Genomic DNA, 144,179 nt, shown 5'->3' on the forward strand with positions numbered 1-144,179 from the left:
TATTTACTCAAAGAAATTATTAAACCCCGGGTTAGTGTTGTTCTGTTAACTGTTTTATAAAGGAATATTTTGCTATTAATAGCAGTCACGTGATGACGTCGTGGTGGTGCACTCCTTGGCCTCAGACACTCTGTTGTCTTTATGCAATACTTAATTATAGTTTACGTTTTATCGGCGACTTTGATAAATTATCAAACTTAATTTTCTTTAAAAAGTCTAAATTTCCCGGTAAATGATCTGTATGCTTCCTTTACATACCCGCGTTATAGTCAGTTTATAGCATGCGTGAATGGTATTTATTTAGATAAACATGTACCATATTCAATTAGAAAATGATGCACTGGGTTTTACTCTTACTTCACAGAAGCCCCATTTAACAGCAGAACACCAGAAGAGGACAAAAAAGGTAAGCATGCTTCAATGATACATTAGTAAGCTATTATCATAATTATATGTTTAGTAGTTAGTAAGCCATCGCATACATACAAATAAAGGGTAATTTTACGCATGTATTCCAAATACCCGTGTTCTTCCTTATTTAGCTTGTTTTGGGAACGTACACCGATAGTCCATACAGCTGTACATTTGCTCGTAACTTTCATATTTAATATCACACCTTCACGTTTTTATGCAGCAAAAATTTGTTCAATTTGCAATTTTACATGCTTTTCTTTCTTTTCCAACCCAAAGGTTATAACACATTGAGGTTAAATTGTTGTGATGTCAATCACGAATGAGATGAAAATAACAAACAGTGAATGATTTCACAAAAACTATATTAAAAAATACGAATTTATTATGGGGACAGATTCTTAAAGCCTCGAAATACCACAGTGGGAATGAAATATGAAGATACCGAACAGCAATCAATCTCAAAAGTCCATTGAAATAATAGAAATTGCAGAGCAAACACGGACCTCTTAAAACATCATTGGCGGGATCATGTGCCATGGAGGAGTCAGCATTCCCTGCCAACCGGTCCACCCGCCTTGTGCTCCTTGTCAATCAACTGAGAGACATTAACCCCACATGCAGGTGATAAGGGTATATTGCTACGTAAGTAAGGGGCGATGAAGGAAAAGTTGAAGTCATCGCGTTTATCATTACGTTTTCTTGTTACATTATCATTAATGTATTTTTCTAGTAAAATATCTAAATATAAGAAATAAATGTATCCGACTCTGTGGAATCGTTTATATTATATCAAGTTCACTGGGATATATCGAGTCGACATATGAATGGAAGTAACTATTTTTAATAGATAGATACGTCCTCGAAATATCAAAGTTGAAGGCCACAGCAAGTATCTTCTTCTTCACTGTATGTTTTTAAAATAATTATGCTGCATATGAATACAAAACTAGATCTGCTTATAACGGGGCGTAATTGGTACTCATGGAAATTCCGACAGATTGTTGGAGGACCTGATCTCTAAAAACTATATAGATATCGTCAAACAGAAACTCAAGCATCGTTTTTAAATATTTACTTCAGAGTACTTGTGTGTACAATCAAAATGTTTTCTAACTAAAATAATTTTGTAAACCGATTGCAAGATAAGTAAAGAAGTATTCTACTTAAGTATAGTAGCGTGGTCCCTTTTTACACCCTTGGTACACCCTTGGTTTACAGGTTAAATATTAGCATACGGAATTTTGTTTGTTTTCATTGTGTATAACGAAGTATTTCAAATTAAAGCATTGTGTATTTATAACGAATAATTAAAAATATCAAAAATACAAGCCAGTTTTTCAAACCTATCGCACTAAAAAAATGCCGGAACATTTTCCTCCGATCAGACTACGGTTTCTCTATTACATAGAAATGGGCGGAGACATTTAGATAAGATACTATATAAAGAATATCTTGATATGTTTCTTTCAAAGATGAATTATATGTTCACAATCAACTACAAATACAATTTTCTATTTACAAAACTTTGACAATAAAACGCTATAACAAGATGAACCAAACAAGTCCATGCTGACAGATATAAAACTGAGTACGTTTCAACTGAGAGCTAGCACGTTTACTGGGGGCAATTACCCGTAACGATAAAATCCACGTGGCTTGTTATGATTCTAAACAGGTCATAAAGAGGTTAATGGCATATAAATAAAGTCAGGGAAGAGATTCAAAATCAGAATACTTTTAATAAGAAAAGATAGAGCACAAGCTCAAGGTTGTTCAACAAAGATATTTTCACTCAACCTTTACACATATAATATACACATTATATGTCGAACATTATATTTCGAAGTACACTTCCCCTTAATGTAAAGTTTATTCGTCCATTGTTTTTTTTTTCGGAAAGCAACAAAAATAGGATAAGTCGAGCTTACTTAATTCGATGTAACGTGAATATTCTGTCCATTCGGACTGTCCATTTATAGCATGATGGATTTTGTGCATATTTACATTTATAGAGAACTTTCAATTCTCACCGATTTCAGTTTATATGTAATTTGAAATAAATTGAAATGATGATTTAAAAAATGTGCCTAATACATCACATAACAGTACCGTAACATCGAGATCTATGAAGATGATATCCCTATGTATAGAATGTATCTATTGATTTTGAAAACGGCTTATAATTCGTTTGGCGTTTATCGGGAAACACCATAACAAAATTGACTCAGTAAGCAAAAACATGAGCATGAATACCATGCGCGGATCCATTGTAGGGCTAGGGGTCGGGACACACACCCCTCCCAAGAATCTCCAGGTATATTTAATGTAACCTTGTAACCCCCACCTCCCACCCCCGGAAAACGCGGATCCCTCATAAGTTAGTAGGAAGAGTCATACATATGAAGCTTAAGAAATCATGGACAGCGGTTTAAATCCCTCCCAACACGCACACACACACAGACACCACCACCACCTCACACCAAAGGAATTGTGTTTTTTTGCGCTTGGGAAATGAGTACGTTTATTTCTTTTGTTTGGATTGTCAACATTTCTGGGGTGGATTTTCTTTTGACTGGGATGGATCCCCTGGATAAAATTCCCGAATCCACGCATGAGGATTGAGGTTTTTTTTTCTCTCACATTAATTACGCTGTTAAAATTTGGTACTTATAGCTATTCGAGTTTTTCTTCTTCGAATAGAAACGTTGTTATAGTGCTGTTCTTTACACATCATACTCAGTTGAGATATAACGTAACAAAGACACATAAAGGACAAATATTAATTTGGTCCATTTAATGAAAAAAAATATGATTTTTTTCAATAGTTTTAATGTCTACAAACGTAATTTATGACATTTTATGATGCTGATTATGATATCCCATGCCGAGCATTCCTTTCAAACGAATACCTGTCTGTATTCACACATGAAATTGGAGTTGTCTTGAACATTGTTTCCTACAAGCTTGTATTCTAAACTCACACATTTCTAATCCCCCACACTTAAAATTCCGAATACTATCAAACATAAGAGATGCTATATCTCTTCCACAACTTGCTGGCCAAGCAGATAAAATCGCTGTACTTAAAGTTAAGGTGGAATTTCATATTTTTATTCGTCTAAACATGCAAAAGTCAAATTTTCTGTGTTTTATAATGGGATATTTTTCTTACATACAAAACCCCTAAATTCATGAAGCAGTGAAAATTCGATGGTTTAAAGTTGGAGATTTAGAAATACCTTTTTTATATTCTATTTCATCTACTTGATGCTTTTATTTTACTAATTTATCTATTTATTTTTTTACATTTATTCATCCATTTTTTTTTTTCATTAGTCCTCTACTCTTCTCCATCATTTTCTTTTAATTTACTCATAAAATTTTTAATGGGGTTTCTTCAGACGTTGGATTTTTGTATTCTTTTTTTTTTTTTTTTTTTTTTTTTTTTTGGTCATAAACTTTACAAATGAGAAAAAAAAAATAGTTATGCAATTCCACCGTTGATTTTATGTCAAGAATTCTTAATTATTTATTGTCAATTCCAAAAACCATATAGACATTGTTCAGAAACTGAAAACTGCAGATTTTGAGCAATTTTTCATTACGTTTGATAGCTTCCTATCCGCTTTGTAGATTTTATAAGGTTTTTTTTTATTTTTGATGATAAACATTTTCAGATAATCTACCAGAAAGAAGAATAATACTCGTGGGAATGACAGGTTCGGGAAAGAGTGCTACTGGAAACACAATTTTGGGATACAAATTTTTTTCGGCGATGCCAGTCGGAGAATCTGTAACGGGTCATATAAATTTAGGCATTGCAGAAAGATTTCAGAAGAAATTAGTAGTGATTGATACACCTGGACTTTTTGATACTAACAAGAAAAAAGATAACACAGATATTTTACGAGAGATATCTAAATGTTACGCAGTTACGTCTCCGGGTATTCATGCTATTATTCTAACAATACCCATTGGAAGAATAACGGATAATATTGACGAGACAGTAAATATCTTTTTGAGCTATTTTGGAAACGAAGCAACTTCAGTAATGCTAATCGTATTCACGTTTAAAGCTCAACTTGAAATAGAGGAAATGCCATTTGAAACTTATATTAACTCAATTCCGAAGGAATCCCCTCTTTATACAGTTTTGAAACAAGTAAATGGGAGATATCTTGCCTTCGGATATAAGGGGGAAAAGGCAGATAGGGATGAAGAAGTAAAACAACTTTTAGATATGATAGACAGAAACGTAGAAAATCTACCTGATGGCTCGTTTTCTAATGAAATGTTTAGAGAATTAGAACAATACCTGCGAGATGAAGAGGAAGCCGCTAAATATTATGAACAATGGAAAGAAAAAAAAGAATACAAAGAAACAAATAGAGATAGACTCAGAAGATCAATTGTCGATGACATAATAGAATTCTTTGATCCTTATTTCGAATACTTCTCACAATTATATAAATCGATGGTTTACCAGTAAGAATATGATTGATTTGTTGTATGAGAAATACGTATATATATATATATATATATATATATATATATATATATATATATATATATATATATATATATATATATATATATATATGGTCTATGTCAAATGTAGTGGGAGTTTGATACTGTGCTGCGATGACGAAGTTTTAATCCTTATTACCCATGGCTTAAAATTTCCAAATACTTTGTTTATAAGACGAAATCTACTCCTAATAAAATTATCTTCATTTAAAACTTGACCCGACTTAAATACCTAACCGAAGAGACATGTCCTCTAGCTACTGGGCTTTCTCCCGAAGGGAGGGTACGACAGATGTCGCATTTCATCCTTTGACAATAATCAGTATCGAACTACTTACATTTTGATAAGCGTTCTATAACAGCCAGGTATTTTCTTGCGGTGGTTTAACTTTGTTTTACATGTTGAGGGTGTTTAAATAAATCAATGTTTTTTCAATAAATGTTGGTTGATTTTGAAGGGGTATAGACATAATTTCTTTCTCACAAAAACCTAGGGGACGAACTGTGAAACTCTTTTTTATTTTGTAAGTACTACAAACTAAGAAATGATCGTTAGTTGTATAGAATAGGTCAAATACATCTCCATAAACTGTGCTTGTTCAACAGCTTTTCAAATAGCATAATATTTTACAGGAACTTCAGAAAACATCTGTTCATTGTTGCATTCAAGTTTCATATAAATAATTTTCAATTCTATTTAAAGTTTCTCAAGGTCATCATTTATTCAAGTTCTTTGAAACGAAAGGCGATCGTGAGAAGGAATGCCCCTTTACTTTGGTGGATGAGCATATAGAACAGACTGGATCACAGCACGTTCTGCGGAAAAAATTGCAGATTTCTTCTTTATGTTTCACGAATATTTTTTTTTTTTACCTCCCGGTACATGCAGATGGAAAAATCATAAAGGTGAGGATTCCAACGGTTTTCCAAGGTAATTTCTTCGGTACGTTTGTCGCAAGAACCAAAAAATTATATCTATTGTTTCCCTCGCAGTATTCACAGATACTGGCTATTTAGCACTCTGATGTTTCCTGCATTTTTTATAGGAAATTGCACTAAAAGATTTAAAATTAGTCAAGCAAGCATTTACAAATATCCCCCAGACACTTTTAAGCCCGGTGAAACGTTCTTTTTTGTATGAAGTTGTTATCTGTTGATCTAAATATGATGATTTATGGGAAAAACGAACGTAATCAAGCTCAAAAGTTCATTGAAAAATACAAACTTGGAACAGAGCAATCACCTATAAAACCTATAAAACATTAGAGGTGGGATAAGGCGCCAATTAAGGAGTAAGCCCGATACGTGCTACTTGTCATGACCGGGCAAACGAAAAAATCCGTAGACAATTCATTGTTAAATAACAACCTAACAATCTTTATAAAATGTAAGTCAGCAATTTGACTTAATGATAGATTGTATTTGCTGACAAGGTCATTTTATCGAACATAGAATTTGGGAAATGGGACTATAAACGAGATTGTTGATATTCTTGTCTTATCAACTTGTTTATCAATTGCTTGTCTCGTTTTAGAAATTGTTCTAATGTTGAACATTCTCTTGCGTTTCGAATCAGCTGGGAAACTGAAACTCCATACTAGGGTATATACAAAAAATAAAGGAAGTTGACAATAGAAAAGTTGGAATCATCACGTTCATCATAAAGTTTTGTTCCTAGGTTATGATTGATGTCTTTTTCTAGTAAAATATCCAAATATGAAACATATGTGTCAGACATTAAGGTGTCTTTTATTTCGAGTTCAAATGGATACATCGATTCAATGTAAGAGTGAAAAATAAATATTGTTAATTGATTTAACGTCGATGTATCTAAACGTTATACCGAAGGCCACAGCAAGAGATTTCTTCTTTACATGTGGAAGTTTTTGAATAGACTTTGGTTCACATGAAAAGCGTCAATCAGCATTTGACCTAATGATACATTGTATTTGCTGATAAGGTCATTGAATCGACCATAGTATTTGCGAAATGATAACTTTCAACGGCACAGTTGATATCCTTGTTTCATCAACTTATCAAGAAATACAGGGTTACGATTAGTTGCCTTAATAGGCAAGGATCCTCAGATTGTGCAAAAGTTCAAACGAATTATAGTCTCCGGATATAGTTTATCAATACATGTGCAAAGTTTAACCTGTATATATATAACAAGAACAAAAGGCTATGAATAGATATATAAACATAATATAATATTTTATAAATAAAATTATTCTCCACCCCCACCCCCACCCCACCCCCCACCCATCCCCTTGGGTAGAATGAAGCAGCAGTAAGGAATTAAAATTCAACAAGGAAATATAAATGAAAAAAATATTTTCAAGAAGAGCAGGCCTATGAGTAGCAAACATTAACATTCAAGTGTACGCTTTTTAAAATCGATTCCCCCTGTACTGAAGAATTTGTTTACCTGAATTTTGATTTTATTACACTGATTTACTAAGTAAATATATGATATTTACAACCCTGTTCAGTGGGATTCAAATCCTTATATCTTTCGTCTCTAAGACGAAGACGAAACAATCAAGCCTATAAGCCATGATGCGGGTTGTCTTTTTACAATAGATTATGAAGCATATGTACCAGAAACACTATGACATTATTGAGCTAGAATAGACGACTTTCACATTCTAAAGATATACCTCTTTTTGATGGCGAATCGCTCATTTTTCTCACTACATCCTTACTGGTAAATATCTTAAACCTTCGAACATTTTCAAGCTCATTTGTACCCTTTGCACCGTCCCTGTATTTCCATAGTATCTGGAAAGAAAACACTGAAAAAAATACATACAAATTCAATTTGTCTCTTTCATAACGCTAATGATATTATATAGGGGATCAAATGGTTATGCCGATCGACTCTAGATGTACTACACAAAGGGAAATAACTCTCGTTAAAATGAAAGTCGTCAATGCATGATTTCTAGACAAAACAGCGAGATATGGACTAGCATATGAGGTCCCTCAATAAATTCTGGCGTATAACAATATGTTTGTTGTATTTTGGCAGCGATTAAAACTCATGACATACGCAAAGGTATTAACTAAAATTCACTTAAAATTACCATCTTATTTTTTTTTTTCAAAATTTAATTTTGAGCCTTTATGTTTTGTTTTTTTTTATTTTACCGATATGGAGTTACTATTACAAAACATTATGGCCGAAAACCAGAAATGATTACCTTAATCTCCATCATTAAGCACTGAGGTAGTCATTCTGCGAGCCTTTAAATTTATTCTGTAATACACATCAAACACTGTTGTAGAGAACGCTGCATATCTCTATTTCATGTATTCAGGAAATGGATTAAAGGTATGAGGCATGAAGCAAAGGTGATTATAAAAATAGAATTTTTTTATCAGCAATTGTTACTTCCTTCTTTACTCATATAGTACATGTACTATTTACTTGAATTAAACGGACAAATTCTTCGCAAACACAATTACTATATGAAGTTTTTTTGAGAATATCTTTTCTGTAAAATAGCATTTGAAATATCTATTGATTATGTTCCAGTAAAGCATAATAGTGAATATCCTAGAAAAAGGTAGAAATAAAAATATTATTGATTTTAAGCTTTGATAGGTATACTAAAATACCTACGTGGAAACTTTCACGTATATGAAAGGTGAGCTAAAATATATCGATTTTCACTGGCAAATGACTCTAAAAATAATGAGTCCATGAATCATAAATACGCGTGCCAAACATGGAGATCGAGATGTTTTCAAAAGTGCTTCGTTCAAAAATGTGAAAAAGCGATATACAGTAAACATGTGTTTGATACGCATTTTGATAGATTTTTTTTTTTTTCATTTTGGAGATTTTCGTTTGTTTGTATATCAAATTATTTTCTGTATGAGAGTTTTAGTGCAATTTTTTGCGCCTGCCGGTTTTTTTCTTAATTCATGTATCAGCATTTTAAAAGACACTTCATGGTAGATGTTTAATGTTTGACTGACTATGCTCAACACTGAACACAGATGTACTGAGCCCTGGACATGAATTTAAAATCCAATAGGATCCAATAGGCCAATATACTTACCAAATAATAATAGATATCTATACAAACGTGTATGTAAATTCAATATGTGATCAACTTAGCCACCACCCTAGGACCTAAAACCTGAAGCAATGGGCCATGCATTTTACATTTTTTGAGAACCTATTGCCCATACTTACAATTATATAATTTAAACTTTTTTCTTTGTCGGATGTCCAGATATTTTTAAGACTTTGAAATATAATGTATTTTTAAGCACTGTGTTTTGAATATTAAGCTTTCTTCCAATAGGAAAAGAACATCGTGCATTTTCAATATCTGAGCAACTAAGCCTCATCCTGGGACAGAGAATATTAATGTCACAATTTTGTTAAAAAGCACATTGCTCATTATAATCATGCGAACTGTTTGCTTGCATATGCATGATGCACAGACATGAAGTATACAAGTATTGGGCATTTTTATTTTCTTACCAAATTACCCTATCCCAGTTACTGAGCCTATAATTTTTTCAGATAACTCACTACTCTTATAATCATGCACATATTTTTACCTCTTTAATGTTCATCAGCAAAAAAATGACATTTTTTATGACCGAGTTTACCATTGTACTGCAATGCTAGAGCAACTGCTTCTTTAAAACGTTCATCTTTAATTAATAATCATGACTTTAAGGTTTTAACGTTAAGCGTTTGGAAGAGAATGTCAATTCGTGGGTTATCTTCATAAAAGATCTAACCTGAATGAGAATAATACACATGAGACCAATGTCTATTTACAGAGCCTTCTCTGCTGAAGGGACCAAAGATGTAGAATATCATCCTTTGACGTAGTTCAGTTTCGAACTATTTGTATTTTTTTTATATTAGCGTTCTAGAGTGTTAAAGTACCTTCTGGCAGTGTTTCAACTTTGTTTTATGCTGTTGAGATAGCTCTGAGGATTCAACAATTCGTATACACATAAGACACTCAGAAAGAGTTTTATTTTTGCTGCAATGTATCCGCTAACCTTAATATTTGAGTTTCTTTTTTAAGAATAAAGAACAGATTTCTAAAGTTAAACTTTATTGAATATATTGAGCATACAATCAAATGACTACACTGTAGTTTAGATCAATAAAATAAAATTTTCAATTTCGGTATGTATTGTCTGTTTCTTACTTTTAATTTTTGGTTCATTTTTACGATTATTTTTCTCGAATATTTTGTATTATGAAGTTTTTAAATACTCCACTACTTGAATACTGGCGTCTACATATTGTCCCACTAAGAGTCTTTTTCTTTCATCAATTGCCAAAGCAGTTGGAAAATTAATGTCTTTCAAAATGTATCTCAAAAAATATCCTTCAGAATCAATTACATGTATCGCATGATTTATATAGTCAGCTATAAGGATGTTACCCATGCAATCCGAAGTGAGGCCTCGAGGTGTGAAAGACGTAAATCCCTGTTTACCTTTATACATAAATTTCAAATCTCCCCCTGAAATGAAAACAAAAACCATTTGTCTTCCTTCGTCCGAGGTGCAGATATCTGAATTAACGTTAACACAAACATATGTGGGCTTTACGAGTTCATGATGTGAACCATTTATACCAATGATTTTCCTCTTTTCACCGTCTGATGTATAGATACTCAGACGTCCTAATTTTGTCATTTCGTTTTGCTCAGCTACGATTATATCCTCAGAACTTCTGCAGGCAATGCCTCTTGCTTTCCAAGAATTGTCTGAAGCAATCGTCTCAATAGTTCCATTCTTTACTCTTTGTACACCTTGTTGGCTTTCTGAAGTGTAAAAAATCGTTTCATCGAGAGCTTGTGATATATAATTTGGTTGTTTTTGAACGGGTATTGACATAAGCTCTTTCCCATCAAAATCTAAGGCACGAATTGTGAAACTTTTTTTGATTCTGTAAGTACCACAGACAAGGATTTGATCGTGACATGTATACGAAAGATCAAATATATATCTATAAACTGTAGAAATCTTTTGTACATCTCTTGTACTTTTAAGCAGTTCAACAGATCTATTAATCTTATGTTCAATTTCTTTGTCAGGCGTTTCCCCTTGAAGATTAGATATTGTGGCCTTTTTGGCTGGAATCAAGGATCCTAAGAACTTGTAACAGTCGAATTCAGATTCACCTTGTTTGAAAACGGGAAGTGTTCGTTCAAAAAGTTCAGGACACTTTTCAAATGGATATGACGTGGTTTGGTACATAGCTAGCTTTTTAGGATCAGCAATTTGCAAACAAAGTTGAGATTTACATTCTTCAATATCTCCAATGACTTTCTCAAGCTTTATTTTGTTGTCTCTTAAATAATCAAGATGTTCCATTTCCATAGCCTCGATTTGCATTTTTAGTTTCTTCACCGTCTGTTCAACTTTTTTCTGTAAAGTTAACCCAGCTTGTTCAACATCCTTTCGAATAGCTGCATATTTTGCTGGAACTGCAGAAATATTGTGTTCATTGTCACTTGCAAGTTTCATGTAAGTACTTTTGAATTTTATTTCAAACTTCTGAAGCTCTTCCTCTATCACGATTCTCTGAGACAAAAAACGATCTTCCATAGATGAGAAAGAATGTCCTTTATGTTGGGTAAGGGAGCAAACATAACAGATTGATGCAAAACAATTTTTGCAGAATAATTCGCAGATATTTCCAATATGTTTATCGCACAGTATTTTTGGTGATGATTTGCTTTCTTGGTACGAAAAAGCGAAATGGTAGGGATTTATTTTTTTGTGCTTTCCAAGGCATTTTTCACAGATATTTTTGCCGCAGCTACAAGAGAAATCCACATTGCTTTCCTCACAGATTTCACAAACAATGGCTGTTTGGCATTCTCGTGTCGCCTCCATTTTTTGACTCTAAGCTGCACAGCTAAATTTTAAATTGTATCAAGATAGAAAATATAAATACCTAGGCACCTTTAAGCATGACAGAAGGTTTCTACTTGCATACAGTGGTAATCTATCGATCTACATAACATACGTCATACAATCAATTGAAAGATGATCATTGGTCTTCTGCCTGTTAAAAACTAAGGTAATCAGGCTGGGTTCTAATAATAGAGTTGAATAGTTTATCTCAGCCGATCGATAAGTGTCATAGGCAGTTGAAAGAATATCTCTTTGTATTGCACACATAGTACTCCTGTGCACTGGATTATGTGCTAGCATTTAATGTTTTTGATATCATTCAAACAAATTTGCCGCAAATTTTGTCCTATAATATAAACACAATGTATTATAAGATATGTTTTTCAGATATATATAAACTAAGGACATTTCGGAAAGTAATGGTTTTCCGAAAAGGACGTCAATAGATAATAATTTATAATGCAGCTGTTCTAAATATTAATTTTGATAACGGTTTCGTTTGAAGGTTTTTTTTTTAAATAAAAGGTGCTTGCAATCTTGAAAAAAATTCTTTAGGCAAATAAATACTGATATACTGAATTATTCTATTAGAATATATATATGAAGTCAAACTGCCAGGTCAAACTGACATGGAGTGTACATTGTACCTACTACTGTGTCAGCCTTGATTCACTTTCTTGTCTCTCAAAGGCAGCTGTTAAAAGCAAGGCATATGCCGCTCTATGTGCGAGAGCATTTCTTTTTGACTGTTTTTAAGAGGTTATATTGCCCTTAAGTGTCAAATTCTTTTCAAGTATTAAAGAAACATATTATTCATTAGAAATATGTTTGACATGTTTTAAAAAAATGTTTTAAAAAATAGTTGTTGAGAAAGCTGATTTTAAACCTAAGTTTAAATTCGAACAAACCTTAAGAGTAGAAATCTTTAATTCCATTTAAATAAATTTAATAGGTTTTTTTCTTGAAACATTTGCAAATAAAAGACCATTAATGCAAAAATTATAATTTTTTATATGACAATATGATCAGTCGAAGAGTACTAAATGGTTGTAAAAAAAATATTTAAGACCTATTTTGTAAGGGGGATGAGGCACGTGTGATAATGGACTTTCTTGACATTTGCATAAGTAAGCCTTTATATTGTTTACTTTAACCAGTAATCAATTGATTGCAATGAAATTTTGTTTCCATGGTAACAGTCCTAATCCTTGACAAATTAGTATTTTTACCTTTTTTGATTCCTCACTATTGCTTTCTTCAGGGACACAGAATATCATTGATCATATGTGCAGAAATGTCACGACTTATTGCCTAAGCTGGTTAAAAAGAAACTATTATGAACCCATGTGTAACAGATCCTAATTAAGATTACAATTGAATGAAATCTTCAATTCATTAAAATGAGAACTGATTTTAATGCTTTCGTCTCATGCTTTTACATGAGAGAGCGAACATACCAAAAGGACAAAAAATGAAATAAGTTCTTGAAGAGGAATAAACACAGCGATGGATTGGTCATAATAGGATTTTACGTTATCATTTTTACATTGTAAACAAGGAATTGTACCTCAGATTGTAACGAATGCAAAGATTATTAGAATATATTTATTTGCTTAAAGTACGACTATTTTGAGCTGTGTAACCTAAAATTAAAAAGATGTTCCGAAAAAAGATTGTTTCTACAGGTATTACCATGGATATATTATTTTCAGCGATTCAGAAGAATCATTCAGGTTTTCCAGACTACATGTATTTTATGTATAATTATTTTTTAAATGTACAAAAATATGTCCCCTCATGATCATATTTTTATCTTCAAATTGAATGTCTGATTGATAATCTTAAGAATACACTTTGGTTTCAATGTTTACTTAGCAGTAAAGAAAAGATCAGCAATCATCTGTATTTAGTTTGAGACTTTTCACTACAACTGAGAGTCAGTTAACCAATTTATACGTATTAAAAAAAGTATTGAAATTTTTCAAAAAGGGGATATTTTCAAGAAAAGAAATGTTGTTATGCCTACAATTATACATGTAATAGGATATTTCATTATGTTTCCATAGTAACGAATATTTACCTATCTTTTTATTTTTACAATAATTAGACACCAATTTGTATTCTTCATGAAACATTTAAAAAATCGAGGAATGTTGTTTTATTTGTTGATGCTTACATTTTATTAAGACATAATTCGTTAAATATCTGGAGTGGTCTGTAATATTTGTCGACATTTAAACATAGCTTTATTACTTTAACAAATATGAAACAAATTTATTTTGTTAAAAATTCTAGATTACTTTATCGGGGGAGGGGTTGATAGCCTTGACTTAACGCATTGTTAAAAGGTTCAAAAATGATGTGGAAATTGTAAACTAAATAATGTAAAAAAAAAAAAAAAAAATAGCGAAATTCAATATTCCTTCATTAAACACCTGTGATATGAATTATTTCATTTTTATTTAAGATACATGTTTATGAAAATATAACGCTATAATTGCCACAAATTGCATGTCTGCACAATGTTTAATGTGTAATCATGATAAATTACATCATCGCTGGACTAAGAATCTGTGAAAACTAAATGAAATCAATATGCTATTATCGTTTGGTTTCACGCTCTATTGAGAACCCTGTACAAATACAAACTTCGGGATTGTGTTCAAAGTGTCCTCATGAGTAGATTACAGACAAGGTAAATTTTGTTTCGTATAATGACACACATCGCTGAAGAAGATAAATTGACAAAGTATCTCTGTTGACAGCAGGAACAAATTTGTCAGTGTCTGTCTTTTTCCATTTTATGCACTATGACTGATTTAAATCTTTCCATTACTGGATTATTCTGTGTTTTATCTTGTTATGTGTCTCTGAACTGTTCAGCCTTTGACTTAACGCTTCTACACACAAATGATGTCCACGCGCGTGTACAAGAAATGAATGCTTATGGTGGACAATGCACGAGCTCCACTGATGATTGTTACGGTGGCGTGGCCAGAATGAAAACAAAAGTGCAGGAAATTAGAAACCAGTTCCCTAATACTTTATTATTGGACGCCGGGGACCAGTATCAAGGGACGCTGTGGTTTAATCACTATGGCGGAAACATTACTCTTACAACAATGACTGAACTGGGATATGACGCAATGGTAACATATACGAAAACAAAATATTCTTTCTAAATTAATCATAATATGGGTTTCATACATTCTTTTCAAACATTTGCTGTTTGTTTGTAAACAGTAGAATATATGATTCGTTTTTATAGAACCCTGAAATAGGTCGTAAGTAAGAAGAATTGTAGTATTAAATGAAATATTAAACAACTTGAAGGTATACTTTTCAAAAAACAGATAACGACAAATCTTATGACTAGTGCTATATTATAATGTTTCATGGAATTTCTTGGAATTGTGAAATCCAAAATCTTTAATCTCATGAAATTTTCCGTTTGAATCACGTTTTATCATTATGCAGACATTTAAATTCTTTCTATCGGTGAAACACACTGTTACAGTTTACCAGAGAAAATATTAATTTCCTGTATTTGTTCCCTATTACTACCTAAATACAGCATGTTTAATGCATAAAGTTATATTAAATTTCATTTGTTTCTTTGAACATCTTTTTTCCCATATAATTGACTATAGATTATTTTGAGATATAGTATTTCTTCCACAACTTATTTATTATGTATTGTTATTTTTATCTGCATTTTTCTATTGTACCTACTTTATAGTTTTGGATGTACGTTTCAGGCATGATTATACATTGATTTACACGGTTTGAACATTGGTATCTTAATTTTTACAAAAAAAAAACTAGAAATATGTCCATAGGACATGAATGCCCCGCCAAGGGTATATTAGCAATGCAACATTTTAACACAAATTGAGAAAAGTGAGGTCAAGGTCAAAGGAAAGGTCAAGGTGAAAAAATATTGATGCAGTTGAATAGCTTACATTAGTATGTATCAGCATATGAAGTTTGACACAAATTTAAGAAAAGTGAGGTCAAGGTCAAATGAAAGGTCAAGGTCAGAAAAAATTGTTTATGCAGTTGAAAGGTTACATCAGTATGTATTAGCATATGAAGTTTGATAAAAATATTATGAATTGTTTTAAAACTAAGCTAAACACTAATTAAAGAAAAGTTAGGTCAAGGTCAAAGGAAAGGTCAAAGTCAAAAAATATTGATGCAGTTGAATAGTTCTCATCAGTATGTATCAGCATATAAAGTTTGAGACTAATTTAAGAAAAGTGAGGTCAAGGTCAAAGGAAAGGTCAAGGTAAAAAAATGTTGATGCAGGTATAGCTCTCATCAGTATGTATCAGCATATGACGTTTGATAACACTATCTTGAATGGTATCTTTAAAACTGAGCTAAAAACTTATTTAAGAAAAGTGAGGTCAAGGTTAAAGGAAAGATCAAGGTAAAAAATATTGATGCAGTTGAATAGCTCTCATCAGTATGTATCAACATATGAAGTTTGTTAAAAATATCTTGAATGGTTTCATTAAAACTGGGCTAAACACTAATTTAAGAAAAGTTAGGTCAAGGTCACAAGAAAGGTCAAGGTCAAAAAATGTTGATGCAGTTGAATAACTTACATCAGTATGTATCAACATATGAAGTTTGATTACACTATCTTGAATGTTATCTTTAAAACTGAGCTAAACACTAATTTAGGAAAAGTGAGGTCAAGGTCAAAAGAAAGGTCAAGGTCAAAAAATATTGATGAAGTTGAATAGCTCTCATCAGTATGTATCAGCATATGACGTTTGATAACACTATCTTGAATGGTATCTTTAAAACTGAGCTAAACACTAATTTAAGAAAAGTGAGGTCAAGGTCAAAAGAAAGGTCAAGGTCAAAAAATGTTGATGCAGTTGAATAGTTCTCATCAGTATGTATCAGCATATGAAGTTTGATAAAAATATCTTGGATAGTTTCTTTGAAACTGAGCTTTGAACAGAGCTAAACGCAAAGTGTGACGGAAGGACAGACGGAAGGACAGAAGGACGGAAGGACGGAAGACGGACATGACAAACACTATATGCCCCGGCCATATTCATGGCGGGGCATAAAAAACATCTTCAGGAAAAGTACACCCCACCGACAATGAGTCCATTTACTACAAATCAACAACCTCAATAAACTTCAATTTCGTCCTACTTTCCACTCTTTTTTATCAGGCTGATAAAATCTTTAACACTTTAAAACCGTGACAGTGAATGAGAGTAATAAAACAAATTTGAAAATCGTTAGACATCAGGTCAACAACACAAGAAACAACTTTTTTTAAAGTAAATAATTTATAAAGAAATGGTCTTGGTGTATTTCATATTATCCTGCTGCTAGACATTTACTTCAAGCTAAAACAAATTAAAATGCGTAATTATGATAATGATGCTAGGATATCAGACTGACAGATAAAATTAAATGGCATGTATTTACCAGGTAAGTTATGTCTTAATGACAAACTAACAACTACACTGTGTGATAAAGAGACTTAAACTTTTCCATCGTTAACTTTCCCTATTTATGTCGTGATATTTCATTGGAATAAGCGTATATTCTTTACGTCTCCCTAATTATTGGGTTCGCAAAAACATGCTTAGAGTAGTAAGGCCAATTCAATAATACAATTCATAACAAGATTAATAATAAAATAAGGCAGGCAAATGAAAGATAGATTGATATTACAAGACTTTCTATATCTCGTTAAATTAAGTATTTTGCAAATTCGTTGGTCGTTATAACAAACTTATTTGCAAATACAATTGTATACATTTTTCATACGAATTTTTAGGCCAGTGTTTTATATTAATTTTGACTACGGAATACCCTGTTTATCTAATCAATGCTGAGGCCGGGCTCGTGGTGGCATAACCGTTGATAGGGTATGCTTTGTCCTTCTAAGCACCTAGTCCAATTCTGGTGTTAAAAGGGGTCAGATCTTTTTTCTTTGTTCACCTTCCGTATCGCTTACAAGAATATGAGATTGATTTCAGTCCGTTACTTGTACTCGATTTACTCAGTACTCAGTTTACTGAGTACTCAGTTTACTGAGTACTCAGTTTATCAATATTCAGTTTACTCAGTACTCAGTTTACTCAGTACTCAGTTTACTCAATACTCAGTTTACTCAATACTCAGTTTACTCAATACTCAGTTTACTCAGTACTCAGTACTCACTTTACTCAGTACTCAGGTTACACAGTACTCAGGTTACACAGTACTCAGGTTACTCAGTACTCAGGTTACTCAGGCTAAAGTTCTGTTATCGTTCTTATGTTCAAGTATTTATATTCAACCTTTCGATATGTATCTTATCTTTTGATTGAAATAATACACACTCCACACAAACACACACACAGAGAAAGAGAGGTATCGATCGAATGATTTTATGTTGGTTTATGTCCTGTTTGAGATATTTCACTCATATAAAGGCGTCACCATATAATGGTAAAGGTCTTTAAATTTAGACCTTTAATCGGCACTTAGGGCAATTGAGCAGAGAAGGACCTTTATCGTGTCAACTTGCCGTGACACGGGACCTCGTTTTTTCAGGTCTCATCCGAAAAACCCGCAACTTTCACTTCCAAGTATAGAGCGCTTGGCGAAGGAACAGGTACAACATAATTTTATCGACTTAGGTCAGCCGCAGCCGGGGTTCGAACCCATGACCCTCTAATCACGGAGCGAGCGCCCTTCCGACTGAGCTACAGTGAAGGTGGGAGAGAGGAACAAGTATGGTAGCGTTATTTATTACATGAGCAATGATTGCTGGTCAAAAGAATTTTTTCAATATGTGTGCCTTTCAGCAAACTTTTAGCATGTGGTGCTCTGTTTTTTTTTTTTTTTTTTTGAAATTTCAAGATACAGACTTCTTCCTAACAATTATACTAACAATTATATTATATCAAATGACATTGATTAAATCACAGTTAACATGATTTCATTTGGGACCCCAGAATAATGACGAGTATTTGTACATGCTGTTAAACTGCCATTGGCATGTGAATAATTTTTACACATTACAATGCAAACAAGTGAATTTGTTTAAAAAGAGATATATGATGAAACGCTACATGTATTGAAATTAAACAGTTCGGCCTGAAAATTAAGATTCAGTATAGTTACATGTAAAATAATTTTTGTCAAAAGTGAGAAAATGGATGGATCTTCCTGAAAAAATTAAAAATTAAATTGTATGTTGTTTTTAAGACAACCCGTACCTTTATGTCATTGAATTGAAATGATCTTGAATTATCCACCCTTTTGATTTGAGATTTTACTACAATGTACCTTTAATTTTGTTTTATAAGTAAAGATCAAGTTGAACCTATTGGTCTCATGCAAAAATGAATGAGACATAATTCAATAGTATAGAAAATTAAAAAGAATACTCTCATTTTAAAATGTATTTCTTCAAAAAAATATACACAGGGTGAACCTTCACCATTCACTCAAATGAATGGTCACTGAAAGGCCAGGAAAATTTACTGAATGGGAGAGCTCTGCCATTCAGTCAACTTTCAGTAGACATTCGACAGGGTTTCATCCTGTGACGAAAGTTTAGATGTACACTCAAACGGTTAACTCTAAATTCACAAGATAAAATTAGGAGTCATTATATCTCTTGTATCTTGAAAAACTGAAATATTTTTAGGAATGCATTCGACTAAAAAAAAAAAGACGTAATTTTATTTGAAGTAAACGATCTTAATAAGAGGATATCATGTATAAGCAATAATACGAGTACAAGTACTGAATTTAACAAACTTTTCCTTTTTAGGCATTAGGAAATCATGAGTTCGATCACAAAATCGAGGGTCTTCTGCCATTTTTAAACAAAGTTAATTTCCCTGTTTTAAGTGCTAACATCGATACCTCACAAGAGCTCGCCATCGCTCCTTACATAAGCAAAAGTAGCATCGTTCAGGTTGGTGGGCAACAAATTGGAATTGTGGGATACACGACAAAGGATACCCCCATTATATCATCTCCGGGTAAGAACTATAGTTAACCAAAGAATACATCAATTTATTTAAATTAAGTAAGCACAAATCTTTCTCAATCAGTTGAATCTAACAAAATTTTCTTTTATTTCATAAATTCATAGATTTGAAAAGTTTTAATCATTATTTACAGGTTCCTTGAATTTTTATGACGAAGTTGAGTCTGTTCGCAGTGAAGTACAAAAACTCACAGGACAGGGAGTCAACAAGATTATCGCCCTTGGTCATGCAGGATTTGAAGTGGACAAGAGAATAGCAGAGATATCTGGTGTTGATGTAGTCATTGGTGGACATACTAATACATTCCTATACTCAGGTTATACATTACACTGTTTATTGATAGGAAGCTGATTTTTGTGTGGTCATCGCTTGACATAATTACATATCTCTATTCTCTGATTATACATTGACAATGACAACGAATTCATGCTCATAAACTGACATTAAGTACGGTGTAGAGACAGATTACATGTACAAATATAGTTAAATATATGTGCATTTGTGAAACAGAAAAAAGTACGAAATCAAAATCTAACAATTAGCTAACTAGGAAAGCCAACACTCTCAAAGATCATTTTTATAAATTTACACAGTCTTTTTCATTTTAACAGTGTTGTTGTATTAAAAAGTTGATCAAACTTATACACATTTGGATTGACTCTTAAATGAATAAAACTTGTAAATGTTCATTCGTTGACATATAGTGCATTCAATCATTTCCATACACTGTACTTATGTTCTACATTGCATTATTTATCAATAATATGCATTTTCTTAATTTAGGTTACATGTATTTTTGGGTTACCATTAAGCACCAAGGATTTTATAAAAGCTTTGTTTTGCAGTGATAAATATCAAATGAGTATCAATAAACACCATGTTTTCTTTTACATGAAGGTTCTCCTCCCTCTATTGAAAAGCCCGCGGGGGAGTATCCACATGTGGTACAGAAACCTGGTGGAGAACAAACTCTAGTAGTCCAAGATTATGCATTTGGAAAGTACCTGGGATTTTTGCAAGTTGAATTCGATAACAGTGGGAAAATAACAAATTATGGCGGAAATCCAATTCTACTTAACAATTCCATAACAGAAAGTAAGTTCAACTTTAGAAAAGTGCAAGAGAATATATACTTCTCCCTTCTGATAGAAATTATTTTACTCTAATCCTTATGTTTTTACTCTTAAGAGCTTATTTTTTTCCACTTGCCTTATTTTTTTTCAAACATATATTGAATTACGTTTCGTGACATCATTTCTTTTCTTTAGAAACATTACCTAACGTTGGATTTAACCGACTCTGACATTAATACTATTTTGACGTATCCACATACATATCACAAACAAGATTTGTACAAAATAAATGTATGCCGTTCTTTCCTCTTTTTGATTTTAACTCAGATGCATGTCATGCAATCTTTCAGAAACTATAGAGATATCAAAACACGATATCCTCTAACCCCAAGCTATGTCAAAATTGCACGTTGAAAGATAAGTTTTAAAACGAGTTATATGCTGGGTTACCAGTTTTCTTTAACATATTATGAAAGGGACATTTAAATATGAAACTTATTTCTACACACATTTACATTTTTAGACCATTACAAAATTCCACCAGACATGCATTGTCGCCTCTACCCTGCCAAAAGTCGGAAGAGAATACTGAAGAAAAAATCCATAGAATATGAACATATATGAAAAGTATTTATTGACTTTCAGGAAATTAATTTAGAAATTTACTCAGATTTGTCTAGCGATAAAAACCACTTTGAATCATTAAAACTTCACGACACCTTATTTTCGGAAGATGGGTATTCAGTATTTATATGCAGACAAAAATCTTTCAATTTACCGACTTTTTTTTATTTAGATACTTCCGTACTAATGGATTTTAATTCTCGGAATCCTCGGATAACTTGGCATAGGTTTATTAAAAACAAAACGCATGAGCTCTAGACCATCGGAATGATACCCACTACATATTAAATGTACACTGAGCAAATATCCATTGGTAACAAAAATAACTCAAAAATGTAGCAGTAAGTTAATAGACATTGAATGAATCTAAATCTAATAAAAGCTGTGCAGCACTGCTAAGGCTTGATAATGGAGTCGAATACTTACACATACGGAAATGTTTACTTCGACATCATGCGAAAATAACCTCTAAAACTAGCATAAATTGAAAGAATTAGCAATTTTAAACCTGCATAAAAGTGTTAAACTACATCAAGATTTACCACTACATTCATACCAGGTATAAACAAGTAACTGATCGCTATGCACCTGTCGCCATGACTTCATCATGGTAATATTTGACGCGTTGTATGTATGGTACACGTGATAGGGGTATTTTTTCACAGTGAAACATGCACTTTGTCATTACGTAAAATATTGTTTTAAAGGACCATTAACTCAAGGACAGAGGATACAAACAATTTTTTATCAAAAATCATGAAAATAACATGTCATGTTTATTTAATTAAATTGAATAAGTTAAACCGCATAGATTTTCATTTTTCTTTTAAAATTTCACAATAATTGGATTTAAAGTGACAAAAATTTGTATAGATTATTAAGGATAGTTGCTATTTTAGAAATTTAATATTCTTATCATTTAAATCCAAAATAGGTCAACAAATATATACCAATCCAGGCATCCATTTTTTTTGCTTGTATCATCTGTCCTTAAATGCGTATGTTTTGCTTAATGTCACTATTTAATTAGTATCGAAAGACTGGATTGATTGATTGATCGATTGATTGATTGACTGACATGTTTCACACAGAATAGGCAGTATTCCAGTTTAATTTTGGTGGTTAGAGTGTATGAATTTATTCCACCGTGCTTTTTGTACCGAAAAATCGATAACAATTTACACCAAGACCAATTTTTTTTTATGAGCAAAATATATCAAGTAATAATAAAACTATATATATGTCTGAGTAATGCATTATGATAAAAATAAGGATAATGTTGCTAAATAGAAATAATATATTGAAGTTTGAACAATAAACTTGTTGATTTCTTTAGTTCGATTTGCCTCTGAAAATTTCCTAAATTCCACCCATTTTTTATCTAATGTTAGAAAAAAAATAATGATGGGAAGTCAACTCTTAATTTAGTCATACTGCCCTTATTTTGCTGGTTTTAAAAATATATTAGGTCAGAGGTCATTTTTAGATACGTTGTAAATCTCATACTTAATACTTGGTAAATACTTAAAATACTTGGTAAAGGTATTGCATATTTCGACCTAAACCACATTACTTCAAATTTTAAGTAATAAAATGCTTATTATCTTTTAGCAACATTACATGATATGTAGAAAATATCAATTATAATTGGATTTTGAATAAGGTTATGTCCTTGCGATATTGGAATTTGTATACGATTTCAATGCAGTACACATTTTATGCATATATTACGAGACTGTCAAATCAAGTAGCCATACTAAATTTATTTCAGAGTGGGAAAAAAATGTTATTTCAATTTATATTTATATAGTATGACCAATATAATAGCTTTACAAAAAAAATCAGTTAAAAAGATATAATTATATGTGTACGTCTATATTCAGTTGATTTCTTCGTAGTAAGCTCTAACTGTGCCAGTGGCTATTCAATGTATAAACATTCAAATAAATAAACAGATCTTCTTTCCTAAAACATTCATCGTCAATCAAACCATCCTAGTATTTAATCACACTAATGTCAACTGCGAATTAAATTTCTTGAAAATATGGGCAAAAGAGCTCTTATATTGACACTTAAAAATCTACACGGTAAAGTTTGTTTTTATAATAAATATGTCTATAACTTATGATACCCATAATACGTAATTTGTAAGTGCACAGTTTTTCTATGAAACATCAAATGATTATGGTTTGAAGGTTGACATTCTTAGTTTCCATGAACAGATTTTCAGCTAGTTGTCAGCACATCACATTCAGTCTCGCAAACCAAAAAAAAAAAAAAAAAATACAATACTTCAAACCAAACAAATACCTTGTTTTCTAGTGCACAAAAAATGTCAATAATTTTTTTCTAAAGCGTTATTAAGGTACATGGATTAATGATTCTTCTAAAAAGTAGCCTTAAAAGTTCAGTATATATCTACCTCACAAGTAATTTAATATTCAATTACATATTTTTAAAGATTCCGACCTGAAAGGCAAGATAGATGTTTTGTACAGCGCCATAGAAGAATCTGCCAAAAGAGTAGTGGGTCGGACGCTGGTCACTTTGGAGGGAGAGACTCCGTGTCGTCTGAGAGAGTGCAACATGGGTACATCTGATTCTATCCTTTAATCAGTTATACGAAGATAAGATGTACACTCTTTATTAAACCTATAATTTAAAATCAAAAGAACTTAATTGTTGCCTAAGAGTAATATCTTTGTAAGAGTGCAATATGTTCAAGTTTCAGGTGGAGAAGACATTCTCACACGTATATTTTAATCGGACTTTTTAATTGAAATTATAGGCAAGCAATTGTCTAAAAAAATTTCGCATGAAAATAAAACAAGTACTGTGAAGTCAAAAAATATTTTAAAACATAACCTTTTTTTAATGGGGAAATTATTACACAGTCTGTTAGATGCAGCTGCAACTCTTACAACTACCGACTGTGTATTTCAAAGGTAACGCTATCGCTGACGGTCTTGTATACCACAACTTGAAGGATGCTGATGACGTCAATGGTACTCGGGTTTACATTTCTCTGGTAAATGCAGGATCCATCCGGGCGACTTTTTCCAGAGGTAAAGACATATATACTTCTTAGTTTTTGTAAATATAATACAGTGTAGTTGTATTTATTTATATCAGTATCTCATCAGCTGTTGATAAATTTGTAATTTAAATACTGCATGTTCAGCTATTTTTAACGTACTTCATAGACACATAATCATCATCTTCTAATGCTATATTTACCAAATGTCAATCTCCCAAAACCTTTTTGAACGTTTTTAAAGCATTTTAATAAAATGTAAATACTGAACGTCGAAATTTTATCTAAAAGAAACCCAGACACCTAATGTAATATTCCCCTACTTAATATTTTTTTGGTCTAATGTAGTGATTTAGGTTAATTAAAAAAAAAATGTTTAGTTTATTTAGTATTTAATTATGCTAACGGTCAATTATTGTTTTGTATAACTATTTTAGATATAGCTACTCGATGCTCCTTGCGAGGATCGGTTAGTTTGTTACGCAATTCTCTTTGTTTTGAAGGTGATGCTCCTTATGAGCATCGGCCAGCGGGTATATATATGGGGGGAAATTTTGGGTCAGTTAGTCACTGTGTCGTTGGGATTTATGTGTATATAGAACGTTCAAAAGATACTGGATTATTGTCTTTACATGCATGTTATTGTGATGTGTTTTACGGGCACCTGTCCCTGTAAATAAATTGTATATAAAACTTACCTATATCGTTTTATTTCAAACATTGAGGAGATTTTAAAAACAGAGGAAACATTTTACCATTTTACTGTATGAGGTAATAAATAAAGCCTGTTACCGCTCGACGGCGCTACACTAACATAGTAACCTTGCGTATTAGTATTTCTTTCCCAAAGCCAAATTGAATTTTATTTGATAAACGTTCATGAAAACTATTTTTTAAAAAAAACTCGTTATGAAGTTGTATCCTGGAAGTTTTAATGCCATGCTTATAACTGACATGAGATAGTCAAATCTTAATTTAAAGAACTATTTATTTGTAGTATCAGGCTTCAGTAGATTTATATACACATAATCTTGATGCTTTGCAAAATTTTCAATTAAGGTTAACAAAATCCATATCATTTCTGTATTGGATTAGTTAGCTAACATCTGAAAAATGAATTGTAGAAACTGATTTACTGTCAGTCCCGAATTTTCAGATTTATTATGTGAATTTAAAAAAAAAACTATGTATATGTAGTGTAATGGATGAAACCCAAAGCTGAAAAAATTGCTTCAATGCTCAAAATTGAATTTTTAGGAAAATTAAAAAAAGAAAATGTTCGACTCATTGACAACTTAAGTATTCAATACATTCATGTCAATGTTTAAAAACACATGCAGTTTCACTGATTTTTGCATTACAAACAAAACCCTGCTACGTTCACTCGGCCAGTGTGCTTTTTACTAACTTTACTTTATGTCATTTTAAGGACAGATATTGATGGGGAACATATTTGAAGCACAGCCTTTTCGCAATACTCTGGAAACCATTCTTCTTCAGGGAAAATATTTACGTGCAACTTTGGAGCACAGTGCTTCTTTGCATAGCGTGTCGGATCCAGACGGGGGATTTCTACAAGTTTCTGGTAAAAAAAAAATAAGTATACTATAAAACATGTAATTTGTGGGGAACATATTTTTCTTTTCAACATAGTCCTTAAAATGTAGATTATCTGCCTTTTATGCTTGCAGTCTATATGTTTTCATTTCATATATAAACCTTTATATATATAAGTTAAAGAGTGTGAACATTTCGCCATTCTGCAAGTAAAATGTCAGAACCGTAATATTCAGCAAAAATGGACAACAGCAGCAATGATGCATTTTGCAGTATTATAAAATATCTACATAAATAATGTAGGCACATTGGAATACAGTCTCTTTACAGGACCTGGATGCTGTTTTACCTTATATTTATTATTTATTAAAATAGAAAAATTGGTGTTATAACACCAAATTATATTTTTTAAAAAAGATTTGTGGGAAGAAATAGTCATTGTGTGTGGACAAAACTACCATTTGGTAAAGTCAAAATGAGTGTATAATCTCTATTTAAGTTAAGTGTTAATATGTACATGACCCTAGGGCACTAATTAGCACCTGTTAATCACTTTTAACACAAGCTGTAGGTATGGCAAACAAAGGATTAGAAGCCATTGAACTAGATATTTTAAGTGTCAATTCATAAACAACTTAATGGAAATTATTAATTTTATTTGTACATAACAAACAAGGAGATAAATATGATTAAATTTTTTTGAAGAAAATGCATTTTAAAGAGGAAACGTAATTCACTAATAAAAGAAATAAATAATTGTTTTTTAAATTTACTATAGAACAAAAAAATCAGTTAACCTTTCTTGAATAAAGTGTCTGGGATTTGAAAAGGGGGGCTATTTCTCATTTTTTTAAACACCAGTGTAATTGAATGTAATTGAAAAGTAATTGTGAATTACACGCTTTTCTCAAAAGTAATTAATTAAATTACAATTACATGTAATTGAAAATTGGGCCAATTACACATTACTTTCAATTACATCAAAATTTTAATTTTACATCAAAATTTGTAATTAATTACTGTCAATTACCATTACACATTACCATTACCCCATACCTGTTGGTCATCTACAAACTTTTTTGATAAACATTCTTATTATACACACAAGTACCATGAAATTGATATTAAAAAAGATGCTTGAGTTTTTTATTGCCAATATCTAACTAATCCTTGGACACAAGTTTTTCCAACAGTCTTTTGGAATTTCTTTTGCTACTATAAGGGTGCACCGTTATTAGCAGACCTGTTTTTGTATTAAAATGAGTTTATTCAAAAACTTTTATTGGACTTTCATTAGGTATTTTGATGTATCGAAGACTTTCTTCATTTTCATATTTACGTTGATTCTATATACCCCATTGATCTCGACATAAGACACTACAGAGTCTGACAGATCTGTTTCAGATTCTGAAGTTTTACTATGGCAGACTAAAGATAAACATGATAAATTCAGTTTTTTCGTCAACTTCCCTTATTCGTGTATCAATATTCCACTATCACCTGCATATGGAGTTTATGTCTCCCAGTTGATTCGATTAGCAAGAACATGTTCTTCCCTTTGACCTTGACCTTAGAGGTTGACCTACTTTTGAAAAACTTTAACCTTGGTCACAACTTATGAACGGTTGGTGCTAGGGCTTTCTTATTTCACAGGTGTTTTCCTTGTGATAATTATTTTTTATCTTTTGACTTTGACCTTTACCTTGAATTTTTGATTGCATTTAAGAAACTTCGCCATAAGCTGTCATACGGGGTCATAAGTATTTCACAAACACATTTTGTTTTTGTCTGTTAACCCGGTGATAACAAGGGGCATACGGTAAGTGTGACTGATCGACAGGGGATGCTCACTTCTGCATGGCACCTCATCCTACCTCTGTTTTTAGAGGTCCATGTTTGCTCTGCTCACATTTTGTACATTGATTAAATGGAGTTCGAGTCTGATTCCTGTTCTTTATCTTCATGTATTTAACATATATTTTGCAGGATTACGGGTGAAATACAACCTAGATAAACCGGCAAACCAAAGAGTTGTAGATGTTAAAGTTATATGTGCAGACTGCAATGTTCCAAAATATGAACCTTTGGACAACAGTAAAATGTATGGGGTAATTTTGTCCAATTTTATCCTATCTGGCGGTGATGGTTATACCGTTCTCAGGGACAATGCTCGGCAAGACCACGTAGTTGGTTAGTAATAATTTAAGTAATAAAGGTTTATATATAAAATCATATTACATGGATCACATTGGAATACTTATTTTTTTCAATGAAGACAATTTTGGTATTTTCACATTTTTTTTTTCAAAATGTGGAAAAAATATAGGGTGAACATAATAGAAGTGTTATTTTACAGGGTGAAAATAGCAACTGGACTTTATTTTCTGTCTATTATGCTAAATTAGTACATTTAAATTGCAAACGCTAAAAGTTCTTTAATAAGATAAATTTACGTTGTCAATTTTTTTTTAAACTAATTTACTATTTTATCTCTTACATTATTCTAATCGAATGTGCAGTATTGTTTTAAACTTCAATTAAAAGACGGTTAACAAGTTCATGGGAAAATGCAAGGAATAACAGATCATAATTCAACACTCATGAGACAGGATTTTCGTCATATTTTCTCTTGAAAAAATAAATCACTATTTTCAATCACTCTTGAAAAAATAAAATATTTCATATAATAGTATATTAAATCCTGTTGTGTTCCTATGTTATATCAATATATGTTATATCACATAACTAGCCAGGCAAAAAAACTCGCTTTATTCATGATCAATGTCAGTTGGAGAGATATAAGGAACCAAAGTAACTCCATGAAATTTTAGCCACCTCGTCCCCTCATAAAAAAATAACCATTTTGATACTGAATGAAACAAACCTGTTCTAAACAGGTATGTTTCGGAGAGCATTGCTCCCACAAATGTAGCACAAAATGCATTAATATATTAATTTAACTATTGATAAAACTTGTTATGATATTAAGATTTAAAAAAATTCTGCAGGAAACTTGGACACAGATGCATTTTCTGCCTACGTTACGGACATGTCGCCATTATATACCGCCATGGAGGGCAGAATAGAGTTTGTGGACGAAAACTATCCATGCAGTACCAGCGGTGGCCTTGCAATCATAAAGACTAATTACCACACTATAGTATTGTTTCTGTTGATTATGTTGAATCATTTTTAATTGGTTAGAATTTCATGTTTTGTAAACAAAAAAATAAGTTACTAGTTTACATTTTAACATAAATAATTGCAGACCTTCATACTTTGATTTATATGTTTACAATTTACATGTATTTAAATTTTTTTTTTAATTATTTTATTTTTTTAACACAATTCATTATATACAAAATGTCCAATTATCTTTTCTTTAACAGAATTGTATATATATATATATATATAGAGAGAGAGAGAGAGAGAAAACATGTATTTAAATTTACATGCTTTCCAATTTCTAATGTCTTTATTCTTACTCCTGGTCGCCCGCGTGGCGCAGTGGTTAGAGAGGTTTTTTTTTCTAGAGTCGTGGAATAGGGAGTTGATCCGTATGTCACTGGTTGAAAATTACGGGTCATGGAGACCGGTCCTTCGGATGATACCTATAAACCGGGGCTCTCGTCGCAGTAGGTGCTGATAGGAAAAAGATCCTTCACTGGTCAATGACATTGAGAGCCGAGCATAGGTCTAAATATGCAGCCCTCCACCGGCAAGTGGTGGCGTCTCCATATGAGAGAAAAATTCGCGAGAGGGACGTTAAAGAACAAACAATCAAACTTCTTATCCCTGTGTTATCAACCTATGTATATACGTAAAGATTTAATGCTTCATGTTGTTTTTTTCTATTTATGTTATATTTCATGTGTGATAGTTTTTTAAAAATGACTGTGCTTTTTGTTTAAATCAAGTGTGCTAAGTTCACATATTTCTTGTTTGAGAAGTTTTAGAAATGTAAATGAACATAGTGACAATTTCTTTGTATGTACATGTTAATGTTGGATGAATTATTGCATAATTCATGGGATGCTCTCTGTTCATTTATTATTTGTTTAGAAAAAAAACTGACTGCAATCCTCACAATGCTCAAAGAGTCATTATTAGCTAAATTTAAAACTTTGTAATGTACGAAAATTGTGGACAAGTTGTTCAGAGTGAGATAAACGACATTGTGTTCTAAAATTTTAAACAAACTTTTTTGTACATTTTTAGTAATATATACTTTTTTGTACATTTTTAGCAATATAAATATCTAATTTTAAATATAAATATGCTCAAATAAACAAAATATTGGATTTTGTGTTATGTGTGGTATCACCCTACGGCGACGGATGTCAACGCCAAAGTGTGTAAACCAACGTCATTTTCATCCTTGTTAAAAAATAGCCTAATTAAATTCTGGAATTTCACCAATCGAATTCCCTTTTATTCTTCCATAAACTGACGAAGACCCAGTCTCGCACAAGGGACCTTCTAAGAATTTTTAACCATTTTTAAGCACTTTATGTGGTAATTTATAGATATTACCCCCCCCCCCCCTCCCCCACTACATTCAACTTACTAGGCAATCTTTTGTTCGATGTTCTGCATTGATAGCGTCTTGCACTGTTGCCAGTATAAGTTCGAATGTTTTATTCTACCTAGTGACTTTAGGATAAGGATTTCTCTTTTAAAAACGCCCATAACATAACAAAGATATAGTGTTATTTTTCAAATATTTTAATCTTTTTTATCATTTAATGTCTCTACTGTCGTCATAACTTAATCTTCATAAAACTGAACTGCTCTTCGTTGCACTGTAACATCATCAAACATGGCTGTTTTTTCGTGCATAGTGTCATCATTTTATCACTCAAAGTGGTTGGGAAAGTGGCGAAAATTAAGCACATGCCTTGAAATCTCCCAAATGTCAATAGTAAAGATGGTGACTTAAAAATATTATAATATTTATCCGACCCTTTTCTAATCAATACTTTTATTTAAAAATAGTAATCATGTATTCCCTGGTAAATCCTTTATTTTATGGACGTGCGCCGTAGGACTATATACCCTGTGCATAGTCAAATTTACCTAATTTCTATATTTTATTTGAAAAAAAAAAATTACTCAAATATGATCATTAACCATTTGCTGAAATGTTCAGTTAAGTCCACACGTTATTTGAAAAAAGTCCACGAATTTATCAGATACATGTAACCCTTGTATAAGCATTTATGTATATATAAGCATATGATGATAGATGCGTAACAATTAATGAAACCAAATCATACATGGAATGTTACGGTACACACTGTATATAACACTTGCTTTCCTGAGTTTTAAGAAAGCATAAACCTGTGGTATTTAGTTCCAATTTTTGCTGACACCGTCATGAATTTGATTCCAGTGATCAAAAAATAAACAAACATTAAGCAAATAAAAACACTTTCAATTCAGACTAAATTATTCAGAGACCTGCTGTCTATAGCAAAAGTTGCTTACATAAATTTTATATGAAATTCACATGAATTTCATGTAAATTCTCTGCATGAGAAAGAAAGGAAAAACAAGACATGTGAAATTTATGTGAAAACTTTAAGCCATTTTGACATAACTTTCATATGAATTTTACATGAAGAGCATATCGCATAAAAATCGTGCAGAGAAAACTTCACATTAAAGTTCTAAATAATATATATGTGAATATTATACAAACTTATTCATATGATATTCACATGAAAAAATATTTATATAATTTTTACATGATTTTCACATAATTTTCAAATAAAAAGATAATCACATGAATATCATGTAAGCCACTTTTCCCTGTGATATAATGACTAAAAATCATAAAAACATTGATTTGATATGCAAGAGCATGTTCTATGCACGTGTTATTTCTAAAAGAAAAAGAAAAAAGAAAGGGGTGTAGGCGACAGGCGACTGACAAAACGTTATTATTGATACAAGGGTATCAGATTTCCCATTTAAAGTCAACATTTTGCACATTTTCTACTGATTCTTTTGTTTTCAAATTCAATCTATACTTAGGTCTATTGTTGACTAATTAAAGTCTTTCATACAAATTGTTAGGTCATTATTTCCCCCAGCGGGTTGTTTACGGATTTCCCGTTTACCCGATGATGTTTAGAGGTACATGGAGAATGTAACCGGTCAACAGGGAATGTTTGCTCTTCCATGGCACTTGATTCCACCTCTGTTTTCAGTGGTACGTGTTTGCTTTGCATAATGTTTTGACCTCTCGTTATTCATTCAATTTCATTGACAAAAGCTACAATGTTGCTACAATTTGTATAACTTTTGCAATAAAATTAAAATTATAACAGTATTTTCAGCATGTTTAAAATGGTATGTAATAATACACGAACTTGAAATTTTCTAGATATTCAAAGTTTATATTTAAGCTTAAGTCCGTTCTCTATTTATGATCTTCTATATAGATCGTATAGGATGTTTCGTGATAAAATTTGGCATCCGCGAGAAAGAAAGAATGTATAATAAAATTGAAATCATAATGTCCCCTAGAAAAATGCAAAAGTTTTTTTCATATACAAAAACTGGCATATGTTCTGTCATGGATTAAGTTTCTTAAGGTAATGGGGCCTTCTAGGCTGAGTTCATGCAGCACTGCAATCTGTGCAAATGCACTGTGTCTGTCCGTATCCAAAGATGCGTCCAAACAGGTCCGTTCAGCCTTTTTTCCTATTTTAAGTAGTGCAAATGTCAGGGTAATTCTACTACGACTGCATTTGTGACTTAGTTTTCCATATTTAAAACTGAAATTTCAGGTATAAGCTTCAACTTGTGATACTTATAGTCAAACAATTATATTGTGGGTTTTTAGATCCATCGTAAAATATAAATACATTGTATTGAAATATTTTTTTTCTGATTTATTAATATATTTATTCATTTATTTATTATTTTCATTATTATTTTTTTTAAATTGTCATTTAATGACAAAGATGATACAAATAAAAAAATGGATGCCTGGATTGGTATATATTTTTAACTTAATTTGGTTGTAAATGATGCGAATAATAAATCTATAAATTACTAAGAAATTATACACTTACTATCTTGTTCATAATTCTATCTTTCTGCAACCATCCTTATAAATATTAAAAGTTTTTGTCACTTAAAGTCCCATTATTGTTAAACTTTGAATGCAAAATTAAAATATATGCGGTTGAACAGAAAAAATTACCTATATAAAATGACTCAAGTTGTTATTATCAAGATTTCTTATAAAAATTTTGTTTGTATCATCTGTCCTTCAGTTGTATCGAAAAGCATATGCATGTTTTAATTTTTTTTTTTTTATGTTTTATTAAGTTGCACACCTCAAAATAAGGAAAAAAATAAAATTTTCACCTCAAACTGCATGTCCTTTTAACATGCTTAAGGTTCAACAGGTTTATAAAACATAACATCATGGACAGCAAATTATATGTGGTAATTCTGAATAAATCAATATCATCAACGTTTGGTTTCATGCCCGAGTGAGACCTCTGCACAAATGCACACTTGGCATGTCGTGAATAAAGTGTGCTCTAAAGTACATGTTCATTATAAATGAACCAAAAAAGGTAAATTTCCGTTCGCTGTTATCTCACATGTACTTATCGCTGAGAAGAAGATGATGAACTGATCATGCATCTCTGTGATAACTAGAACAAATTTGCCACAGTCAGCCTGTTTCCATATTTATTACAATGGCTGCTTCCAATCCTTCATTATCAGGATTAATTATTCTTTTATCGTATTTTGTGTTTTGGACATGTGCAGCATTTCAGATAACAATTCTACATACAAATGATGTTCACTCACGTGTACAAGAAATGGATCTTTATGGAAGGCAATGTGTGTATGAATGTTATGGTGGTGCAGCCAGAATGAAAACAAAAGTACAAGAAATTAGAAACCAGTTTCCTAATACATTACTGTTAGACGCCGGGGACCAGTATCAAGGGACGCTGTGGTTTAATCACTATGGCGGAAACATAACTCTTACAACAATGACTGAACTGGGATATGACGCCATGGTATTTTAAAACTCAATACATCCTACATAAAGTAAACTTTAATATCTGAAAGTTATAAGTTCTTTTAAAATGTTAACAACTTGATGATTTCCATTGAATTTTATTTTCATCGTAGGAACACTTTATTTATACAGTTTTACTGTTGAAGTATATTTTCCTTATTCCTCCCTATATTTACAGAAAAGTCTTTGGTCAAATCTTTTCAGGCTAAAGCATAAACTCAATTTTTAATAATTTAAAAAAAAAAACATGTAAATTACTTCTAATATTTCTTTCCCTTATTACTTAGAATGTTCACTTATATTTGCATCTTTTTTGTATCTTTGTTATACATTAAAATATATGCTTGGATTCTTTATGAATTAATACAATTATTTTGCATTATTAAGCATCAATATCCTAGATTTTACAAAGGAAAAATTAAATACGTGACCGAAGGTAACAGGTCCAATTAAAAGTCTATTCCACCGACAATGATTCGATGTCAAACAGCTCAAAAAACCCTGTGAACTTTAATTTCATCGTAGTTTCCACATATTTTAGTTCACATAAAACGTCAAAAATCTAGACATGAATAAAAAGATATTAAGTCAATAAAACGTCACCAAAACTTGTTTACGTGTCGCTCTTGGTGTATATCATCTCAAAGCTGAGGATATAGATACAAAAAATTATAGATTGAAAGTTTTGGAAAGTTTTTTTTTGTTTCTTAGTTTTTCTTTTCTTTTCTTTTATTTATTTTGATTAATGTTCATTTCAAATGATCAGAATAATATGTAATGTTTTATCTTTTAAAAACAATCAGGAGAAACATCTTTTGTATCTTTAGTAGAAAGAATTCAGATGTAAACAAATGTATCTTATAGTTGAAAAGGATCATTAACTGCTTCAATGAATCTTAAAATATGTGCATTAAGATTTTTCGTATATTTTGCCTGAAAACGGATAGGAGAAAATGTAATGATTAGTTTAAGAAAACTGATTGATCTTGATAAAAAAAAAACTTGAGAGAAAAATTATCTTATTTTCTTTACGAGCTGGTTCTGAATTTCCCTTATCTTTGAGATTCCAACAAAATTTATTCTAGTCCCATTATGTTTATTTAAATGTGAATGGAACATAATGCTTTCGTTTTTAATCTCTCAATGAGTCTTTTAAAATGAATTGTTTTAATACACCATTTTTCTACGAGTTTTATAAACGAAATTATAAGTTCAAACGCAAGTATTTGAATATTTTTTTCTGGTATGTCAACGTACTTGGATAATGAAATTGTAATTATAAGTTTGTAAGTCCTTTTCATGAGATTTTGAAATAACCGTACCTATTATCTAGCTCTTAATTTATTCTCATTAAGAGGAATATAAACACAAGATATCACATAAGAGTTAATTTTAACAGCCTTTTTCTTTTTCAGGCATTGGGAAATCATGAGTTTGATCGAAATATCAAGGGTCTTCTACCATTTTTGAAAGAAGTCAACTTCCCTGTTTTAAGTTCTAACATCAATACTTCACTAGAACTCTCCATTGTTCCTTACGTCAGTAAAAGTTACATTGCTCAGGTTGGTGGTCACCAAATTGGAATTGTGGGATACACGACCAAGGATACCCCCATCATATCCTCTCCGGGTAAGAATTCCAGTCTTACATACATGTAGATTACGTAAGAAACCAAAACCCCTTCACGACTAGTTGTTTCATTTTGGAATAATTATAGTTTTACAAATAAATTAAGTTAGATTACTAGTAACTCGAATGAATTCTTTTGTCAGTTGCATCTTACAATTAAAGGATTGCACAGTCTATTTTCTTTCTTTCTAAAATATATGAAAGGTTAAGAAAAAAACTCTTAATTACTATTTTAAGGTTCCTTAAGTTTTAATGACGAAGTTGAGTCTGTACGCAGTGAGGTACAGAGGCTCACAGGTGACGGAGTCAACAAGATTATCGCCCTTGGTCATGCAGGATTTGAAGTGGACAAGAGAATTGCAGAGATAGCTGGTGTTGATGTAGTCATTGGTGGACATACCAATACATTCCTATACTCAGGTTATACATAACACTGTAACTGTAGATAAATTACAGATTTAGATTAAGTCATGGATGGACATACTGAAACATTACTGCATTCAGTTAATGCATTACACTGTTTACAGATAGGTAACTAATTGTATACAGTTTTGGTGGACATCATAATACATCTTTATATACCGTGTATGGATTATGGATTACAATTATGATGTAATTTTTGGTAGAGATAATAATATAGTTCCATATTCAGTATTCAATTTGTCACTATTCATTTATATTCAAATGGTGTGGATGTTGTTATTGATAATTCAGCACTGTTTGCCTTCACCACATTATACATGTATATCATTCAAGTAATTGACGTTGGTGTCATTTCCGGGGACAAATCAGCGCTTTTTCTTTATATTCAGATTACATGTACATATCACATTGTCTAAGAAACTGGCACGCATACAACTTCTGGTTTACAATTGAGCATCAAGAACCTACATATGTATATAGCAAAATGGGAACAATAGAAATCATGAATTCTTTTACATAAACTAAGGTTCTCCTCCCTCTATTGAAAAGCCCGCCGGGGAGTATCCCCATGTGATCCAGAAACCTGATGGAGAACGAACTCTTGTGGTCCAGGATTATGCGTTTGGAAAGTATCTGGGATTTTTGCAAGTTGAATTTGATAACAACGGAAAAATATTGAATTATGGAGGAAACCCAATTTTACTCAACAGCTCTATTGAAGAAAGTGAGTTTGTCTTTAGATGATTCTGTCTTTTAATTTAGAGAATATTATTTTCTCTTAAACTTTTATACCCTTTTTTATAATAATGCCGTCTCTATATGAGCTGGAAATCCACATTAGTTTGGACGATTAAAATTTACGTTTCCATAAAAAAAAAAATGTGCTTTATCCTTACATATCTTACAGCAATTTAATGTTTATTTGTATTCTTTCTTAGACTCAGACCTGAAAGACAAGATCAGTCTTTTGTACAGCGCCATAGAAGAAACAGCTAAAACATTAGTGGGGCGGACACTGGTCACTTTGGAGGGAAATAGGCAATGTCGCGTGAGGGAGTGTAACATGGGTAATGAAGAAACATTGTTTTATTTGGCTTAAGGCTTATGACTCTCTGAAAAGAGAGATTACTCTTACTATGGATTGTTTTACTCTTATTTCCTTTTTTTGAATCTAAAATGGCGATGTATGCAATTGTGCGCCGCATGACATTTTTGTTGCATTTCTATTACTCCAGTATCATTAAGATTTATTTTTTCAATTCATTGCTTTTGAGACAATGTTTTATAATAAGTGAACTCAGTAATGATTTGTACAAAGATTATGTGTACATTGTAGTACATGTATGTCATAATTATTCCCTTCTTGAAAAAACCTTTTATGGTTTGCATCTGTGATTCTGTCAGTATGCTGCTCGGTGCACATGAAATTAATTCTTTGATGAAAAAAAAACTTGGTACATTGGTACCCTGTAAAACGTAAATGTCCATTATTGATAGTCAGTATCACGTTTGCAAACTTTTAGTTGAGGGTCAGAGTACTGTCCTTCCTGGTATACTTTATTTTAGCGAATAAAATATACAACGTGACTATTTTTTTTTCTTTGCTAAAATAAAGCTATATCAGAAAGGACGGTACTCTGGACATAAGACAATACTGTCTGCTCAATATCCTCAGAATCCTCTGCTCGAGAGACATCAAAACTGGAACAATGGTATCCCTAAAGTGTAGATGACTGCTTAATATGGAATCACAGGGTAAATTGGCAAGATTTACAGTTACCTGGATATAAATATGCTCAATATTATGAGGACCCTAAGCTTGACAGACATCATACTTTGTACACTGGAACCCATTAATGAGTAGTAGAGACATTTCGTCATGAGGACTTTTGGTCAGAAATCAAACTACATTGAGCTTAAGATCTTCTCCGCTCAGTTTTTTTAAGAAAGCCTTGATTTACACAAACCCTTAGAAGTAGTTTACTTATTGATTTTGTGGTCGTAGGAACAAAGGTAGAGGGTCAAGCTAGTCTGAAAACAAGAAAACATATTATTAATGTCTTCAATGCCTGGAGACCTCTTGCTGAATTTTCAAAATTTACTTTCCAGAATAATTGCTTCCTGAAGGTTAAAAAACAGTTTTGAGTCGGGGGAGGGCAACAGGGTTTTTTTTTAAAGATGGCCTGGGCAGTAGAAAGGATATTGCATCTCTAAGTAGTGACTATATATTTTTAAGGTAACGCAATAGCTGACGGCCTCGTATACCATAATTTGAAGGACACTGATGACGGCAATGGTACGCAAGTTTATATATCTTTGCTCAACGCAGGATCCATTCGGACAACTTTTACCAGAGGTAAAATAAATGTCCGTGTAATTTTGTTTGTTTGTTTGTTTGTTTGTTTGTTTTGTTTGTTTTTTGTTGTTTTTTTTTTTTTTTTTTTTTTTGTGTGTTTTTTTTTTTTTTTTTTTTTTTTTGTTTTTTTTGTTTTTTTTTTTTTTTTTGTTTTTTGTTTTTTGTTTTTTTTTTTTTTTCATTCGACAGTAAAATTTGTCCTTATTATGTCAAATCTGAATTTAATAAGTAAATTTAGCATATTAATTTTCTTTTTGTTGTGTTATTCTAAGGACAGATATCGATGGGGAGCATATATGAAGCACAACCTTTCCGGAATACTCTGGAAACCATTCAACTTCAAGGGAAATATTTACGTGCAACTTTGGAGCACAGTGCCAGCTTGCACAATTTGGGGTGGCCTGAAGGGGGATTTCTTCAAGTATCTGGTAAATCAAAATTATAACAAGGGCATCGCAAAACGGAGCATTCTTTCTCACAAAAGCATATCAATAAAACAAGGCAGCATTCGACATTGACCCCGATGCAAATTACGTCACTTCCGTTACGCACAAAAGGATAAACTAACAAACACTCAAACACGTTAATATAACCTCTCCAACTCCGTTGCGAGGGGATAAAAATGGTGCATAGCAGCCATTTCTGCAGTTAGGAATATTGAGATTTATAGCATTATGTAGTCTAGGTTTTCCATCCGACATCTCTCCATTTAATAAATATAACAAATGGTACATACTTAAGATTTAAAACGATTTTAGAAAAAAAAATGGTGGTTCATCTAATAAATACTTTCCATTTGTAGGATTAAGGGTGAAATACGACTTAAATAAACCGGAAAACCAAAAAGTTGTAGATGTGAAAGTTCTATGTGCAGACTGTGTAGTTCCGAAATATGTACCCTTAAACGACGATAAAATGTATGGAATAATTGTGTCAAACTTTCTTCTATCCGGCGGTGATGGTTATACTGTTCTTAGAGACAACGCTCAGCAGAAATATATAGTAGGTAAGTAATTTGTAAGTTTTTATTTACATGTAAGATAATAAAATAATGATACATCTGATTACATGTAATATTGGATAAAAATATCAATCCGTGTACGCGGGTTGTTAGAAAACTTCTGTTGACACAGTGGTTTATGGGAAATTTGTGTATTTTGAAGAATGAGTCATATGTTTGATTGAATTACACTGCATAGCTACATACATGTATAAGATTTACTGAGAAACGTTTATAAAAAGGCTTAAACTTTATTTACAAATGGAGACCTTCAATACCACAATTGTAGTTCAAAAATTGAATGTTATTGCTATCAATAAAACTTGTGTAAAAGTATTTTAGTTATTTAAAAAGTTGCTCTTTCTACAGGGAATTTGGACACCGATGCTTTCTCTGCCTACGTGGCTAACATGTCGCCATTATATAACACGCTAGAGGGCAGAATAGAGTTTGTGGATGATGGCTATCGATGTGGTATCAGCGGTGGTCTCGCCGCCACAAAGACTTCCTTCAACACAATACTATTGTTCTTGTTGACTTTGTTTTATCATTTTTGTTAGCCACAAATTTGACGTTTTAATATCAAAAATGTTTTAAAGTTTTATTTTTCTGCCAAAATAATATGTCTAGATGTTTGAAATACATGTATTCATATTTACATGTACTACATTTCTCTGTGTTTTAATCCATCGAAATGTGATATTGATCATGGAGCAGTAGCATACAACCCAAAATTTTATTCTTTATAACCTTTTTGATATCTTTTTTTTTTCAATTTTTGTAACGTTCAGATTCTACCTATTGCTAACATCAAAAACTAGTTATACATGTCATGCATTTATGAATCTAAAGTACATGTAGACGTTTGTTTGTTTGCCTTCATACACATTTGAATGTCTCCTGTACTATTGCATAATTCATATATTATGCTTTCAGTTTCATAGTTGTTTCGTGTTCAGAAAAACAATTTAAATTCAATCCCTGTTATATTCATAAACTCATTATCAATTCCAGTTGAAATTCTTTCATCTTTTTGCACCTATTCACATGCTAGACGTGCAACAACCATTGAAATCCCATCGTACATAGAACACTTTAATGATGCACATATAGGATCGAGTTTTAAGTCGCCTGTTTTATAATTTGCCATATTTTAGTTTGAAATAAAATAAAATACCTATATACAATGAAAGTTATTATTTAAAAAGATCAGTTCAATGTCCTACTGAGAATTAGTCAAGAAAACAGTGCTGACCAATTGCCTGGACCCAAAGAAAGCTTCTGGTGAAATGACATGCTTCTATAAAGGAAGAAATACCCGGTAAGACCCCTTTTTGGCCCCTGGTTTTGGATGTCTCTTAAAACAATACAATATTCATAATTTAAAAAAAAAAAAACTCTACACTGTCATTCCCGTTATAAAAGGGGTATTTAATCTAAGTGATATGATATACAGAGGTCACAGGAAGGTCATATAATTTATCAATTTCCGAATTTTCACATTTCTATTCAAATTTTCACCAAATGTAAATAACATTTGGTTTCAGGGAAAACAGAGCACAAGCTAGTCTGTCTACCAAATTTATATATATTCTATGCACTAGTATCAGATACATCTTTTCTATTGTATGAAAATCTCCGATAGGCAAGCTTTATTTGCTCTCTGTTTACCGAAGTGAAAAGTATTTCAAAGTTGATTAAATTCCGTAAGAAATGAGGAAATTCTGCAAAGTGGCCTACTTTGTCATCCTCTTGTGAAGCTTGTGTACGCATTCAATCAAAATTATTTATTAATGCTGGTTTTAAAACAAGCAATTCATATAAAGTTCTTAGTTGCAAACTTTCAAAATTTTAACTGTGTTTTAATTTTTACATAAAATAAGGTACCAGATTCGGCAGTTACCATATTTTGTCCTGTTTTATTAATGTTACACATTTACCAGTGCATATATATAGGATCTCCCATGATTTGTGGTTGGATATGTTTTTAATCCAACGAGTTGTGTAGGTTTTTTTTATCCCCGAGTCTTGGTGAGGGGATAAAAAACACATGCACAAAGTCACACAAAGAGTTGGATAAAAATCATTTCCAACCACAAATCATGGTAGTTTCTTTTTATCGCATGTTTTATACATTACCTCTATATCTTTTACACTGTTTTCATAAATGAATCCACCTTATTTTTACTTCATCAATTTCACGCAAAACCCATTAATTGTGACGTCACAGCAGTGGGATATGAAAAAAATAGCCTAAGAGTGATATTCACGGGATAAACATGTGATAAAAAGCTCTATCCATCACATCCTGAGTAACTGGTGACTAGAGATATTGCTCTGAAGTATAAACTATGCTCTACATTGTTTGTTGGCTTTAATTGCTTTTGGCGTCTCTGATTTGTCGATGTGAAAGGAGGATCTTTAAAGTCAAATAAAAATCAGTAAACGATGCAACCTCTTTTCATTTTTGGGAGTTGATTTTATCAACTCCTCATAGTCAGCGCGCCAGAGGCGCATCAATACATACAAATGACAAACAGCTACCAAGGGGGTGTCCTCGATTAAATGCAGGATGTTGTGAAAATGGGAGAAAGGTTGAAATTAGAGTTTTGACCTACAAATTGAGCAGGGTGTAAGGATTTAAAAATCCAATGTATAATCTCAGTAAACGGCAGGCCTAAATATTTATGTAAGAAAATAGATTTACAGATATTGCGAATAAGAATATAGTACATATATTCTAATTTTAAGATAGGAAACTCGCTCCTAAAATAGCTTAGATACGTCATTTTCATCAGTTTGTAGGGAAAGGCTGAAGGTATCCTCGTGATTATAACAATGTATAAACACCATGCTTCGAAATATGAGTCCCATAATAACGGGACTAATAATCAGACGTAAGTTTAAATGCATGTCAGTATAAACAGAGAACACACAATTAGATTGATACAGACAACTGATGTAAACCCTATAATGTATATGTTCATATGCGAGCAAGACTGATTATCACAGCGGGCATTATGTGCCTCCAGTATCTATAACATGTGTAAATTTCTAAAGCCACAGACAAGATCTCCAATCTGCAGCAGACGTGACCTACTTGACAAACTTTAATTTAGCAGCCTTTTACTTTTGTGCTTGGAATGATAATTATTGATAGTATACACAGGATTAATTTTTATTAGATGTGTAATTGAGATGGCTTGTTTCGTATTTTTATTTTTGCAGGAATATTAATGCTGTGCATGTAATAGTCTCAACAATTAGTTCACTGTTGATAGAACGGAATTCGGGGTGGATCCAGAATTTTGCTAATTTTGGGCACATTGAGTATTTTTGGAGTGGAGTGGGTTGTTGAAATAGCCAATTTCCTTCTAAAACAAAACCGTGTGATTCGTACACATTTGCGAATAAAGACCAAATATGTTGCTTTGTGGTTTAATATACCTGTAATGAAATATTTCATCTCGCTGCAATCTTAGTTAGATTCCAGCGAAAAGTAAAAATAAAAAAATAAAAATGATACCGTAACATTTAAAAATGAATTATGCCACGCAATAAGGTTTAATTCATAAACAAACAAAATTTATTTATATGTAAATACACTGTTATGTCATATAGTGTATCTAAATACAAATACCTAAGTGTATCATTTCTCATGCTCTTATCTTTTGCTCAAAGTATATTAACTTTATCAAAAAAATAAATTAATTAATTTTCAAAAAAGGAAGAAAAAATTCATAGTTTCAATATATTTAGACATTAAAACTTCTGTTCACTTTTTTAATCATTCAATTAACACTATTTTAATTATTGTATGCATATGAAATTTGGGTTTATTTTAATCCATTTACTAAAAAAAAACAAAATGGCATCCTTGGCGGTACAATAAACAGGATGTTATCCAAATCATTTTGTGATAAACTGAAATTTTGCAAATTAATACTTGGTGTACATATGCAACTAGTTTTGCTGTACTATCTGAATTTGGTAGATTTTTCCTACACTTCGACGTTGTAAGATCAAAGGTAAGCTATTGGTATAGACTTGAAAATCTGGTAAGTCTTTTCCACCTTTACAAGAGTGAAGATGTATATTGTGAATCCAAATCACTATGAAAAAGGTGAAGATAACAGGCAGTGATTGATCTTAAAAATCTATAAAACAATACAAATCTGGAAAGAGGGCATAAATTTGAGAAGAATCTCTATTTCTGGTTTACATGTTGCTCCATTAATTTTCTCATCACCAGTATATAGATGGTATTTGTCGTGATTTAACTTTGGTCAGAGTACATCACATGGTTAAATGTTGTACACATTATTCATGAATTAATGACGTGACCGTTGCCAATGAATATTCGTTATATTTGTGATATTTTTCAAAAAATAATAATAATAAATTATGAATCTTTTTTATAATGAAACATAAGTACACTGTAATTATTTGATCGTATCCCTCATCGTATGACAATGATGGAGTTCAATATTTTCTCAGGTAAAAAAAAAAAAAACAAAAAAAAAAAAAAAAAAACTGCATTTTCCCCACTGGGAGTCTTGTTCAATTTTTCTGAATTCTGTCTAAAACGGGATTTTCAGTTTAAAAGAAAACAACATCTGATTATTTGTATCTTAGAAACTGAAATTGCAAGTTTTACAACTTCACGCAAGATGAGGATGAAATTGGAAAATGACAAATATTTCTAAATTTGCTTGATAAAGACCTTGTAAGCTCTTTCATCACATTTTTTCTACAAGAATATCGTTGTAATGAAGCTTCGCTTTAGATTTTCAAACTCGAAATGAACTTTCAACTTTTCGTCATTTTGTAAACGAAAGATTGCATTCCGATACAGGACACAATAAAAGATAGAATCACATGAGGAAGAAATTATTCCGAATTGATATTTTTTAATCTATACTTTAGTTTTTCTTTTATAATGCATTGAACAAAAATCTGCCAAATTGAAAACAATATGGCGCCAATGCAAATTAGCAAAACGTACACCATTTCTCTATATGTAAATTCAAACGAACACTTAAAAATCATATATTCAAAGGTTATATATATATATATATATATATATATATATATATATATATATATATATATATATATATATATATATATATATATATATATATATATATATAGGAGCGGAATCAACAACTTGAATTAATTCTGACGAAAAAAAAAACTCACTGTGCCACTTTTAAACAAATTTTTGGTAAGGAAAATACCTTAAATTACTGAAAATTTTTGAGCAATGAAGAAGTCTTACACGTTTTTGCATATCATTCAAAAGTTAAGGTCAAATCAAAACAAGTCTTACTTTTTTGACTCCTTAGAATCGTGACTTTTTTTAGTCTTTTGATACTCGCATACCAAATTAAGAAGCAATAATGTTGTAAATAATTTGAAAAGCTGTAAACAAAGTCAAAAACATAAAATTTTATTTGAAATAGTCCTTAAAATCAACTCCCATCAGTACCTTCAGTACTTTGATTTTTCTTTTTGCCGTCTTTAGCAACAACCTTAAATAGCAAACCGATATACAATTATCAGGCTGTATTATTCTTGAGCAGTTTACTCTCCCCAATCAACTTTATCTTACGAAAACTGTGGTTACATATAGTCTATAGGAATTTACGGTTAGAAATAAATGTTAACTTAATTACTGGTATTTATTAATTTATTATTTACAAATATCTATCTAATTTTGTTAAATTATCCAAAAATTTATATGATACGCGAAAAAGTGTGCGTGAGGTAAAAAAAAAAAAAAGAAGAAAAGATTATTATATGCCTGCAATTGTAATATTTCATGTCACCCTTTATTGTTTCTTTTTTTTTTTTTCATTGATTAGATATTATTTAAATCGAACCCAGCAGCCGTTGTGTTTATTTCAACAAATTGTTTTCAAGGCTGTAACATCAATCTATGTAATTTTCAAATTATATTCACTAAACCACTTCCCTAAAAAAAAGATTTCTTGTAATGTAGTAGTCTTCTCATTTTGAGCTGCATTCTGTAGAAACTTTGGGTGACCGCTTCATGTTACAATACTTTACTGATTCAAGGATGTGTTTGTTTGGTACGTGTAAATAATCTACATAAATCTCTCTCTCAAAGGCGGTCCCCAGCAAGTCAAGGGCAGCGTCCTGTTGGTGGTGGGGAGGGGAAAGCCTCTCGGAAATTCGTAGGTTTTAGCAAAATGAAAATTTAATAATTTCTTTAATCATTGTTTATTTTAATCAATTTTGCAATACAAACAGTGTTAATACTGAGTTGTAGTAAATATATACACGTGTATCACTAACATGAGGAATACAAGTATATATGTCTAGTTCTTTTTTTCTGTTTGCATGTCGACATGCCACGTTGACTAATCAAATGAAAGGTGGTATAGTTATTAAAAAGTTAGATAGAGAAACATAAGCAGCATTACTAATTAAGGAATGAAGCTTATTTTAACCTATGTTATACGATATAACATAACTTGGGGCAGTTTACGCTTTATAAACCGCGAAACGGTTTATAAAAAAAGCGTAAACTGCCCCAAGTTATGTTATATCGTAAAACATAGGTTAAAATAAGCTTCATTCCTTATAATTTAATTTCAGTGTAGATAATAAGACAATTTTTCCTCCAATAATGGCTTCAAATTGAGCGTATTTTAAAAGTAACGTCAAGCGGAGTAATACGTTTTTGACGTAACTCATTGTGACTAGGCAACTTATGTTATACGATATAAACGGAATCTTTTATCCAATCAAATGACGTGTTACAACTAAAATTAAATTATATAATACTGTCAATTAAACAAAGAAAATAGAAGGGAAACACTTGAAAGAACAAAGGTGTGTAGTTCTAAACAGTTCAGGCCTAAATGCCCATACCATGAATAGAACAACGTACGGAATATGGAGTTTCGACGACGTAATAGACTGTATATCCAAGCTCTAACCCTAATATCACTTAAATTTTAGGGCTACAAGTATGCTAATAGAATTATACACAAAGTAATATTTTTTAACTTATTGCATATTTCAGAATTATCAAAAACTGAACATTCAGGTTCTTCTTAATTTTGACACGTTTGATAAACATAAAAATATGCATGACAAAATTTTGTCTGATATAATAATTCATGTTTTGAAATACTATACATGACTATTTGTACCCCTATCCCTTCATAATCATGAACGGTATAACGTGTTTCAAGGTTTACCAGTTTAATAGAAGCACCACCCCAACCCCCTACCCCGATCCACCAACGCACCGCAATTCAAACCTTTAAAAACTCGGTGCATGGTCTTGGCTATTTTTAGACATTTAAACATCATAGAAAGATGAGAGTTCTGTACTAAAACATAGGACATTGCATCGACTGATTAAATAGTATCATAAGTTGGGATTTGGGGTTATTTCTTGACTCAGTTATATACTTTGTGACTAGAAAAGAAATCAAATTATTTTTTTCTCGGGGAAAGGGGGGGGGGGTGTCATAATCTGTTGAGTAATTTGATAACCCAGCCTATACTCATCTGCACACTTGTACAACAAATATTAGCATATTGCCGCTATCCCACCCTCATCTTCGCTAGCCAAGGGTTTCCGATCCGAAATCCAACTGATGAGACGGTCAGTTTCCGGAAAATACAACGAAGAACTAATGTTTAGAATAAATACAATGACGCAGATATTTAAAGTGAAAGGAGTGCGGGACGGTTCGCCCCAAAAGACCATTCGCGCTGAGACGTTTCGCCCCTAGAAGATCAATTAATTGATTATGCGGTAATTATCAATTGTTAACAGCAATTATTAACTTCTTAATAACTTTTTTACTGTGTTATATTAATCCAGTCCATTGGTTCAATCAATATACTAAAGACGTGACACTCTGAAGACCTGATTGAGATAATTTTGCCTCTAAAATTAAAAAAAAAAAAGAAATTGTCAGACCTGATTTTTTTTTTTATGAACTCCTGTTGAGAAGTATATTTTTGATAAGTACTTATATAGCATTACTCAAAATCATAAAGAAAATTGGAGTCAGTGTGCATCCTATAGAGCAACGGTAAAATGAACTTGACACCCGTCTCATAATTTTAATTCTCCTCTTTATCTTAACATGGAGAGTCTCCAAATTATAGTTATTATATAACACCTTAATTACAAAACTGAATCAGAGAATTATGATTGCTGAATAAACATAATTATATCTGCACATGGATAATTATACATTTAATTATGGTATAAGCCTATTTCAACAATTTAAACATGAAAACTTTTTTAGTAACTTTAGAACATTTTTTTAATAAAATCAATATTAACCTTATGTATAAATATTTATCTTAAAACATCGTAATATATCGTTATCTATATAGACACTGTAGATTAAATTCGGCGCGAAACGTCTCGGCGCGAAAGGTCTTTGGGGGCGAATGGTCTCGGCGCGAACCGTCAATAGGGGCAAAATGTCCCGTTACCAGTGAAAGTAGTCCTTTAAATAAAACAAACTCAAAGATTTTAGTGAGGCATTTGACATACTTGCCTTGAAATGGTTATTACGGCCTAGTCTCTCTCTCACTCACTCTCTCTCTCTCTCTCTCTCTCTTACCGTTTTAGAGCTTTTGTACGAATTTCAAAATGGGATTTAAGCAATACATACGTGCATTAAAAGTACATGTACATAGTCAGATTCGGTAGTACTAGTAGACTTATCCCATAAGGGAGATAAGACAGAGGCAGAGGTTTCAGTTATTCCTATACATATACATGATATATACGAATTTAAAATCTCCGAAATGTTTGTCCGAGTATATTATTGTTTCCCACATCTGTAGCCCCCCCCCCCCCAAAAAAAAACAAACAAACAAACAAACAAACAAAACAAAACAAAACAAAACAAAAATAAATAAAGTAAAATGATTAAAAATAATGACGAAATTTAAAACTGAAAAAAATGCAAAGGCCTTGTCATCTTATAATATTCTATTTTACTCCAACCATAGTAATTACAAAAGGTTAAAGCCCTTTTTTATATTTCCATAGGAATGTTAAACTAAATGTTTATTTTATTAGTGAGAGTGTCGTCGCTGCTTTATAACAATAAATAATTTTTATATGGCGCGGATGTCACACTTACGGGACCCTCTTTTACCCTGTCCCTCTCTGCCTCGATAAACATCCGGAAGTAAATAATGGAAAATTAGAATAGAAGAAAAGCGTGTTCTTCCCAGTCCCTCTTGATTTGAATGTAAGCAAATCGTATGTATTTGTTCATATTTATTCCTCATGATGATGCATTAGAGTTGCAATCGTTGAACAACTGCTTAATTGCTTTTGTAGCAGCATGCTTATTCGAATTTTCTCAGGTTTTTTTAAAGGTATTTTAGCCCTTGTTTACAGAGGCATCTTGTCCGCTCTTTTCTCTGTTATACATACAATGATTATATGTGTAATGAAGATCAAACTACCACTTTGAAAATATGCCACTTTGGGTGGTTTTGAAAATATTATTGCTGTATAAGTTCATTAACCGCTGTTAACTAGCATCTAGGTGAAGCAAAATAATATTCGCAGATGCTCTCATTTTTTTTTATATACAAACTCAAAGATGAGGCTTATTAGGGAATCAAATGTATTATCGAATTTTACATTTTTACAGTATTTGTTTAGACTCCATCAAGGTCCTTGTTGGTTTGGCCATTAAATGACGGTCTTGAAGACTCAACATTGAAAAGAGTAGTAACATCCGAAGTACATGTAGCCGAATATATGATACAGAATGGTAATTTTTAATTTCTTTTTCCTTTTAATATTATTTCATTTTGTATAATAAAAAAAATCTTATCTTGATAGTTATGTGATTTGCTTTTAATTTCAAGTAATTGTGAAACATGTGATAAGTCCTTTAATGTAATAGGCAAGTATAGTTATTAATAAACACTCTGATAGTGAACACATAGGGGTTTGTTTCATACAGTATGCTAGTTTTCTACTATATACAATAACACTAACAATTAATGTTATTGTATAGTAGAAAACTAGCGTACTGTATAACAAACGCCTGTGAGTGAACACTTAAATAATTAATTGATGCTTACAACTAAGTGATTTTCATTCCCCATGACTTTAAAATATATCCTGAACTTGATGGATATAACACATTATGTTTATAACGAAGCAAAATCATCTGTCCCTTGGCACTTCGTTGTAAACATGTTTTACTGTTACAGAAATTTTATCTTGAGACTCTAGATCCATGGACCATAAATTGATCAATTTTAGAGAAATTCCTTCAGTCTACATAATTGTTTAGCTCACCCGAGGAAAAAATCTATTGTGAACCTCTTTGATCAACATTTTATTATTCATCTTCCACTCCTTATTCATCTGTTGTCTGTTAACTCTTTACATTTTAAACTTCTTAAGAACCAATAGACTAATTACAAACTTAGCAAAAAGCATCCTTAGATAAGGACTATTCAAGTTCTTTTTCTTTTCAAATGAAGAGCCAAGTTTAATGCCAGGACAGGGATTGACATTAACGGTTGTCCGATTGCCCGGGACAAGTAAATTCTCAGTTCGGGCAAGTGAAATTGTCGACATACTTGTCCGATCGGGCAAGTGAATTTTTCTCATACAAATGTACATATTTATTTAGTTTACATTAATTTATAAATAAAACAATAAATTGAACACTTGATTTCCCCCACGCACCTGACTGACAATGTTTTGCATTCGAAATTCCTTGGTAGCGTTTCTGGATTATACCGTTCATATAAAAATCGAATTTGTTGTTTTCTTTCGTAGGAAATACACTCTACGTCTAACAAAATTTTGTTAACTTCTTATTATGAAATTAGATTATTCACGCACAGAATATAAGTACAGTGTTACACGTTGTATCCTGATCAAGGTAAGATGTATGTTACGTAGCAACTATCTTCCTTAAGCGTTGCTTCACAGTTATCGCTAAAAATCACGAATCACAAAATGATCCTACCGCAATTAATTTTCAAAAATATGATTTTTTTTAAAAAGGAAACGGAGGGTTATTGCTGCATGGCAGTGTATGTTAACAGGTTAAATTTACAATTACAGCGGTATACATTTATGTACAAATGCAGGATCGAAATTGTTTCAGGTACCCGGTAGCTCAACTTGCCAAATTGACAGTAGTGTATTTCGTCACATTTTTTCTTTTCATAACGTTTGCAGTAATTAATAATTTCGTCTTAAGTTCCATCTTAATTTTGGGCAACCAAGTTTTGCATTCGGACAAGTCAAAGTTTGAGATCACTTGCCCGAAGGGCAAGTGAATCTGAAAGTTAATGTCTATCCCTGCAGGAGATATAAATCAGAGGGAGGAAAAATATGATGGATCATTTATAGAAAATACAGCTCGGCAGTGTGTGCTCTTAAAGCAACACGAACTTGAAGAGAAAATTCAGATGCAGATTGATCAAAACAATTTTTTGACAGTACCCTCTAGACCCATAATGCAATGTAAATGCATCTAGCTGCTAAGTTAGCAATGCTATTCATATGTTCTTGCAGTAACTACCTAAGTCCACCAAAATTAATTTCACTTTGATTCAATGTATATACCACTGTCCAGATAGATAGTAGATTAAACAAATAATACATGTACAGGATTGGAAATTTCTTGAATATCTTATTTCTTTATTTTCAGTTCAACAAGAACATTATTATAATAGTCATCTTGTCAATGATATCCAAGCATTTACTAAGTAGGCAGTGTACATTCAATTTTGTTGAACAGTGTTGTAGTTTATAGTTGAAACCTTAGGGGCCATGTGGGCACCCTACTTTTTAAAGTTTATAGGCCCACAGTGGGATCCATGAACCCACATTATATATAAATTAGAAAATAACAACAATAAACATAAAATGTTCCTTAATTTTTTTTTAAATGAATTTTCTTTGGTTCAACAATTATGTTCGTAGTGTTCATGTTTCAACAGGTTTTTTTTCTAAAAATTTTGATCAAATAATATAATGTTTGTTACATTTTGTTGTGTTTAATGGCTGGGGGGGGGGGGGGGGGGGGGGGGGTCAAAATTATATGACTTACAATGTGAGATGAAGTTTGATTCCCATCTACTATTGTGAATTCGACATGATAAAATTACCATTCCCGTTGAAGTATCTGATAATCTTAGCTGATTCTTAAAACAAAAAAATATTTAAGAACAAGCTCTAGAGTCGCGAAGTAAGGAGTTGATCCTTACGTCGCGGGTTCAAATCCCACTGTGGGACGTGGAGACCGGTTCTTCGGATGAGACTATAAAATGAGGTCCCGTGTCGCAGTAGGTGCTGGCACGAAAAAGATCCCTCACTGCTCAATGGCCGTAAGTGCCAAGTATAGGACAAAATTTGCAGCTCTCCACCGGCAAGTGGTGGCGTCTTCATATGAGTGAAAAATTCTCAAGAGGGATGTTAAACAACATTCAACCAATCAATCAATCAAAAGTAGTTTGTTTTCTAACCACTTCGATGAAATCTGGTCTATGTCACACGCGCATTAGAATTAACTGCTTTGCATGCAACACAAATAATTTAGTTTAGTACACTGAAAGTACATACAAAATAAAACTGAAATGTAATTATGTTCCAGAAAAAAAGTTTCCCATGTAAGTGACTCTGAGGTTTATAATATCTAATCGCTTACAGCAAATTTTACTTGCAATAATTAGTGAGTGGTTATCCACAGCCCTGTTAATCACATAACCCTTGGTTTTAAGGTCAGGTAAATATTGAAAATGAAATTTTTAAATACACTGTAAGTAAACAGCTGTGTAGGAAATATCAATTCTTAAGGGCAACCCTGCAAGTTACTTTTCTTTTCACGATGCATTACTAATAAATCCTGCATTCATGTCCTATTGACATATTTTAATTTTACCAGGAAATCTACATCCCCCCCCCCCCCCAAATGTTAAAAGTTCAAAATGATATATTAGTACCCTTGTTCAAATTATTAGGAATACCAGGGAATACATAATGAAGAAGGTGTACAAAGAAGTTGCCTCAAGAAAAGCAGGTCCACAAACAGATGTTTGTTTTTAAAAAAATGTTGCCTTGCTGTTCATGAAAAAACTTTTTCTTTCAAATTGAATCAAGTGAATATTTGCATGTGGTGCATGTTCAGAATTTGATTTAAAAATGACACTTCTATGTTTAAAAACAATTAGTAAATAATAGTCTTAATAAGTATGCACTGATTTTAAATACATTGTATTTTTTCAGATGGAGCAAATTCATTTTGTTGAGTTTTTGGATAAAGAGTGGGATCCACAGTCCAGAGGTTTTACTTACACTCGTAACTCTCGCAGTCAAAAATCTCCAGCTTCAAGCCACAGCACCTCTATCATCAACACAAACAAGGAGTTACACCCTCAAATGCCTAACATGAATAAATCGCCAGTCACACTGTACAAATGTAGAGTCTGTAGGAGAGCATACATGAAACAGGTAAACCTGGAGAAGCATGAAAGAACCCATGAAGAACTGGTTGGTGAAATGAAAAATAACGAAGGACCTTCACCAAGGCTCAAATCAAAGCCAGGATCGAGTCATGGAGATGATGTTCAGGAAGACATAGAAGGGGATGCAAAAGGTTCAACCAGATACAGATCAGAAAATAAAGCAACTCTTAGAAATCAAGATGAGGATTTGAATGGTGAGACAACTTCTACAGTAGAATCCAGATCACTGCCAAAATCAAGTGATGGAGATGAGGTTCAAGATGATACAACAACTTCCAGAAAGTCCAACTCATCACCAATATCCTGTGATACAGAACAAGTCCAAGAAGTTTTTACCAAGATTACAGGTACATCACAATCAAAAGATAAACCAGAATTGTGTCAAGAGGTTCAAGTTAAAGCAATAAATAGTAACACAACATCCACAAAGGCATCCAAATTAAAACCAAAATTAAAACACAGAAATCAAGTTGAAAAAAAGAGAAATAAAGATATGTCTACATCTAAATCAATGTCGAGCACAACTCAAAACTCAAAATCAAACACTAGAAAAAGATCTCAACCTACCACCAATCTGGAGAGCATGACTGACAACCAGGCAGGACTTGATTATTTGAATCCTGAAATTGAAAAGAAAGTTCGATCTGCTGTAATAGATAATTGCAGGTTTGATCAAGATACAGAGATTTTTGATTCCATCGAGTCTAATACGGCAGTAATGGAATGGTGTTCAGCTGAAACAAACTCTGGCATGTTTGACATTACTCAGCAAAATTTCAAAGCATTCTTAAAACCTGCACGAGCAAATGTAAAGATGGAACATGAACAGCTGGATGACGTACAGAGTCAGGTGAACAACATCTTAAACTTCTTAAATAGTGAGGAAGAGGTCGATAATGAAACAAGTGAAGAGTATGAACTAGAGGCTGTAATACCTGAAACAGAATTGGATGTAAATCAACAGAAAAACAGCTCCCCGGCAGTGCAGATGGGTTCTGACAGAGATGAGGAATCAGAGGAATTTGAAGAGATGGAAGATTTTTCTGAAGAGAAGGAAGATGTTTCTGAAGAAAAAGAAGATGCAGTTGAAAAAAAGGAAGATGGTCCTGTAGAAAAGGTAAATTCTGATGAAGAAAAGGAAGATGTTCCTGTAGAAAAGGTAAATTCAGATGAAAAAAAGGAAGATATTTCTGAAGAGAAGGAAGATGTTTCCGAAGAGAAAGGAGATACAGGTGAAGAAAAAGATGATACAGATGAAGAAAAGAAGGGGGTTGCTAAGGCTTCTGGAAGAGGCATTTTAAAAGTAAAAATAACAAAAACATCTAAAGAAATCATTTCAAAGAAGAAAAAGCTGGAAGATTTTGAAAGCATTATATCAAAGAAGAGAGTGCCAGTGATAAAGCTGTTAAGAATTCCCAAGGAGAAGATGCTAGAGGATTATAAAAGTAGTATTTCAAAGGAGAGCACACCAATGGAGGAGCATTCAAGGAAGGCAAATTCAAAGACTGATTTCATTGAGAAAGATGGTGATTTAAAAAACTGTTCCTTAGAGGATTTAAGTGATAATGATGGATCTGATTACATAGAATCAGACAATGAAGATGTGAAAGTTGAGAGTTCTGAGACCGAAAATAAAAATGTCACTGAGCATAAAGCATTTTATTGTTTTCTCTGTGGTGAAAAGTTTTTGAGTAAAGGTAAAATGGAATATCACAGACGAAAGCACAACTTCCCACTATGGCCACTGAGTGTAGGAAAAGGTGCAAATTGTGACGAGTGTGGCAAAATGATCAAGTCTAGATCTGCCCTTCTTTCTCATAAGAGAACACACTTGCCTAAAATGGTGAAAAAGGTGAAATGCAACATATGCAAAAAGGCTTTCTCTGAAGCTCTCCATTTACGCCAGCATGTATGTTCAAAGGAACGAAAAGTCAAACACATTTGTGAGATATGTGGATCCACATTCAACAGAAGGGGTTGCTTGAATGAACATATGCTAAAGGAACATGACGATAAAACATATGATTGCGAACAATGCGGAAAATCTTTTAAACATCCATCTAATTTGCGAAAACATGTTAAGATTCACTCAAAAGAAAAGTCCTTTATCTGTGACCTCTGCGGGCAGGGATTTACATTCTCTGGGACACTGCACCGTCACATGAAGGTACATTTGGATAGTAAACCCTTCAAATGCATCACATGTGGAAAGTTCTTCCGCACAAATTACAACTTAAACAGTCATATGCTCACTCATACAAAAGAGAGGCCATTCAGATGTGACTTGTGCCCTGAAGCCTATAATCATAAGATCTCCCTCCAGCTACATGTGAGAAAGTGCCATCACTATGACCTAGTTTAATATGTGACGTACATTTTTTAAAAAAAATTCTTGTACATTTGTTCTTTTTCAATTTATTGTCTTTTTACCCTTGTGTATTCTTTACAAATAGGTCAAAAAAGATAAATAGATCGAGGCTTTAAAGTTAAGAGAAATATTAGGCTAAGTGTTTTGTCTCACAGCATGATTTGTTGAAATAAAGGGGAGATAATAAATAAATAGTTGTGTAAGAAAATTGGATGGGATCATTTAAAACTCTGTAGGAATCTTCCTACTGTGTTGTGGCAAATGACTTTTGTGTAAATCATTGTTCTCTTGAGAGCATTGCAAGAAAACAATGGAGAGGAGATAAAATTTTACTTGCAGAGATTTTAGAAAATTTAAATGAATTGAGGGCTATATATTTTCAAATACACAAGTATCTTTTGGATATAGAGGCAGTTACCCTAGGCCTTGGGAGAGGATGGAGGTACATACAATGCTATTAATATTTGAATACATGTATATTGTATTTGTGTGTGTGTGTGTTCCATACATCATTGTGAATAAAATTTTATTTTCATCATATTCTTGTTTGTTTGGTTGGTTTTTTTTGTTTTGTTTTTTTAGGGGGGGGGGGGGTAATAGACTTATAGTAAATCATCTGTTTGTATCCATCAACTGTAAATATGTTCATACACCCATGTTTTAACGTGTTTATGTGCAGCAATCCATCAAATGGACTTTGTTTCAGGATATATATATATATATATATATATATATATATATATATATATATATATATATATAATTTACTATCTAATAAGGTTAGGCCAAATAAACGAGATGTGAGTGTGAAACATTGATGCTCCCATATGCATTTGACAGCTTATTACAAAGGTCAAGCTTTCTCAAATACAAGTCAAAGTAAAGGAATTAAAAATGTTGCACCCAAAGAAAGCTCTTGTCACAAGGAATACACCTTTGAAATACGAAAGCATTAGAACCAATTGTTCAAAAGTAATGACCAAGGTTTTTTTTTTTTTTTTTTCAAATGTAGGTCAAACTCCGAGGTCAAGGTCTAAGAATAAAAATTAATGGTACCTATTGAAGAGGCTTGTCACAAGAAATGCACATCTTTAATATGAAAGCCCCAGCTCCAACCATTTAAAACGCATGTCCAAGGTACTTTCTTTTTCAAAAGTAGGCCAAACTCCAAAATCAAGGTCAAAGGGTCATAATTATTGGTACCCTTTGAAAGTCTTGTCACAAGGAATACAACTGTAAAATATGAAAGCCTTAGTACCAACTTTCAAAAGTTAGGCCAAGGTAAGTTTTTCAATATTATATCGATCTCCAAGGTCAACATTTTTTGGTACCCGAGGAAAGATCTTGTCACAAGAAATACACTTGTGTAATAATATGAAAGCCCTAATTCCAATCATTCAAAACTTACGCAATTATTCGATATGCTTTTTATGCCCCAGCCATAAAATGGCCGGGGCATATAGTGTTACCTTGTTCCGTCATGATTGACTTTCATTATCTCGGCAACAGTTGCACACATTCAACTCGCATTTGACATACGGATACGTCATAGGAATGCGCAGTTCAAGTTCTAATTTGGTCATGGTCCGATGATTTTTGACAGAGTTATCCCTCTTGAACTTAGAAAAAAAAACAAGAAATTTTCATTTTCCGCTCTCTTACTTTTATATGTATAAGGTTGGATTTGCATGTGCAGGTATTTTACCAATAAATACAAGTCAAGTTTGAATTTAGTCGTGGTTCAATGATTTTTGACAGAGTTATCCCACTTGAAGGTAGAAAAAAAAACAAGATATGTTTGTGAAACAATGATGCCCCCGTATGGCAACTTATAGCGAAGGTTAAACTTTCTCAAATGCAAATCAAATATGTTGTTGCCCAAAGTAAGGTCTTGTCCCGAGGAATCTACCTGTGAATTATGAAATTCCTAGCAGCAACCATTGAAAAGATAAGGAAAACGTTGGAGTTTTTCGAAAGTAAGTCAAACATCAAGATCAAAATTAATGGTGCGCAAGGAAAGTACTTCTCACAAGAAATACACATGTGAAATATGAAAGCCTAAGCACCAACCGTTCAAAGATATGGCCAAGGTTAAAGTTTTTCAAAAGTAGGTCAAACTCCAAGGTCAAAGGGTCAAAGTCGGTATCCAAGGGAAGGATTTGTCTCAAGGATTACATATGTGAAGTTTGAAAGCCCTAGCACCAACTGCTCAAAAGTAATGGCCAAGGTTAAAGTTTTCCAAAAGAAGATCAAACTCCAAGGTCATGATCAATGGGCTATAAATGTTGGTATCTAAAGGAAGGTCTTGTCATAAGTAATACACATGTGAATTATGAAAGCCCTACCACCAACTGTTCAAAAGTTAGGGCCAAGATTAAAGTCTTAAAAAAGTAGGTCAAACTCCAAGGTCAAAGGGTCAAAGTTATTGGTATCCAAAAGAAGGTTTACACATGTGAAGTATGCAAGCCCTAGCACCAATCTTCAAAAGTAGGTCAAACTCCTAGGTCAAGGTCAAAGGTCAGAGTTGTTGGTATCCAAAGGAAAGTCTTGTCACAAAGATTACACCTTTGAAGTATGAAAGCACTAGCACCAACTGTTCAAAGTTATGATCAAGGTTAAAGCTGGGTAAAATTTTGTAAAACTGGGTCAACCTCCAAGGTCAAAAGATCAAATAAGATAAAAGAAAGGTCCTGTCAGAAGGAATACCCGTGTGGAATATGAAAGCTATAGATCCAATCAATCAGAAATTATGAGCAATGTTATCGCTAAAGTTTTTGTTGACAAACAGAAAGGCAGACAGACGGACATGGCAAAAACTATATATACTCCCGAATCTTCGATACGGGGCATATTAAGCTTGATTGATTGTATGTTTTTTACGTCCCGTTCGAAAATGTTTCACTCATATAGAGACATCACCGTATACCGGTGAAGGGCTTCAAATTTAGACCTTTACTCGGCACTCAGGGCCATTGAGCAGTGAGGGTTCTTTATCGTCTCAACGCCTACCGTGACACGGGGCCTCGGCTTTTAAGATCTCATCCGAAGGACCCGCAACTTTCTCTTCAAAGTGCCAAGCAATTGGCGAAGGAACAGTCACTACCTATTTTTTTTTTATCGAATTAGGTCAGTTGCGGCCGTGATTCGAACACACAACCTTCCGATCACGGAGCGAGCGCTCTACCGACTGATCTACTGTGACCCCCCCCCCCCCAAAAAAAAAAAAAAATCCGCTAATTTCTGTAGGGATGTATGTATAAGGTTGAAATTGTATATGCAGGTATATTAAGTACATGTCAAGTTTGACAAGCAAATTTAAAAATGCCGGGGGGGGGGGGGGGATTCGTGGCATTGAGACACATCTAGTTTTCTTATATGTACATACATTCATACATACATGAATAAACATCCCAACAAAATAAGTGTACTCATTAAAATTGGATAGACACGTTTTTCTGACCCCGTATCAAAGATTCGGGGGTATATAGTTTTTGACCTGTCCGCCCGTCTGTCTAGCTGTCTGTCTGTTTCTCCTCAAAAACTTTAACCTTGCCCATAACTTTTAATCGTTTGGATCTATGGCTTTCATATTTCACATGTGTATTCCTTGTGACAAGACCTTTCTTTGGGTACCACCATATTTGACTTTTTTACCCTAACCTTGTAGTTTGACCCAGATTTGCAAAATTTTACCAAACTTTATCCTTTGCCATAACTTTTGAACAGTTGGTGCTAGGGCTTTCATTCTTCACAGGTGTAATCTTTGTGACAAGACCTTCCTTTGGATACCAACAACTCTGACCTTTGACCTTGGAGTTTGACCTACTTTTGAAGAAATTTAACCTTGGCCATAACTTTTGAACGGTTAGTGTTAGGGCTTTCATATTTCACATGTGTATCCTTGTGACATGACCTTACTATGGATTTCAACAACTTTGACCTTGAATTTGGAGTTTGACCTACTTTTGGAAAACTTTAACCTTGACCATAACTTTTGAACGGTCGGTGCTAGGACTTTCATACTTCACATGTGTGATCCTTGTGACAAGACCTTTCTTTGGAAACCAACAACTTTGACCCTTTGACCTTGACCTTGGAATTTGACTACTTTTGGAAAACTTTAATCTTGGCCATAACTTTTTAACGATTGGTGCATCTGATTTTATATTTCACCTGTGTATTTCTTGGGAGATGGCCTTTCCTTGGGCACCATTAATTTTTGACCTTGACCTTAATTTTTGACATACTTTAACCTTTTCAGTTTTCCATATCTATTCAATGGCTGCTGCTAGGGCATTCATATTTCACAGATTTATTCCCCGAGACAAGACCTTACTTTGGGTACCAACATATTTGCTTTGCATTTGAGAAAGTTTAACCTTTCCTATAAGTTGCTATACGAGAGCATCAGTGTTTCACAAACACGTCTTGTTTCTTTCAGTGTCTGAGATGCATTGACTGCACAATGAGAAAACTATACTAGTGAACAAAGGCACGGTGGAGTTGGTGTAAAAAAAAGTAGTATAGTAGGGTCAGTGGGTAAAATAGGGTTAACGTTGGACGGGTTACCGGAAATATACACACATTTGACTTTTGTAGCCTTTAGTTAGCGCCCTTTTCATTAAGAGGTCACTGTCAAAATAACTGTGTGTCTTTCAAAGTGATGGTAAAGTTGTGGTAATTGGTTGAATACCACTTAATCCTTTATAAATGAGTGAGAAATTCTGTAAGAGACATTAAACAAACATTAAACTAGTAGCACATCACCTACATGTATATCGTGTATCATGATGTGCACGAGATAGGTGCATGTATATTACAGACACATAAGCTTGTCTCTTGATTCTGGATTACTCTAAACGGGAGGAAAGTTGGCCTGCATGACCGTCTTACTTTTTATATTTATTTTCGCAACCTGTCTGCTTTTCGGCAACTACTCGCACTGCTTTTCTCACTCTCTACCATCGGCTCATACATTCATCTCTGTCGTTGGCTCGCATATCACGAAAAATAGTGCGTTTATTTTATTTTATTATAAAATAAATACCTACGCTAATGTTTGTCCTTTACGGTCGATATATTCTAAATACAACTATTAGTTGAATTTGAAATGATCCTTGAAATACCATGTTTTTACTTGATTTCAAAAATCTTGACGCGAGCCCATTGCAGAGGTGTCTGAGAGAGTTACGAACAACTCTGCACGGTAGATTGTGCTTTTCTGGGATTACTTTTTAGCTCGCCTGAGCCGAAGTCAGTTGTCTGTCGTCATCACTGTTGCTGTCGTAATTGACAATCAAAAAAAATCACCTTATTACCTATCTAACTCATGGAATTTACCAGTGCTCGATCTTACAACAACAAAAAGTGTGCAGGAGGAGGGGGACCAGCATTTAAAGGAAAATTTACTGTAGAAAAAATTCTGTACTCGGAAGAAGTGGGGAGGGGGGCTATAAGTGTAATTTTTCCATCACAGAACATTGTTTGGGTCCAGATGACCTGCCAGGACCGAGGTGTGAGAGAGGCCCGAAGGAAGCAATTTCAGTGGGGGGTGGGTGGGGGGTAGTAGGCATGTTTTCTATAGTATTCTATATATTGGCAAAATTATTGGGGCACCCCCCCCCCGTTCTTACGGCAATGTGAAATGTGACGGTCAAGGTGTCGTTGGGAAGAGACTTACTAGTATATACCACCATAAATTTGTAAATGAAGCATATAAAATGGTGCAAAATCAGATAATTATGTAGCTGATCCACCTATATTTTTTTTATTTATTAAAAAAAATGTCTTGCTACATGTATATCATGTACATGTTCTAGATAGCTGACATTGTTCAATCACAATATATATAAATACCTACAAATTTTTGGTTCTGTAATCTGTACAATTACAGCTAGGTAGCACAGTGGTAAAATAAAGATCTTGTATAATTATCTATATATGAATAATGTTAGGTAACAAAGTAGCTTATAGTACGTCATATAAAAGTAAAAATATCCCTAAGAAAAAACATGAAGATACAACAGTGTTTGATTAACTTTGAAACATACTCAATTTTTGAAAGGTAAAAAAAATAAGATCGAAATTACCAATTAAATTTAAATTTGTTGGGAGTATGCAATCAAAAACAAAATCTAGACAAAAGTTTAACAGTTTAAAAGTTTAACAGCTGTACATAAAAGTTAAGCCATTTGATAATTTTAAAGAAATTTAAAATTTTAGGGGACTCCAGAAAGTTCATGTCTGTTATATGATCTATGTGTATATTTTTAAAGGCTAGTTGCATTTAGATAGTAAATAAATTTACAATAAATACATAAAGAAACTGTAAAATATTTTTTATCAGCTGGAAAAGGTTAAAAAGAGAACTGTTTTTGACTGTAATCAGGATTTTTGCCCAAAGTTGGTGTTGTCATGTGAGTTTAGTTTGGCTGTAAGAACAAGGTAACCACTGGACCCATGACTGCTTTACTTCAAAGGAAATTTTCAGATATGGTGAATATTTTATTCATCACTTTCAATATTAACATATATATCTGTTAAAATATTCTCTAAATGTATTGCTTTGTTCATTTCCATAATTTCTAAGTCATTTGTTTGTTTGGTGCTGAACTTATGAAGGTAGAAACCTTTGAAAAGCATCATGCCACTGATTTAGGTATACCTCATCTATTTGCACGTGCCCAAAACAGAATGTCATATACATTTGGAGAAAAAATATCTATTCGTCAGTATTTGATTAAAATTTTGGTAATATTTGGATAAATTATAGGAGCCTTTAAAGCAAAACTGCACTAATGCCCTATATATTCAGTTGTACTCGTTAGGAAAATTTTGTAATTGAATGCTTATTACCACCGAAATAGGTTCCTCGAGGGTATATATTTTTTCCTTTTGTTAATATATTTTGCTTTCTTTTTTTCTGCTCATTTCTTGTAGTTGTGCCTTATTGACCTCATACATTTTTGTCATTTTCTATGTGTTGGAGAGGACAATCTTGTGTCCAATCCCATTGATTGTATCAATAAACAAGAGGCCCATGGGCCACAGCGCTCACCTGAGTAACTTTGGCCTTGCTGTTTTTCACCTGATTTCCCCCCCCCCCCCGTAGTACTTATTGTGGCCCAGCCCTATCCCCAGGGGTCATGAATTGAACAATTGGAATCTACACTACCCCAGCATGCTTCCAAGTAAGTTTCAGCTTATCTGGCCCAGTGGTTCTTGAGAAGAAGATTTTTAAAGATTTTTCCTATACATTTCAATGTAAAACTTGGATTCCCTATTGTGTCCCCGCCCTACCCCCGGGGGTCATGATTTGAACAATTTAGAATCTACACTACCCCAGGATGCTTCCACATAAGTTTCAGCTTTTCTGGCCCAGTGGTTCTAGAGAAGAAGAGATTTAAAGATTTTTCCTATATATTTCAATGTAAAACTTGGATTCCCTATTATGGCCCCGCCCTACCCCCGGGGGTTATGATTTGAATAATTTAGAATCTACACTACCCCAGCATGCTTCCACATAAGTTTCAGCTTTTCAGGCCCAGTGGTTCTTGAGAAGAAGATTTTTAAAGATTTTTCCTATATATTTCAATGTAAAACTTGGATTCCCTATTGTGGCCCTGCCCTACCCCCGGGGGTCATGATTTGAATAATTTAGAATCTACACTTCCCCAGCATGCTTCCAAGTAAGTTTCAGCTTTTCTGGTCCAGTGGTTCTTGAGAAGAAGATTTTTACTACATATTTCAATGTAAAACTTGGATTCCCTATTGTGGCCCCGCCCTACCCCCGGGGGTCACGATTTGAATAATTTAGAATCTACACTTCCCCAGCATGCTTCCAAGTAAGTTTCAGCTTTTCTGGTCCAGTGGTTCTTGAGAAGAAGATTTTTAAAGATTTTTACTACATATTTCAATGTAAAACTTGGATTCCCTATTGTGGCCCCGCCTACCCCCGGAGCTAGGTCATGATTTGAACAATTTAGAATCTACACTACCCCAGCATGCCTCCACATAAGTTTCATCTTTTCTGGCCCAGTGGTTCTTGAGAAGATGATTTTTTAATGACCCCATCCAATTTTTGTCTTTTCTTGATTATCTCCCCTTTGAAAGGGACTTGGCCCTTCATTTTAACAATTTAAACTCCCCTTCGATCACCCAAGGTTGCTTTGTACCAAGTTTTGGTTAAAATTGGCCCAGTGGTTCTTGAGAAGAAGTCGAAAATGTGAAAAGTTTACAGACAGACGGACGGACGGACGACGGACAACGGGTGATCAGAAAAGCTCACTTGAGCTTTCAGCTCAGGTGAGCTAAATACGTTTAAATCAAAACAGAAGACAACAAGGGGACGTTTCCTAATTTTACACCGTCCCTGTTTTGTTTACTTCCTGTAGATTTCATGTGGCAAACTTAGCCTATGTTTATAAATGTTAGACCAGCTCAACTTATGCAAAAAGAACTTATTGAATATCTTGTACCACCAGTTTAAAGGTAAATTATGTTTTAAAAAAATTGCGGTTTTTCTCCATTGACGATTAAGTAACATGTTAAAGTTCATATTGTTGAGACTCTTACTTCACTCGAAGGGGGGGGGGGGGATACTTCACTCAGTATTGGTGAAAACTTATATCTCTTTTCTATTTTACATTCTTATATTCAGCATTCTGGTAGATTTAATTGATTGTTCTTATATTTAAAATGCTTATAGACAATAATTTAGCAGTATATACATGTATCTATGTTGTGAGTTGATTTATTCTGTACAAACTGTTGGAAATTACCGCCAGGGACATACATGTATATACTATAGTATATAGGTCCCTGTTACCACATTGTGGTATTATATGAAGGGAGAGGGTGAATTAAGTTTTTAGAACTTGTACCCAATCCCGTTGTATATATTTATCGTAATGAAATATGTTCAAATCAAATCAATAAATCATTTTGGAAAGGATGGAGGGGGTCACAAATTTCTTTTGGATAACAGGTTTGCCTTGAAACTTTTAAGTGATTTCGCCCCAAGTATACCTGTATTCGACTCCACATTACAGTATTTAGTATATACATGTAGACCTAATTAGAGATATCAAGTTTTTGCACTTGTGGAGTTGGGCATTTTTTTACAAGGCCAAATAAATAAGTATAAGCTGTACATCTGTACATGGCATATATAATATGTAGGTATTATAATTTTGTTTTCTTTTTTAGAAAAGAAATCCAACCATGCACAGTGTATGACTGAATAGTATAATTGGAATAGTTTTATCCTAACCATATATATATTTTTAAAAAATCAGCACAGAGCAGATATGTATATGATGAAGAGTTTCAAACTTATATATGATCAGGAAGAACCAGTTCCTTTGAAGACAGACAGAGATATAACTTCAAATACAACATATAGTGATTCCGATACAATTTCTGCCGAAGAAAACTCAACAACTAATTTAGATACATCACATAGTGACTCCGATACAATTTCTGCAGAAGAAAACTCAACAACTAACTTAGAGACTGACAAAGATCTTTCTTCAGATACATCTGATATAATTTCTGCAGGAGAAAACTCGGACGATGACTTCAGTGCTGATGAATTTGAATGTGAACTGTGTTATGGAGTATTTAACAGTGAATATCAGTTAAATTTACATATGGAAACTCATTCAGAGTATGTTCCCTCAGACGGTAGTGGTTCTGATGCTGAATTTGATCGACCAAATAAAAGGTACAAAAAATCTGGGAGAAATGATAAAAATAACAAAAAGACCAAAAAAGTACGGCCTAAAAGAGAAAAGTGCAAAAAATGTGATAAATATTATGCCAATCTTGATAAACACATTGAGAAAGTACATTTAGCTGTCAAGTGTACAAAATGTGACAAGATATTTGATGACGGACTGAAAATGAAAGCGCATATATTACGTGTACATTCAAACAGAGCAAGATTTCCCTGTGAAGTGTGCAAGAAATCTTACTCGACGAAATCCTTTTTAAGAATTCACAAAGAAAGTAAGCATGAAAAGCGTGTTTTTATGTGTGAAGAATGCGGAGGAGTTTTTACCAGTAAAGAAAACTTAAATGTGCACAAGCGAAAGCATTCAGAAAAGAACACTAGTCATCGTGACATATATCAAATAGTTTGTGATGTTTGTGGGAAGACGGTTAAATCTCATAACAGATGGAGACATATGCGAACCCACTCAAAGACGAAGGCCTTAAAATGTGCAGTCTGTGGTCGAGGTTTTAACGAAAAGGAACAGCTTGACAAGCATTCTCGAACTCACACAGGGGAAAAACCATATAAATGTAAGACATGTCCGAAAGCATTCAACCATAACGTCTCCCTGAAGGCTCACATGAAAAAGTGTCATTAAATGAGAGATGTGCCAGAACACATTCAAGGACAAAGAGTGCCCAACAACTTCATTTGAAATAGTGTTATTTATAGCAGTACAAATATGGTGAAATATGAGACCAAAATCAATCAACCACATTATGTTTTTTAATAATGCTAAACGCTCACATGAACATGTTGAAAATGTGTCATTTTTTGAATACAAATGTGAAATATTTCTGCCCCAAAGCTTTCAACCACAGAGTGTTCTTAATGGATAATCTAGAAATGTATCCTCTGAGGCTCTGTAGTTTTATAGATACATGTAGTTATTCACTTTTTAGTATTTTCATCCAATATTTACAGTAACTACTTAAGACATAGGATATGGAACAAAAATAATGACAATTTAATGATTATGAGAAGAGAATACTTTTTTTTTTACGGTAAATAAGGGGAATTACCTTGATACTGTTCCAGCTTGAAACAATAACTATTTTTATTTGGAGGGGGGTTGGGGTTGGGGGGCAACTGTTGTTTTCATTGGGCAATATTTTGTGCAGCATAGTAAAGTATACATACATATATTATATTTACTGTAATTCTGGTTTCATATTAGCCTAAGATTTTTTTTTAATTATTCAGAATATTACATTGTCATCTATGTTTGTCATCTACAAGAGTTATCTTTCTTGAAAATATTTATTTAAAAGTTATCTACAAGAGTTATCTTTCTTTAAAATATAAATTAAGGGGAAAAATCATTGTCGCAAACCACTGCCAAAATTTTCAATTTTTGTCCCATTCTGAAGAGAGCTATATGTGGACTCTGGACCTTGGCTTGAGATGACGGGGAAAAATATACTACCAGTAATAACATTGAAATCAGAATATGGAAAATTGTATATATCTCCCATTCTGATGAATGATGTATTACAGTAGCATTTTTAGAATTGATTATTTAGAGAAAGAAATATCCTAATTTAATTTAACAGTTCAAAAAATACTGGGTGCAAATGCTTTAGGTAAAAAGTGTTTGTTACTATCAAAAATGAAGTCAAAAGAAAATAGAAGTCAAGGTTTGTACTTTGTAAGTGGATTTGAATTAAGGACATACGCAACGTAGTTTAAACTTTGTTGTATCATGGCTGTGGTGTTTTTCCTTTGAAGTAAAGTGTACAATAACTGGAGATACACCGATGGGCGGAGCCAGCAAAAACTGTGCCGTGTAAATAAATTATTGAACACCAAGGCGATTTCAACATTTTAAATTACATGTATATTGAAGAATTACAAAATTAAATGGGATTTGTTATATACAAAGACAAATTTCTGCCAATGAAATAAAGTATATAAATTACATAAATAAATTACAGTGCATATGTATCCCAAAATACGAAATGTTTTTTACGGAACTCTGCAAATATTCGATCCACCGCATCGAGAAACCAAGTTCTTGACATGAATTCCACAAATAAATATCTTAAAATATCACACCTATTGTAATAGAGCCTTTTAGCAGGATATACCATCTTTGCTGTATTCTTTGCTCAACTAATAAAGTTCAGCTGCACTGCGTCCTTAGATGAAGAGATGTTAACACAGCGTTTTGTTCATGCCACAGCTCTCGAGTATGTCAAATGAAACGGGTATCTTTTTTTTCTTGATTTTCGATTAACACCAGAATTTTCCACCTTGATATCCAAAGGTTTTCGAAAGAATTTCATTAACAACCCGTTTTCATATTAAGTTGGAGAGATGCAATCCGACGTCCTTTCTCATGAACACACACATAAAATGTGCGAATTAAAAAATACTGGCAGGAAGGAGAGATTATCCGTGCGATCGGCTGACAAAAACTAAATTTTTTATTGGTGTAATTAAAAAATCATGCTTGAAAATTTGGGACATAACAATTATTGACGTTTTGATTGGCCATGATACAAGAAAGTTATTGAATATTTATTATGGTGTATCCTGATTTATTTGGACGAAGGGGCGGAGACTCGTGCTTCGCACTCGTCACCGCCCTTCGTCCAAATAAATCAGGATACACCATAATAAATATACAATAACTATTACTTGTCTTTTTCCCTGGAGTTGAAGAGTTCCACTACTTAAAGGAATTGTGTGGTACATTTCTATGTCTATATATGCTCTTGTACACTTCTTCTAAAACAAGTTTGGATAAACAAAACATCTAGATTATATGTTCAGTAATTTTTTTGTGTATTTTTCTTTAAATAATACAAGAATTTTCATCAATTGATATCTTTTCAAAACCCCTGGTAATGCATGCTGATTTTTTGTTGACGAACAGCTGATGGCACTATAATCTTAAATTAAGAATATCTTGAAAAATTATCAGTAGATAAGGTATACGTTGCGCGTATGTCCTTAATTGACATGGTGGTCCTCATTACCTATAAACTCTTGACCAATTAAAAATCTTCATACAAGAATCACAAGGGAAGGGAAGACAAAACTTATGAAAAGGCCTCTTTATAATTAATATGTTGCAGATCTAGATTTCAATTATCTAAATCTTGAAACCCTCCCGCAACCCCCCCCCCCCCCCAATGGGATTTCATTAGGGCTACAGTAGAAAGTCTAAGTTTTATTAAATTATGCTTGGAAAATAATTGAAAACCTTTTTTCAAGAACACATTGCAATATAAAAGGGAGTAACACATGATATGTCTATTCCTTTTTGTCTTGCAAATATGACCCCCCCCCCCCCACTTTCCTGATATTTCTGGAGCCATATTGATGACCCAAATGAAAGATTCATTATATTGTAGTAGTTTACATAGATGTAGAACTGTAGCGTTATGGTTTTATGTTTTAGTCTTTGACCATAACGCTACAGATCCCGTAATGCAAATATTGTGCAATTTACGGCGCAAGGTTTTCTGCGCACTTTGGGGGATATATACATATTTCGCCACTTTTCAGCATTGTAAAATATGAAAGCCGTAGCAACAGCCATTCAGAAAACATTACCAAGGCTACTAAGTACACTGTAATAGTTTTTCAAAAGTCGGCCATATTCAAAGTCATAACAGCAAAAATATATAGGTAAAGGAAAAGGTGTTGTCACAAGAAAAACATATGTAAATAATGAAAGCCCTAACTTTAACCGTTCAAAAGTTATAAGCAAGGTTAAAGTTTTTTTTATTCAAAAACAAGTCGACGGTCAAGGTCATGAGAATTCAGATCAGACTTTTGATAGTTTGGTACCAAAGAAAGGTCCTCTCACAAGAAATGCACATGTGATATATGGAATCCCTATAGAATCCATCATAAAAAGTTATGGCTAAGTTTCAAAGGTTTTAAAAAGTTTTAACTCAAAGGTCAAGGTAAAAAATGTCGGTACTCGAAGAAATGTCTGGTTTATGAAATAATACATATGAAATATAAAAACCCTAACACTAACCGTTCAAAAGATATAGCCAAAGTTAAAGTTGGTAAAATTATGAAAAGTAGGTCAATCTTCAATTATGTTGTAATTGGTACCAAAAGAATAACAATAATAGTTCAAAAGCCCCTTACCTCTGTGTCCGTCCACCTGTCTGTATGCACTCTGTCACACTTTGTCTTCCGCATTTTTTTCTCTATCCGCTTGCAGATTATCGGGGTGATTTTTGATATGCAAGTCAATCTTAATGTATTGAGTTACTTACAAATTAAGTTTTAATACATTTTAGTCTATTTTCGTTCCCATTTATTATTTGTGCAGAATGCTTGTTTTGTATGGAATTTTTCATTTAACAGAAAGGATGGTTGCCCCCTCCCCATTTTTTGTTGTAGTACATGTATATATGCAGTCTAACCCTAGGCCTCCCACATTAATCGTGTTATTCATTGAACCCAATATTATTAGAATGAAATTGAAATCTGTTCCTCTTCCGTCCCTCCCGTAATTTGAGAATTTTGGTCTTACGAAACTGTTTATATTTTCTTTTCTTTTTTTTAAATTAATGTTACTTATATGTGCATACCTGTTGAGTTTCCGAGGATTGGAATAACATGGCCGTAGGAACCGGGGGGGGGGGCGTGCCCCCCCCCCCCCCCAATAATTTTGCCGATATATAGATTACTATAGAAAACATAGATACTATATGTTTGTGCCCCCTCAATCAAAACGCCTGATGCCCCCCCCCTTTTTTTTTTTGCTTGTCAAGAATTTTTGGTAGTTGATAGTGCCCCCTCAAACTGAAAATGTATGGCTGTGCCCCCCCCCCCCAAACTGAAATTGCTTCCTAAGGGCCTGAATAACGTGTGTCTTCAATTGAAAGAAAGAGCATTGATGTATATACTTCCTGCAACTGAATATTTTTAGGGGAGGAGTGTATGTATGTAGGAATCAGTCTTAATTGGACCTATCTATCTGTTTATATTTTTCATATTTTTTTTAAATGGGGGAATATTTAGAGGCACATACGTGGCAAAATGTTGGATAATGGATATTACAATGGATATTACAAGAAGTTGCGTCAAAACGGCGTCATGAACTGAATGAGGGTTAAATGTCAAGGTCACAGATTCTCAAGATGTAAAATTCGTCTTTGTTAAAATAGAGAAAATTTTTAATAGGCTTGTACTGGACACAAATGTTGCCAAGGTGGTGCGTCAGGATCCTAAACCAAGGCCTAAAGGACAAGCTAGGGTAATGTATATTAATTATACGTGTATCAGGGTGGGGAGTGTAAAATTATTCAGGGCTACTAATATATAGGGCAGGTTCCTTTATTGAATTTTAGTATATCTCGATGTACGTGATTGCAAGAGAAAAAGAGAATGAAAGACGACAAGATAATCCAAAAAAAAAAAAAAAAAAAAAAAAAAAAATCTCGTAAGAAAAAGAAAAAGTCAACAATTCTGATTGGGATGTTTCAGTACTTTCACTTGGACGTAAATTTTAAGCGTTTTAATGACGCTATTCTGACGTTACAAAATAGGCCCCAATACTGTGCGCGACGTCAGGTCGATCTTGGAAATCTGAAAATGTCAATGCTTAAAAGAACTGAAAGTGTTCAGATGAAAAAAAATATAACAAGAAAAAAAATCATAGATTCACAAGATCGTCATTGAATGATTATAGCTGGTTACCAAAAAAATCTAATATATTCATACATCATAAGCTAAAGCAAATGAACTTACTTTATAAAAATCAATGTTGATTAAATGAATTATAAATACATGTATATTATGTATTATTAATTTGACGTCTAAATTTTCCTTGTATGAAGAAAAACAAAAACAAATAAAAAAAAATGATGAAAATGTCGGTCCATGTATTACTATAACATGTATAAATTAAATCGTTTTTGGTCTTACAGATTACAAATATTTATCTGGTTTCCCATTATTGTCTTTAATGGTCCCTATATTCTTTTAAAGGTACTTTTGTGGTACTTTGGGGATTTTCGATACACCGGTTTCCTATACAAATAAATACAAATATTTTATTGGCACAAACACAATTACAGTAATTGGTAAAGGCCCATATAGAACACATTAATAAGTATAATAATACAGTAGAACACAACTAGAATACAAACAATTGGTGTAGCAAATAATGTATTCATCAGATACTAAGTGATTCATAACAATGTAGTTACTCATCTATATTTACCGAGCCCCAATGTCTATTTCCGGTGTAAACATTGTATACAGTGTAACAGTAAACTTCAACTTAACATTGTATACTTTGACTGACTGAATGAGAAGAGCATAGCCAACATATAGTGAAATTTAATGAATATTTTGGTAAGGAACAAACTCCATTGACTGTACTACATGTACTTTTATATGAGCATGCTGAGGTAGTTTAGTTTAGATTCTTACAAGTTTTGCACCACTTTTGGCGGAATATGACCAGGGACCTATATACGTTAGTATATAGGTCCCTGATATGACATAGAATAAGAGGAATCATTTTATTTTTATGATAAATAAACAAAGCTTCAGACAAACAAAAATCCTAATGAAACTTTCAAAGCAAAAAAACTCCAAACTAAACAATAAAGGTGCAAAGTAGTCGGAAAAGGGGGGGTTGTTGTCATCAAATATTATATTACAGGGGTAATTGGAGTGTAAAAAATATTTTATACATAATTTAATTTTGTTTTCCTCAGTAGTTACATATAAAGTAATAATGCACTGCGCATTACAAGTATTGAAATAATCAAATAGTCATCTCATGTGCATATCTAGAGTGGTAAGTTTTAGGGTCCAGTGCTTCCTTTGGGAGTTCTGATTTGTTTAATTATGTAAAGTAGCACAAAAATTACCTTGATTCCCCTCTCCCAATGCCCCTCCACCCACCCACCCTAACAATATAGGTTTTTCAGGTTTCGCAGATATGCAATAGAAGCATTATTCGGGAAATTCAAATGTTATTTATCAAATGTAACATTGATAAATCATGAAACATTTCTATTATTACCCATTGTATAGATGTCAATGAATCTTACTAGGCTCACTTTTTTATGACTTCATCACTTGACGTCTATAAATAGAAAAATATGCCCTAACAAAAAAGTGAAAAGTTCAACACTTCCCCGGGGATAATACATTTTGATCTGTTTGTAAAAATAATTATTTTAAAAACATCATCAATGAAAAGTGCTGCTAGAATCTTACTCTCCCATCACAGAAATAATTATTTCACACTTTCCCATGAAACCTTACCAAAATTTTTACACAATTTGTACATAAGATCGAGGAATTTTCATCAATTCATGTTAAGTACACGATTCTAGAAGCACTTTCCAAGTACAGTACTATGGAATACAAGCTTTCGATATCAACAAAAAAAAATAAGATTCAAAGTATCTGGCATATTCTTTTGAATGTTGTTGTTAAAAACAACAGAAAAAAGACTGATTGGAATTTCAAAAAACTGTCTGTCTTTATTACCGGTATAAGAAAAAACGATGAAAATAAATCAGCATACCTGATTCTTAAATACTAATTCTCTATGAATCACAAGTGGTATTCACTGTGACTGTATTCTTTTAAATTACAACTCCCATTTCATTTTATTATTTGTTTGCATAAATTCTCGTCTTGTTTCATTTGATCAAAAGCCATAACGTCATGGGTTAGGTTTGTTTGTTTCTTGTTTAACGTCCCTCTCGAGAATTTTTTACTCATATGGAGATGCGATTAGGTATTTAAACCTCGATCTTGACAAATACTTCATTATTTATACAAAAATGTCACGATTTAGCTTATACAGGATTGTCCCTTAGAAAGCAGGGGACACTGAAGAAGTAGAAGGGGGTCTCAGGTTCCTCTTCTAACAGGGATTTGATTGGGAATATCAGATTAACCGGGGCATTACGTCATTAAAGGTGGGGAAATTCCCCGACCCCAGGTCTTACAGACAACCCTGTTATATAATGTTTTGCTTGTCTTAATTTATATATAGAACTTGAAACAAATCTTGAAATATAAATACATAGGAAATTGTTATTGCTAAAGTTCACATCATATAGCCTACTATGACCATGATGATGTCATATTGTGTAAGCAAGTCAGAATCTTTGTGTAACCTTTATATACCTGCGTTGGGACATGCATTTTTACATTGATTCTGGGGAGAGGGATACTCGTTGTAATTTGGAGTAGGATACATGTATCTTGATATGTTGATATTATTATACTATTGGTTAAAAAATTATTACAGAAACAAATGCCAGAGCTGCTTATCTCATTGTAAAGGAGACATATCATGTCACTCCTAACTGTATGATACATGTATGCAATCAAGATCCAAGATTGTACAACTCATGATTCCAGTGTGGGGCCAAATAATAGGGTTAATTTCTTTACAGGAATATGCAGAAAAATTGCAGTCTTAAATGTTTTTTTTTTTTTATAAACTATAGGGCCAAGGTGAGATTGTTTGTAATGTAGAACTTCTTTAAGATGTAATTCTGTACATATAATTTTTCAATGTCCATTTGTAGTTTCCCCACCAAACATCTTATTGTTATCTGAACATTAAGTTGTACATGTTTTTCTGTTTTTAGTTAATGAATATTATTACCATAAAAAAGGATTTTACAGTACTGTAGTAAGTTAAACTATATTTTTCATAATCAAATATATTTATTTTTTTTTTATTTCAGGGGTTGAATAGTGCAGGACATCTTCCATATATAGAGAGATAACAACTCATTGGACTGGTCTGACTGTTGTTCACATCTTTATATTGGAATGATGAATTTTTCGACAGGATTTCAAATGCCCTCCCAAGCCCCATCACTGTTTCTGATGAATGCTAATTATGCTAAACCCATCAACGAACAGCAGAATGTTTACTTTAACAATGTGAATCCTGTTCAGATTGTTGGAACTCCTTATCCAGTTGTTTACAACTTCATTCCTCAGATTGCAGTACAACCTGTACTGACCAATACTGGTTCTCTGAACCAAGTCCAAGGCAATCAAGGAACATTTTTTATGCAGGCACCATTATTACAAGGACAACAAGTGATACAAACTGTAAACGGTTTTAATAACAACTTAATCCAGACAAAACAGGAGCCATTGATACAGACGAACGCTGGGCAGACAGAGGCCATGACAAATGGTCCTGCTTGCCAACCACTATCAGTCTCATCACAAACATCAACAGTGCCAAATTCAACCAGTTCTGAAGTGGTCAATCAGTCAGAGGGCACAACCTGTAAACCTGCTTTCCACATTCATCAGAATTCACTTTCAGTATCATCTCAGACTTCTGCAGCACCAGTTTCAACTTACTCTGGATCTGTCAGTCAGGCAAACCATTCTCAGTCAATGGGCACAATCTGTAGCCCTGCTTTCCAAGCTCAGATGAATTCGCTGTCAGTATTATCTCAGACCTCCACAGCACTGATTTCAACAAATTCTGTATCGGTCAAACAAGCAGATTTTTCTCAATCAAATAGTGCAAGTTGTAGTCCGACTTGCCAAGTTCAGGTGAATTCAGTACCAGTTTTATCCCAGAATTCCGCAGCATCAGTTCCATCCAATTGTGACTCCAACAATAAAGTATCTGACAAGAAATTGTGTGAAGATAAGACAAATAATGAAATACAGCAACCCAAAACATCATGTGAGAAAAATGCAGACAGCATGCAGCAGCCAAAGAAATTCAAGTCAAGTATGCCAAGTCAAAAGCACCGTCCATTCACAAGTTTTAAATTAGTTTTAGATGATGATACAGTGGCTGCTGTGTCCTCATCTCTGTGCAAAGCCACACCTTTAGAAGAGAGTGAAAATGAGGACAGTTTACCTGGTGGTAGTTCTCAAGAAAAGGAAAATGAGGAAAATCAAACTCAAAGAGCAGATAATGAAGACTTCAGTGAACAATCTAGAGAATCTTATTCAACACATGGAAATGATACCAATGATTCAGAGGATTTGGAATGTGTAGGAGATAACAACTCAAATGACTTTGATGAAGAACAGTTGAAAGATAATGAAAAGATTAGGGTTAAGTTCAAGGAGAAGGATTTATTGCAGAATGGACAGAAAGGCAAAAGAAAGAAATGCAATCTGTGTGGAAATTATGTTGTAAAGTTGGATTTACATTTTGAAAGATATCATGGTACTCCGTCCAAGTGTAAATATTGTGGAAAGATGTTTGAAGATGTGTGGGAAACAAAAAAGCATATGCAAAAGGAGCATTTAGAACAATTGAAGAAAGAATTCACTTGTAATATTTGCCACAAAACATTTTCCCAAAAACAAGAGCTGAGAAACCATAAATTTGCAGCTCATGGAAGTAAAAGAAAATTCACTTGTGAGGAGTGTGGAAGACACTTCAATCATTTATCAACCCTGGAAAGTCATCGGAAAGTTCATACTGGGGTTGACAGAAGCTATGTATGTGAAATATGCGGTAAACGTTTCCCTCGCCGAAATACAATGAGACATGCAAGAATGCATAGCCAGACAAAGGAATTCAAGTGCCCTTCATGTGATAAGTCTTTCAATGAAAAGGATCAACTTCAGAAACATCTTCGCTTACATACGGGTGAAAAACCATACAGATGTAGGCATTGTCCGAAAGCCTTCAACCACAATGTATCCCTCAAGGCTCATGTGAAGAAATATCATCCTGATGTGCATAACACTGAGTCAGATTCAATGGATGTTATAGTGATAGGATAAATTTTTATTCCCTGAGCAGGTCTTATTTTTTTAGTTTTTATTTGGATGAGAACAGTGTAATTGGTAGTTGATTGATTTTATGTTTTGAACGAAAAGAAATAATGCATGTCATATGTGTCTTGTCACAGTACAGTATTATTCATAGTTGATACTCATGTTCAGTTATCTCTTCTTAAATAAAAGCTTAATATATTATCCTGTGAGACATGGCACTGACTTTTTGAGGTCTTCTGCTAAAATTGTGTAGGTACAGTCGAACTTCGGTATCTCGAACACTGATATCTCGAATACCATGGTTATGTCGAAGTGATTTGGAAGTCCCAACCGCCCATTCCTTATAATAAGTATTTTACCCTGGATATCTCAAATCCTTGGATATCTCAAAGTAATTTCTCCCTCCCATCAAGTTCGAGATAACGAGGTTTGACTGTGTATAAATGATGTATGAGATGTCATGTTTACAAATGTAACAGAAAAGGAAAAAAAATGTATGGCTGGACTGGGAATTGGACTCGGCAATAGTCAGCTGCTGCTCTACAAACTGAGCTATCCTGGATGACTTTCACGGTGCAAACTATTACACAAAATAAGACAAGCTCACAAGGTGTTTGTCCAAATTTAGTTTCCTAGAAATCTTCTGTTTTGCAGCTTCCCTTAAACAAGGGAGATTATCTTGAAAATATAAACAAAAAAGAACCAGTAGTGGTTGCTAAAAAAAAATTCTCCATATTACAGTTACTGTAAAACTTGTATATCCAGACACCACTGGCTCCATAGAAATTGTCTGCAGAAGACAACATTCAGAATGAGACAAGTTTTTAAACAATTATTTATTGATTTTACTGAAAGGGACATTCACTTAAAGTTTACCAGTTTAGATATCTGATTCAGAATATACAGCTGTACAACATCCTGATTAGATATACATATAACTACTGGCTATACTTTCATTATTAATAGTATTATACATAAGAATTAGTATATATTGTAAGTTTGTAACTGTATATTATGAAAGTTGTTCAAGGTCACACAAGGGTATGGTCTCAAGGCCATATTTAAATTAACCTTAAAGAGGAATTTATCCTACACCAACATTTTATTTAATGGTTTTTTAAGCCATCTCTTTAGAAGTATGATGTCAGCATGGAAAGATTGATATTAGCTCTTAATCATTTGATATGATTTTTTTTTATCTATTTTTGCACAGAAAATGTAAAAAAAAAAAAAAAATTATTTGCAAATAACATGCTTTGGGTATTGTTGGGGTGTAAAATTTGCTGTTAATAAATGCATAATATTTATCTCAGTCTATTAAATTTGTCAAGTAATGGCAACATTTGAATTTTTTAAAATAAAAATTAATATACTTTATAAATATAAAAAAATATAATTTCTTAATAGAGGGCGGAGCCCTCTCACGGGCCCGAAGGGCCCGTGAGAGCGAAGCTCTCCCTATAGGTAACACGTATGTATGTAAAATATATTGAATTCTATTGTAAACTATATTTTTATTGCAATACCTATGGAACTGAGAACCTTGTCGCCAATATGGCGTCCATAGTCTTATCCATCTTGAATCTCGCGACAAATTCCCGCTTAAACGAGATGCTGGTGAATCGTAATTTTAATTCCAATCCTGCGTTAATGAAGTTTCCTCAATTCCAATAATCAAAAACATCTTTATAGTACACATCCTTGTTACTTTCGTTTTCATCTAGGCCTAGCCGCCTAGCCTAACTTGCAATCGATCGTCATAGACCCGACATATGACATCATTCATTGACTGAATCAGCGGAAACTGCCGACTTATTTAACAACCTTTCATAATTAATATTTTATATACGTAATCTCTTTTTAAAAACACTTTACAGATTTACAACTTTTAATAAACCATACTATGTTTTTGAAGAAATAAAAAAAAAGGAAAAACTCGGTTTAACGAATTCCAGTGACGTCACTGTCTAGACTGCGTATTATGCACATGAAGGGGCGGATCTTTCTGTGGCCCCTTTCACCAGACTTTAAAGGAAATATTTGTTAATAATAAAATTTACTAATTACGAATGTCTTGAGGATTATTCTCAACACACAACAAGCTAGAAATATAAGATTTTTTTGTGAATAGTATAATTTCCCTGTTGAATAATTTAAAAAATGTTTTACTGGTAGAATATTTCCTGAAAAGATTAACTAAATTCTGGTATGGACTCCAGAACAGTGGGGGGGGGGGGTGGATTTTAATTTTTTATCTCTCTCTCTCTTTCTCTCTCTTTATTTAATTCTTGTACCCGATTTGATTACCTGCTTGTTAATGTATTCATTTGCAGGTGGGGATCTGTGTCTCATTTTTGTTATTGTGAATTTGTTTATTTTTTTCCCAAAATTTTTATTATTTTTTAAAGTGTCAAATTCCTGTTTCCTGAAGTTCACCATCAAAAGAAAAATCTTTTAACATGTCTGAAGCTCAAACTACCACATTTGACTCTGTTACCTATAAAATTAATATAGATATTTCATTTGAACTTGAACAAACACTTACCATTTCCATCTATATATATACATGTGATACACTTTAACGGATCAAATATATAATTTTAAAAAGGTTTAGGATTTTTAATTTTTATTTAAGAAAGTACATTTAAAAACATGGAACAGAAAATTTATTCAGTCAGTTGGAACCCGTGGTGGATTACGATAGTGTATTAAATCCAAAATCATATGAGAAAAACTAAGTTAAACAATGTATGATTGACAGAGAGGTAGCTGTTCAGTCTACATGTACCAGTAAATAAATATACACAAATATATATTACATGTACCTATACAGTACTGCAAATATTTATAATAAAGTTTTTTATACTGTAAATAAATGTTCTCTTGACTTAAAAAAAACCCAGCAAATACAGAATCTTCATTTGACATTACCCATGGTAATCCATGTAAAGAGGTCAATGTTGTTGAGCAGTACTAAAAATACCTTTTTAAAGCTTCCATATATGATCCTTTTTATTGCGAGGTGGATAGGATAGAGATGTAAGAAAACATCAATTACTTTTGATACAAAAGGGATTCTTCCCAGAAGTGTGCTTGTTGTTAACAAGTTTTGTTTTTAAAAAATATAGTATTCACATAAACAATTGACTGAAATTTTGATATCTTTTATCGAGTTAAATTCGTTTTTCTTAAGAAACTATTTGAATCAGATTTGTTTTCAAAAAATACTGAAATTGTGAAATCTACTTTTAAAGTTAAAGTTTAGAAAATTTTTAATGAGAAACCAATTAATGTAAAAAAAAAAAAAAAAAAAAAAAGATATCTCATACACGCATTGCACAATTTTTCTCAGAAATTTTGCAATACTGATACTTTTCTCAGAATACCCAGCCTTAGTGTCAGTCAGATGATCAGTTTCCAAGTGTCCTGATAACCCAGGAGGTAGATAATCTGTCTGAGTTTGGGTCCCAAGTTCGTCATCTGATGTGGTCCCTGACAATTGTCCTTATTTGTATTTAATGTCAAGACCATACACTGGAGGTAACTGAGGAGTATTAAATGACTTGATGTTTCTATATTGGTGTCTTTAAATGTGCATGTAGTCATGAAAAATAAAGAAATGATGCTCAGGAAAGTCTGTTTATTAATTTTTGGACAGATACAAACGTTTTAGAGTTCTAGGGCCTGGGTAGGTTGAATCCATGACTGGTCCACTGCACGTACTCTCTCTTTTCCCGTTATGCTATTTGATTTTGAGTGCTCTGGCTAGGCAACTCGTAATGAAACAACATAGTGTACTGTAAGTTTACCAGATACCCTTAAATTTCGTTATTTGGATGAAAAGTATTTGAGGTAAAAGAATGTTTTGTTTTTTTTTTAAAAAAAAAAGGACTGAGATCTTTGTTATGATTTTCTGACACTTATTACAATTACATTTTAACACTGATTTATCATTAAACAATAACATATGGATATGTTATCTTGCTGGCTCCGCCCTCACTAACGGCTGCACCGTCTAACATATTATTTTATAAACTTAAGGTTGAAATCCCCAAGAAACAAGTCACCTATAGAAAAGAAATATCAGGCAATTGTATTTAATAAAGAAATTGAAATGATCTTATATAACTTTCAAGAGCTGATCCACCTTCGGCTCAGGATCTTTCAACAAAAAATATACAAGTTGTTTTACTTTTTGAATTCCATCTTTAATCTACTCCTCTGAGGCTGCTCCATCTGGTCTGCGTTAATTTAGAGTGCTCTAGAGAGCAAACAGTTTTTTTTTTTTAAATGCCACAGAAACGTCGCTTCCGTGAAGGTATTCGGAAATTTTTTAACTGGCTTGATTTCTTCTAAATTTACCGTGGCCGGGAATTTTGAAACTGAAAACCGGGTTTTCGCTAATTACTGAAAAAATAATGAATTCTTCATCACGAAACTTACAGATGTAATTTAATACAACAAAATGTGTCTTCGCTGAGAGTTTTAACACCAAATATTATGTATTTCAATTATTATTAACGATTGTCATTTTCCTGGTGACTAAAATGGGTAGTAAGCCCGGTTTATTTATTTTGCTGATTTAAAGCTAATTACACTCAAAAATGGAATTTCTTTGTGTTTCATCATTGTTTATTAACTTTAAGAACTTAAATATTACGACAATTGCAAAAATTAATGTCGATAATTAAAATAATCGCCGATTTTTTATACCCGGCACAGTCCAAAACCGGACGCGTTTGCCTGGGACAAACTGGAATATTCCGAAAAATTGCCATCAGCCGGGTGCAGAGAATAATGTAGAATTTACTTAAAAATTAACCTAACACCCCCCCCCCCCCTTAAATAAAAATTAATAAAATAAATCAACAAATGGAAAAAATAAATGAAATATACACAAAAATCCCGACAATTCTTTTTTTTTTTTTTTTTTTTTTTTTTTTTTTTATATATAAATACTAATGGAGTTATGTATCTTAATGATTTGACAAGAGAAAGACTGTAGGCTACAGCTAGATTCGTATTCAGGTAATCATTTCCCTGAAATAACATGCATATGTCTGGAGAGCTGGCTTGGAACATGTTAAATTAAGATCATGAAGATATTACCAGTAAATTAAATAAAATCTACGCAGTTGGCTTGGTTCAGGAATATTTACAACTATCATCATTATCTCGGAAATTTAAGGTTCGTCCCGGGTAAACGTGTCCGGTTTAGGTCGGTCCCAGGTATACAAAAATGCATTTATTTTCAACAATCGGCAAATATTTATACAATGGTAATACTTTTTTGGCAGTTTAAGGTCATTTCGATCTATCCAATACAAAAAACTGCAATTATTTCAATAATATTAAGTACAAAACACCAAAATATGTTAACCGGGTTTACTACCCATTTTAGTCACCGGGAAAATGACAATCGTCGATAATCATTGAAAAAAGAAATATTTGGAGTTGAAACTCTCAGCGAAGGCATATTGTGTTGTATTTAATTATATCTGTAAGTTTCATGACAAATAATTAAGTATTTTTTCAGTTATTAACAAAAACCCGGTTTTCAGTTTCAAAATTCCCGGCCCGGCCCGGGTTTTACTACCCATTTTAGTCACACTCGTCAATAAGATTTCCGGTGATGTATTCGTTTGAGAAAAAATCGTGATCCACGATAGGATAGATAGATGAAATGCACAGTTTACCGGGGAGTGCTCGGTTTAAGAGTACCACTACAGGACGAGCTGATTCCACACAGAAGCCCTCTCAGACCGGGGAGGAAATATCCGGAAGGAAAGAGGAAATAGCAAAGAAGGAAAGTCAGCAAAAACGTCTCTACTTTTACCAGAGCGAGCTTCAAAACATGGCCCGAGAGTTACCGGGGTATATATAGATCTGTGATAAACTAGAGCAATAGTTTGTAATTAAGGGATTTACAATGCCAGTTTTATATGCTTTGCATTGCTTTTTTTTTCTTTTTTCTTTTTTTTTGGAAACGTGAACACACGGGTGCTTGGGGAGGGACCCCCCCCCCCCTCAAGTGTTCCCTACCCCAAGGGTACTTTGACATTTTTATATAAAATATTTTTCTATGACACACAAAGCATTAAAATTGAAAAATCCAGAATATAACCTAAAACAATTCACACTGAGTACTCTGTGATATTAAAAGAGAAGTTGGAAACTTTGACAGACGAATTTCAACACCTCGATGGGAAGTCCTAAAAAAAAAAAATGAGGATGGAAGCTACTTACCGACTGGAAATCTTAAGATTTTATTAATATATTAACACATTGCTGATTTGTGTACCATTGTAATTTCAGTCCTGAGCATTTTCATGTTCTACACATGCAACTCCTCATTGTCAACAAATTGATCAGAAGTTACCATTTCTAGAAGGGGAAAACCCATTTTTTTTTTTTTTTGAGAAACAAAGGACAAGATAGGCTTAGACCCCTTTTTGACCACTGGCTTGGGGTGTCTTTTAGAATTATGCAACAGTCTATCAATAAAAACCTGTGTCACTCCTGCCACAAAATACTGTAAGTATTGGTTCTAAGTTATATAAATGACTTCCCTGAATATCTCCATCATAGTAAACTAAGGCTCTTTGCTGACAATAGTATCATCTACAAAGAAATAAAAACACCAGAGGACTGTCACAAACTACAATTAGATCTAGATGCAGCTGCACGGTGGGAGTCTGATTGGCTTATGGCTTTCCACCCAGACAAGTGTACTAAACTTACCATCTCTCATAAGAAACGGACATATTCTCAAAATTACATTCTACATGATCATGTACTTGAGTCAGTAAGTTCAGCCAAGTATTTAGGTGTAACATTACAGTCAAATCTAAAGTGGAACACACATTATGACAATATTATTGCAAATGCAAATAAATCATTAGGATTCCTTAAACGAAATCTGAAAATTTCAAACACAGAAGTAAAATCCAGAGCCTATCAAGCAATAGTGCGCCCTAAACTCGAGTATTGTTGAAGTGTTTGGGATCCACATACGACACTGTATAGACAAAAACTTGAAATGGTTCAGAGAAGGGCGGCTCGCTATGTACATAACAATTACCACAATACCAGTAGCGTTACAGACATGATTAGTACACTACAGTGGCCAACACTAGCTGAGCGACGCCTCAAAACCAGATTAATAATGTTTTACAAGGTAGTTCATCAACTTGTTGCTATACCCACAGACATACTCATACCTACAGATGCAAGAACCAGAAAAAATCACACACAAACATACAGACACTTACAAGCATCAAAAGAAACATACAAATGGTCCTTTTTTCCACAAACTATAATACAATGGAATTTGCTTCCCCAGTCTGTTGTCCAAGCCACTAAAGTAGAAATTTTTAGAGAACAGCTAACCCCAGCTGTCCTCAACAGTATCATGTAAAAAGTAACATTTCTTTTAATCACAAATGTAAATAAAAGCACAGTTTTTTCTTTATATTAATTTGCTTAGGTCACGCATGCGCACCAGCAAGTAATCTTCAGCGCTCTGAAGTTTTGTTGTAAATAGAAGAAGAAGAAGATGAGATACACAGAGGTCACAGGAAGGTCAGAAAATATGCCATTTTCTGCAATTTTCTCATTTTTATGCAAATTTTCATCGATTTTACAACACATTTTGTTTCAGAAAATATAGAGCACAAGCTTGCCTATCTGCCAAATTTATATGTTTCATACACTAGTATCAGATGCATCTTATGTATAAAAATCTCAGATAGGCAAGCTTGTGCTCTATGTTTCCCGAAGTGAAAAGTATCTTAAATTTGACGAAATTCCATCAGAATTGAGAAAATTCGGAAAATTGGCCTACTTCTGCACCCTCTTGTGGCCTTCATGTAAGCGTTAAATCAAAATTAGTGCTGGTTTTAAAACAAACATCAATAAGTTCCTAACTACAAACTATCACAATTTTAACTGAGTTCTGATTTTTACATCAAATAAGGGGCCAGATTAGGCCATTACCATACCTTGTCCTTTTGGGTACAGGACAGGGTAAGGGTCCAAGGGTGTCCCTCTTCAAGCACCTCTGATGTGAAATACACAAAAAATTGTGAGTGTAGTATTTGTAGTACAAATACTACACTCACAACTTTTTGTGTATTTCATTTTGTATTTTGTACCATGGATATTATGATCTAATAAATAACTATTCTGACTAATTTAAGATTCTTAGGTCTTGCAACTCAATTACTGAATGCATTTAATCTTAATCTGCAATTATGGCAACCATATTTAATATTGGACTATCTTAATTCTAATGAAAATCCAGTGAAAAAAACAAAGTAGTAGTGTTTCTATTATGCTATGTAATTATCTTTCAGTAAATATCAACAAAGACTCCCATATGATCTGCTGTCTGGTCTGGCCAGCTCCTTGCTGGATGGTACGGTGTTTGAAATCGTCCGCAGTCTACAGGAAGTTCAGCAGTTAGAGGAGAGACATCTTCACACACAGCGAGTCAAACTCATCAATGATCACAAAGGTTAGACACATGCACACAGCGAGTCAAACTCAACAATGATCACAAAGGTTAGATACTCACACAGCGAGTCAAACTCATCAATGATCACAAAGGTTAGACACATGCACACAGCGAGTCAAACTCATCAATGATCACAAAGGTTAGATACTCACACAGCGAGTCAAACTCATCAATGATCACAAAGGTTAGATACTCACACAGCGAGTCAAATTCATCAATGATCACAAAGGTTAGATACTCACACAGCGAGTCAAACTCATCAATGATCACAAAGGTTAGACACAATGACATACACACAAGAAGTCAAACTCATCAATGATCACGACGGTTGAACTATTACACAGCGAGTCAAATTCATCAATGATGACAAAGGCTAGACACATACACAGCCAGTCAAACTCATCATTGATATCAAAGGGCAGACACATACAAAGCAAGTCAAACTCATCAATGATCACAACGATTAGACACATACACATAGTGAGTCAAACTCATCAATGACCACAAAGGTTAGACACATACACAGAGTCAAACTCATTAATGATAAACAAGATTAAGACACATTTAGTCAAACTCATCAATGACCACAAAAATTGGATACCCATTTACAGCAACATGTAACTCTAAGGCTTGAAGTCTTAATAATTTTGAAATTTTGAGGTAGCAGGATAAAGGTCAAACTGTCTAGGCATTATTCAATTACTTACTTTTGATGAGGTGTACTTACATGTATCATCATCTTAATATGATTATACGGACTTGGCTTCAGGGCCATAAAACTGAGACGAGCTCACTTTTGATCTCGGTCTCACTTTTCCACTATATATACCTTTTGTAAAAGTGAGACTTAGATCAAAAGTTAGCTCACCTCAGTATTATGGCCCCGGAGCTTGGTATTGTGTGACCAGCGAAAGGATTATGCAATACCTCACCAGGTCTGTATAATCAAGAGTAAACTGAATTCAAAAAGTTGTTAATCTTTGAAATAAATAATTAGGAATGTTACATTTTCATGCTAATTAAGTCTTAAAAGCTTGTCTCAAACAAATTAAAATTATGTTGTGTTACTGCATATCAGTTATATTTCAACAATTCAACAACTGTTTAAAAAAAATGGAAATCTATTTAATTTATAAATCAATAATTAAATATTGATAATTTGCTAATAAAGGATATTAGATTTTTCCATACTGGCATCTGTCTTTTAATGTTTACAATGAAACAAATTTTTAGATGGGCAATTTAATTAGACGATAAAATTGTAAGCAGATATACATGTATGGTTTGGTAGGAAGGAAATCTGAATAAACTGCTTCGAACTTCATTTTGAGGTGAACTCACTCTGTGGTACACCTAAGGACAGAATTGAATACTGAACCAATCAGAGAGCATCAAAATTCCTGATTACTTCATAAAGAAAGATACTGTTTACTCAATATTCTGAACACCCTGTATGACCGATTAGCTAGGGGTGTCCACACTGTGGCTTGAACCTACAACCCTCAGAATTAAAATCCAACGCTCTACCGACTGAGCTAAAGGGTTAACCCACTAAGCTAGTGCTAGAAGGAGCGTGGCCTCACTATTTACAACGCATAGCCACTTTTAACTCTGTTACACCTGTTTTGACAGACACCAAGCCTGGTGTGCTGGTACCATGTAAGAAGATAATCCCTGTTGATATTAGGTCACAGAGTCAAAGGTCAAGAGTCAAACTACTCTTCTCTTGTCTTGAGAATCCTTTGCATAACAGACATCAACTTGGAACACTGGCACCTGTTTAGGAGTACAGTTGGTTTTAGTCACTATTGATAATCAAAGGAATTTAAAGTTTGACCCATTTTGATACTGCCACACAAGTCATCTCTATTTCTTTTTTTATTTACATGTACAGCACAAAGACATGAACTGCAAAAGAGGCACAAAGAATTACTACAGAGTTGTCAGATGAAGCCCCACAATTTACCAATAGTAGAGACTCAGATTGAGAGAGAAAAGGAGGTATGTTAAATACAAATAAATTCAGAAATTTTACAGACTTTATTCAAGAAAAATAATGACACATATTCAAGAAAAATAATAATACACTGCTTGAGATAGTCTAGGTCTTCGCTCATCATTTTGTACATATCCCAGTCTTAGAAAATGAATTCAATTTTGTCTAGATTAATAGCTGCAGATCTGTAGCTAAAATGGGATGAACGACCAGAGCTAGTGCCACCCATAGGAAATTATGTATATTTATAGTGTACAACAGTGCCCCTGTTCTGGAATAATTTCTGTTTCCAAAAATAAGACTTCTTTAACTACTGTAGTGTTGTAGTTGACATCTGCACAAAGCACGTTGGACCAAAATATCTTGCCACCCAAAATGGCAGTATAAATAAAAGAAATTTTTGATAGTCTCAATTTCAGGCCCAAGAGGGTATTAACAATAGTTATAAGGAATGTTTTGTTGTGGAAATAGTAAAAGAATATGTTAGGAACAACAGTTAGTAATATTTTGATATGGGAGTTTGAAAAACAGGAGAAATAAATCGATATACAGCACATATTTTTGTGCACAATAAATATACACTTTTTTCAATGAGTGGCACTGTAGCTCTCCGGTCTGTTAATATTTTTTTTTCTGGAGAGCTACAGTTCTGCAGCTAGCTTACTAGGTTACTGGAGGCAAGAATATCAAAATTCACATAATATTCAAATATTTTTTACTGTTTTACTTGAAATCTAGCAGGAAAAAAATAATAACTTTTTGTTGATAATAAACACTGCCATATATCAAAATTATAAAATTTATGACCTTGTCACCCTGAAGTCCATGGCCCCAGAGAGGATTGATTAGTTAATGTACACATCTGAAAACTATTTATTTACTTAATATCAAATTAAGGTGCTGTTTTCAGCAGTGCAATGTTAAAATATGCTGCTTTTCTTTTTATATGAGAGATGCGGTTTTATATATGTAGAAATTAAAATTCTGTCCAAATGCTCCCTTTAAGGGGATGAAGGACACATGGTCACCAGGGTTCGACACTAACTTTTTTACCTTGGTGGACCGCAAGTCCACTAGTCAAAAATTATTGGTGGACCTTCTTAAATTCTGGTGGACCTTCATAAATGTTTGAATTAATGAATGAATTCATTACACAAGGCTTGAAACTAACTTATGTACCCAGTCCAGGAAGACTAATAAAGTATAAGTTAACCAGTCAACAGAATCAAATCAATTAGTCAGGAGTTTTCAGCAATATTGTTAAACATATTTTCAATAATTAAAAAAAGAACACAATCTATTTCTTCAAACAATGGTAAAAACCTGCATTTATTTCGCTTCCAACGGTAGATAAAAGTTAAATCCTAATTGTTCATATAAACAAGTGAATATAAACAAGTGAATTTTTCATATATCTATGGCTAAATTTTTTTTACTACGATGCAGAACAAAAGTATATGTATTTATTTATTATTTATATGTATTTATTTATTATTATTTTTAATTATTATTCATTCAAATAAACCGCGATCATATGATTCTTTTATGTGATATTATATATGTATAGCAGAAAAAAAAAACAGGAACTGCAGTTACATGTAATGTATTCATAAAATATAAATCACGCCTGTTTGAAGATCTAAAAAATAAACAATGCATAAATGCAGCTGTCAATCAATTCTAATTATCTCCAAACCTGGTCATCAGTGTGTGTTCAGGCGTGAAATGAGCTACATTTTCACACCTTTCTGTGCATTAAACAAACAAAGGACAGACTGACTAATTTGGCACGAATTTTACATGCTTCTTTTTCAAGGTCCGTGTTGAATGTTCTTGCGTCTCAATGTTATTGTAATTGTAGTCATCAATATTATATGTAAAATATATAATTAGTCGCTAGGTTCCCCTGATTAAAACAAATATTACCATATTCATTTCTTGTAACAAGTTTGGATGAATTAATCGTTTGATTTACGGATGTCGATTTTTAGGGGGAAAAAGGAATTTTACCGTGTTTTTTTTTTAATACAGTGTTTAAATTTTAAGTGGACCGACGGTCCACCTAGTCCAGAACATTTGGTGGACCATCCAATTTTTTGGTGGACTCGGGCCGCCGGTCCACTGTTAGTGTCGAACCCTGGTCACATGACTCTGTTTAACTATGTCATAGTCTCCGTTTATATAAGCGCAAAACGTGTAAAGCATCAGTTCTTGTATAATTTTTTGACAATTTTTTAACTTTAATTACCATCTTATACAAAAAAATAAAAAAAAGTTTTAACATTCTTGTAAACATTAACAAATTATGAAAAAGATTGATCCACTCCTCTGTTTCCCTAAACTGCGCGTCAAACAAGTCGGTGACGTCATACATGATTTGTTAGTACAACAAGATCATACTCGGTGAACAGAGGGGCGGTATTATTATGTAAAAACAGGTCATAATCAGTATATGATGAAATATTTTGAGAAACGGGGAACACAAAAATTATTTTTGCATGGCTGATGACGGAAATCTTACGTAGGTATATCTTATTTCGCTTATTTAGCTTACGTGTGATGTCATAGTTGGGTTTTCCCGTACTCGAGAAATGTAACATGACACGTTTTTGTCATGCTTATGTCCTCTTCAACGATGTCCTGTGAAATAATGAGGTCAGCTTCATCATTCGAAACTTTTACAGTTAATCAATAATTTGAAGGATTTGCATTTCAACGTAAATTAAAAAATATTGAATGATAGAATTTTTTGTAAATTACGCTTTTTATTGTTTAAGTTGTCTTAAAAAGTGCGTTATTTTCCCTATCCAGATGCAGTGTGATAGACAAAACTTGCTTTTTCGAATTTTAAATCCTAGTTATACTCTGAAATATTTTAAAAGATACATGTCCACTTTGATATTTTTTATGTATGCTTAAAAAATCCCATTATGGACAGAGTAATGCGCCCGGAAACATGGAGAATTAAAACTCCACTTAGATACTGTAGGGCATAGTATTTGTCAATCAATATCTCCAAAATAAGGTAAGAAACCTAATGATTTAACTACTTTAAGATATGTGGGACATACTTAATTAGAAATATACAAAATTTGAAAAAAAATTGAATGACAAGTATTTTTTCATCTCAAGGTCCTTCTCCTCCTTAAAATTCAGAATATTTTGAAAAACTTGTACCCTAGATACTGAAATCAATTGTCCATTTCACATGTATTCAGAACGTTTCGCTTGAGCAGATCTGAACATTGTGGCTTAGATCATTTGTATATTTATTTTAAAATGCAGTTTATTTTTGAAATTCTTTTCTTCTCTTAAAAAATTTTGAACATTTTCACAAGTAGTTGATAGGGAAATAAAAGTCCTCAACACATTGATAACTCATTTTACAAAGTTCCAGTTCAATTAGGGACTGAATTAGTCACATTTTTAGACATTTTCAATGAACAAAGACGTAAACATTGATTGAAGTAGCAATTTTCTGCAAATGATTAATAGATATCTGATGTTTATTTCAAGTCTTAGTCAATATAGATTTTAATTTAAGCATCTTATAATTCCCCTTTTTACAGACAATGGAGAAGAGATGTGAAGAAGAGGTTAAAAAGAAGGACATGAAGATAATCATGGAACTGGATCAGAAGGTAATGGATCAGCAGGTCATGTTAGAGAAGGCAGGTGTGCCAGGATTCTACGTCACCAACAAGAGTATTGATGTCAGACTACAGATGTATCTGCTGGAGTTTATCACCAGAATGGGACACATGCAGCCACCTTGAAGCAGGTGGTTGTTGTTTTGTTTAAGGCCAAAAATTCTTTTCATAAATTGAGAATATGAAGATGGATGAATTATGAGTTACAGTAAAAGCCTAAAGTTGCTACAACACACATGAAACATTAATCTAAAAAACATCATTGAGGATCTTTTTTGACCAAAATATTTACAAGCTCACCTGAGCCAAGGGCTTTAGTGAGCTTCATTGATCAAAATTTTGAAGCTGTCATCTCCTTTGCTTTTCACACCTTGACACACTGACCTGTTGTAAGGTTTCAATCAAAATAGCATAAAGCATCCTAGGGGAAGTAAATTCAAGTTTCTACAAGTGCAGAGAAATTCATCTTCCAAGGGTAAATGCTTAACAAATAGTGAAAATATGATGGCGTCATTTAAAAATCTTCTCAAGAACAACTTAGCCAGAAGTGAAGAATTACATGTACATGTGTGAAAGCCTAATTCCTCATATAATGTAGATTCAGATTTGTTCAAATTATGGTCCTTGAGGTCTAAGCTAAACTGAGCTTACAATTGGGATTAAGAAAATTTTATAAGAAAACACACGACAGAATCTTTAAAAATTCATCTAGAACAACTTGGCTATTGTTTCTCATATTGTTATGCAAGCTCAGATTATTCGAGTTGTTGTCCCTGAGGCAATGGAAAAAGGATGTTTTGTATGGGAATAAATAGGAATAAAATAGAACATAAGTTCAGGTGAGTGTTGTGGCACATGAGTTTTTTGTTTAGACAGTACTAAATTCAAATTCAAAGAATTCATCTCAAGTGAAAATAACTTTCAAGCTTTTATTTTGACCATTTAAAAATAGATGATCTGTGTAATCAATAAGATTTGTTTGTTTTGTCATTAATTTTCTAATCTAGATTGTGGAATGGAGTGCTAGGTTTGTGATATATTACTACATGACACACTGTCTATGTTGTATCTACATGTTATCTAGTCAAATGAAATTTTCCAAAATATGATTTTTTTTGTACAACATATGTGGAAAATGTCTTGATAGCTATTCTTGAATTAAAACATGAAAACTTTCAAATAAGTATCTTAAGAACTTGGTATCCAGCTGATGCTTCTTGTGTATTGTATCTAAATGTGTGTGTGTTCAGCTACAACCCTTTGTATTCCTGTTTGTCTCAGTTCTTTATTTAAAAGGAATCCAGTCTGGATGTTAAATGAACTTTAATCTATATGAATTTATATTGAATCGTGTATTTTATGTATTTATATTGAATTATGTATTTCATGTATTTCTTCTATCAAGACGAGGGCAACTAATGTCAGAAATATTTTTTAGTCTAAATGAATGAATTTTACCAATTGTATAGAAACATTAGATATGAGATGAAGTACATGAGGAAAGAAAAAACATAATGTAATAATGAAACAAAAGGAAAAAAAAACATTGTGATAAATAGTTACACAAGCATTAAACTATTCAGATTTATATATATGTAGTAAAATGAACTTTTAAATTCTACACATTCATATAAAATTTATAGGAAAATTGAATGCTTTATAAAATAAAAATGAAGAACACACAATCATTGTTTTTATGCAACAAATAGCTATGGGAATGTTGAAATTTCTGTCTAGAATATGGCATATGATTAGATATTATAATTTTATTGATATCAAAACAATATCAAATCTGTTGGGTATAAATTGTGCGCCCCTATGCTCTCCAAGGAGCATGCAGGACTAAGTCAAGTAAGTCGAGTATAAATTGTAATGTATGACATGTATCATCACTTGTAGTATATTGGCAATAATTTTGAAATGCAATGTGATAACCCTCTACCAAGCGGAAATTTTAATGAGCTGTTCCTTTTAATATCGAGACTGGATCATTAAAATTAATGCATTTTATACAATCACAATTATGGAAGAGTAGTAGGTTTGCAGTGCAAAATGTTCAGGATTTGCATTAACTTTTCATTGTCATGAATTTTAGAGATGAAACCAGGGATGCTGTTTGTGCTAATTCTGTGTAACTTCAATGACCCTAAAAAAAATATTGAACTTTTTAATATTCCAATTGATGCGTCAGGAAATATTTCCAAAATAATAGGAAAAATAATAAATTCTTCAATAATAGAAGCAATAAATAAGTTGCAAAAAGACTAAACATGATGAACTCATTTTTAAAAATTAAATTTCTAATTAGTTTTAATGATTAATTGTGTAAATTGCGTACCATGTACCAATAATGCAGCAGATCGTCACAAACTATTTGGTGTTTCTCGTGCTTTGTTGGGGGTACATGATTTGGGCAAATTCTTCTGTTGGTTGTCAGTTCTGCTACTGTTCTCTCACTTAAGAAACAGTCCTCATCTTCCTCAGTGATATTTATATCTTTACACGGGTATCCGACTTCATAGAGAACTTGGTGATGGAATGTAGTGATTATGTCCTTAATCATATTTTCTACATGAATTCTGATCTCGTTGGTTTTGTCACTTGCCAGCTGGATTGTTTTATCTGGAGTAAACACTTGCAATTGAATGGATGTTTTATTAACTGCAATAGCAATATTTCTGTCACCACCTCTGTCTTTGTAAAAAGCAACATTTTTGCAGAGTAGGTCATTACGTAAGGGCTCCCACACAGAGAAACTTATAGCTACAAGTCTAAAGAAAAAGATATGCGGGATGTACGTTTTGAAAGAAAATACTAAAACAGGGGTTTTATTGACGTTTTCCCTAATTGCCGAGAGTTCTGTTGAAAAATCAGTCTTATTTATGCTAGGAATGTAGTACACAGTCTCAGTCATTCTTGCCGCCAGCAGTGGGTCAATCTTCTTCCCATCACCTCTCTGTGTTCGCATAGTTGCCAGTATGCCAAGTTTTTCCATATACGGTATAATACTGTATAGGGGGAAAATAACTCGCGGTGTTAATATTCGCTATATTCACGGTGTAAATAAATCCGTGAATTCAAGGAACAGTGAATAAGTTTTCAATAATATCCATGTTATTTTTGGAAATTTGAGAATAGACTACGATAGGTATATATATATACGTGCAGTACATGGTCATTTCAGTAATTACGAGTCGTACTAGTCATTCAATTATTTTAATTATCATGCTTTACTTTAATTTAGCTCAGCAGATAATAACCTGTATTTGTTAAAAAGCTGTTTTAATAGCCAACGTTACATGTTTCATCAATCAAAACACGTTGGTCATGGGTTTTTATTAGCCTTGCACAACTATGTTATCACGTGTACATGTTACCTGCATTATCTTGCGCATTAGTTTATTATCGACATTTCTTTTTCAAAAATCATTCAAATAACTATCGAACTTGCTGAAGATGTGGAAGGAAATTATTTCGTCGACCTACATTGACACATTTCTTACCGTCCAGTGTTTTTTTCGCCGCGATGTATTATCCCTTCGGAAAGAAGATCTTGGGGTGTACATGCACTCATCGTAATAGCATATAGGAAAGTCATTCGACGTTTATAGTCAAGGACTTTTAATAACTGCACTTGTTTTAATTTTTCATCATTTAGTTATTAAATCTAACTATTTTATATAAACCTACCCTGTTGTTCGTAAAGTGAATACATAATGGTGATTAATGTCGTTCTAGCTACGCTATGGATTAAACGGATATAGAAAAGGGAGGTAACTTTTATTATATACCGATTCCGCGAATTCAACAAACCGCGATCGTGTCAGAGGAGAGAAAAACGTGAAAATTACAACCCGTGAAATTAATCCCCTATACAGTAATATCTTTATGAACTTCATATAAAGAGCTTTTTTCACTCCATACATCTGCAAGTGTTGATTCACTAATTATTCCGGTTTTCATGAAAATATTCCATTATTTTACACTTTTGCAGGATGAACGAGCGTGAGTTGGATCTGTTATAATATTTTTGAACGCATCAACAAACCACTGGACATCTCCTATGATATTTTGTTTTAGATGCTCTTCAGCGAAGTATATTATTAGTCCTATCTCTTTAAAATATCTGAGCATATCTTCCCTCTCGATTTCACGTAAAGAGTGAAATTCAGATATATTTTGTAGTTCGCGTCTGTTCAAAATTCTTTTTTCTTTGTTTTCCCGAACAAACTGCTCAAATATTGTCCATTTTAGTGGAATTTTTTCGCCCCAGTGAGTAAGGCTTCTTGCGGTTTTAACGATACATTTTCTGACATTTTCTATTACCTCCAACTGGTCTTTATTCAACTTTTTCGGCGGACATTGAATTTCAAAGTAACGCTCGGGCGAAATGTGACCTTTCAGTAAGTGTTGTTCTGGTAAACACTTCTCCAATACGTCATAGAAAGTGACGTTTTCAGTTTGAGCACTTGTTCCTGATTTCTCGTACTGTAAAAGATAAATGCTTGAAAATAATTTTTCACAGAAACACTAGTTTGTGAGAGAAAACAATATTTTTTGGTTTCTCTCTTCTCTACTTCTCTCGAAAAAATGCGACTGTTATCGTACTAAATATGTATGTATTGGGTTTTGATGCACTTTTAGAAAATGTTGCACGGTATGTTTATGTGGCTTATATGTATAAATAAAACATACAAAATCTGCAATATACTACCACATCCATCATATTTTCATTTTGATGCAATTGGAAAATAGTTATGACAAATTAATGCAAGTCAGGATAAGAGTTACATTTATGCAAAATTAAGTAATGTGTTTAGGAAAATATTATAAAATAAGATGAATCCTCAAAAGTCACTATCTATCTGCAACCACCGATTGCATTAATCTTTAAAAGCATTATGATATCTTATATAATGCATTGTTTACGCCATTTACTAGTCTCATAATTTGAAATGCAGAGCGTTGCCTTAATTTGTTTAAAAAGGCTTAGTATTACTCCATATTACCTGTATATGTTAAGTAAATATGTGAAATCAGGAATTTCATGTATTTCTTAAACCGTTCAGGAAATACATGTATTTACTGACTGTTTTAGGAAATACATGTAATTACAAAATTACTAGGAAATTCATGTATTTACCGAAAATTTTAGCCCATTTTACACGTTTACAAATTCCTGATTACACATATTTACTGTAACATATATACATATACCTGTATGCAATGGAATGCAGAGATATGCCTTAATTTGTTGGGAAAAAAGCTTTCTTTGAAGGTGAAATGAATTATATATATATATAGTTTGTCAAGCGAGAGAGACTGCCGTTATACATGTATCAGAACCAAAAAAAAAAAAAAAAATTATTAATACTCTGCATCTACAAATGTACCTGTATGCAGTCAAGATGAGTTGCGATAAGGATAACTGGATTGGCCTTTGTTTTCTGTCTTAATCCATCCTCACAATATGTTTTTATTGACCGTAGCCAGAATAGGAAGTAATCTTGTAAAGGGAATAAATTCTTGAGCACTTTCACACTATAACCTATATAAGTACATAAGTATACGTTAAATTACAAGAGGCCCATGGGCCACATCGCTCACCTGAGTAACTTTGGCCATGCTGTTCTTTACCAGATTTCCCCCTTGTAATACCTATTGTGACCCCGCCCTACCCCCGGGGGTCATGATTTGAACAATGTACAATCTACACTACCCCAGGATGCTTCCACATAAGTTTCAGCTTTTCTAGTCCGGTGGTTCTTGAGAAAAAGATTTTAAAAGATTTTTCCTATATATTTTAGGAATGACTATAATTCTTGGCCAAATTATTCGAGTATAACCTGGTTTGGGTCAGTTTACGCTTTATAATCCCCGAAGCGGATTATAAAACAGCGTAAACTGATCCAAACCAGGTTATACTCGAATAATTTGGCCAAGAATTAGAGTCATTCCTTATAATTTAATTTTAAAATCATTAGACAACCATGGGTGTAAAATTTCGTCACCTTTTTAGGTCACCTGAGTCACTCAGGTGACCTATTGCTATCTCTTTTCGTCCGTCGTCGTGCGTCGTGCGTCGTCCGTCGGTCGTAAACTTTTGAACATTTTCAGCTTCTTCTCTGGAACCAGTGAACCAATTTCAACCAATTTTGGCATATAGCATCTATGGGTGAAGGGGAACAAAAATTGTGAAATTCGTGGCCCCTGCCCCCCTGGGGCCTGAGGGGTGGGGCCAAAACCATCAAAATTAATGCAATCTTTAAAAATCTTCTTCTTTACTCCTGGACATCAAGCAGTCAAACTGTTGGCATGATTGTAATAAGCATTGAGCCCTCTACCAAAATTGTGAAATTCATGGCCCCAGGGTCAGGGGTTCTGGTGCTAGGGCGGGGCTATATAGATCATATAGTGAAAGTGCATTATTTCTTTGAAAATCTTCTTCTCTACTCCTGGGTATTATTGAAACAAATTGAATACATAGTTATGATGAGCAAGGGTGACTCTACCAAAATTGTGAAATTCATAGCCCCAGGGTGAGGGGTTCTGGTGCTAGGGCGGGGCTATATAGATCATATAGTGAAAGTGCATTATTTCTTTGAAAATCTTCTTCTCTACTCCTGGGTATTATTGAAACAAATCGAATACATAGTTATGATGAGCAAGAGTGACTCTACCAAAATTGTGAAATTCATGGCCCCTGGTTCAGGGGTTCTGGTGCTAGGGCGGGGCTATATAGATCATATAGTGAAAGTGCATTATTTCTTTGAAATCTTCTTCTCTACTCCTGGGTATTATTGAAACAAATTGAATACATAGTTATGATAAGCAAGGGTGACTCTACCAAAATTTTGAAATTCATGGCCCCTGGGTCAGGGGTTCTGGTGCTAGGGCGGGGCTCTTTTGATTATATAATGAAAATGCATTAATTCTTTGAAAATCTTCTTCTCTACTCCTGGGTATTATTGAAACAAATTGAATACATAGTTATGATAAGCAAGAGTAACTCTATCAAAATTGTGAAATTCATAGCCCCAGGGTGAGGGGTTCTGGTGCTAGGGCGGGGCTATATAGATCATATAGTGAAAGTGCATTATTTCTTTGAAAATCTTCTTCTCTACTCCTGGGTATTATTAAAACAAATTGAATACATAGTTATGATAAGCAAGGGTGACTCTACCAAAATTGTGAAATTCATGGCCCCTGGTTCAGGGGTTCTGGTGCTAGGGCGGGGCTCTTTGATTGTATAATGAAAATGCATTAATTCTTTGAAAATCTTCTTCTCTACTCCTGGGTATTATTGAAACAAATTGAATACATAGTTATGATAAGCAAGAGTAACTCTACCAAAATTGTGAAATTCATAGCCCCAGGGTGAGGGGTTCTGGTGCTAGGGCGGGGCTATATAGATCATATAGTGAAAGTGCATTATTTCTTTGAAAATCTTCTTCTCTACTCCTGGGTATTATTGAAACAAATCGAATACATAGTTATGATGAGCAAGAGTGACTCTACCAAAATTGTGAAATTCATGGCCCCTGGTTCAGGGGTTCTGGTGCTAGGGCGGGGCTATATAGATCATATAGTGAAAGTGCATTATTTCTTTGAAAAGCTTCTTCTCTTCTCCTGGGTATTATTTAAACAAATACATGGTTATGATAAGCAAGGATGCCTTTTCCAAATTTGTGAATTTCATGACCCCTGGATCAGAGGTTTTGATGTTAGGGCGGGACTCTATTTATTATATAGTGAAAATGCATTAATGCTTTAAAAATCTTCTCTGCACCTGGGCATATCAGAGGCAAAAAGAGTAAAAGTTTTAATAAGGAAGGGTATTTTTACCAGATTTTTGAACATCAAGACCATTTGGTCAAGTGTTCTAGTCCAGGCCAGGGCTCTATTAATTTGTATTCTACTGAGAGGAGTTATTCCCCCTTGCCATTTACTTGTGATAATTAATCACTGTAAATAATGTACTTGAAAGGTTAATAGAATAAGAGAATTATGCAAGAATTTTTATTGTATAATACAAAAAGTACTTTCATAGTTTTAATGATCAGGTAGACTTGTCTTATAAAGGTTTTCCATCCCTAATAGGAACTAATTCTCTATCCTTAAATATCAATCACGTATATAATACTCTGATATTAATTCAAAGAACTTTACAGTAGAAAAGGATTTACCAAGTGAAAGTTTCAAAAACGTAATTAACTAAGCAGTATTTAATTAATAGAAATTGCATTGAAGTCTATGGAGACAAGTGATTTGTTTAAAATAAAAATTCAGATAATAAGAATATCAATAACTGCTGTGGTGGAAAGATCCATTAAATCATTAGAAATAGAATGACAATTGAAAACAATTTTTTTACCGTATATTTTTTTAAAATTGATTTTTATTACTTAAAAAAAGAGGGAGATAACTCTTCAACAAAGGTCAAGTCATAAATTAGGACACTTCCATTCTTACATGCTAATAGTAATAAATGGAGATTATGTCTAAATATACTGAGTATTCCACCCGTACACATCTGTTATGTATTCAAATTCATTGAATCTGAGGCTATTAGGGATGGAATACCAGTACCTTAAATGTTCATCGAAGACCAAGAGTCTTACTCAGGCCAATGTAAGAGATTTCCACAAGGAATTAAAAGAGAACAGAAGCACTGATAGTTTCTTAATATACTGTCTGGTGAGAGTGATAAATGGGGAACAGATTAGAACCTAATTTATCAACTGTTAATGAATACTAGACTAATTATTTTGTTAATCCTGATCACCCTATTTTTCTTGCTTTTGGGCAACAAAGCTTCACCTTTCAGTTTATTTTATACTCTATGGATCCTCTAAATTGTTGTAAGACCAGAATATACCGAGGTTAACCTTGGGATTTCTCTGTATCTACAGGAATTTTTGATATCTTTTACTTTAAGTATATTGAAATTCGACATGAATCTCACTACATTTTTACACTTATTGAACACACACGTGCAAATCAGTACAGCTAATTCAACCGTCAATTCACTACAAGGTTATAAACACACAGGAAAATCGCTACAGCTAGTGATCATGTTTAATTATTTAATTGCACCGTTTATTTTATTTTATTTACTGGTATAAATTGTGTATGTATGTACAAGACAGTACACAAGATCAAAGGAAAAGATTGGATATACGGCAAAAATGTATGTAATCAGAGCTGTTCCCATGTTGACATATGCATATATACAGCATGTACAGCGCCGGTCTAACATAAACTCTAATTAACATTAATCTCAGAGTCGATAATTGAAGATACCTTTTAATAATCAAGGACATCATCAATTAATTTTTTTATTATTAATAATGGAATGAACGATACTTTCGTTTAATGAAAGAATTGAAAAAAAAAAATCTTTTTTTAAGACAATCTCTAAATTGATTCTTGCGAGTAAATTTTCCGCCACTGTATTGATAGGCCTATCTTCGATTCAATTGATAAGCGCATCAAATCAATTATTGCTCCCCTTTATTGAATAGTTGCGCGTATAAATTCAGCTGATGAGAGCAGTGGCGTAGCTAGGGAAAAAATTACTGTATTAAAAAAAAAACAGGCAAGGGGTCTGGGTCCGACTTGAGGCCCTCAGCGTGTCCAGGGCAAGCAGGGCCCTGGTTGGTGGCCCAGGGGGCGAAGCCCCCGGAAGCTCCTGTAATATAAAGGTTTTCTATTTTTTATTATCGTAATTTTACTATGTATGAAGAGAAAAAGCCGAGTTTTGACAGAATCCACAAAATCTGTTTCTTCAAAAGCATTTCCGTTAGGATGAAGGCATTTCATTTTCATCAGTGAAATACTGCAGATCATACTTGTATCATCCGTTGAATAAAACTGATATTTTCACAGGTATTATTTTTACAATCAGAAATGCAAAGTGCTACGTGGCAGCACAAGTTCGCCTTTTTAAAAATCAATGTACAAAAAAATATCAAATCTGTCATATTTTAACGTTCAAAATACCATTAAAGTTCAATTTTAATTAAAGTTGGCTATTTGTTCAAATTTACTGAGCCCTTTATTTCATTTTATTTTTTTTTTCATTTCAAATGCACCTTACCTTCATCGCAATATTGTTTTGAATATTAATAGAGAGACAGTTATAGTAGAGAATAGAAAAAATAAATAAAAAATAATAAACAGAAAAATCGAATATATTTCACAAGACAGTTTTTTTTTAATATTTATAATTTCAGGAGTGCGATATCCAACTACAAACATCGAATATCCATTTAAAATGCCATTACATTTTCAATTATTGATTGTTTTTAAAATGACGTACTCGTGCAACGCAGTAAATTTGTACTTAAAAATACCAGGGGAATGAAAAGTTTATATAATTGCTTTAAATTTAAGTTTTTATTTAAAAAAAATTGTCCTTGATATTCTCAAAAAAAAAAAAAAAAAAAAAAAAAAAAAAAAAAAAAAAAAGATTATAATAAAAATAAATAAATTAGATAAAACGAGAAGGAAACTGTATCAAAAATCCATTAAAAAGCTGAAAATTTTATGGTTAATATGTATGAATAAAATAAATCTGTAAAAGCCTGTCTTTTTCTTTTCAAATTTCATGTATTTTTTATTTTTATCGGTAACTGAGCTTTCGAAATCATTTGTTGTTGAAAATTTGTGTATTCATTTGCGTTGTAGGGCGCTACGCCACTGGAGAGGAATAACTGATTTGATGCTCTCACTCATTCAGAAAATGTATTTCAAGCAGTATCCAAAGCATGTCTTGTTGTATCTTTTCTTTCCATGTAACATCTGTGCAAGATTCGTTAAGCTAAAGACTAGTCCCCTACTGGTAAAAACGGTTACCTCAACTGTCTGCCTGTCTGTCCCTCTGTAAGTCTGTCGCATGGCACTTGGTTTTCCGCCCTTTTTCTACAGCTTGCAAATATTGAACTGATGTTTGGTATGTGAGTCTACCTTTACTAAGTTACAGATCAAGTTTTAATTTCCGCTTTCAAGAGCTTTGACGGAATTACGGGCATATCATTTTTTAGGAGAACCAGATAACATTTGCTTGCATTGCATATGCAATACTCTCAAAATGCTTGTTAAAGTTACGAAAAAAGCTAAGCACCTAAATGGTCACTTTTGCTGATAATGAAGGAAAACGCAGCATCCGAAGCAAGACTGCTATTTTCAGCAGTCAATATTAGTTGCTCGGCATTTAAGCTAGATAACTTGCGATTTATAAGTTCTTTCAAAATTTAGAGTAGTGGCATGTTTGAAATAAACATTCCTTCAGCATCGAATGTTCTTTAAATTTTTCCCGAAAAATCCCTGTGTCAAGAATCGTGTGGTCAGTTAGTTAAAAAAACAAACTCGAACGTCAATTCATCATAGTTTCAAAACAGTAAATATTCCGTGATCTGGGTAACCAAAAAAGTTAGTGGAATTAATTGTATTAATGATAATTCATTATCATTAATACCCAATGATAAACGCCCAAGTTCAAGTGCAAGTTCAGTTTATTCACCCAACCCAAAATAATAGTACATGGGATACATTTATAACATATATATATATATTTCATATAAACTGTTCAGAGGTACAATATCCATATATACAATGCAAAAACATGATATAAAATGAATAATGATAAAAATACTTCGCCGTTCCATTTTTAATCATTCTCAAGAGAAAATTCTTAAAAGATTACATATAGTTATATACCCTAATGTATAGTTAAGAAGATGCGAAGACTCCCTGACCGCTTGGTGAAATTGTGTTTTAACGCCCTACTGCTCAGATTGACCGGTGGGGGAGACTTTCAATGATTTGAAAATACGCTATCTAACAAGAAGCGCTATCTGTGGTTTAGCTAGAAAATGCTAAAATGCATGCTCTAAACGGACAGGGTGTCTCAAGCCGCCTCTATACCCTTAATAGATTCAGGGCAAAGCCCAGATGATGGCGCAGAGGAGTAAACTCCCTGAAAGCTCCGGAATTTTGACGATGCAAAGCCAGTTCATTCATAGAAGAAATTGGAGAATAGATATATTTTTGTTCTTATTCTAGTGAGGCATACAGGGCGACTCAAATTTCTCGGTACTACATTAATGGAGTATTTGAAAATTTTTTAAAGAAGATAAATCAATCATAAGTTAATGAAATAGATTATAACGTGTACATAAACAGAAAATTTAAAAGGGCGTTTTGGGGATAACATTTTTGTATCATGTTTCTACAATGAATTTCAGTATAAATATGAAAGTAAAAATTAAGAGAAAAATTCATATACGAAGATGGCTTTCTATGCAAACTTCGTGATAATTATAATTTTGTCAATGATAAAATATGTACAACCTTTGATTTTGAGTATCCAATGCCCTGAAGGAGTATTAATTTTTTAAATCAATTTATTTTGGGGGAGACTAAACGATGTGCATGCTTGAGCATATAAGGAAATATGGAAGCTCTGCCATACCAGCCAAATTAACATACTTTTTATGTTACTTGTGTTAAAGATATATTCCAATAAAGCATGTAAATTGAAATGATAAAAAAAACATGTGATAACTGGTTAGAAATTTTAAATATTTCAGCAATATTAATAATGCCATCACATTGTTGGGGCTCGAGTTAAATTCCACTGATGAGAAGAATGAATGAATTTAATTGCTGCTAGCATCAAATCAATTACTGATCTCATCAATTCAAATGATGCACGCCTTCATTTTTCTAATGTTTGCCAGCATCAATAATTCGCATTAATTCAATTGATGAGAGCAATAATAGATGGGCACTTCAATTCATATGAGAGCAATGATTGATTTAATAATATATTTCAAGTAATTGACTTCACTATTTCGTGTTTAAGAAACTAGGGGATAAGCCAAGCCATTTTTACACTTGCAGAAATTTGGTACGTTGACCCACTTTATATATATATATATATATATATATATATATATATATATATATATATATATATATATATATATATATATATATATATATATATATATATATATATATATATATATAAAATAAATTTGAGGGTGTTGCAGTTCTTTTGTTATTTTCCCTAAAGTTGTAGCAATTTAAAAGAAAAAAAATTAGTAACAGAAAACGAAGTTAATTTGTTTCAGATACAACGGTATATACTATACAACACAAAGTAGAGCAATATTTGAAAACTGCATATCGACTTCCAGTTTGCCATTAAACCTCATTAGTCACATAGCAAAATAAGTCTCCTTTTCTGTTTTTCAAATAGGGAATCCCCATTGTTTTGAAAAATTGCATGCTTGAAACAGAATATATTTGATATACGCATAAAGAGACAAGAATTTTCTTCAAAACTTCCATTTCCGATTTTTGTTTAAAAGAGGCATATTTTTGAAAATTACAAAAAATCGAATAAAAATCATTACCAATGCGAAATACAAAATGTGTACATAAAATAGCAAAAATAAATTTAGCGTCGGAACTGGTCTAGTGGTAAAGCGGGTGGACTCTATGCGCATATTCTTTTACCTGAGAATGGGTTCGAAACCTGGAAGGGCTGGTATATATACGAGGGTTGTCCGGTAAAATCGTGGACAAAGCGTTTTTCTCGAAAAATAATGGGCGTACTAAGCTGAAATTTTCAGCAAATGTTTATTTATCATATTTAAGTGCATCTTAATTTTTTTGATAAAATATAGACAAAAATAAACATTTTATAATGCTTGAATGTGCACAGGGTACGGTCCTACGGCGCACGATCAAAAAACCAGGGTTTCATTAGCGAATACAGGAGTATTATTTCGAAATAAAAGTATTAAATAGATAAGATTGGGGTAAAAATTATCCTATTTTTAATCCACTATCTATTATTTCGTCTTTTATAAAATATCAAGGCATCTGCTTAATTTTTGGCAGTTTCCCAAGCATTTGAAATGGGAAAGTAGTAAACGCAACACACGAAAAATGGCGACGTTCGGTGACGTTACGGCGCACAGGAGAGCAGTTCAGTTTGATTTAGATGTAGTAATGACACCCTTAGAACCTTTAAATGACTACAGAAGAAAAAAAATATATAAAAATATCACTAGATCTTTAGTATACAAGTGAAATGGAAGTTTTCTAAGCGGAAGCTTTTTGATCGGGTCCCCGGGTAGAACAAAACATACGGACAAACAGCTACTTGCAATAGCAAAAGACGCTGTCACTGTAGACCGTCGATATAAGATAGCCTATTTAGTTGAATGATAGTGAGAGTACTGTCCATAACTTACTAATAAATCTTCAGAAGGTCCCATGTGTGTGCGAGATTGGTTCCTCGACTGGGAGGAAAAAAGGGAAAATTAAGTATGTGCATCAATGAAATCCCCGAATTTAAGTGGGGCTTGTCCAACTTTTATTTAGAAAAGAGGAAACGTGACGCTGCTTTAGACACTTTGACGTTATCATCCGTGCGCCGTAAGGCAATACCACACATAACATAAAGTCTCATATTTTGTTTATTTGAGCAGATATCTATTTGAAATTTGCTATGTATATTGATGAAAAATGTACTAAAAAGTAGTGAAAGTTTTAGAACGCAGTGATGATTATTTTTTCAATCTAGACAACTTGTCCACGATTTTACCGGACAACCCTCGTATTCTTTTCATTATAAAGTAAATCCGGTTTATTCCCCGAACGTCTACTCGCTAAATCAACAATATAATTATCACACTCAATTAAGAGACCCTCTAAGGGACACAGGTATAGCGTTTACCTGTGTTACCTCGATTCAGTCTAAATTAAATACATTTTTTTCCCAAAAATTAATCAATACCTTCTTAAAGCGACAGTACGGCTGCAAAATGTGTGCTTTTTCATTCAAATTTACCAAATATGTCATTAAGAAAAAAGGTATAAAGTTTATGTAAGCAGTTTGAGAAACAGAAATATTCTCTACTCAAACAAAATTAACGTAATTAGAATCTGCCGGAAAATCAAGGGTCGTACGAACTTGAGCAATCTTAGATCTGTTTATTTGTACCACGTGAATTCTAAAACGGCACGTGCCTACACTGTAGAGTTTACAATTATAATGAATATTAGGTAAAAGCAATTTTCAAAAACAAATTATCATAACTTTCTGATAAAATAATCTAAAATAATAATCGTGAAGATTTTAGTCTGCATTCAGGCGAATTTAACAGAATTAAAAGTACAAATGTTAACGTTTTGTGTATTGGGGTCCGAGAAAGGAAAAACCAACTAATCATACGTTATCGCGGCAAATGTCAAACAAAATATTTTTCTGCACAGTTAAAAAAAATTAGCATTTCAAATGGCAACAATGTTTATAAGTCAAAGGTGTATTTTTATGTTGAGTTTACACTATTTTTTTTTCTTTGAAAGCGATGGAAAAATGAGAAATGATAACAAGTATCAACAAACCTGTCGAATAGAACCTTCGAGAGCCCTGCGTGAGTGTCGCCGAGTTCCCGTTTCTTCCTTATCCAGCGATTATTTTAATCCCCAAACTAAATTTTAGTAAGGAAAGTTGCTTTTTCAAGTCTATTTTCAGTTTCTTTTTATTTTTGGTCGACTTTGTCAATGTAGCAGGCCTACCGGGATTCCCTCTCTAACCATGCTGTTTTGTTTATGAAAACTACGCAGGCGTGCATAGCATGGAATGTGGAACCCCGGACACGTTGCTATGTATATATTTACGTCCCATAAATAACTATTAATTTTAATGAAATAATCCAAATTATTTAATTGTAAAAGTTGTAATTTTCTGAAAGTTTATACTTTTAAGAGTTGTAAAAAAATACCAAATCTTGTCGGAAAATTTTATGTAGTCAGTTTTTTGATGAGGTGCGCCGTACTGTCACTTTAAATGTTTTAAATACTGCAAGGAATATTCTGTCAGAAACGTAATCGAAATGCAAAGCAGGGGAAAATCTACTATATCGTACGTTCTCCCTGTAATGTAATGTACCTATAAAAAGGGGGGTTCCAAAATATCCAACCCTGAGGGGTAGAGTTTTACTGGGGGGGGGGGGGGGGGCAAGGGATTAACGTAGTATGGTGACTCATGTGATGGGCCGTGGAATTGGAATTCTATAGTGTGCGGTGCATTACTCATGTCGAGTCACTACACTACTTACAGTCCCTGAAACGTTCTACTTTCCCACTTGAACGGTGAGCGAACGCTGAACGAACGGTGAACGAACGCTGAACGAACGCAGAGCGAACGGTGAGTGAACGATGTGTGAACGCTGAACGCAACTTGGTGAACGATGTGTGAACGGTGAACGGTGAGCGAACGCAGAACGCGAACGGAGCGCAAACGCTAACGCAAAGTGAACGGTGAACGAACGGTGAACGCAAGGTGAACGATATATTCGGAATGCCTCTGATCTTTTCCTTGCATTGAAACTATTTTATTGTATTAAAATGTCAGGTGCCAAAAAAATAAATAAATAAATAAATAATAAATAAGTAAACCAATAAATGAATGAATAAATAAGTCAATAAAATAAATTCTCCAAAATTGTCCTAAGAAAGACGATGCATGCACATTAAGTTTTTAATCACTCGATTTTTATCGCATTAAAACATTGCAATTGTTGCCGAACGCTGAAGTATAAACAAATCAGAGAAAACTTCTGACTTATAGAATGAATTAAAGCGGTTGTAACATCCATTCATATATCTCCGTGTCAGGGCGATTTCGTGTAAATTAATGAAAAAAAATTAATTACAAAGGTCAGTGGACGTTTTGCATTTATACGCTTGTATTTTAAATTTTCAATACAATAATATATTATGTGTAATTTCTATTTTTCATTATGATTTATTGAGCAGACTTCTACATGTATATGTAGATGGCCATGGTTATACTCGAACAAGATTATACAAAGACACATATTCATATTATTTGCTATAAATTCAATTTTCACAACTTGATATTTAAGTAATATGCTGTTATAGTTTTTATTGAACAGACAAATGAGAGAGAGAGAGAGGGAGAGAGAGATTCCGTTTTAGCCCCCCCCCTCCTTTCAGGCTTCACTAAATGTTTGTACCTATATCAAACAAAAACTGAGAAATTTTTTTCTAAATATATCAGACAGTGAAAGTAACTTTTTTTTATATCAACAAATCATATCCATTTGTTTGACAGTCATACTCGTTTTTATTTTCCTGCTTCAAGTTCACACGAAGTCCACGTGCTTGTCCTGTCAATCAAAATCATTCGACACTGTGCAGGTGTGAAAGTTTCGTCACATCGAAGACGAAGTGCGAGTATTTCCAACAAGTTATAACATTTATTTTTATCATTTCTAGATTTGATCCCAACATTTGAATAATAAATGAATAAAATACATTGGGCATTAACACTTGAATTTGAAACATACTCTCTGCCAATTTCAAATACCACCGCCGACACGTGTACATTTTGAACAACTATTGTTTTGTGACTTTTTTAGATGCATGTTTGTTTTGACACTGAAATTTTTGTTCTAAAAAGACCTTAACTTTTAAAAAAAAAATGTTTATTAAAATATTCTGGAAATACAGTACTGACTAAGTAACCAATCTAGGGGAAAAGGGGGGGGGGGGGTATTAATCATATCGAATGGCAAATATATAAAGTTACGGTGAAGAAAGAATTTTTTCTCTATAACTATAGACTTTACATATTATAGTAGAGAAAATTCTGTAGTGCAGTACATTTCAAATAAATATTTCCTTTAACCACACCATCAATTTAACTCGCTCCAAAGATAATAAATTAACAGGATATCCGCAGTACTAGTTCTGTCATATTTTCTGTAGTAATTGAAAGAAAAAAACGTGTAAGAAATAAATATTTTCGTAATTTTGCTGCGTTATTATTTGACTTGGATAATTATATCACCATTAACGACTTGTCGTCTTTAACAAAACAACAAAATGTTGCAGTGCTTGAAGTATTTGCACATTTCCCTTAGTTAAATTTAATATTTCAGCATCGTTCTACATAGGTACAGAATGTGCTTATAACAACATTTGTTTTTCAGAGTAATTTAATAAATGACCTAACAGCTAAGTTAAAATAATAAAAATATATATCGTAGATATTTTTCAACATGAAATAATGATTCTTCAAACACGATATGTTAGTTATTAAATTAAAAAACCTGTAACTCCTTCCCTACAAAAAGATTAGTCCTTTCACTTCGGAGTTCCGAATGACAATGAAAACTGAACGATAGGTGAACGCTGAACGCAAGGTGAACGCAAAGTGAACGGAACGAAGAGCGAACGCTGAACGCAAAGTGAACGGTGAACGCGAGCGCACGGTGAACGGTGAACGCAAAACTGTGAACGGAGAGCGAACGGTGAACGCACGGTGAACGAACGGTGAACGCACGCTGAACGAACGGTGAACGAACGGTGAGCGAACGGAAAAATGGGAAAGTAGAACGTTTCAGGGACTGTACACACATGTCGAGTCACTACACTTCTAATATATACATTACAAATAACAACATTAAATCACATGATGAGTTATACCAGTAACATACATAAAATTATACATTCCCAACACAAGCGTCACCATACTATATGTACAACACGCATAACAAATAACAAAATTACCACACATAATAAGCAACACTACTAACACACATGTCGAGTCACTACACTACTAACACACATGTCGAGTCACTACACTACTAACACACATGTCGAGTCACTACACTATTGATATATACATTACAAATAACAATTTTAAATCACACGATGAGCTATACCAGTAACACGTATAAAATTATACATTCCCAACACATGAGTCACCATATTACATGTACAACTCACATAACAAATAACAAAATTACCACACATAATAACACACGTCGAGTCACTACACTACTAACACACATGTCGAGTCACTACACTACTAACACACGTCGAGTCACTACAGTACTAACACACATGTCGAGTCACTACACTACTAATTTATATTACAACTAACAATATTAAATCACACACAATGAGTTATACCAGTAACACATATAAAATTATACATTACCAACACATGAGTTGACTCAACATACTACATGTACAACTCACATAACAAACTTAGAGGTACTGTGAACACTGAGCTCACCAAATGATACCCCCCCCCCCCGCCTCTGATATGATTATAATGGCAAAGTCGGGGGGGGGGGTAGGGATAAAGGCTACTACATGTATATAACACCGGTCATATTTCATTACCTGGACATCATAAATAACTGTTTAGAGTAGTGAACGAGGTATAAATGTTTTATAAAATACAAAATATTATATATGTATTAGCTGCAGATCTATAGCTCTCCAATGGTCTGGAAAAAAATTGAATGGTTGTTCATATTGACATGATGAGAAAATCTGGGAATAAAAGAGGGAAAATTATCATTTTCTGGAGGTTAAAAAAAGGTTTGAGTCCGGCCATTTTGAAGCAGTCGGTCGGGAGAGGACAAACAAACATTTTTTTTAAAGACGACCACATCATATTCTGTATGGCCATGCCATACAGGTTTACGTATGAATTGATATTATTTAAATATCAGAAATGAGCGATATTCATAAATCATAGCATGTATGTTAATCAAGTTTCTGACTGAAGCATACTTGAGAATACAGAGGGGATATCTTTTATATCTAACTGAGTTTTTAAGTCCGTCCTGAGGCTTTCTCTAGGTTGCACACCAGTATCAAATTTCAATAATTATATATCAATTATTACCAAAATTACGAAAAGTATAGAAGACATAACTCGTCTAAAACAAACTCCTCGAGAAATTTCTTTTCAGACTTTATAAGACAATGCTTTCTAAGCATACAAAAAACAAAAAACAAAAACATCCAGATAGGCAAGCGAGTTTATTGTCATCGAAGTCGAACAGGTGCTTGAAAATGATGCACAGGACTTAACCACCCTTCCTTAAATACGGTATACCAAAAAAAAAAAATCAACACGATTGCTATGTTCTCACATCTGGTAAAATCAGAAAGCTACCATGTTGTTCTTGACCTCATAAAGAATATCAGATCCTTCTCCTTAATTGTTGAAACGGCCGATTTCGAGGGAAGTATTGAAAAATAATGTGCGTTGGCCACGTTTTGACGTAAACCTTTAGTTTTTACGCTATCGAATAAACTCTGTCCATACTTTTCACTTTTTAACAGAAAGATACACTGTATCTGAAATACAGAGGGCCGACCTTTTACACCGTGTTTATCCCAACATACGGCGTGTATGCTATGTTGTACCATAGGACTGGCGGTAAATTTAGATTTTGCTTTCATGTTGCTGTGGTGTATTTGCCAGAAGAATCACAGTTTTTTTTAAGTCACGCCCACCTTTTGGCATCAAGCCATACTGTGTCAAGACCTTGACTAATGAATGAATGATGTCAATTTCAAGACCAAGGCAATGGCTGATGAATGAATTAAGTCAACATTTTAAATTTCAAAAATACTAACATTATTTAGCTTGTCGGTGTCCGCTTCATAAATGGTTTTGTATGTTTTCTCCGCGCATCCTTAATCAGTAAATGATACGTCCTATCTCGAATTCTCGTCATTTTCTTTCCCGTCTCCAAATACATATAGCAATTTCACATCAGAAGTCCCCGCATTTTTTTTACTTCCAATACCATTTCAAACTTTCATTAAAATGTCACAAATCATTTCATTTTTTTCTGTACGCCGATTGCCATAAAGAAAAAGTTCAATGCCGATGTTTCCTATATCCATCCCCCCTTTTTTCAAAAAAAAAAAAAAAAAAAAAGGATCTAGAAAGATAACTTTTCTTTCAGAGTTGACGGCTTGAACATAAAAGCCTACAACCGCTACCCCTATACCTGTACCTGACAAAAATCATGTTTTCTGCGTCTTCAACATTTCAAAGGTACAATATCTTCACACGTACCATGCAATTCCGATTTTTTTATCAACAACTTGTAGTAGCAGTGCCGCAGTAAAGTATGATCCTTGCAGATGGAGAAAGCTATTTATACAGACTCCGGACCGTGTCTTGACACCTCGTAGTAGGCGGTGCTATTTATCAACTCGCTTTTCTCTCATTGGTCCTCTGGTACAAGTAACTTACACAATAGATATTAATTGGTTAGCTGTAAATACACTCACAGTTTTTATTCACTCGGGGCTCCGCCCCTCGTGAATGAAAAACTGTGAGTGTATTTACAGCTAACCAATTTTAATATCTATAGTGTAACTATAACTTGTGCACGGGGTATATGTTTTCGAAGCGATAAAAAGGGGGTCAATGTATGCTTTTTGTACAGTCAATATTTCAATTTATAGATATATTTCGCCGGAAAGCATATGCCTACGGAAGAAAGCATTATGTAAGAAGTATATGGATACCTATGAATCCACTGTATACTTTCTAGTTTTATCAAACACCTCAACACAATTCCGAGGATCAGAGCAAGATTGACGCTACACTGTGTTTATGATCAACTGTACCATAGTTAGCTGGTTTTTTTTTCTTTTGTTAAAAGTGTAGGTTATATCTGTACATAACCAACAATACTATATGAGGTAACTACTACATATCAGAACAAAGCTTCGCTTTATCATCACTTTCATATTACTGTTAAATACACGTTATCTATATAAATGTATGTATAAATTGTCTGTTTATAAAACAGTTCGTATTTAAAGATATTGACGAAAAGTCAATGTTGTGCCCGGGGTGTATGCAGCATGTTGCACCCGGTTAATCCAGATAACCCGAATCGTATCCTGCTGATGTCTGTATCTCAATGATAATGTTCAGAAAACCTACAGGTACAGATACAGGCTCACACATTGAACTAATTTTCAGTTAAAGGGGGGGGGGGGTGTTGCACATATAAGAAAGTCCTCGATACGCCAAAAAAAAAAAAAGGATCAACTGATCTTATTATCGATCGGCCCAACTGTAAATATGTTTTATTTTCTATTCTTGAGTATATATTCGCAAACTAATAGCCCCTTCCCTCCTTCCCCATGCTTCAAAGAATTAAATCTATTCAACCATACTTTAATTCTGATGTATGTTTTCAACATTGAGTTACCTGTTTTAAGCTTGAGCATTAAATGTATTTTATTTCAGTAGTAGATATACATCGAATACATCATTAGGCAAGTGCTTATTTTACCCTAACCATAAGTAAATAATTAAAATGTAATTATAAACTGAAAACAAAAGGCGATTGTTAAAACGAAATTGAAGAATAATAATTCGTATATTTTTTTAATCGGTTTTCGTATTGAAATCTACACTTGGAATAAGAAATATCTTAAAATATTCTACTAAAAATAGACTATAATAATATAATATACAATTTTAAAGTATGGATATCATAATAGTACTACATGTGTAATTTGTTCCTTGGCATAACTTATTAAAATAAAGAATTCAGAGCAATCGATATAAGGCAAATACATGACCATTACATTGCCATTGCTACCTACCTGCAGGTACAGGTATGATTACTTCACTCCCCCCCCCCCCTTGTTTTATTACCTAAACACACAGACAGATTTAACACCTTTAATCGTCCCAATTTACACAAAGCAAACGCTGGTAAAAAAAAAAAATAATAATAGCACCATATATGTGACACTTTTAACATTTATTTTTGGGGCATAAACAGCACAACTCAAAGCAGTTGAACAGGGAATAGCAAGTCCTGCTTTAGAGATCATATTGAACGACAAGGGTAAATAATTCTTTTTTCAAATGATATAAACTCATTCTCTGAAAAAATATGCGATTATCAAGGTTGATACAGGTAGCATTTTGCACCAAGTGGACCTTTAAACGTAAGCAGACCTTTTCTTATACGGGTTGGACCTTTTCTTTAAAAAGTTATCGTATTAGCGCCCCCGGATCTTTAAACGAGGCGGAACAAATAATATGCAACATCGGTCAATCGGTAGAGGTTGCTTACTCCTCCATGGCACCTGATCTGTTTACAGAGGTCTATGTTTGCTCTGCCCATAACCTGTTTTCATTAAATGAACTTTTGAGCATGATTACGGTTCAGGGGGTCGTAACATAAAGGTACTTAAGTCTAAGACCATGCTTAAGTAGGACTTCAGTACAGTCTTAAACTTAAGACATAACTAGAAGCGTGCTAAGATTTGACATTCTAAGCAAAAATTAGGCAGTCGGTAGAGGTGACTTAAGTATGTTTTAACTTCTTTGAACACATATTTAGAACTATTTAAAGGTTGGCTTTCGACGTCAAAACATTCCTCTATTCATGTATGCATTAAAGAAAATAATTTTCTCTATTTAATACTGGTATAAGAATTTTATTTTTTCGTCGGGGGAAGGGGGAGGGGGGGGGTGATATTGATCACTTATTCCAATTTCACTCTCCAAATGACATTCATGTAAATGCAAAATTTTATTTTTGGGATACGATTGAATGTTAGTGGGACCTAGGTTATAAACACTATTATAAGTAAATTGTACACAGTAATCATGGATTTGTTTGTTCACTGTGAAAAAATGATACAGATTAAAAAAAAACAGAAAAATTGTCGTTGAATGATTATTAGAAAACTAATAGTGTCTGTAAATTAGATTAAACGTAGAATGCAACAAGCGTGGATTCAGACAGAGTTCACTAATATGAGAGAGAGAGAGAGAGAGAGAGAGAGAGATATGTTGGAGGTATACGAAAAATTATCTTCTTTTCCATCCTTGATTAGAATTGTAAATAAGTATATCATAAAACGTCTGCCGTCTTTGCCTACTGATATGGGCTGATACATCGGAGTAAAAAGAATTTAATATGTCCCTATTGTTATGCCCCCGTAATCGAAGATTCGGGGGCATATAGTTTTTGCCCTGTCCGTCCGTCTGTTTGTCTGTCTATCTGTCTAGCTGTCTGTTTGTCCGCAAAAACTTTAACCTTGTCCATAACTTTTGATTGGTTGGAGCTATGGCTTTCATATTTCACATGTGTATTCCTTGCGACAAGACCTTTCTTTAGGAACCATCATATTTGACCTTGTACCCCTTCGATACTGCATGCTCAAGATCATAGTATTTCCCGGTTTAATATCAAGGCTAGAACGTAAACGTTAATGTAGAAAGGAAACTTGTCCCATTCATATTCAAAAATCATTTTGTGTGGCTCCAAAAAAAGAATTTCCCACTAAATATGCTTTAATGACAACTTTAAAAACAAATCATCAACCAGTACCATTTAATAAAATAAATGAATCAAATCTGTTGAAGATGCCATTCCTGAAAACGTAATTTTAGAAAAATATAACTTTTCCGTGAACTTTAAAGATTGAGAAAAATATTATCTCAGAGCGGGAGATTGCCCCCGCCTTGTACGCCCCGTTTCTTTTAAGAGGTCTTTTAGGTAATTTCACAATAATGTGCATTATAAAACCGCCATCGTTATTTTGATCTAACTATACCATGATATTTTAGTAGGGATATTTCCTACAGTTGATTGATTGATTGTATGTTGTTTAACGTTCCATTCGAGAATTTCCTACAGTTGAAGTCAAGCTTTTATATACACTGTACATCAGTTTGCATTGGTCTATAATTCTTACCCAATTTGATCTTCCCAGAACCCCTTCTCCCAAGCAGGATTACACGTTATATACTTTTATCATACCTCTACTGATTTTTTTCTCTATGTAACATTAGATCGTTAGACGTGACTAATTCCCTAGAAATCTTTATGAATGGACTAATCCCCGTGCGTTAGTCAAGTGAGCTAATCCCTGCATCAAAAGCTAATTCCCGGTTATCTGTAATCCTCTAGATTTTACTTTTACATTGGTATGATATGTGAATGGACTAATCCCCGTGTGTTAGCAAGTAAGTGAGCTAATCCCTGCTATGAAATCATACTACCTGAATCCTCTAAATTTTACGTTTGTATCAGTATAATAAAACAGTTAAAAGTATATCATTGCGGGAGTTAGCAAGATTTTAGTTCCTCTCGACCAGGACTATTAATTGATATTATTTCATTATTCACAAAACAATTGTTTTTGTTCTTCTATGTACATATATATATTATTGTAAAACTTTGTAAATGTTGTATGGCTATTCAGATTTTATGTATGGGAGAGGACTATCTAAGTTTTTGGAACTTGTGTCCAATCCCTTTGACATATTGTCAATAAAAAATGTTCAAAACAAAAACAACTGGAATCTTGCTAACTCCCTCAATGATATACTTTAACAGTAAAATAAGTATCCACCATTCTGGTCATAAAAGCATTTCTAGATATTTAATACTGCAAAAGTTAGTTCTATTCTGCAATCTAATGAAAAAATAAACATATACAAGGAAAATTAAATTTCTGTTTATTTCAAAAATTAAAATCACAAATTATGCTCATTCAAAATTCAGTCAAAATATGATCTATTCATGCAGCTTACATTACATTAGAAATTCAAACATAAGTTTATCAATGGAGGTTGATATAATATTATATTTAGCATTGTTTTAATAATTATATACACATCATAAAAAAAGTGTCTTTTTATATTATGCTTACGTATAGCAAGAGGCTACTCTAACTTACACAATAAGTCAACACTCTTTTAAATTAAACTAACTCAACATGAAAACACATAATGAGCTACACTACTTACACACATATTGAGTCACTACATGACTATTACACATAAAAAATAACATTAGTACACAAAAATGAGCTACACTACCGCAGGTAAAATTCTACATTCCCAACACAAAATGAGTCCCATGCTACATGTACAACACACATACCAAAATAACAATACAAATATATGTATTACAAATAACAAATAATATTTAAACACACAATGAGCTATACCAGTAACACACTTAAAATTATACGTTCCCGACACATGAGTCACCATACTATATGTACAACACACAAAACAAACAACAAAATTACCACACATAATAAGCTACACTACTAACACACATGTTAAGTCACTACACTACTAACACACGTCAAGTAACTACACTACTAACACACATGTCGAGTCACTACACTACTAACACACATGTCGAGTCACTACACTACTGATATATACATTACAAATAACAATTTTAAATCACACGATGAGTTATAAAACTAACACACTTAAAATTATACATTCCCGACACAATGAGTCACCATACTATATGTACAACACACATAACAAATAACAAAATTACCACACATCATAAGCTACAGTACTAACCCACATGTTAAGTCACTACACTACTAACACACATGTCGAGTCACTACACTACTAACACACATGTCGAGTCACTACACTACTGATATATACATTACAAATAACAATTTTAAATCACACGATGAGTTATAAAACTAACACACTTAAAATTATACATTCCTGACACATGAGTCACCATATTATCTACATGTATATGTGCAACACACATAACAAATAACAAAATTACCAAACATCATAAGCTACACACATGTCGAGTCACTACACTACTAACACACATGTCGAGTCACTACACTACTAACACACAAGTCGAGTCAATACACTACTAACACACATGTAGAGTTTCTACACTACTAATGTATACAGTAAAACTTTTCTAATCCGAACACCACTGGTTCCAAAGAAATTGGCTGGATTAGACCACATTCTGGATTAGACAACATTTAATACAATTGAATCTACTGCAGGTCACTTAAAGTTAACACTGTATTAGTCAAGATTTTGGAGTAAACAACATCCGGATAAGACAAGTTTCACTGTATATTGAATAACAATATAAAAACACCTGAGGAGCTTTACCAATAACACACATAAAATTACATATTCCCAACACATAATGATTCACAATACTACATGTACAACACACATAACAAATAACAAAATTACCACACATCATAAGCTTAACAATACTAAGACACATGTCGAGTCGCTACACTAATAACACACATGTCGAGTCACTACACTACTAACACACATGTCGAGTCACTACACTACTAACACACATGTTGAGTCACTACACTACTAACACACATGTCGAGTCACTACACTACTGATATATACATTACAAATAACAATTTTAAATCACACGATGAGTTATAAAACTAACACACTTAAAATTATACATTCCTGACACATGAGTCACCATATTATCTACATGTATATGTGCAACACACATAACAAATAACAAAATTACCAAACATCATAAGCTACACACATGTCGAGTCGCTACACTACTAACACACATGTCGAGTCGCTACACTACTAACACACATTTCGAGTCACTACACTACTAACACACATGTCGAGTCACTACAGTACTAACACACATGTCGAGTCACTACACTACTAACACACACGTCGAGTCACTACACTACTAACACACATGTCGAGTCACTACACTACTAACACACACGTCGAGTCACTACACTACTAACACACATGTCGAGTCACTACACTACTAGCACACATGTCAAGTCACTACACTACTAACACACATGTCGAGTCACTACACTACTAACACACATGTCGAGTCACTACAGTACTAACACACATGTCGAGTCACTACACTACTAACACACACGTCGAGTCACTACACTACTAACACACATGTCGAGTCACTACACTACTAACACACACGTCGAGTCACTACACTACTAACACACATGTCGAGTCACTACACTACTAACACACATGTCGAGTCACTACACTACTAACACACATGTTGAGTCACTACACTACTAACACACATGTCGAGTCACTACACTAGTGATATATACATTACAAATAACAATTTTAAATCACACGATGAGCTATAAAACTAACACACTTAAAATTATACATTCCTGACACATGAGTCACCATATTATCTACATGTATATGTGCAACACACATAACAAATAACAAAATTACCAAACATCATAAGCTACACACATGTCGAGTCGCTACACTACTAACACACATGTCGAGTCGCTACACTACTAACACACATGTCGAGTCACTACACTACTAACACACATGTCGAGTCACTACAGTACTAACACACATGTCGAGTCACTACACTACTAACACACACGTCGAGTCACTACACTACTAACACACATGTCGAGTCACTACACTACTAACACACATGTCGAGTCACTACACTACTAACACACATGTCGAGTCACTACACTACTAACACACATGTCGAGTCACTACACTACTAACACACATGTCGAGTCACTACACTACTAACACACATGTCGAGTCACTACACTACTAACACACACGTCGAGTCACTACACTACTAACACACACGTCGAGTCACTACACTACTAACACACATGTCGAGTCACTACACTACTAACACACATGTTGAGTCACTACACTACTAACACACATGTCGAGTCACTACACTAGTGATATATACATTACAAATAACAATTTTAAATCACACGATGAGTTACAAAACTAACACACTTAAAATTATACATTCCTGACACATGAGTCACCATATTATCTACATGTATATGTGCAACACACATAACAAATAACAAAATTACCAAACATCATAAGCTACACACATGTCGAGTCGCTACACTACTAACACACATGTCGAGTCGCTACACTACTAACACACATGTCGAGTCACTACACTACTAACACACATGTCGAGTCACTACACTACTAACACACACGTCGAGTCACTACACTACTAACACACATGTCGAGTCACTACACTACTAACACACATGTCGAGTCACTACACTACTAACACACATGTCGAGTCACTACACTACTAACACACATGTCGAGTCACTACACTACTAACACACATGTCGAGTCACTACACTACTAACACACATGTCGAGTCACTACACTACTAACACACATGTCGAGTCACTACAGTACTAACACACATGTCGAGTCACTACACTACTAACACACACATCGAGTCACTACACTACTAACACACATGTCGAGTCACTACACTACTAACACACACGTCGAGTCACTACACTACTAACACACATGTCGAGTCACTACACTACTAACACACATGTCGAGTCACTACAGTACTAACACACATGTCGAGTCACTACACTACTAACACACATGTCGAGTCACTACACTACTAACACACATGTCGAGTCACTACACTACTAACACACATGTCGAGTCACTACACTACTAACACACACGTCGAGTCACTACACTACTAACACACATGTCGAGTCACTACACTACTAACACACATGTCGAGTCACTACACTACTAACACACATGTCGAGTCACTACACTACTAACACACACGTCGAGTCACTACACTACTAACACACATGTCGAGTCACTACACTACTAACACACATGTCGAGTCACTACAGTACTAACACACATGTCGAGTCACTACACTACTAACACACACGTCGAGTCACTACACTACTAACACACATGTCGAGTCACTACACTACTAACACACATGTCGAGTCACTACAGTACTAACACACATGTCGAGTCACTACACTACTAACACACATGTCGAGTCGCTATACTACTGAGATATACATTACAAATAACAGCATTATTTCACATGATGAGCTATACCAGTAACACGTATAAAACAAGTTCTGTGAGCCAATGCTCATTAGTAATCCCCCCAACGTGATGTGAATATACATTATCATGTGAATATACACAAGTTCAGCTATGGACAGACGCACGGATAAACAGGAAGTTGACATCAGATTGATACAAAAATAAATCCCAACATATGGCATGCATCAACAAGAGTGTGCTAAAATTTCAAGCATCTGCAATGAGTTGTTGCTTAGAAAACTTTGACAAAAATTTGTTCCATATTATACAGACAGATGCACAGATAAACAGGAAGTTGACATCAAATTCAGAAATGAATCCCATCATATGGCATGCCTAAACAAAAAGTGTGTAAACTTTCATGCATCTGCAATAAGTAGTTGATGAGAAAACTGCAACAAAAATTTGTTATGTATGGTATAGACAGACACACAGATAAACAGGAAGTTGACATCAGACTTGTACAAAAATGAATCTCAAAATATGGCATGCCAAAACAAAGAATGTGCTAAAATTTCAAGCATCTGCTATGCCTATATGTAACTACTGAAAAAACTGCAATGAAAATTTGTTATGTATGATACAGACAGACGCATAGATAAAGAGGAAATTAATTGGCATCAAATTCATACAAAAATGAATCGCACCATATGGCATGCCTCAGCAAAGAGTGTGCTAAAATTTCAAGCGATAAGTAGTTGCTGAGAAAACTGAGACGAAAATTTGTTATGTCTGGTACGGAGAGACACATGGATAAACAGGAAGTTGACATCAGATTTGTATAAAAATGAATCCCACCATATGGCAAGCCTAAACAAAGAGTGTGCTAAAATTTCAAGCATCTGCAATGAGTAGTTGCTGAGAAAAATGTGACCTAAAATTTGTTATGGACAGACAGACAGACACACACACAGCTAGACACAAAAGGATAAAACAGTATACCCCCCCCCCTCTCCTTCGGAGCGAGGGTATATATAATTATACATTTCAAACACATAAGTCACCATACTACATGTACAACACACATAACAAATAACAAAATGACCACACATAATAAGCTACAGTACTAACACACATGTTAAGTCACTACACTACTAACACACATGTCGAGTCACTACACTACTAACACACATGTCGAGTCACTACACTACTTACACACTTGTCGAGTCACTACAATACTAATATATACACTACAAATAGCAATACTAAAACACACGATGAGCTAGTAACACACATAAAATTATACATTTCCAACACACGAGTCACCATACTACATGTACAACTTACATAACAAATAACAAAATTACCACACATAATAAGCAACACTATTAACACACGTCGAGTCACTACACTACTAACACACATGTCGAGTCACTACACTTCTAATATATACATTACAAATAACCATTTTAAATCACACGATGAGCTATACCAGTAACACATAAAATTATACATTCCCAACACGAGTCACCATACTACATACGTACACAAAATTACCACACATCATAACCTACACAGCTAACACACATGTCGACTCACTACACTACCATTCATATAATGATATATATAAATGAGGTCATATAATGAGTCAATACATTTACAATAGAGTCAACATGCTCCTAAAACACACTTATATTAGGTCATTATAGCACTTGTTACATGTACTTACACATGAATCACTATTGGGACAAAAGAATTCTTTAGATGAACGTGTACTTGTTATTTAATCTTTGTCTAGCTGTTATGATATTTTAACAGCAAATTTTATACTCTTTCTTGCAAATTCAAAGATTGTTCTGCTTTCTGGAGGGGCATTTAAACACTTCAATTGACCACGATCAAGTCATACTGACTTATTCCACTCCACATTGGCACTCTACTATGGCTATTTTTCTTTTGTCCACACATTCTTAACAAATGGAACTGAAATACATATATAATAAAACCATTAAAGCTTTTACATTAAAATGAAATAAAATATATCAATGATCAAGTTTCTAATCTTAATTAAGACACAACAACACTTCTTTAAAAGCAAAAGGACAAGAATAAATTTAAAATTTAAAATTCCTAAAATAGCTAGTTAACATTTTGTGTATTTGATTTGTATTAAATGATTATATCCTTTAGAACTTGTTAGCCTGTTGAATTACTGTAAATGTATAATATATAGCGTGTACAATATTTGGCAGAAGTTGATTATTGAGCAAGTTAGCGGGGATTTGATTTAGCGCATTTGTTAATGTTTATGTGTCTTTGTGCATGACATTTAGCGTTGTACTTGAATTAGCAGACATTGCTTTCCGCCAAAGGCGCTAAAAAGAATACACAGTGAAAAGTAATATGTTTACTGTATATTCACAACTTAACATACACTTTCTGAAATTTTGGGTTAGGCCATTCCAAGTTTTTTCTCTGTTTAGCATCCACCCATCTTTCAAAAACCTACCTACCTATTCGCAAAAAACACACAAACCAAAAAAATAAAACAAAGACTTTATAGTCATAAAAATGATGTCATTCAAAAGATTTGATTTTATAAATCTATTTTTCTCTTAGAAAGATCTATTCTTCAGCAAAACCGAGGTATTAAATGCTTAAAATATTCCTAATATGACATCTTGTAGACAAATATTTATAGAAATTGACAGAATTCAAAGATTTTGACCAGAATAACTGATTTCAGGACTCCTTATTATGTTCCCCAAACGAAGTTTGGGAACATATTGTTTTTACTTTCTTTTTTCGAAATTTCTTCTCCGGTACTTTATTGTCCGCGAGTGTTCTTGGAAACTACTCATCCGATTGATATGAAATCTTTTTAGGGTTAATAGGCATGTTGTGTAGATGTGCGGAACAAAGGTCATTTTGCATGCACGTGCGCGCGCGTGCGATGAGTGAAATGGGTGGTATACTTAATATAGCCATAACTTTTACATTTCTTGATGCATTGCTTTGAAACTCAGAATATAAAATTACATTAGTAGTCTAGACAAATGACTTGGTCAAATTAGCATTAACCCACGTGCATGCACTTCACTCTGATTGGCTGATACAAAAATCTCAATAACTTCCTTGTTTTTTTGAGAAAACACATTGAAATTTAAAATATACATGTAAGTATATATTATAAGGTTCTACAACATATTATATAGGATATTGCTTGAAAACACGTGCATGCAGATGTGCTGCAATCCGATTGGCTGACACTTTAAATGACTATAACTCCCTTGGTTTTCAACTAAAGAGGATGAAATTTATAATATAGACAGGCACATTGGGCTCCTACAGTATGATACTTTCAAAATTGAATGCAACGTCATGCCTGTGCGTGTGCTGAATTCTGAATGGCTAATATTTAAATGAATATATCTCTTTTATTTTTCAATGAAATTCTTTGATATTTAACACAAATGTATATATTGTGAGACACTATAAGAAAATTTATGTGTTAAATGTAGAAAGCACGTGCAAGCACATGCGCTGAAATTTGATTGGCTAATACCCATATGGCTATATCGGAGTACCGGTAGTTTTCCAATAAAATACCCTTAAAAATAAAGTGTCCATCTATATTACAAAAGTATTGTCTAATTCAATGAAGCTTGCAGGGAATGGGGCATCATAAGGGATTGGGGAGCCGTTTGGGGAACATCTGTAATGGTTACCGTTACAATTAGCACTAGTTCTGTATGTTTTTTCTGATATGGGGTGTCAAAAACCAAGGCACACGCAGACGCTAAACATAGAAAAAACTTGGAATGGCCTTATCCTTTTCTTTTGCCCTTGCCATTAATTTCCTTTCAAGCTTTCCAGTTTAAAGAGCCAAACTTTAATCTCATCTTCTTCTATAATTTACATATCAAAAGGTTGGAATCTTTACAGTTAGGACTATATAAGTACACACAGAATAATCTAGGCAAATAAGGATTTTTCAAAATAAAAACATGCATCCAAGCAAGTCACTTATAAGAATATTATAAATGAAAACATTCAACAAACTACACAAATTAGATTCATTTAGCTTTTCCTGTATATTTATCTGTCTCTCATTAGTAACATATATTAATAAATGGAGTAAAATGAAAGACCTAATTTTAATTACACTAAAAGTCTACCAAGTAACAGTAATATGTAATTAATTTTATATGTTTCATAATGTGCATAAGGAGATGGGTGAACAAGGCATGCAAAAAGCCTATAGCTTCAAATGTATAAAAGTCATATTCAAATACTGAATTTAGTATTGAGAGTAAACTTCTTCTTTTTGAAAGGTATAACATTATACTACAAACAAAACTTTTCTGTGGAAAATTCTTTAAGCAAAAATCATTCTATGATTAAAAAAAGTGGTATTCTTGGGGTTCAAACCCAAGCAATGAAATTAAATCCTCAGTTTTTTTCTTAGAGACTAACATGCTAACCACTACACTACATACATGTAGCTCATGACAAAAATGGACATTTACATATGTAAATCACGTTTAAAAATGTGACTCTTGACTAAATGGATTTCAAATATTTCTCTGAAAGATATGATTGTTGTTGTGACATAAAAGTGCATTTTTTTTTTAGAAGAGTAGTTCATTTCACCATATTTTTGTCAACCGAAATAGGAGAAGTTTTAAATATGCTTCGAGTATAATTACCAAAATATGGAGTGAAGACCTATACTCATATTCAAAAAGTATGATATAGGAGGAAAAAATGATCATTTTTGCCCTCTTTTGGTGTGTATCTGCTATTTCATAGATCAATAGTATTAATCTTTATAAGATTGTAGCAAATTGCAAAGATTTTACATAAAGTATACATTAATGTTAAATGAAATATCAAAGAAAAATTTTGACATGATTAAGATTTAACTCTTTAAATCTTTTTTGTCACACAATGGGCATTTACTTGCCTTGTTCGCCCATCTTCTTTATCAGTAGATAAGGTTTATGATTTAGAATGCATCTGATAATCCATCACTAAAATGTAAAATCATAGAAATAACTGCACTATGCTCACTTTTTTCCTCTCAGAGCTCTTCTTTTCATCTTCAATTTCTTCCTCTTAATTTCCCTAAACTTTTTCTTCTTTTGCAAGTTCTGTAAAAAAAAAATCCAATTCAATAAACTACTAAACTGACAAAAATTCAGTTTGTCAATTTTCATATTTTACCAGATTCATGAAAAATCTGGGCATACTGAACTTTTTTAGTGATTTATCTGAGGAAAGAGTGGTTAGTACCTTATTCATTTTCAAGTACCTGCTTGACTTTGATAGAAACGTTTTGGTACTAGAACGTGGAATACATACTTTCCTCATTACCTAAAATATTTCCATGACCTCAAATTCACTTATATTTCTTGCTGCTATTAAAGCCTTGTCAAGAAATAACATTTCCCTTATAAGAGGCATCAACTAACAAGTTTCCAAGTGTGCAGCTTAATTCACACAAAAGAAAAAAAAACTTTACTGAACAGATTTACAAGTACCTGCCAAGAAGACTAGAAATGCGCATTTTCAGCCTAAGGTAAAGTCAAGGCATAGTCATGTAACATGTAACATTTTTCATGATGAATTACCTATATACAGTCCAATCTCATCATCTTAAACTAGATGACACAAAGTAAAAAAAAAAATAAAGATGTTCCTGGGTTCCAGTAAAGAGTACTCAAATACCGCTTAATCATACAATCATGTAATTATGGAGATAATGAACAGTAATCAAGAGTCCATAGAAAAAATACAAATCAGGAGCAGAGCAAACACGGACCTATAAAAACATCAGAGGTGGGATCAGGTGCAATATAGGAGTAAACATCCTCTGCCGATCAGTCACATTCGCTGTGTGCTCCTTGTCATGATCTGGTAAACGGAAAAGTCTGTAGACAATTCAATGTGTAAACAGACAATTCAATGTGTAAATAATGGCCTAACAATTAGTATTAAAAACATCAGTCCGCATTCGACTTAATGATAGATTGTTTTTGCTGACCAGGTCATTGTATTGACCATAGCTAATTACACACATGCAAGTCACTACATCCAGTCAAAGTTGATGTTTTAATTTTTTTCTAAAAATATTTATGAAGGAATAAGATTATAGTACCCGGTAATTTTGTTGACTTGAAGAAATACATTGATTGGGAAGGGGGGGGGGGTACTGTGATAATAATTACCTAGTCCTTTTTCATTCTGCCTTTTTCTTTATCTCTTTCCCTTTCTCTTCCATTCCACCCTCCGGCTCATTATCTTCCATCACTTCATCCCCCTCAGAAATGGTTTCCAGTACATATAAAGTACTTGATGAATGACTTACTCAAAATCATGGACCCATGATATAGTTGTTGTAATAATGTTACATGTACACACACTGCAAGTCACTGTGCCCTGTAAAAAATGTTACCTTCTTTATTTATATTTAAGGGTCAAGAACTATATACATGTATTAAGAATTCATTCTTAAGTTTTACAAAAAAACTATATAAATCAGGATTTGGAAGGGCTTTGTAAAAATACTGTGATATACATATGTAATAACCTTGTTCTTTCATCTTGTCCTCCTTGTTCTTCAGCTTTTTCTCCATTTCCTGATCTTCCTTCATTTAATCTTCCTTAGTAGCTGCTTCTAGTAGAAATAAATATCAATAAAATAAATAAAAAAATCTTGACTCAAGAAACAGTAATGGTTACACATCTTATAAAAAAAAGAACATTCTCAGAATATTTGTGAAGAACTAAATAAGGATTTTATCTAATTAAAGTAAAAGACATTTCTATCAAATAGAAAACAAGAAGTCTGTGAGCCAATGCTCACTAGTAATTATAATTCCCGCACTGATTTGAATTTGGTACGGACAAGCACAGGGATAAACAGGAAGTTGACATCAAATTCATACAAAAATGAATCCCACCATATGGCATGCCTAAACAATTTAAAGGTGTGCTAAACTTTCAAGCATCATCCTTGAATAGTTGTTGAGAAAACTGTGATGGAAATATAGTATGGACAGAATTGGAGGGATAAACATGAAGTTCACATCGGATTCCTACAAAAATAATTCCTAAACTTAGCGTGCCTAAACAAAGAGTGTGCTAATATATCAAGCACCTGCAATGAGTTGTTGCTGAGAAAACTGCAACAGAAATTTGGTAAGGACATGGATATACTTGTAAAATAAATATGACTATTATTTAAATCATGGTTCTGTCATTCCATGTAAACTTTGATATTCTTCTGTGGCCCTACCCTACCCCTGGGGGCCATGAATTGAACAAACTTGAATCTACACTACTGGCATTTCAGGAAGCTTTCAAATACATGTAAGTTTCTCAGTTAATGTAAAATTGGTCATTTTCATTGGGTTAAATTTTCATGATTTGAGGGGATTTAACTTGTGGTTGAAAAAAAACAAAAACATGACACTATATAGCATAAAATTTCAATATTTGGTTTCACTACAGTGTATACTAGTAGCTTAACACTGTACGGTTTTTTTTTTATTGTGCGTATCCTGAAATGATACCTTGATTTTTAAAATTTCATTTGAAAGACATGCATCTTTCACTTCTATAGTCACGGCTTAGTGATCGAACAATCTCATTACCTATTTCAAACATCTTAGATTGACGAGGTGCTAGGAACAAGAATTGAACAGGGACCTATTGATTATAATGCGAGTACTGGCAACAACTACCGTCTAGGCTACTGTGATTTGTCAGTTTCAGGAATTAAGATAAGGGATATTAATAATGAACACTTAAGTAATTATTGCAAAATATAAAGTCTAAACACTTGGGAAAGATTATGAATTATATATTAATTCTACTGATTTAGTTAAAAGTTTTTGGTAGAGACTGATAAAGGAGACTTAAATTTTCAATTCAACTTTCCAGCATCATGTTTTATACAGTGTAAGCATGGTCTGACTAGACATATGCCTGAGATTTTCTAATGTCAGGGTTTTTGACACTAATGTTAGTCGGTTAGTCTCATCAGACTAATACATTTTCATTTGGACTAATAAAATCTGTGGGTAATAAGTCCGAACAGACCAAGGAAAAATTCTGGAAAACAAAATGAATAAATCATGATTCTCAACAACCTTTACTAAAAAGAACCGGCATGTATTTTTAGCTTTCTGACTGATGTGAAATTAGTAAACATTTTAGTGATCATGATTTAGTCCTGTACAAACAATTGAGGTGGATTCCGCCCAGAATTTGACTGGACACCAAGGATATTCCACTTGGAATGCACAAATTCCAGGCGTAATACAGGGGGAGACTGAACCTTCTGATATTCCGTCTCAGAGATTCCGCCTAAATTTAACAGATTCCAGTCATCAAATTCTAGGCTGAATTTAGTTCAGGGGGAAAATAGCTGGAAATTATAAAAAGAAATACTTTGGACAGTTGAGACGGAATCTATATTCGGAAGGAATCCTGTTATTTCAATTCTAGGTGGAATTTCAATTTCCATGCAGGCAGAATGTCAATTTCCAGGCGGAGCTAATTTACATTTTCGCCACAATTTTTCAGCTAGTCTCCACTTGGTTAACGCTTGGTTTCTGCTTATATTGCTTTAATAGTTATAGTAAGTTTTACGCCTGGAATTTTACCCAGAATTCTGTCTTGATTACACCTTTTTCTCCAGGTGGAACATTTTGTACAGGGTATGATACATAAAAAAAGATGTCAAACATTTTGGGTGTAAAGAACGAGATTAGGAATATAATCATACTTCCTGCATGATCATGAGATTTTAAAAAATCTTTGGAATAAAACACTTCATGTAAATGCAGTGTTTCTTTCAAAAAACTATAAAAAGTACATTGTAATGTTTATTTTTAGATAAATCGTTACAAAACACTGATCTTTCCTTTTTTGACGGACTCATAAAATCATGAGTGAAGTAGTAAAAGAAGCACTAGACATGCAAAGTCAGGACATGTTTGTTGAAACACCCTGTATTAAAGAGATTTCAACTCTTATGTATTTGTTTAATCATTCATTCCACCCAAAACAAAAAAAGAAGCTTTTTAAAACAATTCTACTTACACATTAAAAGTACTGCCATCTTTTTTCTACTGGTGAAGATTCAAGATGTAATTAAATGGGTTTAATTTGTGTTTACTGGCCAATAGTTTTCAACACCATCTGCAGGAACCTTGAAGTTTTCCTGTATCACCATGAACCTAAAAAAATCGATGTTATATATTTCAGTATCACAAAACATGCACCTAAAACATTCACAGACAGACATTACACACAAACAAACCTTCCATGTTCCCTTTATCAGCTGTTTATGCCATAATTTGAAAAAAATCATAAATTATGAATTTGCTTCATCTTACACTGATTTAAGTCCCAATATTGTTTTGTTAGATATGACCAAAAATATTGCCTTCCTGCAAACATTTGCTGCAAGTCTGCAGCAAACATTGCTGCAAACTTGCTGCAGACATTGCTGCAAGCTTGCTGCAATGAAGCTAAGTAAACCATGGCAGCCTATACAAAGCCTTTGGGTTTGCAGCAAGTTTGCGGCAAGTATGCAGCAAGCTTGCAGCAAACATTTTACCATGCAAATGAGGTTTGCTGCAAGTCTGCAGCAAACACTGGATTTTCCAAATATGGAAACCTTGCTGCAAGCTTGCGGCAAACATTGCTGCAAGCTTGCGGCAAACATTGCTGCAAGCTTGCAGCAAACATTGCTGCAAGCTTGCAGCAAACATTGCTGCTAACTTGTGGCAAGGAATATAATTATTGTATTTGGCACATTCCTGCGTACAAGCAGCAAGTTCACAGAAAGTCTTTGTCCTGACCTTAATCTGTTAACTATAGAGAAAATCCACCACATGTGTCTGAAATGATGCAAGCTTGTTTCTGAAGTGTTGATAGTCTCTCTTTATGTTCCTTGACAATGTTTACATTCTATTCTTAATAAAAAATCTTTGACAAGTACAGAAAATTAAAAACTTCGCACATTCCTTTAACAATAAAAGTTATGGTTAATACTAATTTATTTGAAAACATTTATAATAGTTGATTTGGAACCTTTAATACATTTAAAGAAACATACAATTGTGATATTAAAATAAAGATTAAAATTCATAAAAAGATTTGACCTAGCAAGTACATGTTACTTGAACATGTTACTTGAACATGTTTTAAAGAGATAACTGTTTCATATCAAAGTAAAACAAAATCAGATCTTACCAATTAGATGTTGTGTATGCCAATATACACCTACATTCAGAATTTTGCTTTTGTAATCATTCAACATGTTCAAAATGGGAAGTATTCCTAACAAAATACTGAAACATCTACACCTCAATTCAAACATTTCAAAATGGCGAATTCTGTGTTGACCCCAGTACAATCTGCATTTCATTGGCTGATTTGACTTGTTTACTGTTCTTGTGAACTTCCTGCAAACATTCAATTTGTTAAATGTTTCCTGCGAACTTGCTGCGAACAACAGATTGGCGTGTATGTTTCTTGCAATGTTCCTGCAAACATGTTGAGTTCCTGCGAATTTGCTGCAAGCTTACAGCAATTGCTGCAATGTTTGCCACAAGATCGCAGCTAGCGGCAATCATCTGCGAACAAGAAAATTTTCTTCCTGCGAACAATTTTGTTTGCTGCAAACTTGCAGCAGACTTGCTGCAGGTCTGCAGCAAACATAACAGTTTGGTAAGGGACGTTTTACTGACCATGGTGACAAATAATACATTAGACAAAATTAATACATGTATCATGCTATCAATAAAATATGAAAAATGTTAGCGTGCATGTTCACACACACTTGAGTAAGTTGACTGACTGCTTCCAAAGAATGTACATGTCCTCATTCATGTAATCCTGTTCCATGAAAATAGTTTTCATTTATAGTACCCCTTTATAAAATGGCACATGCATGTCACTTACATACTGCAAGACTCTGCGTACATTGAGTATGTCAAAATGGCAATGTTACACTGAAAAAATGGAAGTCATTTAAGCTATGCGAGGGGCCCAGCGCGCAAGCCAGCCGGCAGTCTCCCTCGATCAGCTCGGACACTACTTTCACTTTGACCTTGAACTTGACTGAATACCGATTCCGACCCTGTTTGTGAATTTTTGTGTACATATTGAATCCTTATCTAGAAATATACTCAACTTAGCTTTGAATTAATAAATAATATAAATTGACACATTAACTGAATTTACACGCTACATACATGTAATTGTAAACAACAGGAGGTATGAGCATTAGCTGTGTGTTCATAAGGGGGGGGGGGGGGTACTCCCATATGAAACAGTCTGGGTGGTTTAAACACAGGCACATATTTAGCTTCCATAAACTTGTAACAGAGTAGCATTTCTGCTCCTATATATGTTAAAGATGTAATTAGAAAGCCATGACAAAAAGTGGTCAAGGCAGGAACAGGCATGGGATAATGACTGAAATATTACATAACACAGTTTTACAAATAAACCCTTCACAGAAAGTTGTGCTAGGTTCCCTACATGAACTCATGGATTCTGAAAAACCTGTACCAGAAACCTGTGCCATTTTCCATAACTGGAGACCCTGATTTGGGAAACCGGCCATGTCAAAAAATAACCAAATATGGAGTCATGAGATCTGCATGTGCCTTAATTAATTCATCTAGATCTGGGTTAGGATCTTGGAGAATCCCCTGATGTTGCTGTAGATGCCAAATAGAGACTGAATACAAACTTTACAGTGCTTTACATTATTAATTTCATTAGTTTTAGAATTTTTAAAGTTTGGAATTAATACCTGTATGAGAGTGCCACATTCATTGTTATAGAACTTATCTACACTATCATTTTAACAATTTATAGTAGTTTCTTATTAAGAATCAAATGATTCAATGCACAATTCTATAGTAACTTAACTTAATTAGGCCAAATGAAAAAAATTATGTGTTTCTGGTGACATATGCTAAAAAAAATCAGGCTAGGTAAGTAGGGAATAACTTTTTTTTACTTTACTGTTAATTTTGTTTACTTGTTTGTTTGTTGTTTAATGTCCCTTTCGAGAAATTTTCACTCATATGGAGATGCCACCACTTGTTGGTGGAGGGCTGCAAATTAATAGACCTATACTCCGCTCTCAGGGCCAATTTGAGCAGTGAGGGATCTTTTTCATGCCAGCACCTACTGCGACATAGGACCTCTGTTTATATGGTCTCATCCGAAGGACCGGTCTCCACGTCCCACAGTGGGATTCGAACCTGCAATCTAAGGATCAACTCCTTACTTCGTGACTCTAGAGCAAACACTCTAACCACTGCGTCACGCAAGCAACACTTTTTATTTTGAAACTCATCAATTAATTATTCTGTACATTGTTTTTCTATCATATACATGTACATAAACATACATGTATATGAATAAACAAACAAACATATATATATATATATATATATATATATATATATATATATATATATATATATATATATATATATATATATATAAAAAGTAGGAGTACTCTTTAAAACTCTTGGATGGATAGACAGGTTTTTACAGTGTACGAGACATACATTTTATGGACTGCACTATGAGAAAACTTTACTATGAAGAACAAAAGTATGATTCAAAATCTCGATTTGGAATAAAAAGTAGTAGAGTCAGTGGGGTAAAATTAGGTCAGCTGGGTTATGGGAAATACATGTTGTTGTTTTTTTCAGCCTAAGTTTGTTCAATTTGAATTTAATAAAATCATAACTTTCTTTATCATGTGATGACACAAAATGAAATGAGATTGTTAACTTAGGTTAAATCATCATTGATCAACAAAGACTATTTCAATGTCTGTCAGCTTGCATTGAAACATCCAAGGATAAAGATTTCAAATGGCTTCTATATTAGACTTACTTACTTAGACTTTTAGTTCAAAAGTGACAAAATCATTCAAGTTGACCTAAGTACAATTCCAAGTGATATACATGTATATTAGTTATGTATCTTTTATAAAGTAAGAAAGACACAAGCTATATTAGCTCAGGATCATGAATCCTTCTAATCTGATTTGCACAATGGAAGTTATGATCATGCTATGTAAAAAGCCGTGAGATTAAAAATACATGTATATAGTTTGAACCAAATCTGCCTCATTCAAATTTTGTAAGTTAGAAACTGTCTTCTTGGGACAAGGATTCCTAGCCTACACATTGGTTTCTGTGCACAAGAACACCTTGCTTTCAGCCTCAGATTCTGTGTCCATATCTTGGGTATGTGGAGCCCGTACATCTTTTCTAAATTTCCTATATGGGTTCCGTGCCTTAACTGTGTCTATATACACTATGTCTATTTCACCTCAAAATTTTGGAAGAACACTATATTGCGACTCGATTTGTTTTAAAATATGCACATTAAGCAAAATAAAAGTTGTGTATTTCATAGATTTCAACAATTGGAAATGATTATATTATTAAATCACAAACTTCAACTCAACCTGAAAGTACAATTTTTTTAACAAGTAGAATTTCTCTTAGCATGCTTACCAATAGACGTACTCAATATATATGGGGTATACAGTCCACCAATACATTTCCCATAGGCGACAATATTAACCTTTTCTCACACTGTTTTAAATCCTTGCTTTACATTTTAGGATGGAACAACTCTCAAATAACATCTCAAGGTGGAATGTCAGATTGTTTTCCGGCCAAATGCACACATTCGCAAAAAATAAACATCTGAAAATGAAAGTAATTAAAACAATAAAAGTAGAGCATTAACATTTCCAAAATCTAGGGTGTGCACATATCAAACTATACAATTCCTTTCCTTTAAAGTTGCCCGCATGGCGCAGTGGTTAGAGCGTAGGCTCTAGAGTCGCGGAGTAAGGAGTTGATTCTTATGTCGCGGGTTCGAATCCCACTGTGGGACGTAGAGACCGGTCCTTCGGATGAGACCGTATAAACCGAGGTCCCTTGTCGCAGTAGGTGCTGGCACAAAAAAGATCCCTCGCTGCTCAATGGCCATAAATGCCGAGTATAGGACAAAATTTGCAGCTCTCCACCGGCAAGTGGTGGCGTCTCCATATGAGTGAAAAATTCTCGAGAGGGACATTAAACAACATACAAACAAAACAAACCTTTCCTTTAAAAGATATAATGTCGAAATCTTTCCAATGAACATAGCCAAGGGAAAATTGAATGCACACTTTGGTGCTAATATGGTTGATTTAATGACCATTTTAAAATTTTTTTACTTCAGTGCAATTATCATGATTATGGTTCAGGGCACAAGCCTTCAGCATATGCCAGCGAGTATGTTAATCTTTCTGTACGTCGATGCAGGTTTTTTAAGCTTTGTACATGCTGTAGTGTGACAAAGCCTTAATTTGAAGAGGTGTGGAGCAACCTTTACATCTTTTGTGTGTGTATGTGAATTTACTAGAGTCTCACTTAGCCTATCTTCTTTTACGTGCTGGTATCACAGCTGTATCAAGTATCACGCTCACAAACACCACAGTGAAAGGTTTAAAATATATGCACAACCAAACTTTTGTGAAATATCTGCACTTGACTGATATCACTTAATAATTTTATACGTGACTCGAATGACCTCTGATTTGTTTATCATGTAAATATTTTGAACTTGTCACTTACACTTTTATATAACGTTTCTTACTCTATACTTACCATAAGGCGTATTACCATACTAAAATAAATCACAGAATGACATCGAAGGTATAATCCAATAAGTATTTCTATGTTATTAGGTTCACAATCAAGCATCACGCCACAACAGTTACGATTAAGTAGTAATTCGTTCCGGTGATGACTCGGAATGAAATTTTACACAGAAAAAAAAATGTTTATTACTTGAGTAAATTTGAGTAGAATAGGTTAATCAGACAATTTTTTTTTACTAGAAATAAACATGGTAAATGGAGAGGGGGGAGGGGGAGAGGCATTAACAATGTTCAAATAGATATTTCTATATATAGTCCCTGATTAGACTAAGTGTAAAATTTATGCAGTTCTTTATATATACGATGGACAATGTTTAGCAATTCATGGACCGATCCAGTCCAGTCCACTCATTTTTTTTTTATTTTTATTTTTTTATTTTATTTTATTTATTTATTTTTTTTGTTGATTTTTCAAATTTGTATGGTGTAGTTTTTCTCGGGGGGGGGGGGGGGGATGAACAAGTTTGCCTTTTTTAAAATTTATCTATTTATTTTTTAAGTTTTGGGTAAATTTCTCAGTTGGATTTTTTTTGGGGGGGGGGATGCCCCCCCCCCCCCCCGGAAGAATTCCTGGATCATCTCCTTCTGATTAAACAATAGTGAACATGAATCACTAACTCTAATGAATAAATAGGTAAAGTCTTGGAAACCACATTTTACAATTACCGTAATCACACCACATCAAGTCTAGAGACTGTAATTATTTCTCTTACACGGACAGGTAAGCAACTAATGATTAAAGTTTCCAATCTGAATACATGTACAAAAACTTGCAGATTTTCATATTTTGATTAGTTTATCAGCTTTAAGGACACATACAAGAAGAACTGAGCATACTTTATTTTTGGATGAAAGAGAACTCTGATCTTGTCTACATTAGCCGTTGTATTTTAAAAATGCATTTCCCCTTCCGATCAAAACAGTCTATCATACACGTACCTCCATTATAAAGATATCTAATCTTTCTCAATTCTTTTTATACAATACATGTGCAGGTGTTCCATTGTGACATACATCAGGGACATTGTATTAGAAAATATTTAAATGAATTTGTTCATTTGAAATTCTGTAAAATTCAGTCGAGAAACATTTAAAATCGAAAAGTGTGATTCTTATATGGTGAGAACGTACTGTTAAATACTTTTGTAATCATACATATTTGAAGCAGTTTTTTTTTTAAATAAAGAATAAATTACAAATGAAGTGCATGTCTTGGACAAAGATAAATAAGATAAATAATTTCTAACTTCATAAAATAACTTATTTAACTTCTGAACTGAAGATGTGTTGATGGCAATATGTGTGACTATAAAGGATAGAGATAATTCCAGTCCAGTTCAGTTCATAACTAGAACAAAGAACCAGATACGTTTGATATATTACATGAAGTATAATTTTTTATATAAGTTGAACAGAATTAATTGATACGAGTGTATGAAATAGAAACATGTCAACATTATGAATAATTCGAGAAAATTCGAACTTAGACTCGATGACGCCTGCAAATTATGCTTAACAAATGGATTGGGCCATGTAGTGGATTTAAAGTTATATGGAAATATATTTGAGATCATTTGTTACTTTGTAGAAAAATCGAGATCATTACACACCGGAAGTCGGCCATAGTATTAGTCTGCCTTGCGCATGCGCTAGAATCAAAACCGAGTAAAGTGTGTAAGTGCCATTTTTTGATCATAAGTCGGCGTGTGAAAATACGGGTGTAAACCGTCAAATGACACCAACTTTTTTTCTCGATTTTTTGGGCATAAATAATCGAGAACTACTCATTTTTCGTAAAACGGCAACTCACTACAGTGATTACTTTAGTGACTTGAAAAACTGTAGTGAGTTGATTGATGTGTCAATAAGTACCTGAGCTGAGTTGAAGGTGTTTACAAACGCACACACACACACACACACACACACACACACACACACACACACACAGGGGCAAATATCTGAAATCTTTTTAACTATTATATACTTCAAAAGATTTTCCAAATGTCAAATTGACAGATGAAACTGGTGAGGAAAAATCTTTCGTTATGATTTTCTTCTTTACCCGTCTACCTAGTAGTCGGAGTTTTGTCCTTTTCACAAATCGTATATTTGTGTCGCCTGCAGAGCAGAGCGGCATCTAGGGATTGCTTTATCCGGCGTCTGTCTGTCTGTCCGTCTATCAATCCTATATCTCGAGAGCTGTTAGAGGTATGGATTTGATATTTTGCACATTTATTGCTTGGCAATATGGCTTTTGTTACCATGGTTTCCGACCTCGTGACTCTTGACCTTTGACCTAATTTTCAAATATTTCAAAGTGCCGATTGACAGCACATTTTTGACATTTAAGAGGTTAGTTTATCTATATTAGCACGTGCACTGTTGGTTCTAAGACATTTTGACATATTGAAAAATACCAGCATAACAATCCACATGACCTTGACTTTGAACTACTATGCAAAAAATAAATCGGGCAGTTTAATTTAACTTAATAATAACTTCTGAATTATGAGAGCCATATTTTGATAATGAGTATTTATATATATTTATAAGCTCATGATACTATAATTTGAGACTGCATGATATTCAATTACCACACAAAACTATGAAAATACATCGGGATCGGTATTCCACAATTGATCGTTTAGACTTATAACTGCAGTAAAGGTAGACTAAAATCTCTTTTGGAATATTGTTGAAAACACGTTGAGCCCATGATACAGTACTTTGAAACTGTGTGATATTCAGTTACAACACAAACCTATTTAAATACAATGGAATACATCGGGATCGGTATTCCATAATGGATCATGTAGACTGAAAATTGCAGTAAAGACACTTAAACAGACTAAAATGTCTTCTGGGGGATTTTTGGAAACACGTTTTAATAAAATGATAAATAGTTATTTCTAATAATTTCAATTTAATTATTCAGTTGAGGGTTAGGGAACCATCAGATTCTGTCGCAGTTTTATACTATCCATGGATGCCATTTTTTCTTTGCAGGCAAACTAATGCTGGAACTTTCATGCTAATGGTAAATAAATAAGAAGCTGACCACTCTTAGATTTTTTTTACTTCTTAAATGAAGCACCAAAAGAGGGGACAAATGCGCACTTTGAAACACTTTAGTCTTTAGGGAAGATATAACATTTATCACTGTTTATTACATTCACCCTCCTCACGGATCTATGCACAAGAACCCAGAAGGGGTTAATTCCCTTACGGTGAAAAAAAAATAGCACATTAAAAAAGTGATGAGGACCATTTTAAGATATTAAATATTCTAATGCAGTTTCTTGCATTGTAAATTCAAAACTTCTGTATATATATATATATATATATATATATATATATATATATATATATATATATATATATATATATATATATATATATAAAGCGAATGCTTTGATGATAACAGTACTGTTGAAATTGAAATCCGAGATAAAATTATTGCCAACCGTCGCGTCATTCAGTGGACACTATTTTTACATCTTCCAAAACATGATTGTTAAGACCTTCTACTGATTCTGATTGTTAAGATTATTATTCTTTTTTTAGGTCACCTGAGTCACTCAGGTGACCTCGTGCGTCGTTCGTCCTGTGTTAACATTTGAACATTTTCAGCTTCTTCTCTGAAACCGCTGAACCAATTTCAGCCAATTTTAGCATATGGCATCTATGTGTGAAGGGGAACAAAATTTGTGAATTTCATGGTCCCTGCCCCCCCCCCCTGGGGCCTGAGGGGTGGGGCTAAAACCACCAAAGACATCAAGCAGTCAAACTGTTGGCATGATTGTAATAAGCATTGAGCCCTCTACCAAAATTGTGAAATTCATGGCCCAAGGGTCAGGGGTTCTGGTGCTAGGGCGGGGCTATATAGATCATATTGTGAAAATGCATTATTTCTATGAAAATCTTCTTCTCTACTCCTGGGTATTATTTGAACAAATTAAATATATAGTTATGATAAGCAAGAGTGACTCTACCAAAATTGTGAAATTCATGGCCCCAGGGTCCGGGGTTTCTGGTGCGGGGGGGGGGGGGGGGGGGGCTATATAGATCATAAAGTGAAAGTGCATTATTTCTATGAAAATCTTCTTCTCTACTCCTGGGTATTATTTAAACAAATTAAATACATAGTTATGATAAGCAAGGATGCCTCTTTCAAAATTGTGAATTTCATGGCCCCAGGGTCAAGGGTTCTGGTGAAAAGGGGGGGATGTATTGATTATATAGTGAAAAAACAAAATTTCTTTGAAAATATTCTTTTCTGCTTCTGGTTAAAAAGTAAAGAAGCTCAGTGTATAGTTATGATGAGCAAAAGTGCTTCTTCCAGAGTAGTGAATTGCATGACCCCTGGGGTCAGATGTGCTGGTGTAAGGGTGGGGCTCTTGATATTATAGTGAAAATGTATTAATTCTATTAAATAATCCTGTCTGCTCCTTAGTGTTAAGCAGGTAAACAAAGTGATTACTTATGATGAGCAAACTTCTGGTCCCAGGGTGAGAGGCTCTGATGTTTCTCGGTTGGGAAGGGGGGGGGGGGGCTCTATTGATAATATAGTGAATCTGTAGTAAAAATGCATTATTTATTTAAAAATCTTCTCTGCACCTGGGCATATCAGAGGCAAAAAGAGTAAAAGTTTTAATAAGGAAGGGTATTTTTACCAGATTTTTGAACATCTGGACCATTTGGTCAAGTGTTCTGGTCCTGGCCAAAGCTCTATTAATTTGAATTCTACTGAGAGGAGTTATTCCCCTTTGCCATTTACTTTTGATAATTAATCACTGTAAATAATGTACTTGAAAGGTTAATAGAATAGGAGAATTATGCAAGAATTTTTATTGTATAATACAAAAAGTACTTTCATAGTTTTAATGATCAGGTAGACTTGTAAGTAATAGATAAATAAAAATGAGACAAAAATAACTTGTCTAAGGCCTAATAAAAAAAAATTGTGTTTCGGGTAACCCGACCTAACCTTTAAAATGCGCCGATCCTAACATGTTTTTTCGATTTTCGTATTTATCCGATTAAAATTCCTATTATTTCTATGTAAAATCCGTTTTTATCAGAATATTTTTTTCTCGTTCCTATGAAACGTCTTTAAAACGCTTAGGCTTTCAGTGAACATTAACGATATTTAAATCAACATGCAAGCGCGTTTTTATGACGGGTCCGACAGCATGGCATGGGAAATCTTTTCGATAAGACATTGTTATTTCTATAATTTAAAAGTTTTGTGACATAGCTGAAATGGTATTGGTTTGTTACGTTCCGGTTACGTGTTCGACCCGCGTGGTTTCGTACCTGAGTTGCATATGTATAAGCCAACGTGTATACAATCACACAGGTGAACGTATGAACCAACGTACACGTGTGTGTGTACAAACACACAGGTGTGTAGTAAAAAAACATACTGGTGTACGGTAGCTGTCAGTAGAGAGTAAATGGCTTAATAGATGTACTTGTCAATTAAATTGATTCTGTCATACAAACAGCGCGAATAATGAATAAGTACTTAAAATATTTTCTATGTAAGTATCTTTCAAAAAGATTTTTCTTAAAAGCATAGATTTTGATTAATTTGTGTTAGAATATTTTAGATGTTTTTTTTCATAAAACAAAGCCTGTTTAAATGTTTTGGAAAGAAGTGAACAATAACTAGATTATTAACATTAACAAAATTATAGCCTTCTTTGAATATCGAAAACCTTCACTGGTAAAAAATATTATTGCTTCAAAATTACAATAATGAATTGTATAAATAAAGATGATATTGTTCTGAATTCAAACTGCATACGAAATGTAAATATTATTTTTTGACCAAGTTTCAGACTATTGTGATTATATGTTACAAATCTTGCATTTTCACGAGTATCTTACTTGTGGTATTGTACATCTTTCATTTGTAACTTCATGACAGATATGATTAATATTCTTTCATATTACAATATACTTTAATATTATTTAAATATAATCATACTGAAATAATTGTATATGCCCCCTGAGGGCCCTTGATTGGTGAATAAACATATAGATATATATAATAATTAAAACCATCCTAATAAGTTAATGATTAAGAATATGTGATTTGTGTAAAATGAAAGTTTTCTCTTGCAGAAGAGATTTGATAAAAGAATTTTAAATTATCCATTAACTGTCATCGTTTCGATTCAGAACGAAACCACTGGATCGTACCCACAACTTGACAAGGGTCGAACTCATATTTGGTACTTAACCACTCGCATTTACTGAAATGAAGAGAAAATGGAAAAAAATAAAATGATATGAAACTCTGTAAAATTTAGTTGTCTGATGTTTTTCAAACATGTTGGAGTTAAATCTATACTTATAAATTAATAAATTTTGCAAATAAACTCCGAAACGGCTGCACAAGAGTTCTTACTTACTCCTCTAAGAATAAACTAGATACAAGACGATGTCCGTAAACTATATTTAGATTTCACTCGCATAGTAAGTATCGTACATTAAATTAAAAGTCTACTTTCATTTTCTACAAACAGCCATGAAATAGCAAAAACGTGAGTACGGTGGCGTTTCCGGTTGGCGGATCTAAGTTACTGGCAATGTTTAATGACACTGACAACAAGCAATCGTTTATTTATTTCATAAAAAGTCATCACTGTATTATTCAATCAAAACTTTATTTAAATGATATAAAAGAAATAAGTTGTGATAACCGATTAAAAAGGGAAATGCGCAAATTATTTTCATCATTCACCGATTTTGATATTGACGGAAGCTTCTAGAACATCAAAAAGCATCGAGCCCGATGTTATGAAGAAAAACGCTGCGTGAACATTAAAAAAGCTTCTGTGTGAATGGTCATTGAAATAATGGTAAATCATTGATAACACTATTAAGTTGTGAAAATATTTATATATCGAAAGACTATTACATATACATGTATGTAGTAGGTTTTCCTAATAAATTTATCGGTAAAATTTGTGTATATTCTCACTGAGAGCATTGTGGCAACGAACCCGAAGTACTATTTGCACTTCGTAATAAACTTGCTTACATGAAAAGAGAAAATTAATGAATACGGTATTGTTCAAATACAATTAAAGCTGTAAAATGTTGTGCTTTAATCAATACATTTCAGTTTTTTTTTTCTGAATACAGTCTTTAGTATAAAATACTCGGCCTATTCATAGGGTGTTAAAAGCTAATTTTTACACAGGTACTTGGGTCTTGGGTTATAAAAATGTATGTACCTTATTCATATGTAAAAGTAAAGTACTTACCAAAAAAGTACATACATATTTATAAACCAAGACCCAAGTACCGGTTCATTTTACCCCCCCCCCCCCCCCCCGAATCAATTTATCAGTAAAATGTACATATTCGCTGCTTTATCCTTGACGGCAATGAAACAAGAGCATCAGAAGTACAATATCAATAACAGGTTTCACAATAAACGTCAATTTATGAAATTGTTATTCGAGTTTTTACAAAAGGGGGGGGGGGGGGGGGAGACGTGCATCTACTTCATGCGGGATTTTTTCCTGATATTATCCTGCAGGCTGTGTCAATATAGAAACTACAACATACATTTATTGCATGATCGTGAGGGAAATATGAAGATTTCTTCAGCCAAGAAAAATCATATTCCCCGAGGGCATGTTTCCCGAACAGTCATACAATTAATTGTTTATTATACCGAAACAAGCAAAAATTTTAAAAATAAACATAAATTTTCAAATTCGGGCACCGCTCTCAAGTTCACTTTCAATTTTAATGTAAAGTTACTGAAAACACTTCAGCACTTGTGTGACGTGAACCAGGCTATTGTGAAGTCTACTACTCTCGGGAGTTTTCGTTCAACGAACAATAACTATTGCGGGAAAATGCACTAGGTCTCCGAAGAGCTTGAATATGATGAAAAGCATGACAATGATAGGGAAATATGAAGTTTTATGGCCCTGTCACGTGATAATCTAGAACCAATCAGATAACGCGTTGTATAGAATTATAATGATGAGGTATAATAATATATTTTATGTCGGTAGTGGTATAAATTTAATTTCCCGCGCTTGCGCGGGTTTCATCTAGTATAATATAAAATTATATTCTCATTATTTTCTATTTACATTTCAGTGGTCATAAATAAAAAAAATTCAAAAAAAAAAAAAAAAAAAAAAAAATTCCCTACCTACCTACCCTAATTTTTTCATCAGTGTTACCCGAAACACACAATTTTTTTTTAGGCCTTATCAAATGTTCATCAAAGACCAAGAGAAGCCAATGTAAAAGATTTTCACAAGGAATTAGAATAGTACTGAAGCACTGATACTGTATGGTGATAGTGATAAATGGGGAACAGATTAGAACCTAATTTATGAACTGTTAATGAATACTAGACTAATTATTTTGTTGATCCTGATCACCCTATTTTTCTTGCTTTTGGGCAACAAAGCTTCACCTTTAAGTTCATTTTATATTCTATGGATCCTCTAAATTGTTGTATTATACTTAAGGTGACCATTAAGGCCCTTGGGCCTCTTGTTTTTTCTTCTCCTTTCTAGACGCCAACTTTGAGACCTCATATCTCGCTCGTTTCTCAACAGATTTTGCTCAAATTTTCAGCATTTATAGACATTACAAAACTCTATCAGAATTCTGTCATACATTTAAAAAGTCTCCTTCCGCTTTGGAATTATTTCCCTTTAAATGAAAATTTAGGGGGCTTCGTTTCCAGACAAAGGCTCAGAGACTAAAAAAAGCTGGAGCTGGAGCACTGAATTTGAATAATAGAAGCATTGAAGTTGTGCACATCTATTTTTGTTTTTTGATTTCAGCGTTCTAAATGGCACTAGATAGGGGTCAAAAATTAGAACGTCTGAAAGCGCAAAAATTTACACATATTTTCCTATGTATCTTTTAAACTAAAATATTTTGTTAAGACATGTTGAATAAAAGTTGTGCACAATTTTAAGGTCTTTTATTTGCCACCACCAAAAAGGGGCTGGTCCCTTAAATTACGGATCTAGGATCCTTGAAAGTTTTCGTTTTATAACTCAAAAACGGTACCGTATATACTCGCCTATAAGTCGGTTTTTTGAGAGTTAAATTTTGGTCCAAAACTCTATGTCCGACTTATAGGCGAGTCATAAAAAGATTGGTATTTTTCTGTAGGGCGAAATGTATTATTTTATAAACATTTTCGACGATTATCTTTGAAGAAAGTCTAGATACATTATATCATTTATGTATAAAAAGTTTATGCATAACCACATGATAAAGTACAAGTATTACATATTTTAATGACTTATTTTTATCTTAAGTGTTGTGCATTACTTATTTTGTAATGATTTAGAATTACATATCAGCGTTATTTCTTGTTGAAAATCAGATCATCTTAACAAAAAGTTGTACCGACTTATAAGCGGGTCAATGGCAAATCCCTCCGAAATAGCCTCAAAAAATAGAACCGACTTATAGGCGGACCGACCTATAGGCGAGTATACACGGATCATTCAATTAAATCATTTAATCTTGTCTTAATTTGTTTTAATTTAAATCCAAAACATTTTATTAAGGGCGTATATTCAATTCAATTCAATTAGTTTATTTACCAATTAAGGGTCGTCATGGGGCAAAAAGAAAGTACATTGTAAATTAACATTTATATATAGTCATATACATGTAATACAATATACATACACACAAGAGA

The 144,179-nt window shown here is 33.3% G+C and overlaps 7 protein-coding genes across 7 annotated transcripts; all 7 read left to right on the forward strand.

Annotated features, from left to right (window-relative positions):
• Positions 1-4,189: 4,189 nt before the first annotated feature.
• On the forward strand, positions 4,190-4,903 carry LOC133201459 (GTPase IMAP family member 7-like). Its single transcript, XM_061337262.1, has one exon. The coding sequence runs from the start codon at positions 4,190-4,192 to the stop codon at positions 4,901-4,903; it is 714 nt and encodes a 237-aa protein (XP_061193246.1).
• A 9,673-nt stretch (positions 4,904-14,576) lies between these two features.
• LOC133201528 (snake venom 5'-nucleotidase-like) lies at positions 14,577-29,504 on the forward strand. The gene is made up of 9 exons (XM_061337331.1): positions 14,577-14,999; positions 19,652-19,865; positions 20,008-20,190; positions 20,772-20,969; positions 24,033-24,161; positions 24,517-24,636; positions 26,035-26,190; positions 28,149-28,352; positions 29,171-29,504. The coding sequence occupies exons 1-9, from the start codon at positions 14,661-14,663 to the stop codon at positions 29,356-29,358; spliced, it is 1,731 nt and encodes a 576-aa protein (XP_061193315.1). The 5' UTR covers positions 14,577-14,660; the 3' UTR covers positions 29,359-29,504.
• A 161-nt stretch (positions 29,505-29,665) lies between these two features.
• On the forward strand, positions 29,666-40,183 carry LOC133201461 (5'-nucleotidase-like). The gene is made up of 10 exons (XM_061337263.1): positions 29,666-29,669; positions 34,063-34,213; positions 35,631-35,844; positions 36,082-36,264; positions 36,794-36,991; positions 37,206-37,334; positions 38,504-38,623; positions 38,896-39,051; positions 39,426-39,629; positions 39,993-40,183. Exons 2-10 carry the CDS (start codon positions 34,064-34,066, stop codon positions 40,181-40,183), a joined length of 1,545 nt encoding a protein of 514 aa, XP_061193247.1. The 5' UTR covers positions 29,666-29,669; position 34,063.
• Positions 40,184-48,826: 8,643 nt separating this feature from the next.
• On the forward strand, positions 48,827-56,051 carry LOC133201530 (zinc finger protein 37 homolog). The gene is made up of 3 exons (XM_061337332.1): positions 48,827-48,886; positions 49,298-49,420; positions 52,906-56,051. The coding sequence occupies exons 2-3, from the start codon at positions 49,418-49,420 to the stop codon at positions 55,504-55,506; spliced, it is 2,604 nt and encodes an 867-aa protein (XP_061193316.1). The 5' UTR covers positions 48,827-48,886; positions 49,298-49,417; the 3' UTR covers positions 55,507-56,051.
• Positions 56,052-64,820: 8,769 nt separating this feature from the next.
• On the forward strand, positions 64,821-72,824 carry LOC133201462 (zinc finger protein 624-like). The gene is made up of 3 exons (XM_061337264.1): positions 64,821-65,817; positions 69,035-69,107; positions 72,686-72,824. The coding sequence occupies exons 1-3, from the start codon at positions 64,821-64,823 to the stop codon at positions 72,822-72,824; spliced, it is 1,209 nt and encodes a 402-aa protein (XP_061193248.1).
• Positions 72,825-74,010: 1,186 nt separating this feature from the next.
• LOC133201531 (zinc finger protein 852-like) lies at positions 74,011-76,160 on the forward strand. The gene has a single exon (XM_061337334.1). The coding sequence runs from the start codon at positions 74,075-74,077 to the stop codon at positions 76,016-76,018; it is 1,944 nt and encodes a 647-aa protein (XP_061193318.1). The 5' UTR covers positions 74,011-74,074; the 3' UTR covers positions 76,019-76,160.
• A 5,514-nt stretch (positions 76,161-81,674) lies between these two features.
• On the forward strand, positions 81,675-90,324 carry LOC133201482 (protein DGCR6-like). Its single transcript, XM_061337284.1, has 4 exons — positions 81,675-81,886; positions 84,367-84,527; positions 86,422-86,528; positions 90,093-90,324. Exons 1-4 carry the CDS (start codon positions 81,696-81,698, stop codon positions 90,297-90,299), a joined length of 666 nt encoding a protein of 221 aa, XP_061193268.1. The 5' UTR covers positions 81,675-81,695; the 3' UTR covers positions 90,300-90,324.
• The last annotated feature ends 53,855 nt before the right edge of the window (positions 90,325-144,179 follow it).

The sequence above is a fragment of the Saccostrea echinata genome, unplaced genomic scaffold (assembly GCF_033153115.1).
Source record: "Saccostrea echinata isolate AGI-Se365-2 ecotype Australia unplaced genomic scaffold, CSIRO_AGI_Sech_v1 ptg000044l, whole genome shotgun sequence".
NCBI lineage: Eukaryota > Metazoa > Mollusca > Bivalvia > Ostreida > Ostreidae > Saccostrea > Saccostrea echinata.

Bases quoted from the DNA above. Each gene is read 5' to 3' on its own strand.
- LOC133201459 (XM_061337262.1), top strand. From the start codon at position 4,190: ATGCCAGTCGGAGAATCTGTAACGGGTCATATAAATTTAGGCATTGCA.
- LOC133201528 (XM_061337331.1), top strand. From the start codon at position 14,661: ATGACTGATTTAAATCTTTCCATTACTGGATTATTCTGTGTTTTATCT. The intron at 20,970-24,032 runs GTAAGTTCAACT...ATATTTTTAAAG, and splicing joins TAACAATTCCATAACAGAAA to ATTCCGACCTGAAAGGCAAG. The intron at 26,191-28,148 runs GTAAAAAAAAAA...TATATTTTGCAG, and splicing joins GGGATTTCTACAAGTTTCTG to GATTACGGGTGAAATACAAC.
- LOC133201461 (XM_061337263.1), top strand. From the start codon at position 34,064: ATGAAAACAAAAGTACAAGAAATTAGAAACCAGTTTCCTAATACATTA. The intron at 36,992-37,205 runs GTGAGTTTGTCT...ATTCTTTCTTAG, and splicing joins CAACAGCTCTATTGAAGAAA to ACTCAGACCTGAAAGACAAG. The intron at 39,630-39,992 runs GTAAGTAATTTG...CTCTTTCTACAG, and splicing joins TCAGCAGAAATATATAGTAG to GGAATTTGGACACCGATGCT.
- LOC133201462 (XM_061337264.1), top strand. From the start codon at position 64,821: ATGTATATGATGAAGAGTTTCAAACTTATATATGATCAGGAAGAACCA. The intron at 65,818-69,034 runs GTAAGACATGTC...TTCAAAAACAAG, and splicing joins AGGGGAAAAACCATATAAAT to TCGACGGTCAAGGTCATGAG. The intron at 69,108-72,685 runs AAATGCACATGT...GATTCAAAGTAT, and splicing joins AAGAAAGGTCCTCTCACAAG to CTGGCATATTCTTTTGAATG.
- LOC133201531 (XM_061337334.1), top strand. From the start codon at position 74,075: ATGATGAATTTTTCGACAGGATTTCAAATGCCCTCCCAAGCCCCATCA.
- LOC133201482 (XM_061337284.1), top strand. From the start codon at position 81,696: ATGCACAGTTTACCGGGGAGTGCTCGGTTTAAGAGTACCACTACAGGA. The intron at 81,887-84,366 runs GTATATATAGAT...ATTATCTTTCAG, and splicing joins ATGGCCCGAGAGTTACCGGG to TAAATATCAACAAAGACTCC. The intron at 84,528-86,421 runs GTTAGACACATG...TTACATGTACAG, and splicing joins ACTCATCAATGATCACAAAG to CACAAAGACATGAACTGCAA.